The sequence below is a fragment of the Rhea pennata genome, chromosome Z (genome assembly GCF_028389875.1).
Source record: "Rhea pennata isolate bPtePen1 chromosome Z, bPtePen1.pri, whole genome shotgun sequence".
NCBI lineage: Eukaryota > Metazoa > Chordata > Aves > Rheiformes > Rheidae > Rhea > Rhea pennata.
Genome location: NC_084702.1, coordinates 47,083,089 through 47,211,194, shown reverse-complemented (window position 1 = coordinate 47,211,194; position 128,106 = coordinate 47,083,089). Strand labels below are relative to the sequence as shown.

Here is a 128,106-nt window from a genome sequence, read left to right as displayed (position 1 = left end):
ATACTCTCTTTATATATATATATATATGTATGTATATATGATGGTAAGGAATTTGAGAAGCCAGACCATACAGGAAGTAAAATCAGATTTTCACTGAAATTAAGGGTTTTTTTTCCTAGAGGTTTACTAGTATGAATTGCTGCTTCTTGTGTTCTGTCTAATCAGCATATGCAGCAAACAAGCCTTTTGTTTGTTTTATTTTGCTTGATAATTTTTTCTCTTCTAGAAGGGAACCATTATATTCCTGTCATCAGATCTGCATGGAGCACATGCTTCCCTGAAGACAGCATAGTTTGAACTAAAATGCTTTTTTTTAAAAAAATAGTTTTTAAAATTGTTAGGGAAATTACTGTATTTCTGAATAATTTACTCTTATAACCCCTTTCCATTTGTCTTAAAAAAAAAAAAAAAAAAGAAAAAAAAGAAAAAAAAAACCCACTATGCTTCCGTCTAAAATTATTTAGCTTCAATTTCCTGTGATTTGCAGGCCCTGGATGGGTTAGTAATAGTGACTGTTATCTTCTGTGTGGTTGTAGACCAAGTCATTTCTTAATCTTTGGATAAGTTAGCTTCACAGAAGTTACTTTAGATCAGAATTTGCTTATGAGGTGAAGAATGGTATAAACAAATACATAACAATTATATATTTCTGGCAAATAGTTTATATAGTATAATTGTCTTTTCTCTGAGGTACTTCTGAATGTCACTGCTATGCTGCTAGCATTTGAGTTTTGGAGTACGCAGTTCAAGAAAAAGCTATGAAGCAGTACCAAGGATGTAAACGTTTTCATCTTTCTAAGACTGCTCATGTGGATTTTCTGCCTCACCATGTCAGTCCCCTGTAGCTCTTGTTACTTTGTATCTGTGTATTCAATAAATATACCTTCTCCAGTGCCTAGCGTGAGTTTATCTGCCCTGCTGAACTGATGCCATCAAGTTTAATTGTCTAATTAAAATCAGCTCCTGCTTCATTTCAGTGCAATTCCTTGTGCGAAGATTTTGCTTTCTGTATGGTCTGGCTACTGAAATTTCTGAGTAATAGTAAAAGAATATTAAAGTAGGCGAGAGGAATGAATGGCTTCAAGCTCTGACTAGAGCTAAAGTTTAGAAAACTGATTTAGTTTGAAACTGCTAGAGATCTATTACCTAAAATGGGAACATAAGAGTTTTCTTTGCAGAGATAGATTCAGTTTTCTTTACATCAGAAGGGTTCTGAGAGTGTCTTCTGTGACTTCCTGATCACTGCTTGTGGAAATTTAATTGAGGACAAAACAGTTGGTGTAAAATTCCATATATTAAAATACAACAGGACCTGTCACCTCCTTAAGATTGTGCTGGCATAAATTGTCACAAGTAGCTGCATGGGAGCCATTAGATAACATCATTGTGATAATCTAAAAGTGATGTTGAAAGGGAGGTGAGAACATCTGGGCTTCTGCTACAGGCCCAGATGTATACAAACATAGTGCAAATAAAATAGGGCTTACAAGGCCAGAAATCTGTTACTATGCCAGAAGAAAAACTCTCTGATCTAGAGGCATGCTGGAATGCCTGTCTGGCCTACATTATCATAAAAGCATGCGTGTACTTGAGAGTTTGGAGAGAAATCAGTGGCAGGTGGTTTCATTTCCAGGCTTTGTGACAAAATTTAAGGGCAAATGATTTGAGTTACAGTAAAATACACTACCCTTAATTCGCAAAAGTGGATGTTACCTTGTTTGAGAGTTCACAAAACCTTTTTGATTTCTCAAGCTGATAGGTACAGAACCATATTTTATGCGTGTTCAAAATATTTCTCCCTTCTCTCTACTTATTACCATCTAGGATAGCAATTAACAATGTAATGTGAACTGCAGAAAAACTTTTGCTTGGCTCCTATTCTGGCTTTCAGAGGGGCTTAGAGCATTTATCTTTATGAAGACACTAGAGACCTCTTACATATCAAAATGATATGTAAGATAAACAGAAGCAGGACCCTTTTTCGAGGGGGAAGAGGAAGAGAAAAGGGAATTCGGGGTAGAGGGCAGGAGGGAGTTCAGTTTTATTAATAAACTTAAATGTCTTACTCTGCTTCTATACGCTTATTACAAAAATGTAATGGTTAATTGTTGAGTTCTAATGCTCTTAAAAAATAAACACCAGAGTTTTACTCTTGGCCTACTGTCCAGCTAGTGACCTTGATTTGATTATCTGTCTTCTCAATGCCTTCCCAGTAAAACAGGAAAGAAATTTCACTTTGTAAAGTGCACTAAGAAGTCTTTTGAAGAGTAGTAGTCTCTTGTTATTGGGTTGTCTTTATTATATGTTAACGTAACTTCACTGAAGTTCCATGAACCTCTTTAGTTCCCTCTGTTTGCATTTCTGTCACTTGTGGAGCTGAGATGCATGAAGTCAGTGAAAAGATGTTTCTTTACTAACCTGGGAGTTTATTCTGTTTCTTGAGTCTAAGGTCTGTAGCGTGACAGAGGGGTTGGTGTTTGCATATCTGAATATTTAGCCGTGGAGGACACTTTGCCCTCTCTTACCTACTTGTGCTCCAGTTAGTATGTTTTGCTCTTACCAGTTTTAATTTCTACTTACTTAGTTGATGGAGGTTTAAAAAGAAGACCCATCCCACTGACCCCCTTATATGGGGAGGTGAGAAGTACAGCTGCCTGTAACCCAGCTTTGTATTTAAATCCAAATCAAAAACACTCACAAGTTGCAGACATTCCCAAAACAGTATAACCCTTTTAGGTAATAAAAACGACTAGAGGCGAAGATTATTCAAAGCAGTAGTTTTCAAAGGAGGTCAGTGCTGGGCTAAGTAGTTCTTTCAGATTGAAAGTTCAGGGATTTGGATACGTATTGTAGACTGTGTCAAGGCAGGAAGCACGTATGGAGTGAGTTCTTGCTGACAGAGCTCACTGGAGTGGCAGTCTGCAGGATTGCCGGGACCTGATCGGGGCGGGGGGGGGGGGGGCATGTTCTCTGGGAAGATGCTGAAAACTGCATAATTTACTTAAACTTGCTTGTTCACAAAATATCCTGGGTATACCCAACTTATACTGCTGTTACATTACTAGGTTTTATTCGATTCCGTATCACCCTGGATTTTGGTGTGCTCATTGATGAAAGTGTTACTGTTAAACAAGCAAACACGTTGTGCCCCTACACTTGGACTCGGCTTTTCCTACCTCAGAGCCAACACCATAATTCATAATTATAGCTGAAGTTTGTTTTTTGTCATGTATTTCATGCTCCAGTTTTCTTTTAGTGGGCTTATTTCTCTTGACTCTTGTCATCTCACAGCTCTCTCAACCTGCTCTGTGTTTGTAAATAGCTAAGAGGGATGGTGCCAGTGAACAGTGCTCAGGGATGTTTGGTATCATTCCTGAGTTAGTGAGACCAATGATGTCTGTTGTACACATCAGACTGTTTTGTTTTTTTTTCTTTTTAATAGGTTCTTTCTTCATCCTTTCTAGTTGTTCATGTGGTGATTTGTAGAAGACCTGAAGATCCCAGTCATCAGTACTTCCCTGATCCGGTGCAGACACTTCTGCTTGGATTCTGTCAATGTATATAGAAACAAAAGACTTGCTGTTCACTAAAGAGACTGAAAAATTAAATTTGGATTCCCTCCTGAGCTGTAAGTTCAGCAAGCTGACACATTACTAACAAGTAATGTATTAATATATCTTTAGTCTAGGCTATAATTAAATTACAGGAGGAAATGAGGAAATGACTGAATATCAAAGGCTATTCCATTAGCAGTTATTTCTCCCACCTCCTTAGTAAGTAGTAGTTTGAATGTCAGTGTAGTGAATTGACATGAATGTCAGAGGCTTATCCTTTCAACCTTGTATTTCTGACTTCTTTTGTTTCATGTAGATTATGTTTGACAGCTTGTGCTGCAGTCTAGGACAGGTTGTGCGGTTGTATGATTCCAAATTGCAGATTTTAAATATACATCATTTATATCTTAAACAAAACTATTGTAGATAGAAACAACTAGTGCTGTCTTGCATCAGAGTAGTAACATTAGGTTTAGGAACAAATTCCATGATGGTTTAGACGAGAACAGGAATTTCCTGGAATAAAGGAAATAACTTTGATCAGATGTGAAAAAGTTTGTTCTGGGAAATGGTCTGAAAAATGTGTGGGGGTACTTATACCCTACAGGCAACCTCAAGTTCCTTATATGAATCATCATGTAATCTATTTTCTACAGATACTAAATAACTACTATAACAAAATGACACATTTCTATAAAGCAAAGATATTTGCCCTAACAAGCGATCGCTGTGCTACTGAATTATACTGATACATTTAATGTAAAACAAAAACCTACTTTTGCTGAACACCTGCATCTCATACCCATCCTAGAGCCTTTGTCTATAGAACTTAGTATAAATCTAATGGTGATCTATTTTGATCTTAGCAATTTCAGATATTTCTGGCAGCTTATAATGTCTTGCAATGTCTGAGATAAAATTGAGCATGCACTGTAAAAGCAAGCCTGCATGAAATGTGGTGGTGGCATTAATTATATTCACTTACCACATATGTGCTGCAGGAGGTCTGACCCTTGAAGTGAGTTCTTCTTTATGACTCTGTATCTTTCACCTGTTCTCCATTAGATGGAGCATTCCTTCATCTGACAGATTGGATTTTTCCAATGCTGGGAGATGTTATCTTTCACTGCACTCTGAAATTTAAAACAATGCTGTCTCATTAACCATACATTTTTGTATGTGTTTCATGCATCTGGACCTGCATGCTGGCTTTCAGTTCCTGTATCATGTTTCGCGCAGTTACCTCAGTCCACCACATGGTAAATGTTACTGTTCCACATCTGGCTATTATATATAGAAAGACATGTATGTTTTTAGTTACTTTTACATTACACTGTTGTTTGTACTTAAGGATTTTTATCAAGATGCTACTTATTCAGGAAGTTTAAAAAAGGAAAGAGTGGAAGACAAGATTTGTGATACTTTTAGCAAGCTCTAGAGTGTCTGTCACTATGGCTGTAGCAGTGGGAAGGATTTAAATGTCTGCTTTTTTAGTATTGCTTAAATCTGCTATTGCACTACAAATCCAAATACTTGAGTGACAGCTCAGTACTTGCACAGGTCTGTGGGAATGACATGATTAATTCGGTTCATAGTGGTAGTTTTTTGTCACATTGCTTTGCAATAATGAATTAATACAATAATTTATGCTCAATAGCTTGGTTGTATTGTTTCCTCTTCTGGATTGGGGTCTGGATTTGGATTAAATGTTGCTGAGTTTAGACTGCACGTTTCTTTCCTTCTTTCAATCCATATGCTTTTCTGTATAAAAAAGGAGGAAAGTGTGCTTTTTTTTTAAGCAAACTATATTAAAGCCTAATTCAGCAAACTAACTGTAAACACATTTAACTTCCATGAAATGCATATGCTGTCACTGTGCTATAAAACACATAAGCACATGCTTAAATTCCACTGACTGATCTTTGGAAATAGGAGAACTGTAGTACACTATGAAGGTTATCATGTATCATGATGTGGTGAACCAAATTTTCAGTCAAAATTTGGAGTCAATTATCTACCTGTGTTCTGTCGTGAGAGCTGTGCTAATAGTATTAACATGCATACTGTTTCTCCCACCCACAGGTGTTTTCTTGAAGGTTACAGTGTTACGAATAACTAGCACTTTTGTAAAAGGCTATAAAGAGGCTTTCCAGTACAAAGCCAGTTTTCAAACTATTCCAAGCTGTAAATGAAAATGGTTACGACTGAGTTATGACTCGTGACTCAGTGTAAAATGTGCTACTGTTTTCTGTCCAGTTTTGCTGGATACCAGTCTTCTAACTCTAAACACTGCTGTCACCTCAATTGATGCCATTGTTTGTAGCATCAGAAACAGAGACTAGCAAGGAAATCTGAACTCCCCCGTTCCCTCCAAAACTGTCCTTGCAGATCGATCTGCAGGGTTCCAAGTGTTTTGGCAGGTTTGTGGAGGCAGGTGAGCATGGCTGTGTGAAACGTGTAAATGCAGGATCCCTGATTCAGAAGCATTATTTCTTCTTTTAAAACATGTAAATTATCTCCAAGATGGACTTAGTCTTTCAGGTCTGGTCAGTGAGGGAGACAGAAAGGCCTACTGAAAAAGAAAGGTATAAGTTACTGTTCCTTCCTTGATACAGATATACGCTTGTTCAGATAAGACACAGGGCCTGGCAGACACTACCTAGTCATAGATTAAACAGTTGCAGAATTTGCTGCATACTTGTTGTCTCCTTATGGCACAAACATAAGCCAAACTTCAGGTAACAGCGTTATCTCCCTCAATTCATGGAAGACCTGAAACAATAACTCATGTTGTACATGAGGTATTCCAGTTTGTCACGTTGTACTTACTTTTAAACCAAATTATTCCATGGAAGTATTTTAAGATTCTATCTACCCAACAGGCCTCCTGCTCATCTTCACCAGGGGTTCAAGTTTGAAAATTTGCTGTATATTCTAGTGTTTGGGACCAGCATAACACATTTTTTTTTTACCCAGTTAATTGATGCAAGGGGAACAGAAGTAGGAAGGGATTGAAGAGCAGATGCTGAAACAGGCTCTCTTTGGCCCCCCAGGGTGAAGATTGGGTCCACTGCTACTCAATTTTGTATCACCTGTGTGATGGCACCATTTGCCAGCAGCTCCATCTGCTCCATGGAAATGCCTTCCTTGTAATCCTGTCACAGACCTATGTATAGAATCATAGAATTGTTAAGGTTGGAAGGGACCTCTGGAGATCATCTAGTCCAACCTCCCTGCTCAAGCAGGGTCACCTAGAGCATGTTAGACAGGGTTGTATCCAGGCGGGCCTTGAATATCTCCAGAGAAGGAGACTCCACTACCTCTCTGGGCAACCTGTGCCAGTGCTCTGTCACTCTCGCAGTGAAGAAATTCCCCCTCATGGTCAGGCAGAACTTCCTGTGCTTCAATTTCTGCCCATTGCCTCTTGTCCTGTCACATGGGACAACTGAAAAGAGTTTGTTCCCGTCCCCTTGACACCCTCCCTTCAGTTACTTGTACACATTGATAAGATCCCCCCTCAGGCTTCTCTTCTGGTTGAAGAGGCCCAGCTCTCTCAGCCGTTCTTCGTAGGGCAGGTGCTCCAGCCCTCTGATCATCTTTGTAGCCCTACACTGGACTCTTCCCCAGTAGCTCCATGTCTCTCTTGTCCTGGGGAGCCCAGAACTGGACACAGTACTTGAGATGAGGCCTCAGCAGGGCTGAGTAGAGGGGCAGGATCACCTCCCTCGACCTGCCGGCAACAGTGTTCCTAATGCACCCCAGGATACCATTGGCCTTCTTGGCCATAAGGGCACATTACTGGCGCATGGTCAACTTGTCATCCACCAGCACTCCCAGCTCCTTCTCTGAAAGAATATAGAATACAGAGCAGCCTAGGGATCAGCTCCTCTAAGCTCATTGGGACCTTAGTGGGGTTGATTACTTCTGTGTCTCACCTTCATCAGAAGCTGGTAATAAGTTGCATACATTGACCAATCTGTGCAATTGTGTGAGGTTTGACTTTTAAGATACATTTTATGCAAAATGTAAGATTCAGTATCTGAGGAGGGTCTGTGTAGACTTTACCCTGCCGGAGGGAAAAGTAATTAAATCTTGTAATAGGTTAGCAACTTGCTCATAGACTAAACATGGGCAGGAGAACAGTCCAGTGATAAGATCAAAACTATCTCCTGGTTAAAAACATCAAATCCATAAATTTCTCAAAAGTTACACAGTTTGTTCTTGTTCACATGAAGGCAAACTCACCACTAGTGAACAAAGACATGTTTTCCTGTGAAACAGCACATAGTGCAAATGGACCCTCTTGCTGCTTTTCCTTCCATATACTTTTGTGCAAGATAGCTCCATGTTTAGTTCTTGCCACTGGAACCTGTTTTTCACACGTGTAACAGTGCTGATACCACCGAAATCTGCAGTAAGCCTGCCTGTGTCTGCTGTCTAAGGTCAACTGCTAAGCAAGAGAACCTTCTATGTAATGCTTAGGAAGTCAGGGGGGAGAGAGGGAGGAGAGGAATATAAGATTGAGTGGATGGTGAAGTGTGTATTGGTGGATGAAAGAAGGCAGGATTTCATTACCATGATGTTGTACCCTCCTGAGGAAGAAAATATATATATATATATATATATATATATATATATATATGTATATTTAGAGGATCCCTTGTTAAATTGTGGGTAATAAAGTGCTCTTTCACCAGTGAAAGTTTATGTAACGTTTAGAAAGTCTTTGTCAAAATTTCAGGTAGAAAATGTTGGTAATCTCTGCTCTGCTACTCTAAGTACCAGCTGTGTGTAGTGTCTCATGATAAATATTTGCAAGCCAGTATTGAGTAGAGAGTGCTTTTGTTACTTTTAGTTTGTTCAGCAAGGACTGTGATGGTGCTTAAAGACTCAGTTTAAAAGAAATAAAACATTCCTTGTTATTTATTCTTCTATCTTTTAGTTTCTAACCTTACAAATGAGGATGGTAGACAATCTGAAAATAGCTGGCAGTTCCTGTAGTATCCCTGACTTGCAGCTCGAGACAGGTCTTTCTCACAGGTCAGCCCTGTAAACCAGCCCAAACAGAAGGGGAGAGGGCATGGAGCGATGTTCTTGCGCTGCAGCCCCTGAAAAATGAGAGGGGAGGCAACTACGTCGAGCACCCTGGTGCATGTAAGTGTTTCAGCTGAAATCATTGAGCTAGGAGGCCATCTGCTGTGATGGCCACTGCTCACAAGTATGTGAGAGAATATATTTAAAATGAATTGCAAGCAAGTTACAGAAGGAGAGTGTGTGTGTGTGTACATTCTTGCACTGGCAATTGCTCGTCAGGCAGGGCTGTGCTGATTTTATTGTCTGGCACAGAGTGTAGAAGCAGCAAGCAAGCCCTTGCTTGAGTTTGGTGGGGTTTTTTTTTTTTTTTCTTTTCTTTTCTTTTCTTTTTTCCCCTCTGGTGTGAAGGTGATGGCTTCCAGAGCTGTGCAGAGGCAGCCAAACCAGCTCCCAGCAATGCCAGGGGAAAACTGCATTGGAGCTAGTAGTACACCCAGCCAAATAACAGCTGCTTTTGATTACATTGTATTTCACATCTCTGGTAAGGAGCAGCCTGTTTCATTTCTGTTTTTTGCTTCCCCCATCCCCCAGTGTTAATCTGACCTTTTTATGAGATGTGTTTATCTGTAATCAATGACAAAGTGAGCTGTAGAAAGGGATTTTTGCCTACTTGTGGTTAGGCTTTTGTTAATGAAGCATCACATGCCGCCATCCTGTAAAGCTGTGCTGTGATGGCTGGGTGCAACAACAGAATAGCAAAAACTATAGTTCTAGTGCTAGTGGGGTGGTTGATTGTTTTCTTTTTTCTTTCTTTCTTTTCTTTTTTCTTTTCTTTTTTTTTTTTTTTTTTTGCTTTCATTTTTTTCTCTCATTCTCCTCAGTTGAAAATACAGAAATATCACTGCAAGTCGTGAGAAGGGCTATATGTATTGCATCTCTTTTTATTGGATCCACTCTGGGTCTTTACTTTGCATTTTCACCCTTTTATTAAAGGAACAAAAAGGATTACTATGTGACTATTATTCCCTCTCCCTCTCCTGTGTCCGGCAGGTACAGTTCTTGCTTGTTTGGGATGACAGCTCTTGTGTACTGAGCCTATGAATGTTCTCAAGTGTTTTAAAAATCACTGCATTAGCTGTGAATGCAGCTGCAGAGCTGTTGCAATGTCATAGGTAACCCCAGAGAGAAGGTGAACATCTTCAAGCCACAAACTAGGCAGTACTGCTTTCTCCCTAACTTCTTTCTGCTTCATCTTGCCATGTTACTCAGGAGGGCCTGCTGATCCAACTGCAGTGGATTTACATCTCTTATCACCTAATAATTCTTGCTGCCTGGCTACTGTGTGGTCTGTCACGCTGTGTGCTCCATTCGTTTGTTCTCAGTCCCTTCTGTTGTACTGACTTTTAATTCTGCCATCTTACATGCTGCTTGTGTATGTCTTTGATGTTTTTTCCCTCACCTCATCTGCCTGCCTGTAATTCATCCTTTCAGATGTTATACCTTTTTTTCAATATTTAAGTCCTAGGAAATAGGTCTGCAAGAGATTGAATAGGTTCTTAGTCATTCCTATTATCCCTGCCCAGGGTAATATTAACTATAGCCAGGGGCATCTGTGAGACATTTTGGGGCTCAGATACCTCATGACACATCCTTCTTCCACCTACTTGCAGGCTCCTCCTAGTAGCTACCAGAACAGCTACTAGCTGCCCCTTTTCGTGGGTGGCACATGTCAGAAGCTGCAGTGTCCAGAAGAAAACAATTCTTGAAGGTTCTGTTTGCGTTCATTTTTGTGCTAACTTGGCTATGACTCTGACTACACTTAAAACTATTTCTGACAGAAATTAATTTTTCACATTTTAATCTTAAAACTACCAGATACTAATCACTCCCTACTCTCTCCTTCTTTTCCTCCAGCAGTCTGTTCTAGTACTCAACTACCTTAATACTGGGAAGTTTTTGCTAATGTCTAACTTAGACCTCTCCTTGAAGTTCTCACATGTGGTAACCATCTTCTACTGAAGCTTAAATGGAGACAATTAAATTCTTCCCTATAGCTGATAGCATGAAAAAACTATTACCTCTTATGTGTTTGGGGAGTGTATGGGGCCTAGGGAGCATAAAATGTGTTTGTACTGGTCCATGATGACGTTACTAGCCCAGTATCATGTCTGCAGCAGTGGCCACAACTGCGTGTCGGGAGAAGAGTAAGAACAGGGCAAATGTATTATGATACTTGCCCACTGAAGTGCTGTTCTAGCCTCTGTGTTTTCAGCTCAGGGGACTGCATGGTCTTGGTGTAGCTCATCTATTTAATCATCTCACCTGGCTCTCCCTTGTGATACTGTCTCCCCTTGAATGTATGTAAGCTCCTCTGAGAAGCTGTACGCTCACAGGCTTCTTTGGCAAGGGGTTTGAGAAATCTACTGCTCACTGTGAAGGACAACTGCCATTAGTTTGCTTTGCAGATAAGAGTTGAGGGTTTGGGTATGCTGCCGTCCCTCTGGGCCTCAAAGAGGAACTGAAGCATCAGGAAGCAACAAGGGAACTGAGAATATCCAGAGGTGTATGCTTATAGGCCCATTCCAGAAAGAGTTGAAGAAAGAAAGAATTTTGAATGGAAATAACGGTAGAAAAAGGTTTAGGAACTATAAGCAAAAATCCCTGGTGTTTCCTGGTGTGTTGAATCCTTGCTGTGTTCAGGCCTTTGGAGGTTCATTGTGAAGAACCAAAATGGTACTGAAGAAATGCTGACTCCATTGTATCTGTCTCTTAATGAGAACAACCTGCAAGACCCCAAATTTTGGCCAACTGCCTATGGTAGAAAGCGTCACTGGGATTCATAGTCTGTTAACCACCTCTGCAGATTTTTGAAGAACTCCAGCGCAACGCAGTGATCATCCGCTCCCATTCTGCCAGCCTTGGAAGCTCCAAGCCCCAAAGTTCTCTGTGCCTGGAGCAATGTGCCAGAAGTCATTTGTTTCCCTAAATAAATGTAACTGGGAAACTAAGAGACATGTGCTGTGAAGTGACTACTTGAGCTTTCTTTGTGACCAAGGGAAAAAGATTCTGTATAAAAGGCTTTCAAAAAACAAAACAAAACAAAAAAAACCAAAAAAAAAAAAACAAAACCAAAAAAAAACCCCCAAACCACTTCCAATATAATAAGGTTATTTGATGTATTCACAAAGAAGTAGGAAAGCAACTGATGGTTCAGTGCAGTTCATGTTTCTTGTTAAGTAGTCATGTTAAACAGATAATTTTAGCAGAAAAGTTAGCTAAGCAAATAATATTACTTTATAATTATAAATGAATATTCTTATAAATATGTCAGTAGTTAATACACATTGGTTACAGTTTTCATGACCAAGGAATTTTTAAAACAATTTTGCCAAATATGGCATGAGTTTGTGCAATATATGTTGAATAATATCCTTGAACCTAATATATACTAAAATCATACTATTGTTATATGCCCACTGGAGTGGAGACTATTTTCTGATATTTGTGTTTGTTTAATTATCTTATTTTTTAAAGGATATGGTCTCTCAAATCTTAAACTGTAAGTGATGTGGGAAAGATTTTATCAATGGTGTAACTCTCAGATATCATTTCAGATGTAAACATCTTGTATCACTGGGAAAAATGTGTTATAGAGGTTTTAAGAGAAATGCTTCAGGACCTGAAGAGATAAGAGTGTTGCCTTTTTTGTTCTCAGGGCAGGTTGCACTGTTTTTCTTGTGTCTGTTCTCTCTTTTGTAAACTCAGCCTATATTTATTTTTAATTCAGTAGAGAAATGTACTTTGGACCTAAAAGTGTATCTTGCCACTGAAAAATAGCTTATACATGCACAAATAGTATTTATACTTTATCTTTGGCATTTTTGGTGGAAAAGGCTTGCATTAGCAGGTGAGTAAGGCAATATGATTGAAGAGACTTCCTTTTCTATTATCTGTAATTTCTCTGAGTGTGTGTCAAGCATAGCCCAGTGTGTGCAAGGCCCTCTGAGTATTGCAAGTACAGGCGTTAAGTCCAAGTGTGATAATATTTGCTTGTATCCATTTGGGTCTTAAGTTGCAGCATTTATATCTGGGACAAGGCTGTTTGTCTTTGTGTACAATATAAAAATAAATAAAATGTGAAATAATCAAAGGAACTAATGCCTTATCATTGACAGACATGGTGTAAATATGCCTCTGCTCTGGCATGTGATGTTTTTTATCCTGGGAGTAATTCTGATACAGATTTTGTTGACAGGGTCCTTTAGAGGAAAAAAATATATACACACATACAGACACAAACACAGACACAGAGACTCACATACTTTCTCCTTTTTCTGCAGGAGAGGATATTGTTTTAAAACAAATGGTTTTTGTTTGCTTGTCTTTGTTTTTGTTGGCCACTTAGGGATCATAATACGGTGCTGTGAGGTGGACCAACTGATGTTCCATCATGAAAGTGGCTTTTCTGGCCTCCTCTGTATTTATAGCCGTTTCTAATGAGAAGTCACTGTTCAGCTGCAAATGCCACAGAGTTAACGCTCTGTCATATTCTCAGTAAAAGAGAAAAATGGGCTAATTACAAGTGCTTTTAACTTGCCAGATACTTGAAAGTCCTTTCGGGTGAAGGTACTGGCTCTGTTGAAATGGAGGGTTCAAGAAAAATAAATCCATATTCACACCATAGAGAACATTCTTCATGGTCCTATTATGCTCATGTGTATGGCAGGTGATGTCCAGAAAATGAGTTTTGTACCAAGCTGACAGAAGCCATGCCATACTGTGCCCTTCATGAAAAAGTCTCTACAGTTGTTACCACTTTCCTAAACATCTCAAGCAGTTATTTCTGAGGACTTTTTGAGTAAATTTTATGTGAAATATATCTTATTCCACATGAAAGAAGCTATTGGGAATGAAGCCCACAATCAAATCATGCCTGAAGTTCAACCACTCACAGAACTTTTTATTACCATGCATGATTTATAGATGTGGCTTGGTACTTTTCTCATTTGTAGAGTACATAAAACCCCAGAAATCTGGGCTCCTGAGAGTCCTCAGTTCACCATCTAGCTTGTCTGTCAACTTCTGAATTATTTCTAAGGAATACGTTTTCCTAACAGGTCAACTGTAAGAGGATGACAGCAGAGATAAGAGTGTTATTTTGGACGTACCTCAACCTGTGCCCAAGGCTATCCACAGCAGGGAACGCTGTGAGAAACAAAGTTGTCACTTTGCAGCCAGCCAGAGATGGGGGAAAGTTCTGGCATAAGCAGACAGCTGTGCTGTGGACTTTCAGTCATTTGGGGGCAGTAGGAAAGGAAAGGCTGAATACTCATAATGTTTTTCTTGCCTGTTGTTGCTGCTACTGTCTTTTAGCAAAAGCTTTAATGCAGAAAGTATTTGAGAACAGAACTGAACTGATGTTGCTAAACCTAAAAAAACATAAACTAAAATGGTCCTGTCCCTTGTCGGGGGGAGTATTCACTGCGGTAAATATTTTAAAACCCAATCTACGTTTTGTCATGAAATAATTGCAGAGGGCATGAGGTTATGGTTGCAATATTTCTGTCTTAGCTTCATCTAAATTAAATGTTTTTCTTATTGCAATTTTAAAATATAACATTGCTTGTTTCTATAATGTCTACAGGGATGAGTGTTAATGTTTTTGGTATAAACAAACAGATGTGGCCTACTGTTCTATTAGTAAATGAATCTCTATCAGAAGCCAGAGTAAAAAGCTGTGGAAAATTTGCATCATCTTTGGTTTGTGTTACTGATACTCTCATGTTTGCCCAGTCCTCCCACAGCCGTTGTGCTTACTATTTTAAGGACTGACTATGGCTAAGAATTAGTTTATGTGTAGCTAAATCCTCGTGCAGTGCTTGCACAAGAGAGCACATCCACGTGCATTTGGAAACTGTAGATGTGGAAGCTTTTATAAGGTCTGTAAGAAAATACTGACATGGACAAGCCTTGACCATGCTATCATTAGGAGAAAAATTTGCCTACAGCCTACCAGTATTTGTGGCAACGTAAGGGCTTCAGCTTTGATAAATAAATAACAATTGTACAAGAATCAAACTAAGTATAATGGTTCTGTGGTAAAGTCTTCTCCTCTTTGATCCACTCTTGATCTTCTGATGCCAGGAATGGTGGCTGCAAATAGTCTTCCAAGGCCAGAATGCCCAGGGTGATCATTCCCTTGAATCTTGTAAACTAGACATCTATTTGCGTTACAAATTCCTCATAGGTCAGTCAGCCAGTAATGCTCAGGAGAACTTCTTGGTACTATTTCTAGTGATGAATCTTGCAAACTGTTAGAAGTTTGGTTCTGCAAGGCAGCTGTTTTTGCGCTAGTTCTCACTTTTGCAGCATGATGATGCAGCATAAATGATGACTTCGATAGCTAGAGTTCATTGTCAGTTGTGAAGGACTCCAAAGCTTATTGAGAACTGCTTCAGCATAATTTTTTACTCATTTTTTGACCTGTACACATATCTATTTATAAAACAAATTAATACAGATCTGGTTGTACTTTTAGAGAACCACGTTTTGGGTTCACTGTAAGGCAGGGTAAGCTTCCTCCTCTTCTTCATTTCACTACGTTATTGCAGTAAGAACTTCTTCCATGTTTCTGGCTGTCTCTGGGCAAAAAAACTCTCCATTTTTACTCTAATAGTAATATTATAACTATGTTGCTTTGCTTGTTGAAAAGGCCCACAAATTATTCTTGAAGCTGAGAGCTTAAGAAATGAAGAGAATATCTAAAACTGCTTAACCAAATACAGTGGGGGAAAATTGTGTTAGAGGAGTGAAACATCAAATATAATCCTTTTCCTGACATATATCATATATAGGCTTATGTATAAAAGGAGCTGTTGCACAAAGCTGGTCTGGCATTAATACAGTGCTGTTCCACGAAGCATTTGAGAAGCTAGAAGACTGCTGCCCAGTTTTTTGGAAGAACTAGAAAAAAAATGAAGAAATCTTAATGCACTGACTTCATGGATAAACATGATTGGGTTTTCCTTTACAGCTGTTATTTATTCCTTACATGTATCATACAACTTTCTCCAGATGAGTTGTCTGTATATTCTCAATTCTTTAAAGCACAGCACTATTGGAAGATAAAATGGCATATGATATGCTTAAAAAAACATCAAAGATGGCAATAAAGATGAGATTAAATTTCTAATTAGAGAATTGGAAGGTCTTCAAAGGTGTAGTCTTCCTTGACAGAGCTCTTGTGATTCCTTGCTTACCTTACCTTTGTGATCTTTATCAGACCTTTAATCAGATGTTTATCTGATCTTTATCTTCTGTAATGTGACAGAATAGAAATGAATGAAACTTAATTCAGGATTCTTAACAGTAGTGCACAGTACTGTGCTTTCCCTTACTTGCATGAACACATGTAACTGTTAAACATAATCTATCCATGGTGTACACAAGTAAATAAGCAAATCTTTATATCTTAGAGAAGAGGTAGCAGAGAAGAGAAGGCCTGGGAAACAGGCCTGGGAGTGTGAATCATGGAGTCAGTGCCAGTGGCTTTGAAATTTTGGAGCTGTGTGGAAAATGATGAATAGAGACATGGAGCAAGATGATGTACCTTAAATAGTTGTGTGTCATCTCCCCACCCCCACCAGTGATGAATGCAAAATGCTTATAAACTCTGTTTTTCAAAGAAAGTTGCATATGGTATTTGTATTTAAGGGAAAGCTAGTTGATAACAAATTTTTATCTTGTGTGATGTCATTTTGGAAACTGTATCTACATATGTCTTCTGGATTTGCAGGCAGAGATGCATGGGAGTCCTCCACTCTGGAGCAGCCCTTTGGAGTGGTGTCCCTGCTGGTGGAGCCCGGGTGGCAGGCCAGTTCCAGAACAGCAGCCTCCAGAGTTCTCTCCCAGGAGCTCTGGTTTACTGCAGGGAAGCTGCAGGTATGAGGGCTTCCTGGGCTCTTCCCTTGCTGATCAGGGATGGGGAGTCAGCAGGCTGCCCCCCTGCAGCCAGCTGGGCTAGGGAGTTTGGAGGACCCATTGCCATTCCCCTTACACCAATTAAAAGGTGATTTAGGTGATGGGTCTATGGCAGCAGGAAACTGGACAGACTTTGAGCCCTTACATTGCAGAGTGTGTGTGGAAAGAAAGATGCTGTGGATGAATTGACATTTTCTGAAGGGGAAAACACATTGTTGGAAAATTTCTAATTATCTAAGGGGAAAAAATCATGGGAAAAGCTCATGATTTATGAATCATAGACCTACACAATAAAAGGTGTCATGGTTCAATGTTGGTATTTAATAATGCTTGTTTTAGGATAACGATGCAGAAAAGGACACGATTCTCCTCCTTATTTTGTTTTGAGTGCTACAAGAAAGACCGTATGGCTCATTTGATGGTGTATCCTCCTGTGATGTTCTAGGACCTGCTTCATCATCAGGTACAGACAGAAATATTATCAGTATATGATTGCCTGAAACTATTCATGCCCTTCTAATCACTGCATGAATTATATAGCATTTCAGTGGAATGCAGATTGCAGGATTTCAGTCTGTGTGGTGATAGTATTCTGCTTTGGGAAAAAATACTGGGTTTACAGTCCACAAGCTTTGAAGCAATAAAACTTCTAAATTGATAGTACCCGACTTGTCCAACACAAAACTAGTGTAATGCAAAAGCAATGACCAAACACCTAGGTTACCTTCTTTACATAATATTATCTACAGATTTGTCTTACAAGTCACTTGGTTTAGTTTTTTTTTCACCCCATACTGTTAGCAGTTCCTCATCCATATATATATATATGTTTTTTTCTTAAACCAGTTCTGGTGTGGAAGAACCATCAAACTGTGAGATCTTTTTGAGCTGCTTAATTTGAAAAAGTGCATCTAACCAATACATGTGCAGTTTTTGCAGTTAAAAGTATGAATCATATACTTCTGTACTCTCTAGTAGGCAAGTGGAAACAACACAGCATCTGTGGTGTGTGTTCATGCAGTTAGAATTGTGTGTGTCCCGCATAAACATTTATAGGCACTTCTTAAAAAGAATTCTCACTAATGATTGTGGCCTGAGGTGTAAAATATTATTATTAGATCATTTATGTTTATAACTGAGAAACATAGGTTAAATCCTGTATATTCAAAGTGCAGAATCAATGCCAACTGAAGGAGACTATCCTAAAGTATTTTGTGTGAACAAAGCAGCCTTCACACAGTAATTGTGTATGGGAAAAATAAAAATATTTAGGTATTGTATTTGTCTAATAAAATTGCCGGACTTTGTAGACTTTTGGATTTATTCTGTCACATCTGCAGTAATTTTGATTCAGATTTGGGGAGGTTCTCTTCTAACTTTCAGCACTTAATCATATTTTACAGTTCTCCTGAAACTTAATCTTTTATAATATTAGAGTGAAAAAAAGAAGGAAGATGTAATGGTTGCTGTCTTATCTCTTTTGTTGTTAACAGGTTTAAAGCAGAGTTTTTGCTGTAAGTACTACCCCTGTGATGACACTTAAAATCCAGCTGTACTGCATGTCTCAGCCGCAGTACTAGAGTGAGTTTGTCAAGGCATCCCTGATGAGAGTAAAGAGGCCCAATTCATTTGGTTAAGTACTAGTTGGGGGGCTTTTTTTTTTTTTTTTTTTTTTTTGATAAAGCAACAGAACAAAATGAATGGATCAATAACATCTGACTAACTCTGAACAGTTTCTCTTTAGCTTTTGACTTTCCTTTGTTAAAATTTACAATGGTGAATTTTGTGCCACAGATTTTATGCAATGCAGTATGTGCTTGTATCATGTTTCCCTGCTACATCTTAATGGCTATTTTATATCTAGGTTAGCATGTGATATAATTATAGTGTCCCCTACTGAGGAGTTGGGAGAGAAGTGGAGAAAATACTGCACAGCTGTGTTGGTGCCATTAACATTTAGGCTTGACAAGCTGGTTATTGCAGACAGTTATTTGGTGTTGTTTTGGACTGAGCATCTGTTTTCTCTAAGGCCAGACTTCACAATTATGTGACAGCGGAGGTTCTGGATAGCTTCTCCAAAGCCTTACAGTGAAACAGAATATGAATAAAGATGTATAGCAAATACAGCTGAATAAGCCAGGCTTTTCAAATAAGTAACTTTTTTTTTTATTATTACTCGGAAACATTAAGATAGTTAGAACTACCTACATTCTGCAAGTCTGGAGGACTTTGAAATGCGACAGTTGCAGCTGGGAGGTCTACATTCTGTTTTTATAGGTATTTTAATCTTCCTGTGTGATCATGTACAAATCATGCCACACTACTAATAAAATGAGCGTGTAATAACAGTAAAGGTCCTGTGCACATACCTTTAGTGCATAGTGCATTGCAGTTATATCAAGTGAAATAAAATTTGTCCATTGTACTTAATTCATCAGTTAATGTAGTTTTTTTGTTTGGGAAGGGCAATGAATAGTATTGACTTAGGAAATAATTCATAATGCATACTGTGGGGGAAATGCATCTTTATTACAGAATATGATTTCTTTCCTCTTTTTCCTCTCCCAGCTGTCTGTAGAGATGTTAAAAATAGGGGTTTATGGCCACTGCATGCTATTTAGAGGCAGTAATTCAGTGCAGCCGGTGGATCTCAAATTGAATAAAAGTAAAGAACATCATACTGGTGCAAGTTCTGTCCAACAAGCCTCAAGCTGGGATGTGTGAAGTGTTGTGGGTTCGATGCAGAAAATAACTGTCCTGCTGTGTACTGGACTGGAACTGGAAAGGCTTCGGTCAAAGTACTCTGTGCAGTTTGTGCTGCCACACTGACTTAGCCTGTGTCTTCCCTGAAGTAACAAGAACAATCAGAGTCTTACAAAGAAAGAATGAAGGAACAGATTTTGTGACATCTAGTGAGAAATAAGTTTGGGAGATATGATAACACTTTTATAATAAGCTAAAAGAAGGGAATAACTCTCCTATACATCTGCTAGGGTGAGAAATAACAGACTGAAATTGCAAAAAAGTTGGGTTAAATTGAGATGTTGGGAAAGAGAACAGGGTATCTAGGTATATATTGTCTAGAAAGCTGTAAAATCTGTCAGGATACTTAACACACAGTTCAGTTTGTCTAGGGGCAGAATTTAGATGTCCTCTCCAGATCTCTTCCAGCCTGTATTCTGTGAAAACTGAGGATTCACCGCTCTGCCTCCATACACTTGCAATGCAAATTTCAATCTGGATTCAAATTCTCTTGGGAAATTGAGGTGATTCAGATGTAAGATGTTGTCTGAAAGTTCTCTTGTTTTGTCTAGTCACAACTAGTAGCCTAAAGTTTAGACTGTCCGCTTCTGAAAGGAGCAGTTGAAGCATTAATGTGTACTGCAATTTCCATTTTCCACAACCCAAAGGAGTCCTAGCTACTGGAATCTTTTGCAGAACTCAGTTTCTTCTCTATGAGCAGTTCAAGTTTGTAGAAATTGTTAGATGCTTAGTGGCGCATATTATATTCAGATCGCCTTCTAAAGCAGTACAGCAGATGAGGGCAGAACTTAACACATTTGAAAATGGAACCTGACCACTTCAGGATTATGTTATGTGATGCCTACAGTAACAGTTTTTGCCAGCAAGTGCCTGTTTGGTTCTCTGCTGCAGACAGATTTTTCTCTGTTGTGCAGAATAAACTAACATCAGTAGTATTTCAGTTTAACATCAAGGGATGACTGGAATAATGCTTCCAATAGGTAATATCAGCGTGAAAGAATGAAGCTAATTTTTTCCTGCTACTTACCATTTATTTTTCTTGCATGCTGTTTGTAAGAATTTCCTGTGTTCACTTTGTAGTGAGCTAAGTCAGTATTCTGTATATTTAGGTTTCACAGGCTTTCTTCTTATGCTGTGGAGCTCATCACAGTCACCATCTGGCAGCTGGCAGGGAAGCCCCCCCCCCCCCTTTTTTTTTTTCAGGAGATGAGAGCTATTCTGAAATTTCTGGCTAGATATATTGAAATATGCATCACTTGGCACAGACATTACTGATTCAACTGTACCATATTCAAAAATGATTCAGAAGCAAAGCAGGTAACAGTGTGATGATCTGTTCTGCAGGTTGATTCATAATAAGAGCATAGATGCACAGTGGAGTTATGCTTTCTCCATCTTTTGGGTCTTGAGGTAAAAGACATGTAAAGAAAGAAAGCAAATTCCCATTAAGGCATGAACAAAATACTTTTTAAGAAAGGCCAGGAGGTTCCAAAGATTGTGATAGAGATCATTCTGGAGGGCTCTTTCTGTGTTAAGCATCTGCACAGAGATGCTTATTTCTAAGAAGAATTTCATCTTAGTGCACATGAAGCCATGCGTTAAAGGGCAAGTATTCTGAAATTGTGCTGATTGTTTAGCAAGTGAATGCAATAATAAAAATCTTTTCACCTCTCTTACCAATTGGTGGAAAAAACTAATTGCAAAGGAGACTGTCAGAAGGTGGAGGAAGGTGGCTGGGTATTCTCAAGTTTGCAGGGGGGAATCTCATTCTTCTGTGACTACGTTTGTAGAAAACTTGCGTCCTTCAGGAGACCTATGGTGCACTATAAAGTGCAGTTATAGTATTTTTAGACAAGTTGCATGCTTCATATGCAGTATTGTCAACATTTCAGCTGAGAATCAAAAACTTGTGAAACTCTTCATTTGCATGTCCCTATATTTTGCATACTACATAGAGAGGTAAAAGTAGGCAGACAGGTAGATATATGTATATATAGATAGATAGAGATGTGTAATACAGATATGTATCATATCCTGTTTTACATAGTGAATGCCTAGTCCTTGAGGAGGATAGCTACTTTTTTTTTTCCCCAATTGTATGAACAATTGCAACAGTGTGGGAGTTAACTCATTTGTTATTTCTTTATACCTTTTTGCTTTATCCTAACATGTGCACTGTTATGCAACATCTTGTAACAATTTTAATTTTTAGTATCTGTATTGCTATTATGGCAACAATGATTCCAAGTATTTTTGATTTACATGCAGAACTCTTATCTCTGGGGTTGGCATTTCAGTAGTATTGGCAACATTCATCTAACATACATGCATTTTTTAGTCAGCACAGTAAGTTTTTATAGCTATCATACCCAAGTACACTGTCAACCTAGATGCCCTCCCATTTACAGGAAAAAAAAATCTGTTTTTTGCATCTATATTATGTATCTAAGGGTATAATTTACTATGTGCTTTTTCATACATTTGACTTGCAAGAAGTGTCATGCTGGCAAAGCTGTAGAGAAGTCACAAATGAACTAATACATATGCATTAAGGGCAAAGCTAAAAATGTATGTGCAAAAGAGAGAAAAGACAAAGTCTTGCATTTAGCAACCAAGGTACTTTTTTGACACAAGAGGGAAAAATCTGACTTAATATGTCATTTTAAAGCTCAGCTATAATTTAAAGATTAATTCAGCAAGTACATACAAAGAGGATAGAAATATTTGAGTTATGTACCTTTCCCCATTTATCTATTCCTTTAAATTAGGAAATACCACGACTAGAAAGAAACAAATGATTCTAAAAGCAGAAGGACTTGGAGAATGAACATATCATCTGCTCCATGATTTGTGATTGTGTGTTACCAGATTCTTTCCGGTTTTGATTTCACTGTAATGAGATTATCGGTCAATCTTGTGGGGTGTTTCCGTTAGAAAGAGGGAGAATTTGTGGATGACACTAATGAACTTCTATCTGAACAGAGGCAGAAAAAGCCTGATGTTTGTTTTCTGGAACCTTTGTTTTCAAAGGTCATGTCTGACACGTTCTGAAGTTCAACCATCTTTTGTTCTGCTACAGAAGTTACTGTTTACTGTCAGTATTGGTCTGACTAGGATATCCTGAAAACATAGCTAAGCTTTAAGATGCAACAAATTGCTTCATCTCACTCTGAATAATTATATTTACACTGATTTTCTTTCTTTTCCTAGGGTCACTTGTCTTGAATCCTGCAAATCCAAGTTTTAATGTAAGCAAGAACAGCAATGCCTCGGATGAAGTTGCTCATGTGGCCAAGCAGAGCTTCCTTAAGCCTGTCTTTAATAGTGTGAAGGCAAAAGAGCTTTGAGTTTTCACAAACAGCTAGTAAAATATCATCTCTGAGGACACATTCTGGCAGAACCTTCCCTACTAATTTTGTCAAGGTAAATGATACAAGCCTTCTGACAGAAGTGAGCATCTGGGGTCAAGGGGTTCTTGTTTTCTCTGTCTACCAATTTATTTAGCAAACAACTGTTGTCATCACTTCTGAATTAACTGCATGCAATTCACTCTATTCAGGGAGTTAAATCTCCTGCTACAGCTTTATCCCTCTGTAATGGAAAAAGCTGAAAGATATGTTTATTGTTCTTTCCTCGGGTAGCTAAAGAGCTCAGGGAAAAGAGCAGAGAGGGCAACATCTCGTAGGCCTCTTATTACATACTAGAATAGATTTTACTTCCCAGCTCCCTTGAGCAGGAATTGAATTCTGTAAAATGTTAAAGCATCATTTACTTAAGTGTCCCACTGGAAGAACTATGTGGTTGCACAGTAAGATGACTATATATTTTCCTAACATCTGGCAGATCACTGTGTTGTGATATGTAAATATTGGGAGGGTGTCCAATAGACTGTCTCTCCATACGTCAATTAGTTCCAGAACTTACAGACAACTATGTATGTCCTGAGTGCAAGATCAAAGTAAAGCTTGAAATGTAGTGATGAGATAAAATGATGTAACCAGACACTACCTCTGCTCAGGATAGGCAATAATGGGTTTCAGTCTCTAACAATAGACTGTTTGTGTACTGGCACTGCGTAGGCTCGTAGAGGTACAATATGGAATTCCCATCAGAAAGCAATTAGGCATTTCACTGGAATGGCATCACTGTCAAAGTTACCTCTTACAATAGGGGGAACAGCATGGAGTGTGTGTAGCTTAGAAAGGCCTACGTGCTGCTAGGTGTCTGAGTGTAGTCAGTACTGACCAGGGCCAGGACATAAGACAGAAATATGATGGAGACAAACAGGAGGAGTAGGGAGAGAAGAGAGATGCGAAAAAGGACAGTCCTTGTTAATACTGAGTCGAATGGTGAATCCAGCTAAAGGTAGCTTCCCATTAGCCTGAAGAATGCATGGAGAGCTAGGATTTGGCCTCTACTTATTTTAATTTGTCTCTGCTTTCAAGTCTTGATTTCTGTATAAGTCCATTGATTTGAAGTAGCTAGTAGGAAAAGTAAAGCTTGAACGCTGAAATAAGTATCAGTCAGTCCATTGTGATAAGACTGTTTTATTTCTGCATCTGATAAACAAAAAAAATCAAAGCATCCGAGTTATTCTAGTAGTCTATAATCTGCTATTTCAAATACTTTAGATACCACATTGATGATCATCATCCCCCTACCTAAGTTACTCAGTATAAATGCACAGGGAAGTATGTACAACTTATTGGTCCTGTATAAAAATTATTTTCACTTTCTTGTTACATATTTGAAACATCCTGAATGAAGAGCATTTTTACAATGATACAGGCCAAGTATTAAAAATTAGGAAAAAATTACTCTTCGAGTTAATAAGATGTGTTTTTTGAGGAACAGTCAGCTAGCTGCATATACTCTTCTGATAAGTCATTGAAAAGAAGAAAAAAAAAATTAAGAGGTTTCTATTTTTTAGTATAAAGACCAAGATCCCACTGTCTTTATACTTATTTTTCACTCAAAATACCAATGTTTCTTTAAGGTGAATTTCTGTTCTTGGGACTTGTTCTGTTTTTAGTTCCTGCCAATAAGCTGGGCTTCTTCCTCAGTGGGCTGAAATAAATAAAGAATCTTAAACTCTTAAAGAACATGTTGTTCTATCCCAAGTGAAGTAGCTCCTTCAAAATAAACCTCCAAAAGTTCCAAACTGTGCACTCCTTCTGTCCTTTTTTTTTTTTCTTTTTTTTTTCCTTTTTTTTTTCCTTTTTTTTTCCTTTCTCTCCTTTCACCAGCTGCTGTGCTTACTGTAGGCTGGCTTTAAGGGTGATTTGGCTCCCTCTATGGTGGGCATGAGCCCTGGCTGAGCATCACACATCCCTCAGCAGAGAGCAGCTCAGGTACCTTTACGAGATGCCAGCTGTTTCTTTCTGCGGTGAGGTTGCGTCCCATAGTGGTGGGCTGCAATTACCAGTGGTGTGAACAGTTTGGAGGAGGATCATTTTTGCTGACCAGTTCCTATATATTTTTTATTTTGGAATAGTGACGTAGCTTGGTCCATACTTGTACTAGAGACTAAAATGAACAGTCCCCACTTCCTCCTCCTCCATCTCTTTTATGTTGAAATACATAATGTTTAAAATGTATTTTAAGATGGTAGGAGTTACTACTGAGGTCACTGAGATGATTTAAACTACAGCTCTGCCAGGTATCCATTCTTCTTGCAGAAACTACTGCAGAGCAGAAGAATCAGGAAGAAATGTGTCCATGTTCATTGCCTGGCTGCTTAGCACATTTTTGCCTTCAGCAGCAGCTAAAATAGCAGGCTGACAAGTACGTGTGTGTGCCTAGTGCAGACAAGCACTGCTGACTCTGCTCCTAGGGTGGTAACTTCTAGCAGAAGAATTGGACTGACAGCATGGGGGAAGGGAAGATCTTAAAGCGCAGTAGCTATTTGTTTCAGTGCATGTGAACCACTGTTCTTTGAAAGGGAGGAAAAAGAGAAACTTTTCCTGGAGAAAGATCTTACTTGACAGCAGATTCAGAGCGTGGCAGTTCTCCGAAGTCTTAACGAAACTATTATCACACAGCATTTGTTACTCATACTAGGCAGAACATGGTCAATCTAATAATTGTAATAATTTATGCTCCTACAACTTTGCAATGTCTTGTTTGACTTCAGCAGAGATTACAACAGGTGAAATCTGAAGCACTAGTTGTATAGTGCAACTTTTTTGCTTGGAAGATTGTTCCTGCCCTTAAATAAACAGACTAAATGAACTTCAACCATGGCACCTACTAGCACTGCCAGGAGGAGTGTAGGTACTGTGAAGGAGTTTGGGAGTAAACAGGAACTAGTGCCTAAACTAGAATTCTTTTTACCATTTACTGCTAACAGTCTGTAGGTTTCTGATCATAGCTTTTGTATCTTTGCCAAAGAAAATGTAGACAGTTTTTGTGCAGAACAACACCGTAGTCTCCAGAGTACCTTGAAAGTTTTCTGCAGTTTGTTTCCCTTTATTGTTTATGTATGGCACAGTATCAATACTTCATTGACCCGTAGAGTTTCTGTCCATCAAAATGATTTTTTTTAAAAAAGATGCCAATGCTTCTAGATACAGAAATTGAAACAACTAATGAAAAGAATGCTACCAATTTATGCATGTGGTCTTTTCAACAGAGAAGAGCATGCATGTTATCATTCAACGTCAAACATCATCTTCAAGGTTAGTGGTAGCCACGCAGGGCTAAGCTCATTTGATCATCCTGTGAGGAAGAGGTAACTTGATCGCTATAGATCTGGCTCAGCGCTAAGCTCAATATTTCTTTCTTTTCTTTGTAAAACCTCAACTCCTGCCCAGCTTTTCTGGCTTCCTCCAGTTCTCTGAGTGCCACTTGCAGCTCTTGAGAAATAATTCCTGGAGATTCTTGCTCCTTCATAATCCAGTCTAGGGCCATGTGACTTCTCATCCTTTCATCTAAGGAATACTGGGAGTAGTAGGAAATTACTTCCTATTATTCAGAAAAAGGACGAAAGACATGGAAGTTAATAACATACACTTTTTTTTTTTTTTTTTTTTTTTTTTTGCCTTGCTTTGTATTTTACTGAACAGCTCAAATCTCAGAACCATTCTGTGCTCTGGGCAAAAACTATAGCACGACGCTTCCATAACATTCTGTGTGTCTTTCAAATACTGCCCGTTGAAAGGGAATAAAATGTCCATCAGATATTGAATTGCTTTGTAAGAGGTTTAAAAAGTTAAACTATAATTAAATGTATCTTCTGCTTTAGAAGACTTCTCTCGAAAAGAGAAGCAGTAATTTAAATGCTGAAAGTGATTTTCTTCCCTTTGAATGACTCAATGCATAAATTATCTGTAGAATGTGATATAGTACACAGCCTAATTTAAGAAGTTAAAAATATCTTGAAATTGTTCAGCCTAGTACATTTCCAAATGTTTTCACAAAATTCAAAGACAAAAATGCTGTAGTTACAGTTTTTCTTAAGTGAATTTTCTGTTTGTTTCTTGATAGATAGAACTGAGTAATAGTCTAAGCCTCTTGCAATGATAGCAAGAGATAAGTGCAGAAAACACAAGTCTATTTCAAAACTTACCTTTGTCTGATATCCAGTATAGCTTAAAATAAAGGATGACCAAATTTGTTCAGAACTTCAAAAAAATTCTTTTGAGTATTTTAACCCCAGGGAGTTAACCACTCACTCGCACAGCCAAGTTTTTGATGTGGTGTCCTACCTGCCGGGAGCACTTCGTTTCACGTAGGGCTTTAAGGCTACCATTCCAATGCAAAAGCTGAAAGATGATCATCAGCTCCTGAAAAATCAGAGCATGCTGATTGAAATCTTCAAAAACCACACCTTTGCTCTTAAAAGAAAAAAAAATAGCGCAGATTCGGTGTTTAAAGGTGATGACATAAAGAAACAAAATTGATCCTAATCACATTAAGAGGTATAATGAAAGGCATATGGACAACCAGCTGGAAGCTAGCCTTTCCCCTTTCAAAGCAAACAGTATGAGTACTGAATATATGAGTATATATGTGTACTGAATATACGAGTACTGAATAATATTCATATTCTTAGTAATACAGATTTACGACTGATTTGTAAAGAAGCCTTTATTTGCCATCAGGTGAACATTACAACCTTGTCTGTAGTCACAGTGATGGGGTATTCAGAGTAGTTTGACAATCAGACACTTATGTCCGAAACACTTGCAATCTCCTGGTGACCAGACTGAATATTTTTCATGTTTTTCTGCAGGTTGCTAGTACAACAGGGTTTAAAATTACTTGCTTTCTATCCTTCACTGAGAAATATGTGTAGCACAAAAAGTTTAATTTGGTCCACTAGGAATGATATCTGAAATTAATCCGAAATCCTTGCCCCAGATCATTACTGGTTGGTTTTAATAATTTCAAAACTTCAAATTGCATAGGGCAATATCACAAAAAGAATCGTATCAGCTAAGCTATGTAGCTATATTTACACATAAACAAAAATGGATCCATATATGGGTAGCTGCTATCTAACAGACAATTCTTCTAATAAGATATTAGTATTGGGACAGATGTCTGGTGGCCATAACAAAATTTATTATCAGTTATCAATGTGTTTGGTTTTATTTATATGCAGTTGAAGCGGTCAGGGTACCATCTCTAAGCATTTAGGACTTCTGTGGAAGACAATGATCAATTGTTTCAACTGAAATGTGATTGATGCATTTTAATGGGTCAACAGGTTCTTTTAGATGACTCTGCATATTTGCACTGAACTAGATCCTTGTCTGGATATTTATTACATTTGGAAAACCTCCAAGTGCAGCTTGGATGGAAATATTTTCTCATCCTGCAATGTTTTGGACTTCTAGAATTTTCCTATTCTAAAATGGGAATGTTTCTAAAATCATCCTGTCTGCATGATGCCAGGGTCCTGTGGAAGTTTTGGATGGATGGTAATGGTGAGTGGGAAGAGCTGGAGGGGAGAAGTGGATACCCTCTGAAGCTGCCTATGCCTGTGCTAATCCAGACTGCTACTTGGTCAGGCCCCGTTAAATCCGTACCTGTCCAATTATTAAGCTGTCGAGTTGATGTCTGAATGTCAGAGTGGCCAAAAATTTTACTCTTTGAATTGAAAAAAGCGAGAGAGAGAAAGATAAAGACTAATTCAATAGGCCCAAGGATTTTTGCAGTCAGTGATGAAGTTCAAACCCTTGCTACAAACCGGGCAGAATAAAAACTGAATCTTAGTCTTTTACCTCAGGTCCATTTGCTGTTCTTGTTTTGACCAAAAATGCTGGCCTACATTTGTTTTCTTGTATCTAGCGTGTTAATATTGAGTGAATTGGGAACCCTCTGACAAAGCAGAGGGCAGAAGGATTCTCTGAGGAATCTGAGAAAAGGATCTATATTCCATTGCTTATAAAATGTAGACCTTTAGTTGTATTGAAAGAACTAGTTTGCTTGTCTGAATGTTCAGTTAGATTCTTCAGTTCCAATTATTTTTATTTTAGCTAGTAAACTTTGTCATCAGCTTGGCTACCTTACTCTTTTTAGCTTGCGAAGGAGACCGTACGTGCAATATAATGAATTCTATCTCCATTTTAGATGGCAAAATTTAGGAGATGAATCAAGTGGACTGCTAAAGAGAGTAAGAACGTGCACTAAGTTATTCTGTCTGCTGCTGAAATGTGAGATTCTGCAATGTGCTTACTAGCCCTAACAGATAGTATAGCCCTTTTATGTGGTATATATTCAGCAGTATAGATTGATGGATGAAATGAGTATGAGGTGTCACCATAAGAACTTCCTTTTACCTCAGTTAAAGTTTTTGTACCAGAAATGTTATGACCGAAGTACTCATTAATCCAAGATCTGACTTAACTATCCTCCCCTTGATAATATACCTCTTAGCTTTTCCTTTTCTTCCACCTCAAAAAAGCCCCAAACAACAAACAAACCCAGAGCAAAAGCTCCCCAAACCATGGAGTGACTCATCTCTAACAAAAGAAGGAAGCCCAAAGGATGTGTTACAAGACTGAAGGCTTCAAGCCTGCGGCAGGTTTTGCTTGGACTTCAAAAGCAATGTTGTCTCATGCTGCATTGCTCTGCATTTGATTCTTTTTCATTCAGCATTTGCAAAATCAGTAACCATTGGGTTATTTTTAAATTAAATGCCCTGATATTTGCATTTCAAAAGACAGATAATAATCTATAGCTTATGACAGGGAAACTTGCAAAATGCTGTGTATAAATAGTTCTCACACACCCCTTTCAATGCCTCTTTGATTATGGAGTGGGAATCACAATGCTATATTTTTTAGTTAACATTTAGCCTGGCAATTGCTCCCTTTGTCTTTTTTCATGTTTCCTTTTGCTTTCTGGGCCAGACACTGAAACAGATGAAAATCATCTTGGAAACTCAGTAACTTAGGGAGAGTAGTGTAAACTTCTTCAGTCCCTGTTCTAATTTTCCCATGTGTGAAAACCTATTATGTTGAATCTCCTTCACTCTTGGCTTTTAACAGGTCTTCGGTAGATACCAATCTTTCCCTCTAGGAAGGCTTCTCACTCATTTGTAACAGTAGTACTTCAGGGATTCTGGGCCAGCTGCTAAGTCCTCTCAGTTTACTTGTCAAAGTGAGGAGGAAAGATCTTTAAGGTTTAATTGGGATGTTTTAGTTAATGGATGGATTTGCAGACATATTTTCCTTCACGGATCTCTCTGCTTGTAAGTTAAAGAGCCTTACTGTGTTAAATGTTTCTGCATTTTGCGAGTGTTCTTTCTCAATGCCTGATTTTAAGAGTTTTGATTTCCTTCTGTGGATGAAATGCACCTTGGATTCAGAAAACGAGGTGAGATCAGACACCAACAGGACAAAACTTAGGCCATGGCAGCAATCCTAAAAGTTTGTTATTGCCAGTTGAGTATAATTGTTTATGGTACTGAATAAATATGGCAACTTCTTCACTGATGCAATCATCCCTATCTCTTCTGTTAGTCTGTTAGACATATGCTGCTGTATCAAGTACAGCTCGGCCAAAATGCCTAGGCTCTGGAAACATGCAGTTCAAAACGGGCGTGCTCTAGGAATACACAGATTAAAATACACAGATTTCACTCATGAAGTTGCTTGCCCTTTCCACTCATCTGATACTTACATATGGCCGTGTTGCTTGCGCCAGTAAGGTGAAGCAAAATGCTCCCAACAACGTACCACCTACTTCCAGTTAACTTCTGTTATTCATTAATGAAACCTCAAACCCTGTCCTATACTGCAGGCAATTTGAGATTTATATGACATCACTCCACACTTCATCAAATGGAAGAAAAGCAAACTGACTCAGAAATATGTGGAACTATTTTGGTATCTATATGAAAAAACTGTTTATGGATGAAGGTTTTAAATATGATTTGGTTATTTAGAAAGCTATAAACAAACAGCTGCCTGAATATTTCATTAGGGCCTCAATATATCAGTTGCCTGAAGGGAAGACTCAAACTTCTCTCAGTTAGAGTGAAATTTTGAAAAGACCCTGGCAGAGTGCCAAAGATGGTCACCATCCTGCTGAGATGACTGGCATTATAAGAAGAATATTTGTCCCTAAACATGTTCCATTTGACACTGTGTGGCAATTCATACACCTGTGTTTAGTACTGCATTTTAGAATTTCTTTGAAATACCAGAACAGGAAGTCATACTCTCCTTTGGATGTACCACTCCAGTGTAAGATTATTATCCACAGTATTTTCTGCAATAATGTAGATTTAGTTTGATATTTTTCATTAGGAATTGGAATGAAAGAGGTGAATCTATTTTATCAAATGGTCATTTAAGTGCAGCACTGTGGGGAGCATGTTTGAGCAGGTATAAGTAGTCAGGAGGGAAAGCAGCTCTGTCAGTTTTCTAACATTGTGGTTACATGGTGTTACTATTTTACTTATTATTATAGTCAAGTTGAGAAGTTAGCCTTTATTCACTCCATTATTATCGTTATTATCTTAATCCATTTTTTCACTTGCATTATCACAGCATCCTCACTGCTTACCTCAAATGCCACAATTTTTGTTAAACATTAGTCATGAAAATAAGTTACTTCATTCAAAAGTGAATAAAGCAGAAGCTTTATTTCTTATACCTGAAATTCCAGCATTGTTTTTCCAATATTTGACTCCAGCATGTAGTGATAGGCTCCAATACTAGTGCTTGGGTCATCAGCATCCCTTAAGTTACCCTTAGGGAAGAAACAAGACAATGCGATTGGAATGGGAGTGGTTGGTTTGTGGTGTGTAGTATTTCTTGCAATTATGAACATGTTCTAGATGCAAACCAGAGTCATTTTTAATGCCCCTCTTGTCTCTTTCTTTCCCCAGCAAAGAGTTTGGGAGTCCATTTTGGTAGTTACCTTAGCAGTTACTCATTTTACCAACCTTTTGTGTACCATCTGATTACTGTGAAATGGCTATGACAACTGGTAAACTTTGATTTCTTGGTTCTTAAATATTGATCTGTCTAGTCTTAAGCTTGGTGATGCATTGGGATGTTTGCCACTTCCTAGAGTGATGGAAAATGAGAATGCTGAGGTGCTAATGAGTTGTTGATTACTGGGAAGGAGCTGCCCTTTATAGCTGATTTTCAGTGTCCCAGTGCTCTAATGACAGAAGAGCCTATCTCCCGTCTTCAGGCTTTACTAATCTCTGCAGTATTGTTGCTGCTCCATCTAAACTCTTAAGTATAATTATTTGAGTTGTATCTCCCCCAAAACCCCTTCAGTTAAATCAGTTCTGTCTAGTTGCAGGCTTATCACCACAGTGCCTAAATGCTGACTGTGCAGGTTTTGAGTCTCATGAAGGATGTCTGTGGTAATAAGCACATTTCATAAAGTGCCATCTTGATGAAGTGTGCTGACATGCTCCAGAATCTGGCATTTGCTTTTTCAGTAGAATCCCCCAACAGCCAGTATAACAAAGGGCTGAATTTCACTTAAATTCATTGTCTCCCCTCCCTTTCTTGGTGGTGGTGGGGGGAACCTAGAAAAGAAGTACAGGATAATTTTGAACAAATTCCTCTGCACAACCTTAGGTGCTCAATGGCAACTTCACAAAGTTGAACAGATTTCTACCCAATATGGTTCTGCTGAATTGCTAGTAAATTTATAGCTTTTGAATGCTGTAGCATTAACACACTGCTGCTGAAATATTTATGTTAGCTTTTAAATATCCCTGAGGAAATCCAAGCAGAACTCTGCAATGTGTATACCCTTTTACATCAAAAATTTCCATAAAAAATGATAAATTACTTGAGTCAAAACTCCCTTTAAATTTCACACACAAATAAATCATGATCTATTTTTCTTAACTTTTATGGATTTTTTTTCCCTCCAAAATGTATAAAATTCACAATGCTGGAAAAGAAAACCCTTATTTCATCCTCAGAACAGATATAGACCAGACCTCCTCACGCCCCTCTGTTTCTGCATCCTCCTTCTCAATGTATCTTATGAAGGAGTACAAAACTTTTTACTTGAAAGGTGAATACTACAGAACATCTCACAAAATACATGGAAGTAGCAATATTTCTAAACTAAAATGCATTCCACACTTATCAGAACTCTTGCAAGTAGTTCTGCAAATATAAAAGGAATTCAATTAAGCCTTTCTCTGTCCATGACGTATGCCTTTTGGTGAATTAGCGCTTTCATTTATAAGGATTACTTGTGCTGTAAGATGATATCTGTCACATTCATTGAGTATCATAGAATTGGTGAGATTGGAAGGGACCTCTGGAGATCATCTAGTCCAACCCTCAAATGAGTGGCCCATATGGGGATTGAACCCACAACCTTAGCGTTATAAGCACCACACACTAACCAGCTGAGCTAAACCTAACCCCATTGTACTATTCTGAACTATAAATATTTTATCTAGTTATTAACTCCAGAGAAAATAAATCTAAGCAACTTTTAAGGACTAACATAGCCTTGTGGAATTGTTGTAATTACCACAGTCTTGAGCATAAAATTGATTTGGACGATCTTTACTAGAACAATGGTAAAAAAAAGGGAAAAAAAAGAAACACTAAGACCTTTATTTGTCATCTGGAGAAAAACCCATAAGCTCTGGACAAGCAGCATTACACAAAGCTATATTAATGGGTATTAGTATAGATACAATCATAATCCTAAAGTTATTTGGTAATGATAAGTATGTAATTGTGTTTCCCAAGTAGTTTTTGTTTATATATGATAAGCTAAGAAGAAAAAAAAAGCGACTGCCAAAGAAATATAAGGCATTCAGATAGACATCTTGCTCTGAAAGGGCAGTTCCATATATTTTAAAACTAGAATTTAGGAAAACTGAAGACTTAGACCCAGTTTTAAAGGCTGGGAAGTGACTCCAACACCATTTACTCAACTGAGTTTGAAGGTTTTGAAGATTAACTTGTTAACTAAACATGGAATAATGATTTTCAATTTATATAAGACTAATATACTTGGGAAATACAGGCAGACTGTAATCATATCAGGATTTCATACTTTACAGTTGTGTTTCCATAAGCTACTTACAGTTCACAGTGTAAGAGTCATTGGCATTTGGAGTGTGGACATTTCTAAAGTGGCAAATTGTATCTGAGAAGATTGCACGTCACCTTAAAAAGTTTCTCAAATTTTCCCCAAATTTTATGTAAGAAAATTAAAAATAAAAACATGTACACCTCATTATCCTCCCCTCTCCCCAAACCTCAAATCGAGAGAAATAGAGAAGTTTTGCTAACTCCTCAGCTGACATAGTGAAAAAATTATCTCAATATTCTTCAGGGTCAAGTTCCTCCCATTTCCTTTACTTCTCTGATTCTGATGGTACAACAATGTACATGTTAATTGGTTATCACCAGTTTGGGAGATGCTTCAGATTTTTGATTTTCTCATATAAAGTTTTGGTTCAGATCTTTGGAGTAGTTGAGCTGAACTGATCTTCATTGCACATTTGCACCAGCAAAGTGCGGATTAAAGGAGTCAGTTTTGTGAGCTGTGTCCAACTCACTGATGCTATTTAAGAACAAATGTTCTCTCCTTTGCATTTCATTTCCAAAGTCAGTATCTTATTATGCATTAAAGCCTTAAAGAGAAACGTAGGGATAAATTAGAGATCTGGAACACTGCACTGTACTGTTACCCCAGAGGCTTTCACTGATTTTAGTAGACCTCTGAAATTAACTGTGTCAGTTCTACAGAGATTCAGCTCTTTGGACAGGAGTAAATTCAGAGCACTTCAGTGTTGTCTATAAATTACTCTGCAAGTATACAAGTAAACAACTCAGCTGGAGTAAATGAAAATAACTATTTCTGGCTCAGAGTCATTTTTAGACACAGATTACTGGGGCTTGAGAAGAAAGTTCGGAGAATTTGGAGCTCTGTTTTTGCCTGCAAAGTGTATGTACTTAGGTTCACATGATTCCTCTCCACCACTGCCCCAATTCTTTTAAACTGAGATCAGCCTATATAGTAGAGAAGTAAGTGAACTCTGAGTTAATTGAATTATCAGTGAAGATACAGTTGCATAGGTTCTAATAATCCCATCAAAGGAGTTTATTAATAATCTACAGTCTTGTACTGATATCAAACTCTTTAAGTGTTTTGCACTTACACTGGTTGAGGAAACGGCCTCCTGAACACTTTCCATGATGAATTCCTTTGTGATCCTGCGACAAGGCAATTCATTGAAGAGAGAGTTGATCAAAGCCACTTTTGCAGCATCTCGCCTTGCTTCTGCTCTGCTTAGGCAGCTCTGAAAAAGCGCAGAAAAATTCTATGCGTCTCAGGTAAGGTCTGTGTTTACCACTGCGTTTGTTAGGTGTTGTTTTTTGTTTCTCAATACAAGAAAGGCAAAATACATTTTTTTTTCAAAAAAGATCATGTTAATTATTTTCCTCACAAATTCTGACTTCTCAGAGCCAAACATTTTTAGTGAGAAATAGGTTTACATCAGTTTTACAAAAATTACCAAATGAATTAAAAATTCATCTACTTTGTCAAAATTATGCGACTTTGGTGACATTTTAACTGAATTTTTGAATAGTTACTGCAAGTGTTAATTCACTGCTTAGCACATGTTCAGATAGAAGCCAAGCTTTAAGTGAATTTTGTTTCCAAAAAATTTTTTGATGAAAATGTCTCTTAGATATTTTTGTTTATTTTTCTTCAGAAAACAGATCTGGTTTGAGCTCTGCAAAACAATGACACCTCTGAAATTCTTGCTGATGCTGTCCCCTTTAAACCAAATATACTACATAAGGGGTTTTGAGAAGTATCTGAAGGGCTCTGACTAGTAGAAAAAGACAACTTAACTTGAAACAAAATTGGCAGCCATAGTTGACCACCCTACCTTTGCTACAGAGCTGCTCAAGCTGCCTGTCAGCAGACCTACCATGGTTTACAGGGTGCTGCCTGCTAGTTTAATCTTATCTTTTAAAATTCAAGTTTGTGTTAGTTTCCTTTGGGTTTGTAATATGGTGGGAAAATTTCTTAGCTCTTTTAACCAGCCAACAGTACATTTCTAATTTTAATAATGTTAGGATTTGTTAATTTAAGAGGCACTGGGCATTCTTAAACTTTATCTCTGTGAGCAAAAAGCCATGCTGCTAATCTTACAGAGTCTTAAGGCCTGAAAGCATCCCCACCTCATCTTGCCTGCCCTGCTGCACTAAGTATGTTGTTGGGACTCACCCATGTACCCCACATCAAGCCCAAGGATCTTAATTATATCAAAGCATTTACAAAACTAAATTGTATACCGCAGGCAGTGAAAAGTAAAGACCAAAGCACTGACAATGCCTGAGGCCTCAGCAAGCAAATACAAGGAATAGATTACGTGAATTAAATCCATATGAACCTAGCAGATGAATCACACTCAAGGCTTTCAAGCAGACTTTAAAATGCCTCGAAAGATTTATGCCAATCTGACCACAAGGTGAAATTCTTTTCCACTTTCAAAGCTGGCAAACAGTATGGACCTGCACATGCCAATAAAACATACCTCCCAGGCAACAGAGTGCAGGTTGTCTGTGTTAGGTTGCTGCTGTATCCTGGCTGGGGAATCAGTCCCAGTGATGATCATTCTCTGATGGCTACAGTGCAAAGAAGTCACTCTCATATGCTCCTTGTTCTACTTTTCCAGCTGCTGCCTCTCTATCCCAATAATTGTGTGTGTAGATAGTAATTTATTGGGAATGGAGTGAGAAAAACATTATGTTTTTATGTAATAATAATAGTAATAAATTCCTAGCCTTTCTAAATAATCAATCAGCATTTGATTTCAGTTGTTTTAATACAGTTTGAAGCGTATGAGTCTGTTAAGTCAATGCATCTCTGCATTCCACTCATACGCTGTGAAGAGAGTGAAAGAGTAGGGGCAGTCAAGACCAGCAAAAACTGCCATGGTTATCAAAACCAAAGCTGTCTTTGCAGAGACATGCTGAATAGATTTTTGTAAGAAGTTGATGAAAGCTGTCTTAAAAAAACTCTCAAACACAGTTTAAATGCCAAACAACTGTGAATAACACTTACACACTTTTACAGACTTAGACAATTACACTTACACGTAATTTTCTCCAGAGCTAGGTAATTGTGCCTTACTAGAGGCCTTTGTCTTGCTTCAGTGTAGATGTTATATGGATAGATCTGTTAACTATCCATTTTCTCTTGTTATTCTTGTTATGATATGCTGGATATTCTTTTTTGTTCAAGTACAGCAGTCTGCATAGTTTCTTGTTTCTTTTATTGATTTCCTTTTTTTTTTCCTCCTCCAGGCCTTAAGGAATTCACTACCTGACACAATCACCTTAACTCAACTGGATTGCTTCTATTCACTGTAATAAGAAGTGTGAGTACACACAGTTGTGTTACTACTGGGAGATTTCTGACTATATTGTGTAACTAGTTTCTGTGAAGCAAGAGAGTTAATTGTTTGAAATGCAATTAAAATAGATATGTAGTTCTGAGAAACCAGGAATGTTTTAAATGCTTATCTTTTAATTGAGTAGATTTTTTTTTGTTTGTTTTAAAGATGAGGACTTTGCTCTCCCTTTTCAAATGACTTTTCTAGCAAGATTATTTGAAGAAATGTGCTTTCTGAAAGGAGAGTGAGTTTAGGTTTTTCTGTTTGTTTCAGTTTTGCTAAATAAATACGATGCTTCTCTCAGAGGCTGGCATCTCAATAAATGTATAAAATATCTAACTCTTTTATATCCATTTCAAGCTGCCCAGGTCAAATGTTTTGGCATTGTGTATTTTTCTTTTATTAGGTTTAAACATTCTCTTGCAGGCAGCCTGTAATTCTGTTTCTAAAATTCTGAGAACAGAACTCAGACTTATGTGCTTTCAATAATAAACGTTATAATAAAAACCAATCCAAATAATTTGGATTTAAACCATCTTTGTGAAGATGAAATCTAGTAAAAATGACAGATAAAAGAAAACTATTCGTTTTTAAGTAAGACCAGCAAAGCAGCAGATCAAAGAGTCTGCATATATTTATAAGCAAATGGCAACCTTTCTGAGATCAAGAGATTTACAAATCTGGAAGAACAGAAAAATTCTTAACATTTACTAAATGTAACAGGAGATATAAATACTTAAACAAAAATGGAGATTATAATTTAGTATGATATGTGACTTTCCTCCACATTTTTTTCCTTTAATTTAAATTTTTTCTCAGTCTTGAAAGGATGAAACTGATTAAAGCTCATTTGAGCTGGGGAGTAAAAGGCTAAAAATCTTAATGTAGTTTCGCAGAGGGCAAAGGTTTCAGCACAGGCTCTTTGGCTCAGGTATTACAAAGAAATCTTGAATTATCCAAAGCTGAAGCTATGTTGGAGACTGCAGAAGAGCTCTCTTAATAACTGGTCATACCAACTAGCTACGCTAACTGACAGGCCTCCAAGAGAATTGAGGGATCTGTTTTGGTGACATGCTGTAATATATATCAAAAGGTAAATACTGGTAGTTATATCCACTTTTAACATGCTGTCATTTAGGAATTTAGATGTTTATAGATGAGAGAGGGAGAAAGAAGCCTTAGCCTCAGGGTTCAGGGGAAGAAGTTATTGACTGGTCCGAGATGAACAACTAGCAGTGAGTAAGACTTGGAGAAGGAGGTTCATCGCAGCCTTTCTAACATGTAGAAAACAACAGATGTAGGCTTTAGCTGAAAGATACCATCTTTCCTCGTTCTCAGTAAGTGAAAAACTCCAAAAAGCATGAATGTTTCATTATAGCACATTTCTCTTTAGATTCTTGCTAGATATCTGAAAGCAAAAGTCTACTTCTCATACTTCTGGTATTGTGAGCATTAGACTATGGGATGGATCCTCAGTGCAGTAAAATGCACCTATGCTGAGCCAGATATTATAGGTAATGTAAGCAGGTGGTTTACAGTTCAGATTTGGACTCTTTTGACCCTGCGGCAGCTCTGTGTAGACTGATTGTCCCTGTGTTATCACAAAGATATGATAAAACCTGCTTGTTGTATTAAGTCATAGCAAGAACTGAAATCACTTAGAAAGATCAAAGTTAAAGAAGGGTCCTTTTAGATGGCCCTCTACTTCTGTTAGGCCCCTAGTAAGGAGATCAAATCAGATTTCCACTGCTCAAAGCTATCCTTTCGACTTCTGCTTTAGTAGTCCTTCTGATGACTTCCTAAGTTCTTAGGAGATAGTTGGCCAATGATGTCCTCTTAGATGAGAAATCGGCAAAAGGAGTCCCCTTGCCCTTCATACAGTGACAGTGAAATGAAGGAAGATTCCCTTGACTCTGCTGCTCTCATAAGTAAGTCTGAGATCCAAGGCAGTAATTGCTGCAGTTCCCCACTTTTACTTTTGTATGTGAAGAACAGTAGTTGAGGCAACTGTAAGACCACACAAGTATTTCCTGGCGCTGTTTATAGCAGCAATGGGAGAAAGGTTCAGAGGCCTCTTTACGTGACCACTGCTGTGAGTCAGCCACTTTAAGCAAACTAACATTTTTCCCTGTCCATTTGCAGCACAGGGATTTTAGTTTGGATTCTATCCTTGGCTTGATTTGTGCTTTGGTTAAGTTATTTGGATAACAAATTATTACAAATATCAAATGTATATTGTTGCACAGTGATTGCTCTGAAAGCCTCGGTGAATGCCAGCATGCTAAGGAGGAAAGAAGCAGCTGCTTTCTGTGGAGAGTGAAGTTAATAAATTTCCTAAGTCGTTTCTGGATAGTATGGTGCAAAGTAAAATGATTTTCGAGAGTCAGACATTAACATTTAATGAGTCTATTTCTATTCTTCCAAAATGTACTAGTTCTGCTTAAACTTGGTGTTAAGTACATTTTGTTTAAAAATAGAGACTTAAGCCAACCTTTATGATAAATTAAAGACCTTTCCCTTCCCAAAGTAACAATAGTCATTTCAAATCCACCCTCTTTTCATTCTTCAGCTTGGAAAGCTTGAAAAACAGACTAAATTTGAGACATGACCTACAAAGTTGGTCAGTGAATTTGAGAGTTGTTGGATTCCTGCTAACAGATGCTTTAGCAACCATAGTTGACTTGAAGTGCCAGGGTAAAGCATGGAATCTTTTAGTATCTGTAAGACTAAAAGGGCTAAAGCTTAGGGACATCTGTAGATCAAAAATCAGTGCCTTTCATCACAACAGGAATGAATGTTTAACTAAGTGCATTCCTTGGATAATACAAGTAAAAAGTTGCCTGCAACAACATATTGCTGAGTAAGCAACCATTCGCCTTCTGCTTCGGTTATATTTCTGAGACTTTTTTCCAGTATTGACCAAGTAGAATACAATGTAATTAAATCAACCTGGAATAACAGAAGCAAGCTCGGCAAGGTGTGTTTTGCAGAAATCTTAGGCTAAAAAGTAGAAAAATATTCTGGTTCTGCTGTGTACATATTTTGAGGCAACAGAAGCTCCAGTGAGATTCTTCTTGCCTTTACCTGCAAAACTAAATAGTGAATAGTACACAAATTAGTAATTCTGGTAGCTGTTCATTCTCTCACAGTGTTTCTGGCAAATAACCAGACCAGCAATAAATCCAGTGTCTTAACACCCTGCATATGTATGAAGAGGAATGCAGAACAAGGTAAAACTTTATCTAGGACTACCATCCGCCCAGAAGAGAAGTCTTCAGAAGTTATTTGCTATCTTTATTCTGTACCGGGTATCATGATTACTGTAATTGCAAGCAAGCAAGGAGGACAAAGAAAATCAGACGTTTCTTTTGTACAGTGAGACAAGTTTGGTCAAAAGAAGGAGGTCAAACCTGGAATGACCAGAGAAGGACCTGCTGTTTAGATATGGGTGGAATAGCATTTGGCGTTATCTATACAGACTTCCTCTGTCACAGCTCTTGAGTGAGATTCTGCTCTGCTCTGCATCTGCAGCGTTTGTTTCTAGCGAGAGCGCGTGGGGGCAATACAGTCACTGGAACTATATATCACCAGTACTGCTTAGAGCATCTCTGACTACTTAAACCCTAGAATCCAGATAGTATGTGCTTGAGCTACATCCGGAATCCATGGCCAGGAGAACCCAGGCAGGCAGTAATGCACCTCATTCCTCTGCCATGGCTTCTCTGGGAGGGGAGGCCACCTGCGGAGGTTAAGAAGGAGCTGCAAAGCATTTTGGCCAGGTTTACAGTCAAGGTCATCAGGGAAGAAGGACCCACCACGGGCATGTGTTGTGTACTCAGGCTGCTGTGTATTATTTCAGACATATAGTGTAGCACCAGCCTCAGAGGCAGGGAGTGACAACACCATTGAACTTTTCCTCCAGAATCTGGGTAGCTTAACTTCTGAGGAAGAAACCTGGCACTTTTATTAGCAGTGAAATCGCTTATATGGAGAGAAGTCCATATATTAAGTTGTAATTCTGAGGCATTCAGGTAAATCTTTAAATACCATGGGCAACATTTATTTGATTTCAAAGAGTTTCAGAGGAGCTTAATTGGCCCTTGCTGACTGAAGGCAATACTGATAACTTGCACTATGCTATTTATGCAATCTGTCTGTTCCCCCCCCCCCCCCCCACCCATATTTGCTCTTTCATACATACACGTGATAACATCTGGAAACATCTGTGGAATTATTCAAACCTGTAAGGCCAGGGGAAGCTTGAGGAGAGAGGGAGAGGGTGCTTGTTGATTTTAGCTGATTTCTAGCCCTTTGATATGAAAACACTCAACAAGAATTGAACAGAGTCCTTAAGTCAGTGACATCACACAGGCTGCAAGAAGGAAAGGAATGGTTTTTTTAATTACTTTTTCAGTCCTGTATGAAGGTAAATCTGAGAAAAGCCTGTAACCTGGATGTGGGAGGAGGAAAAAAGTGTTTGGAATGGAATTCCAAATGGAATTACCTTGCCTCTTATTCAAGGCCAAGCTTTTTTCAAAATGCTCTATTGCCATTCCACCCTCCTATTCTATTTTGAATTAACATTCCCTTTCTTCACCATGTTTTGTAGAAAAGAGTAAACCAGTGTCTGTGAGAGTGAAGGCTGGAAATCAAAGTAAATAGCCTGTCCTTTGCTGAAGGATATGATTCTTCTTATTACCATGGTCTTTTAAAATTATTAATTAGGTTGTATGTGGCTTGGGAATGCTAATAGTGTATAATTCCTTCAAACATCTTTCAGACATAAGATCATATTAAGGAAGCAGTTTGTTTCTATGTGGAGAGTTCCATCACCTAAAGTCTCCAGAGAAATTAGTGTTTCATTGTATAGTACAATGTGTGTTTAAAAAAAATAAAGAAAGAAAATCACTGTTCTTTTTTGGTTTATGTCTCCAGACAGAAATAACTAATTTTAAAATAACTTTACTAGAAGTAGACAATACTTTAAGGAGACCCCTCATGAAAGCTAAAACCTCCACAAACTTTGCAAGAGAGGTGTTAGGAATTTTTGAAATAGGTATTAATTCATAACTTATTTAAAACAAAATTATATAATGATATTCAGTCCAGCTCATGAACCAGGTACTATTTGTACAATAAAGTCTTCCTTTACTTATATCTCCCTTGGGAAAAATTTAATTTTATAAATTCAGTTTATTGTGACTTAATGAGTTCCTTAATTCATTGGCCATTGAGAATCACCACCTAAAGTGTATGGGCATATGGTTTTCATCTACATCTTCATTATAGCCCTAGGTAACTTCCCCAAACCACATCCTTAACTGTTGGAAGGCATGCAGTTTCCCCAGAAGGCTCCACCTTCTCTGAAATATTTCTGCCTTTCTTTGTTTTAATCCTCAAATTCTGTAGTTTAACTGAGATTTAAATTAAGTCCGTTAATAGAACTTGGACTCCACCATTTCTTTCAGACCTTGAACCATCTTTGAGTTCATGTCTCTCTTCATCTCAACACAGGAAAAATATCCTAGTTCAAAAATCTGACATTTTCACTCACTGTGCAGCATTTCAGTGAGGTACTACCGACATTTCAATGAGTCTGCGGAATGATTTTTCCCCTACTTCAAAATATGTGCGATAGTTTCAAAGCAAAGAAAATAACAGATCCATAAAACTAGTTCTTTCTATTATGTTAATTGCTTTCCATCACAATAATTTTCTGAACTCCCCAAATTATCTTGCTGATGCTACTTTAGAGTGTTCCTACATCAACAGTAAAGGTAACGGAGCACTTGGCCTGTGGCCTTCACTTCAAATGGGTTGATAGTGTAGACAGAGGATCATTTCTTGTGTGTAGTAATTTGTGCAAAAAGTCCTTTCAGTGTTGGTGTGGTCAGATCTCTGCTTTCACCTTTGAAAAGGTTTAGGAGGGCTAGGAAAGACAGAAGACACCTCACCTCTGCTGTGAGATCTTACTGAAAGAATAGGTCGTCTTTTACGAGTATGGGGATCTTAGAGAAGATAATGCTTCTGTATTGTTGGCGGAATAAAAAATCAAATTCCAAAACCTTATTTTACTTTTTGTATAAACTCTTTATATTTGTGGCAGAGATAGGTGGACAGATAAGTTTAAAATAAGGCAGAGATAAGAGAACTGTGTTTAAGAGTTGATATTTGGAAAGATGATACAACTTCAGATCTTAAAAAAAATTAGAAGGTGCATTTTCTAGCCTCCTGGTTGTGAAGCTGAAAAATGTGACACTAATGTGACCCTAACACAGAGATTTTTTTTGTTTAATTGTGTGGGAAGCCCAAAAAAGTCTTTAGGTTAAAGAAGAGTATGCCAACCCAAGCATCTGATTGGGATGTTCATTTCTTCCAGCTATAAACTTTGTGTTTAGTTATGAAGAGTTTCTTCACACCATAAGGAATGGGGTGAGGATTGAATATTCACTCTCAGGGAGGTCAAAGGATGGCTCTTTTAACAGGGAATGCGAGTAAGAGATTTGTCTAACCTTAAATACTCCTTCTCCTGTTATTGTAAGTTTCAGCAGTAACTTAAAATATAGTGGCATTTCTAGCTAGAAAAGAAGGGTGCATGTATATATTCAGATTTTCTATTTTTTCCAGGAAGTGTAGTGACTGTAGGCATAATTTAAATTGATAATGAAAATCTTGCACAGCAAGTGAGAGAAGATAAAGATAACTGAAATTTTGATTTTTGCAAAGTTAAGGGAGTTGCTATGATATAAACTTATAAAGAGGTGCCCTGGAAAAAGTAAGGGTTTTTTTAATGCATTTTATTTTCATAAAATGCTATAAGAAACTTTAATAGTATATTTTAGAATGGATTTGATCTAGTTTTTGTTCTGCAAGTACATTACTTTATACTTCACTAATGCACGTTCCAGTTACATGCAGCTTGGATGCTTGTATATTTGTAGTGATAGTGTTAATATTGTTGTGTCCATAATAGTCTAAGGCCATAACTGAAGAAATATTCATTGGGTAAGGTAGTGACCTTTTATTTGATTAAGTAGACTTTCATTAGACTTGGAAAAACTGTTCACCTTTTAGTTGCACAGGCCTGCATGTATTGAAGTCCTGCAGACTCAAAAAAAGCACTGAAGTGCTCAAAATCTGGTCCCATTTTTTGCCCCAACTGTATTGCTTAGTCTAATAAAAGATATTACCTTTCCTTATAAAGCATACTTTGATTAATAGTAGCAGAGAAATGCCAGTGAGTACATAAGAAAATAATAATATGATATTTGAACGGTCAGCTCAGGGTATTTTTAGCACTTCTATCCTTAGTGACCTACAAACCTATTGTTCAAATGAATTCATTGCTGTAGATGATCTCACTTGCAAAGATGAAAGCTAGGCTTGACTTGCAACACTTTTCACTGCATTTATAAAGTTAAAGTATTCATCAAATTTCCCTTCGGTATTAAAAGCAAAAACATCTGCTAAAACCATGAGCAGCTTCATGCCTGAGTTCAGCAAGAGGGGAGCCAGAAGTTGATCAGATGGGCCTTATGCTGGTCCTTTTGTCATAAATGAAAATTATTGCACAGTTTTCATGGTAAGTCATGGTATGTGATTCTTAGTATTAAGTACCCAGAACAAAAATGGAAGAGAAAATGTTTAAAACACATAAACAAATGAATAGGTTTTTTGACTGTGAAGTACCATGAAATATATCATCTAATATGCACCTGCACGTCTTAAGGCAGAATAATGGTTCAGAAAATATTATTTAAAACAAGGCTTGAGCTGAAGTGTTTGTAGTTTATCTGTACTCTGTTGCTTACCATTATTTAGGGATATTGTAATACCTACAGTAGGTTTTAAGTAGCCTGGATACTGAGAGCCTTGATATCTGTAAATTAAGATACTGGTGGTTCATTACTAAATTGTTCTAATGCTATTCAGTGCAGTCTTTGATGAGCCATTTTCAATTAGACCCATCTGTGCATTCCTAATACTTCTTCCCTAAAGCGTGAACGGAACCAATCTGTTAGCATCTGCCCGCAGTGGCTCAGCTCAGCGCGCGGAGGGGGCTGCCAAGCCGGCTCGCTTTTCGCTACCTTCCTGCTTCTGGAACGGTGAGGTGGCTGTGAATTATATTCACGGCTGGCAGCAGCAATAAAGCTAAACAAGAGAAATACCTGATCCAGCTCTTTGTAATGCACAGGGAAGTTATTCAATTATTTGAAAAGCATTGTTAAAAGAGAAGGAAAGAAAGAAAAAAAGGGATCACATGTGGGGCAAGTGTTGGCAAAATAAGATGAAATATCTCATAAAACTGATAGCCTACAAGGCAGCAAAAGAATTTAGCAAGGGAAAAAAAGTGCAAAAAAAATTTGCTGTTTTCCTTTTTCACATTGTATTTTCACAGACCACGTGGGCAAAACTGTCCTACTTTGGCCGACAGACATCATCACCAAGTTTGCAACACATTTCAGATTCAGGAAATTCTGGATTGTTTTAAGCCACTCTGTTAACAGTTCTCCCCAAAGCAATAGGAAAAGTAGACCCAAAATGTTCAGAAGACTCTGGGAAGAACTGCAAAGAAAAGCTCTGAAATATAATCTTTTCTTTACATTTCTTAGTAACAAGCATTATTAATTTAGTTTTTTCAAAGTAGTTTACTGCCATTGCAGTTTGAAATTAGGCTATATATGATGTTCTAATGTGTTGTTGAAGTGTTATTTTCAGTCTTTATTTGCACAGCATGAGAAATAGGAAGTCACTGGAGAGCAGTATGTGTTTTCTTAAATTCCTTTAGTCCATTTCAGTAATCTGTCAGAAGCTTCAGAACGCTACCCAGACAAGTTACTGCTTGCTAACACTCCTAAACCCCTGATGAGGAGAAAGTTACTGCAGAAGTGTGGGAAAATGAAAAATCTGAACCTCTGTCATCTTCATGAAGGAAAGAAGCCTAATATGAAGCTACTGCAAATCCACAGATTTTGAGGTCATATTTTCTTGGGGGGTGGGGGTAGGAAGAGGGACAAGCAGTGCTGATTTATATTGAACAAGAATCTTGCCTTGAAAGTTTAATGCTAAGAAAAGAAAGCACCTATACAGTAGAACACTTTTGCCAATGTGTGCAGCTAAAGTCGAATACAGTTCCCCAGCTCCAGTCAAAGCCGATATAAATCACTATAGCTTGCTCGATCCCTGCCCTAGTTGAGGTTTTAACTTTCCTATCATGAGTTGAAAGAGTTTTAATGGCACATGTCTCCTTACCCTTATGCTCTGAGAAAACATTCCAGAAAGCACATAATGCAACATTCACAGTCTCCAAGCTGTCATTTGCATCTCCTCTGTTTAACAAAAGGGAGAAAACTATAGTAATCTGGAAGACCTGGGGGTGCTGTTCAAATTGGTTAAAGTGTTTTGAATAGCAGGAGTTACCTTAGCTTCTAGATCTTAATGGATTACATATGCCCATTAGATTACAACTAACCTACAGTTGTTGAAATTTAGATGCCTATATGCGATAAAGCTATTGTGTTTGCCCCTATGGAGAGGAAGAATTAATGCTGGTTTTCGGCTGAAGAAGATTAGGCATCTGTGCACAGGCTGGCAGTAGAGTAACACTGTTGTCTTTGCAGATGAAAGAGATTTTAGTTGGGGGGGGGTTTCCCCCTCTTGTCTAAAGGAGGAAAGATAGCTAGGTTTAGAGAGAGATTCTGGATGACTTCCCCTAGAAATTCTCCTCTTCGTCAAAGGCACGTAGTTAGCTCTATTTTACACCTGCTCTGCATGCTCTCAAATTTCTGACCTGCTTGCAATGCTTACTGCTTCTTTGCTGTACAAATCACTAGAGGTTAATTAGACTTTTTCCTCTCACTGTTGCAATGGTATAGATGTGCCTTAGTGATGTAAATCATGGACAAGCATTCATTAGACTCAGATAAAAAATACCTATGTGACAGTGCTATCCTGCTTAAAATGCTGGCAATACTAAAAATAATGGCACTGTGCACAAACAAATGGATAAATACCCCCCTCCCCCCAAAAAAAAAGCTTAAGAATACCTATATTCCTGTAATATCTTGGCTAAGACAAGCTTGAAACATAACTACTACTGTCTTATTCTCAAAAAAGTGATCACTGAGGTTCTCAAAATTTGTCTTCAAAAGGTCTTCTAAGACCCCGTGCAGGCTTAACTCCTCATCAGTAGGTGCTGCACCTTGTCCATGCCTGTTGGATTCAAGCTGGAGCTACTGTTACCAATTTAAAGGAAGGTAGAGGGTAGAGCGCTTGACCAGACAACCTTCGTCCTCCTGGATGCTGGAGGCATCAAATTCAATTCCAGTTTTCTTTCACTGAAACCTGATCTGCCTCTGGTAAGTTTTGCTCCCTGCTCTTTATATGTCAGCACAGCATTAGTATGGGTTGGATGGTATATATTATGGGGCATACTGTTGCAATGAAAATATCTTTACATTGAATGAAAAGAGAAATTACAAAACTATTTCTACTTCAGAACAGATTTTTTTGTTTTCTGAAGGAAAGTGACTGTAAACACTTTGGTCTTAGACTCCACTGACAAAAATGCTCGAGTTGATCAAAATGTTCTCATTTGTTGCAGATCTGGGGAGACCAGAGACTAAACTGGTAAAATCATGCCATATTCAACTAATAGCTGGAACTGCTTGTTCTTTTCTTCTAAGTTATTTTTCTCTAAAATCACTGAGTGGTGGTGCCATGGAGGCTGAAGAATTCAAGTGTGGAACAGCAATGTTGCAAAAATGGAAATTGCCATGTATTTTTTATGGCAAAAGTCTTTTCAGAAAGAAAATCCTCCCTGGCAAAGATTTGAAGGTGCCACTTACCTGAAAGTTCCCAAAACAGCTCCCCCCTGGCAGGGTGACATAACTCACGAACGGAGGGCCCAGGGAGCTCAGCGACTCATACACCACGGTGCCTTCGCTCGGAAATGCGGCTTTCTGCTTCTGCTTGCTCTCCCAGAACTCCTGCAATATTGCTACGACATTCACTGTTAAAGATATGAAAAAGATGAACAAGGATGAACAGTACAGGCCTTTGATCTTGACTTACTGTTTTCTGTGTTGAACAAGAAATGCAGACAGATGAGTTAGGAGCTTGATACATTAAGTCATCACCAGCATTAAAACTCCTATAATTGTCACAAGAACAGACTGAGGACCACCTGGGATTACAGGCTGCTGTTGATCGCCCATTGCAGGTTAGTAATGCTGTCCTTCTCAGTTGATGTGTTGGAGCCCTAATTCAATAGCTGGAGATAGAGCAACTCGCCTTCAAATAAGGAGAAAATGTTACATTCTAACTTCCCTTTACCCATTCTGAAAAGAATCATATCTGCCCTGAACAAGTGGCTGAATTCCAATATGAACCTTCATGCAAACCTTGGGGCACAAAGTGCTGTATAGTATGGCAGCCATAGTTGCAGGCTAGTGTGAAAATAGGAATATGGAAATCACAAACTCAGCTGACATCATGACTGTTGCCTTGGTGTTCTGAAGTTTTGAACTTTGGGGTGGAGTTTCCTGAATAGGTATTTTGTTTGGACTCAGAAGGGATTTAGTGTTTATCAAGACACCTTTTGTAAAGCCATTTGTGTTGTATCTTAGATCTAATGTTTTTCTAGGAAATAAGTACCAAAGTAATAGCACAATACAGATGCTCTTTTTACCTGTGTCAAAACTGTTGCCATTATTTACCTTAGAGCTTGCCAGAAACACCAGTCTCCCCCAAAGAGTAACTGTGTTGGACATTCACCATTAAAATACTTGCTATTGTTAGTAGTATTCTCTTACTTAAAATTTAGAAGATGGGAAATAAAGACTTTACTCTGAAGCTTGCGGCGTGGTGTGAATTAGCCCTAGACAACAGTGTGGATTGTTCAGAGTATTGATATAAGTACAGTATCGTAATGCTATCAGGGCTTTAACTGTTTGGGTAGGGATCAGTGGGATTCGGAGGATGTGTGAGAGTAAAGATCATTTCCCTCACTAGCCCTTCCCTTTCCCCAGTCAAGCTGAACGTGTTAATGGGGAGAGATGGGAAAAGGGATCCATCTTCCAGCAGCTTCGTCCTGGTGGTAGCACGTGCATGGAGCATCGTCCTGTTCCCTGCAGCATGGGCCACGTGCTCTCCAGGTATGGCCTTCTCCTCAATCTCTATTTAATCCTGCTCCACCGGTCTTGTGTGCGATGCAGCTTTTCTTGGGCAGGGAGAGGGTAGGGTCAGGGAGCGTGACTGGCACTAACCACTGCCTCTTGCGTGTGCTCAAACCGCGAGGACGAGCAAGCAGTGTGGTCCGAGCTCTGGGGAAGCGAGGGAGAAGGTGACAGTGTTTGCAATATGCTGCCCTCTGCTACGCGGAGGCTGCAATGGTGTTGGCACCTACCAGTTCTGGCATTTGAGGCTGCACAACTGTCATGACCTTAAAATATTGTGCTGAATGAAAGTATTTCTAACAGGAAACATACTGGGATAAACATCTGTCAGGGTGCAGCAGAGCTTTAAGAAAGACTCTTACCGCAGAGATTGACTGCTGCTTTTCTAAGTTACAGTTTGTTCCCTCTTGAGACTGTCAAAGCTTATTACCTGAAGGATCTCTTCTACCTACTGCTCATCTCTGAAATTCAGTGCTTGGCAATCTAGAAAAATTAAGCGATTATCTGGAACTGATGACCCAGTTTTTACACTCAAGAAGCGCAATTACTCTCCTATTAGGAATTATGAGTAATAATGAACATGAGGGGAGAAAAATTGGACTTTTAGCTGGGTAACTCCTAACTAAATAATACGCGTAAGGTAATGCAGCTTGATGAAAGAGTATTTCAGAAACCAGTTCTCTCTGAGAGTTTCTCTCTGATGTAAATGCCTGAGTGTCTTTTATTAGACCTTCTGCTCCACAGAGCACTCACATGTGTGTTAGGTAACAATCCAGTCTAAAACCTATTAAGTAAAAGCTGAAAATAGGCATAAATTTTATGACTGTCAAATAGCCAAGCTTTAAACTTGACAATTCAATAGAAGCTGCTGCTTCAATAGAGAAATGGTATTGATGAAATTCAGGTCTGTATTGAAAAGGTACAACCAGGGCAAAAAGAAGTCAGCTTGAAATAGATCAAAATAAAACTGAGCAACACTAAGAACGCCATGGGTTTAAGATGGTGCCATAAAGCACTTCGGCCTTTAAAATAGTTGTTTCAAACAGTCAAAGTGTCTGCACTGTCACAGTGCAGTCATTAAAAGCAATAATCCAGTGTCTGCAAGAACACCAAGCACATTGGTTTAAGTAACCTACAGTACTTTCAGCGGCCTTATGATTTAATCTGTACTAATGTACAGATTAAAACAGCTTTTGTTTAAAAAACACATGAATCGATCTGAGCCACATCATCAGGTTAATATTCTGCAGCTGATGAAGTGCCGCAGTTGCCTGCTCTACTGAAACCACTGAGTGTTTTAGCAACATCCAGGCCTCAGTTTGTAAAGAAGCAGAAAGAAGTCCTGGGACTTGGATTTTGTCGGGGCAAGGGAGAAGGAGAACTACCCACAAACGCAGAGATTTTGGTTATTAAGAGAAAATGATAGTAGGCCATACAACAAACACCCAGTATTAAAACTGTTCAATTCCAACAATAGCAACAGCTAACCTTCTAAAATAGTTTGTGTATGAGATCCTTGTTTCTCATTTTTCTTTAGTTATATAGCAATTGAAAGAGTTCAGCATGTAAAATGTCTGTTTTTTATTTCCATTCTTGTTCAAGAGTACTCTTGAAAGGTAGTTCAGCATTTGGACAGCCTGCCTTTCTCTGCTTGGCTGGAGCTCCTGTTGCTCTACAAACTAATATTTGCAAGAATTTTTAAGTGCTCCAAAGAGCTCTCAAAAGAGAGAGTGTTGACACCTCTCCTTTTGGTGAAATCCTTAAAAGTGCTTTTGGCTGTCACAACCTATACAGCCAAAGACACATTTTACCAAGAGACAGCTAAGCTGTGAGTAGCCACTACAAGTTAAACTGGTATGACAAACAGTTTAAAAGTAGCTGAGCTGATACTCATGTTTGGATTAGAATTGCCGGCTGTGAAGCGGGCTTCATATGCGAAGGAAGCCTGATGCTCCAGCTGGCTGTCTCTGTAAAAGCTGTGGAAATCTACCTTTTTTAAAAGAGGCTGATTTTGTACAGAAGTGGATGAGGCACATCCATAAAACCTAGCTCAGCTGTGAGGATGGTAACATCCATCTAGGAAGTATTTGGCGGTAACGTTTTAAGATACTGCAGCAATTTTTGCTGTGATTTTTCAACCCCAGCCAAAGTTAGCACCTCAAAAGGCTGATGTACGCAAAATTGTACTGGCTTAACTAATGGCAGAACTGAAACTGTTGCCAGTGTTAGTTTTCAGTTAAGCCAAACAATGTTACATGAGAATGCCTTTATGTTGATTTTAATTTGACTTACAGCAGTTTAGCATGTATCAGTAAGCTCATTGTCCTGAGGTTAAAATAGCATAGCACTTTTAAATAGCTTAACTAACTAAATTAATATAAACTAAACTAGTAGAAGGTCTGTATATAAATTTGCCTTAAGTGCTTCATCCTCAAGAGTTCATATGTTAAACGTGTTATGAATCCTGAGTATTGTCCACTAAAAAAATCAATTTAATTTTATAAAAATGTATGCTTGACAACTATTAATTTAAATGTTTTCATTATAATGTATATTTGTAGTAATTTAAGAAAACATGAAAGATTAGCTCAGTTGGTTGGAGCATGGTGTTGCTAATGCCAAGGCTGCAGGTTCAATCCCTGTATAGGCTACACTGGTGGTTGGAGTAGATGATCTCCAGAGGTCCCTTCCAACCCTACCATTCTATGATTTTATATCCAAGAATACACCACTTAAATCTATGTTTTCAGGTCTGCAGCTACTTAATTACTTATCCTGAGACACTACCATGATTGCTTATGTTTTATTAAGATCTCTCAATATTCATTTGTCCTATAAGAATTGCGTTCTTTAGTTTCATTTTTAAACATGCCAGGTGGAAGGTTGTTTGGTCAGATGCCGCATGTTAGTATTTTGCATCCAGCTGGTTTGCAGTGGAATACTGCAGTGCGCTGGTCCTGAGGATTTTGAGAAGTCAGTAGTCATATGTAAATGAAACAGCAAGATTTGCTTTTACTCGAGGGGTTTAACAGTGAGTAAATACAGCATTAAAATTTACGTCTCATTTTGAAAGGTCACTCTCTTCTAAACGCTTTTTGTATTTTGGAAGATGTCTATAAAATACAGCTTTTAAAATAATGACTGTAGTATTTATATGAATTGATAAGTACTTTTCTTAAGAATTTCATTATCTGCTCTTTAAAAATTCTTGTTCAATATATTGTGGATTGCAGAATTCAGTCAACTATATTGGTTTTATTGAAGTCCTCCATGAACCTCAGCCAGATAATACTTTATCCAAATACTGCATATGTGCTCCCTCCCTAGCTATCCTGACTTTTTAAGTTAGAGGTTTATAGTAGTGCAGGTATGATCAGGTTCTAGGGCAAGAATTTCATACATCCTTTTTCCTTAATTTTTTTTCCATCTGTGAGTGTTAAGGGTTTCACCATAGTCTGTTTGATATTGGTTGTAATGTCTAGTTATGAGGTGGGAAGATTATCTTTCAATGTAGATGTCTCTACTTTGTTTTTTAATCAGCTGGAAAAGCATCCCAGAGGCCCAGGAGTTGAGCACTCTACCTGGTGAAGCTATCGTAAGCTGCGTATCCTGGTAGCCTCTTTGAAGTGCCTCTCATTTGCAAGGATTGTATTTCTGGAGCAGACTGCTTGGAAACTTTGAGCTCTGCAGAGCAGAAACTCACAAGTTGTTTTGCTACACTCACCCTACACGAACCCTGAGCTCTTTTCGGTGTTTGGAAATACTGTTTTATGTCAACTGGATTTGGAAATGGATGAAATGATGAAATGTATCTTAAAACGTGGCATTATTTTCCAGATGATTTCTCACCTTTGAGTAGGAAATGCCTACTTCCGTGACCTCTGCTTATGGAAGTGGGTCAAATTACTTGTCATTGCAAGTGGGAAACAAAACTCCCAGAAATGAATTACATCCATAGATTTGTGTTCCACTGATGCCAGGAAAATAAATTAAAAAAAAAAAAAAGGTTCCAAACTCATGGAGTTACTGTAAAAAATACTGACTAGGCATTTACCCCAACTAAGATAAATAAACACGACTGAAAAGAGGAGAATGCCCAAGCTGGGGGGGGGGGAAGGGGTGTTTTGGCTAAGACTAACAGGGCTAAATGGGAGCAGGAGCCCGGTGAGTCTATCAGTGGAGTGGAATGGAGCCATATCCTTGACAGTATTTTACTGTCAAGAGAGTAGAATATAAAGAGCACCCACAAGATAACCACCTACTTTGTCATTTTTAAACTTAAAACAACCTTTTCTAAAAATCCTTTTAACTGCCTTGATAGAGTTAATTTAATACCTGAATGCAGAGAAAAGTACAAGCTTTTTTGAGTTAAAGAAATATCTAATATGAAATATATTAAAGAAGATTCTTTAGTGAAAGGCTAGTAAAGTTGTCTTACATCTCTTAAATCAAGCTGTGGCACATAATCAGTAAAACCATATCATTTAAACAAAGTTCATAAGTTACAAGTGCACCCTTCTGCAGCTGTATCCTATTATAGCTTGTAACTTAACATACTTATCTTACGGAAGCTGTTAAAATTGGGTTCAGGCTAACAAACAGATATTGTTTAAACCTGTACAAAAAAGGTCAGCAGTTTAGTTGGGAACCAGCAGATTTTTAATGGAAGGTTGATATCTTCTCTTTTGATTAGTTTTGTATATTTTAAAATGAGTAAGTTGATAATATGCATGTATAGAAAAGACTGTGTTGCAAATGTGAGTAGGTGATACTAATTAATTTTTCCATGACCTGACCATAGGTTTATAAGCTGTTATATATTAGCGTATTAGTAGTAATTTCATCAGGATATACCAGTCTCCATGCTGTAATTTCTATTCTTCATGTGTAATTTAAGCTATGTACTGTAGTACAAATAAGAACAAGAAAATCTCCACTAAGATAGAACAAAACCAGGCTTACAGTAAACACAGTATTATCAGGTAGCATATACTTGGGCACCAACTCTATGCTGAGGATTTCAGGGGCCTTTTCTCTTCTCTACAATAGCTAGTTGCTGCTTGGATTGATCTGGATTTCTTTATACTTGAAATTTCTGTGGAAATACATAGGCTAATATATCTTCTGGTACAGAAATGCCTATAGGTAGTGTGTAGGAGTAAAGGTGCTATGGGTCTTTTTTTCATTGAGCACTTGTCAATCAGAGCTGTGGGTCCATACGAAGTAACCATAAAACTTTTCCTAGTGAACTACTTAGCAGCTAGTTAATATTTGGAATGCACTTAGTACATTTGCACAAAAAGGGACAAGCCTCCAAGGCTTGAATAACTGTGTGCAATATAGAGAATTTATTGACAAATAGTTCAATTTCTGACAAAGTTCTAGAATTCTAATTTGCTTCTCCTTTTCACTTGCAGTCTCAGAAAAAAGAATATCATCATAGGCATTGTTGAGTACTCAGTAAGACATGTGAAAGGAAAAATTTGTAAAAGCCAGACAAAGGTAACTTGGTGTAGGCTGCACAGATCTCTGAATAAACCTCTCAGTAAGCCTAAGCAGGCCAAGGTAAACTATTGATCAGAAATTCCATGCTAGATGATCCTATCTAAAACCCTTAAAAGGGGCAGACAAATACCAAGACATCACTTCAGGAAGAAAATATCGTCTGATTGACAGGTGAGCTGGTGAAGAGCAACATCATCAATTTGACACCGAATACATTACACTCAGAACTGATTGGCAGTTCCTAAAAGGCTTTAAAGATTTTGGAATAGAACAACAACAACAGAAGAAGGAAAGAAATCAGCTGAACAGCATCCTCAAGAGTCATTTGTCCCAGGTATGTCGTGAAACAGAGGAAGAAGGAAGATGGAAGATGTTGGAGGTAAGAAGATGAGAAAATGCTGTAGGTGCAGAAAGTTTTCTGAAATATCAGTATACTTCTGTAAGCTAGCTGATTATAGGTATGGAGGTTAGCTAGAAGAGTCAGCAGCTTAGGTGCAACCAAAGAGAAGGAAGAGCAATAACTGAGTGTGGTTTACTAACACCTTAATCTCTTGAGCTTGGAATGAGGCCAGAAGCCCTCCCCTACAATATTATGAATCGAGTAAGAAGTTTATATCACATGTTACAAAATAAGGAGGAGTACTGACTGCTAAAATTGGGCATTTTTAAGATCTTACTATCAAAACAACTGTTAACCAAGAGCCGAGCAACTTAGTGCAGGCTTTACATTCTTATTTAACAATATTTGGGAAAAATGAGGAGAACTCTAATACAATTTCAGTATCTAAAAAGAGCTATACAGAATTGTAGAACGGTTAGTTATCTAATAAAACATCAGAAGTATTACTGAAATCAGGGAACATAATTTCCACAGAATACAGTAATCTAGTCAGTAAAAGACAGTGGTTTGTTTGTTAAAATTTAATCTTGTAATATTTCTTCAAGACATCTGACTTCCTATTGCTACACTGTGTTGAATTTAGAAGCTTGCATTACACAGAGCTAGCAGGGTGCACACTAAATAGAGTAAGGACTGGCTCACTGACAAATCTAGTTCAATGGTTAATGGAGAGATAAAAAAGAGCTGGGCTGATTCTGCTGTGATCCCATAGGGATCTGCTCATAGTCTATCTTAAAAAAGAAAAAAAAAATCTGCAGGCTATTGCTGACATAAATTTTTTGCTGGTAAAATGTGCAGATGAAACTTAGTTTGTCAGAGCCAGTAAAAAATGAAGACGCATTGCAGTTACACTGATCTGAAATCACTTGGCTAAATGTTCACAAATCAACTAACTATAAAGCAGTTCTGCTAGGAACCATGAATTAAATCAGAGGATTGAAAATCTTTGTGGAAGTACTTAGGTTTCTTTGAGATAAATGATAATATATGTGAGATACTAGAGCATGTTTTAGCCTTGAAGAAAAGATGTAGTAAGATAGAGTGGTTAAAAAGTGATTTAACAAATTCAGTCTTGAAACAAGGTGGTGTTCTCCAACGGAGTTATTCAACTAGGGAACAGTTTAGCAGACATAGGAATTGATTCATGATTGCGTGGAGTCTTTACATTGTCTTACATTTTATATTTAGATTTGTAGTAAAATCTTCAGGCTGCGTATGGAGAAGGAAATGGAGTCTCCCCACTTCGATTCTTCTCTACTCTTGTCTTTCACCTACTGGCAATAGACTGCATCAGTCTCAGTAGCCTTGCTGCTCTTCTAAGATTGCGCAGAGGTGACAACCACAGCCAAATAAGAAGCCTCTTCGCTTCAGCTGTCTTTCTAGAAGACTCAGAACTTTTCTCCAGCAGTATAACTGATTACTTAACGCTTGCAGTTATTTGTCCTCTCTCGTACCTAAAGTGGAGACTAGCTGTAGCAGAAAACAGGAAGGAGATGTGCTGGACTGATGGTCAGTTACAGTGCTGGGTTGATATGGATGTAGCCTGCTCAGAGTCACTTCAGTTCAGAGGCAAAAGGGAAGTCCTCCTGCCTCCCCGTGCTGTGCAGCCAGGAGGGATGCTGAGGGGTGCTGCAGCGTGTTTGCCTTGTTAGATTCAAGACTCTTGGCTCTAGACATTTCCCACGTAATGTCCTATCCTGCCTACTTGCCTGGGTCTTGCTCTCTTCTACCTCTGCATGTGACATAGCTGAGGACCAAAATATTTTACTCTTAAGTACTCTCCATTCTCATTATGAATATGCTTTTTCTAAGACTTTCGTATCTTCTAGTATCTTGAAATAGGAAAAACAGGCATTTTTAAAAAAAGAAAGAATAATAAACCCCTCAAAGAAACCACATTTCTTTGGCAGTTTTGTTATATTTCCTGGGGTCATACAGTGCCTGATTCAGAGTCTTTGGGTTAATAGTCTTCGACTTCTTTGAAGTTGGATCAGGACTGTAGCTAGTTACTTTTTCTGCATCTCCAACTTACTAGGTAGTAATATAAAATGTAAGAAAATTAAATAGCACACAATATTGTATTTGGCTTAAGAACAAGAAATAGCCGAGAAAATAATTTAGTAAAATTAACATATATTTGAAAAAAATCTTTCTGTACAGAACATCATCTAATATTAGATCTGGGAAGAGAGTTTCTGGATACTTTACAATATGTTTCAGCAAAAACTCGGGGTAATGATAGCACTGTAGCAATACATTACTTGTACTGTAAGCATTTTCAGGCAGAGAATCTACTCTGTGATTGTACAGTATTTAATTGTACAATTAAGTTCTAACTTATATTTGGCTCTCCTGAAGAGGTACTTCAATACAAAATCAGTCATAATACTGGAAACCTCTTCTGTAGTACATTTTAGAGTGGCTCTACTGAGGCAATGCTACATCAGATAAAGGGTTTTTTCCATTTCTTCAGCTTACAAAAATAATTCACATGCAGGAAATGCAATCTCAATCTACATTTTAGCAAAAGAAGAATGATATTATGAGATATAAAAAAGGTAGTATGTCGAGTGATGCATTACATTCCCTGACAGCTGTCAGAAATATAAAAACTACCCTTCTGCACTTCAGCCTTTCAGCCTTTACTTGGACTGCTTATGAAATTCATAAGCTCAGTTTCCTTCCTTGCTTGAGTATCCACATTTCCCTCAAAGAACATTAAAAAAAAAAAAAAAAGTAGTCAGAATACACCAGTTTATCATAGTACATATGGAGAAGGGAAATGAATTTAATTTGCACGGAGAAAAAATTGAATTACGTAGTAATTTACTCTCTCATTCCTCCCCTGCTGTCAGGGCCCTTGTTTCCTGCTGTCAGGGCGCAGGTCAGACCTGCTGCGGGTTGGGTGGCAGAGGATGTTATCGGTACGACCCTGCAATATCTGAGATGGAAGCTACATAACGAACGCAGCAGGGAAAGGCCGGGCGGGCTCCTATTTCCTCTGCAATCAATCTCACGCTTCTGCCCCTCTTCGCCCCTGAGACGAGCAGGGTCGGCCGTGCCCAGGCGCGAGGGCCAGTGCCACGTCAGTGGGCCTGGCCGCAGCCCTGAGACGCTGCTGAAGGCCCCGCTCCTCGCCGCACGCGCGCCAAGGAGCAGAGGAATTTCACCTCCAAAGACTGCCGCCACAGAGCACGCGCAAACCGAGGTTTTTCAAAAGCGGAAACGCAGGTAGGATTTTCTGTTAACTTCAGAAATTGCATCTTTTACACGAAAGGACACTTCTGCTGGTAAGCTTCAAGTCCTTATCAAAAACAGGGATTGCAGCTTTTCAGAGGAAGAGAGACACATATTTTGTTAATTCAGGCAAAAATTGTTTTCTACCTAGTGTTGGACAAAAGTTCCCACGTGGAACATAAGCAGTTCAAATATGCAGGCTCAGCACAGAAAATTTCCTCCTAAGGAGGAAATCCTGAAAGACAGGGCTATTGGCTCAGCTGTCCATTTTATCTACTAACAGGATAATTTAGCAAAGACAAACCACCTTTCCCACTCCGTGTGTTTTTGCAAGGACTAACTATAGATGCAGGCAAAGTTTTGTATGATGGGGAGGGGCTGGGAGGAGCACAAGAGCCCTGTGGCCCTGTTGCCTGCGTGCCCAGCAGTGTGGTCACTGGATGTGTTTGTGTTCTTATCTCGTTGTTTCTGATAAAGGCTGAAACTAATGTGTTTGTAAAAGCTGTGGACATGCTCTTACAAAAAAACATATGATGTTATCTTCTTTCCACAGTTTAATCCCTGCTCACGTTGTTTAAATGCTATTAAAAATCAGATGAGATGGGCCAGTGCTACCTAAATCTTTTTGGACTTAACTTTGTGCTGAAGATAAAGAAAATGAATGTAAACTTCAAGGCTGTGTGAACTTCTGTCACCAGTCAGCTTGCTGGCACACACTCACAGCAGTGTCAAGCCCAGGTATGTTACTTCTGCGTGAGAATGCCTTTGTGTGCCTTGGAAAACCCAAAGAAAAATGTTACTCCAACCCACTTACACTTTTCTTTCATTTTAATCATTGCTCCCAGCCTGAGATCTGTGGGTGGTCACAACCGTGTTGTCCAAGCAGCTTGTGCATACACTTCCAATAAAATCCTTGTCAGTAGATCTGCAGGAACGGGTTACCAAGGGTAACTTATAAAAGGGAATGCCCTTCTTCCTCCCCCTTCCCCCCTGTGGCTCGGTCCTGCACTCCTGCGATGTGTGTACATTCACAGGCTTCACTGCCAGCTCCCAAGACTGCGATGCTAATGCAGATCTATCCAGCAGCATAAGGATCTCCTGCTGGGTGGCCAGAGAAACAGATGTCCTGCTTAGTTTCGGGAAGGATCGAAATACTGTAGTCATGTGAGAGCAGCATCTTTCTATGTGAATACTCCTACTCATTTCCAAGGAAGTGCTTGTGCAGTCTCCCAGTTTTCAGTGTGAATAGGAATATGGGAATTGGGCAAATAAATAGAGAAGTTTAATACAGAAGTATGTAGGCATTTCCTCAGCTCCTTTACTACCCATGTACTTAAAAAGTCATTTCTCTCATAGCAATTTAGAAGGGAAGAGTTGATTGTACAAGACTGATTTTATTAACTCTGACATAGCTGTTGACAAATGAATGAAGTGGAGATTAAATAAATGCCTCTGCACTGTGCCTTGGGGCACAATAGGTTATAATTAGATCTGAATGTGAAGAAAAAAAATCAAATGTTATCCCAACTTTGTCTGTACATCACACAACTGATCAACTTAGACTGAAATGACACCTCGCAATCTTCCAAATTTATCAGTCAAAAAGCTTAGGTAGAACTGGATTTGGGGACACAAAATTAAGTGATCCCATTCACTACTGGAGGAAACTGTAAAAATAATGGAAGTAAATGGAAGTAAAATATTGTTTTGTTGAATTTATTGATTTTATCTGTTTTTAATTTGTCTTCTAGCCACAGGCATGGGAAATCTATGGGACTGTGGGTGAGTCTTGTAAAACTTTACTAATTAAATAGAGTTTAAGTTCATGCATTATTCTGCTGAAATCGTAAAGCCATATTCAAATACTGTTGTTTCTGTGATCTGGTTTTGATGCCATTTGTTTCATAGGATGCGTCAGACCAGTTTACTATGCAATGCTTGCTATAAAGCATTTCAGAATTAGTGGTGTTTTGGGAGAGACAGTTGCATGTGGCTTGTAAAATGAGAAAAAATGTATAGAACAACTATATGAACAGTTTTGATAAACTGTAAAAAAAAAAGTGCATTTTATTCACAAGTCTGGTATTAGGAAAAAAAAATCACATTTCAAGTACTTGCAGGAAAACCTCTTGTGCTTAAGCAGGATATTGCATTGGCTCTATCTAAATAGAAGCATAAAGATTTTAATATTTGATACTTTAGAGTTTTACATTAGTTAAAAGTGCAATTTAATAGGACAGACTAATCACCAGAGGAAGAAAGGGAAGTGACATAAATTTTTCCATGAATGATGTTAAACGGTAAAGATCTTACCACAAGATCAATACTAAATTCAGTGAAGTATGCTGTGGAAAAGTTCTGAATGGACCTGCTGAAACACGGTTAAACGCTAACCTGCGACGCCGATGCGTCGAATTGAAATAGCGTTACGGTTTGTTGTACGCGTGCAAATACGGGCAGGTCCATCGCTTCAGTTTTATCGTGCCTTGACTGTAACAGGAATTCGCATTAAATACAAAAAGTGCGTTGTTAGGGAAGGCAGGTGTTTGGTACTTACAGTCCTTAAAGGCCAGGGCAGGGTCTCGGTGAGGAAGAGCCTGGGCGATGATGTGCTGCAGGGACTCCCAGGTTCTGTCCATCTCGGCGCCGCGGTCCCGCGCAGCGCCCAGCCGCTGCCCTCATGCCGGAGGTGGTCCGCGCCCGCGCCGAGGTTCCGCGCTTCATCGCGGCGCGGGGCGCCGAGGGCTCCCCCCTCCTCTGCCAATCAGGCAGTGCCCAGCGCCCACCCCCGGCCGCGGGTCCCGCGCCTCCGCGGAGGCACCGCGCGGCGCCGGCGCGGCTCCCGCCGCCGCTTCCCGCGGCCAACACGGCCACCTGCAGGCGGGGCGGGGAAGCCGAGCGGGAGCGAGCCGCTCCGCTCCCGCCCCTCTGCCCGCCCCGGCGGGCTCACCGCGGCGTGCTTCTGCTCCCCTCCTGCTGGCCCGCCAGGGCCGGAGCTCTGGCGTTGACGGCAGCCGCCCCGCATCAGGCAGCAAAACCGAACCGCGGGCGATGCATTCGCTTGGACCGATTCTGCCGACCGGGTTCCAGTGCCGCCTATTAAGTGTATTAAAACGCCAGTAAATTAAACTGTTCATATATATGAGCATGGGACCTGTGGGTTGTGCAGGGGTCTGAAGAGGTACTGAAAGCAACGCACTGCCAGAGACGTGCTGGCAAAGGCATGAGGCAGAAATGCAAATACACTTCTGTTTTACAGGTGTCACACCTGCTTTTCTCCTTCAGGCTGAGTGAGGGGCTGTTTGTTACAACAGCCATGAGCTATATAAATTAGAGTCATTTTGCTGCTCTAGAATACCTTTATTTCAGTCCCACTAAAGTCTTCCTGGTTTGGAAAAAAAAAAAATCCAAAGTAAGGATGACTGCACTTCCTCCCCCCCCCCCCCACATTCCCACACAAACTTGTATCTTAGGATGCAGCAGCTGGATGCTGTCAAACAACCCTGTACCTAAATCACTTACTTAAGTTTTAACACGTGCTGTTGCTTATGTATGTTGTTGAGTGTATGTATGTGGTACAAACAATGTTTGTCTGCTCTGTATTCACTTTCAAATCCTGCTTGGCTACAAATCCATGCACGCCAACTATTACCTTGTATGCCTATTAAAATGACACATTTTAAACCAATTTTGCTATAACCTATGCATTCCTTGCTGCTAAATATGTGAATTTGTTAAGACTTGTCAAGAACATCATTATTGTCTTAACCTCTGCATTTCCCTAAGTAAGTTCACTCTAAATAAAGTAAACTTTGTTTCCAATGTGGACATTCAAACAGAGTGAGTACTATGAAGTTCTTTCTATGTGTAAACTTCATTGTGACCTTTGATGACTTTAGATATTTCAGGAATTCTGCTGCTTGGAAAAAACAAAAGGCTTAATAAAGATATATTAAGCTATAACTTTGAGGTTCAGTTCCTCCCTCGCTAACTCCAGTCTCAGAAGAGTCTAGCCTGGCAGAGTAAGTGAAAATGATAACTTAGAGCCATCCATTAGACTACCTCTAAAAGAGCTAATGGGTGCTTTAACAGGACATTTTGAAAATAAACAGTGTAGATTTCCACCATCCCTTCTTTTGTGATGGAGCTGAATCAAGCTGAATAACCTTTGTATATTTTTGGAACCAGTTACCAAGACAGACTTCAGATTGCTCACCAAAAAACCTACTCGCTCAGAAAAGTTCTAAATTAGAAGTGAATAAGTACATGCACATCTCACTCAAAGAATGGTTTTTGAAATCTTGTTAAAGTGTCACTGACTGAGCTGCTTAGCAGGTAAGAACCTAGACATGTAAAAATGCAAAAAATATAACCCCCTCCCCCATGTTTAAAATGGAAACATAGTTAAATTCACTTGGGTTGCTTTTCTTCCCCAGCTAAAATCATTGACTCTAAAACTGTATCAGGAAACAAGCCTACATACCTCTATTTCAATCACCTACAGTTAAGATTTAATTGAACTTCCTTACTTTTGTAAACATGCTTCCATGCAACTCTGATGGTTCAAAGAAGCACACTTATCTGTTGCATCTTGCTTCAGTGACCCACTGTGGTTATATTTAAGACCCTATGTAGCTGCTGGCTGAGACTATGTTTTATACTGTTCCAGCAACAAAGCAAAAATTTAAAACTTCAAAAGCAAGAGCATGCTGCAAGACAGGCTAGAGGCTGTAACTCTTCAATAGGCAGCAACCCAAATGAGGTATCATCAGGCATACCAGGAACATAGGGTGGAGCGGAACAGATACTATCAATCAGACATGAGCATAAAATCAAAGATCAAATTCCAAGTTCCTTATTATCCCAGGCAAATAAAATAGATCTAAGATGTCAAAAAAAAAAAAAAATAAAATAAAATAAAAGGATTTAAACTTCTGTCAAGTTGGTCTTCCTAAGAAGTGTTCCATCTCACAGACTGAGCAGATACACTGGGTGGAAGGTTAAACGAGACCGAAGAAAAAGTTGGAACTGCTGTCTCTTCCTTCAGCCTTTTCAGCGCTCACAAACACTTCTCTCCTTTAAATAAAGGATGTATTTTTTTAAAATACAGACACCATCTTATTTTATTACTTGAAATACCTTGCTTAAAGATGTTTGTGTTTCTTTAAGGTCTTCAAAGGGCACCAGAAAATTACAAGCTGGAAGTCAGAGTAATATATTTGAAAACAGAAGGTCATCATCCTGTTGGTAAGTTATTAGATACAAAGGAACGAACCTTACTTGCAACTGCACAGGCGCATTCAAAAATCTGAGTGCTTGCCAGATCCGTACAAAACTGGTTTTATTACTTGTCCTTCTGGGGCAAGATTTATATGTGAAAGCTTGGAGTGAAGAGAAAATAAATGAGAATTGCTGGGTTCAAAGTATGGGCATTAACATATGGTTTGCTGGTGTTCATACAGGTACAAAAGAGATCTTAGTGTTAACTGTTTCAGTACTAACTGCTATCAGGTTCACATTTCTCTGATCTTTAATTAAACTGAAGAAGTATCTGTTTATAATGTTAGAAGGCAGCATTTTAGATTTCAATTTCATGTCCTTGCAAAAACTGGTTTTAATGTGGAAGGGAAAATTTTAAGAGGAATCTTCTGTACAGCCAAAAATTCTTAACCTTACACTAACATAGAACAACTCATTTTTAACATGATTGGCAATTACTCTAGTTTAGTTAACCTGTCTGATACCACTGATTCAGTTTAAAATCACAGCCAGTGCTTTTATCTTGAAAGATAGAACAGGAAGCAGAATGATGTTTATTAGCTTTGGAAAATAACATTCCATTGTATAAAAGGGCTATTGCTCCAGACTATAATTATTTCAAATGTATGTATTACTAGTCTTCTGAAGTTCTAAAGGAAGCTTTAATAAATTATCCCCAGAAACTAGCTGCATCCAAACTTGACTTAATGTTTTGCATATTTTCTCGACGCTGTTTGGTATAAATATTTGCCTCTCCTTTCTGCAGCCGCCGCCTCAGAGCAGCCTTCTGTTGCTTGGTCAGCTGACGCTTTATCTTCTGTTTCACCAATTCCTACAAGTAAATACATTCAATATCAGTATTTTCTGAAGATCATTTAGTACTAAGACATCCCATAACAATCTTGCACTTCAATACCAACATGCCTTCCACAAGAATGTAAGAGCTGGTAATGTTCTATGCTTGAAGATTTGACAAATGACTTTTAACTTAAACAAACAAACAAACAAACAAAAGCATTTCATGCCCCTGTAGAGTAAAGCAGTTTGGCTTGTGTCTGTTTTTCTGGCACCCTGATTTTTATTTAAAGCCTGGGTTACTGTGCTCCAAGTACACCTCTTCACCACCAGTGTGGCTAGCAAAGAGGGGCGGTCAGGAACCCTTTGGAATTCTCACTTCCCGTCTTCCCCTGCTGGGAGGCAAGATGCCTTTCCAGCTGAGAGGGCTGCTCCTGTTCAGATTCACAAGCTCAGGACTGTCCCTTGCCTCTACAGCAACAACACTGAAACAGCAGCAGCAGCGACTGCCATTTCCCTAGAATGGCAGTGGTTTTACAGAAATTTCATTTGTTATTTGTACTTATGTTTTCTTTCTCAGTTCTGCTCCCCCTTATAATAACAAACAGTTGTATCTGATGTGTCCTTCTTTTGTTAGGTACTTAGCATTTCTCCCTTGGCTTTTTTAATAAAAATTGTAGATTCTCTAAATATTCCAGAAGAAAAATTCATCAGAATTAAAACTTTCACTGATGCCATCTTTTGTCAGTTAGGCAGCTGTCATTCTGCACTTTTTACAGGCAGAACCCTGAAGGAAGGCTTCTTTACTTCTCTTCCCTGTGGTCAAGGACAGCAAAAGACTTTCTCTCATAAATTTTTGTTAAAACTAGCAAGAAACTGCAACACAGATGTCAAAAATCTCTCATAGGTATGTAATCAAAATTGAAATTCACAAACCTTTACTGCTCAACTACACTATAGAAGTCTCACTAGTCTTTTTATCATGGTCATTTTAAGCCTAAGCAACTATTTAAATGCTTCAGAGAAAACTGATTTGCAGTTTTATTATTTAACTGTTTTGACAGTTCACATAATTTTCTCTAATTAATTAAATTAGAATTGTCCTTACAAAGATTTGTACAAGCACAAGATAACTGTTTTCATCTAGAATAGCTGATTTTCCATAATTCATGACATTCTCTTTTCAGGATAGTCTAAGTTATGAATGTGTCTACTGCTCTTGTTTTATATATGCCTATAAGAATTGTCTACATGTTTAATTTGAAAATATCTTTATGCTGTTTGTTTTTTAATGTTTTTGTCCACTGAACAGAAAGCAAGCTGGATAAACAAAAGAAATGCTAGCAGCAATAACAGACATTGGCTCTCAGCAGCTCAGTGAGTCTTAATCCAGTGCCATTCTCTTGTGTTTTTACTTTTATAATAATTTTCAAATGTTACAGTTAGCTCACTATACATACCCTTTCTTTAGCTCTAACACTCAGAAGTTCAAATAAGATTCCACAATGGGCAGAAAACTTATTTTACTTAGCATAAGAGCATGTATGTATGTATGTGGTCAGTTACTGAGGAAGTGGTATGCAAGATAGTACAGTGTTAAAAATCGTTTATGTGGCCAATCTCTAGAAAGCTTCTCCTGCTATTGTGTTTCTTTCTTTTGGAACAGAATACTAGCTAGGTACTTGCCATCTGAGTACTTCTAATGTGTTTTATGTGTCTGCCTACAGAACAAACATCCCCCTAAGAACTCACAAACCTTTCATAGCTACATAATGACACTGCTGCCACCAAGTGGTATTGGAGCATAATTTCAAGCCATTTTCTCTATAAGACTTAGTAGCAACAATTTTTTTTTTTTTTTTTTTAAAAAAGAACTCCTGCAGACTTAAATTAATGAACTGGGGACAAAAGAAAAAAACATAGATAAAAAATAGACGTCAAGCACTAGAAGCTAGAGAGTGTCGGGCAGGTCATCCTGGCTCTCGTTTCCTTCATTGCACAGTTCTAATCTAAGCCCCTGTCTCCTTAGGGGGAGACAAGGCCATCCCCCTAGAATAAGAACTGTGATGACTAACACTGGCATCTGTTTCCTTCCCACATGAAGTCCTAGAAAAATCTGTTAGTCACTTTCTAAATAAAATAAACTTTCTAATAAACTTTCTAACTTTATTGCCATATCTTTAACATACTTATCTTAGAAGAAAGAAAAAAAAAAAAAGTAAAGCAGCCAAGCATTTTATGAATAATACAGGCACTTAGAGGCCCCTTGTCTAAAACAAGGCTTCTTCATAAAATAAAACACATCACTTAATAGGATGTGGTAAAGCCTTTTTTAGAAGCCTACTGAAGTGGTAAGTAGCAGACCCTGGATTTAAGAGACTGCTTGCATATGAGAATCATCAAATCTAACTAACTAATCACTCTTGCCAGTACTGGGGTTTTCAGACACAATAGTCACAGGATGCATTCTCTTACTGAGCAGTAGAAATGCTTTGGAAAGACAATCTGCACACTTTGACTTTTGTTCCATGCCATGAAAGAGTGAAAACTACACTAACAAGTTCCTCAAAGCAGATTCTTCAGACCTGCTGTTCCTAACTGTTAATGAAACTGAATCAACACATCTACAGTGGCAAGTATCTAGTCTGACCCACAAGAAAAATTACCTCATGGATCAACTGTGTCAGCTGATAAGACTGCAGTTTCTTCCTGTTTTATATGGGCAATATAATTTAGCTAGAAAGAATCTTCTTCCTTTTAAAATTAAATTGCACTTTTGAAATGTGATAAAGGAAAACATATTGACTATATAGACTAGGGTTGAAAAAAAGACATTACATTCAGCTGCAAAATGTTCTCATTTACATGTCAAATTCACATTGCCAAATCCCACCTATTCAAATGAGTTTGTATGAATGTTTCAGAGAAGAGGGCGAAGAAATTTGTAACACAGGAAGTAGAAATGGCCAAGCTAAATTTTGACTTAAGCATTCATTTTAAAAAATGCAAAAATATTAATTATAGCTAACAAGAGAAGTATCTGAACCGATTATATTTAAATTAGTGTACTACCATCTGTACACTTGTTACTGCCTACAGAAGAGAGCTGCTAGTGCTGGTGTAGAGCTTTGGTGAAAAGCAGAGCAAAGAGCAACCCATACTGGGAAGTGCTGGAAATTGTTTACTTCTAAAAAATTACAAAAATATTAGCCTTATTTTTCTGTGGGTATGGAACTGCAAACCACAGAGGTACATCATAATGACCATTCAATTCAAAATAATGCTAGAGAACATTTTTATAAATGTTTACTATCTGCTATGTGCAATGGAAGATAGTCTGAGAGTAAACCAGAAAATAATAGTAGCAATTATTACCGGTGGAATGGTTGAACAGCTCCCAACACTACTGACTGAAGTGATACTTTTAGTCCTGGTTCTGTGCTCATTGACATGAGCCATATTCTCTTCATTTCTAAAATACATAAATAGATATTTTATTCCATGCAACAAAATAAACATTTTTTGCTATTTACGGCCATTGTTTTCTAATCATAGATTTTTGAAATCTCTGAAAATTCTCAACACAACATCTGAGTACTACAGAGAATTTACAGTTGAAATCTTAACTCTTCAAAACATGCATTTTATGTCACATACATAATAAATTCACTAAAAGAGACTTCAGAAAGCGATAAATAGTATTTTGGATTCTGCATATTGCCTAGACAAGTCACTTCCCTAAAACACCAAAGGGATGAGAAGAAGAGAAGTGCAAGAACTTCCATGCGTATTCAGATACATGAGGAGCTGGCAAACTCAGAATTATAGTTTTATGTGTAAGATAGCAAACCTGAAAGTAAGCAGGAATTTCTAAACAGGTCAGGAAAGGAATTAAAAGCCAGAACAACAGACTGGAAAATATAGTTGAATAATATATTCCAAGGAACGTGTTCTGGCTAACTTAGCTAAGCAAGGGGAGCAAAGAATTGGCTTTAATAAAGAGCATTCTAATTATAAATCTAATCATAAGAGCTATTCAGAAGAAGCACTTTAACATCAAGAGCTCTTTCACTATCGTTATTAAGTAAAATAAAGCAAAAAAAAAAAAAGATGGAAGAAAAAAAAGTCTATCACAGAAAATGAATGAATCTATGTATTAATTCCAAAACTAGTTCTTTCACTGGATACTATACTGACAAACAACTGATTGGTCACATATATAGTACCAATCAACAGGTTACCTAGCATGAGATCAACAGGAAAGATATTCACTCTAACATTAAAAAAATAAACTGAAATTTTAGTCTTCAGTTTAAACATGGGTGGCTGAAGAACAGTCCTTGCTGAACTACTTTGAGGATGCCCATTTACTGGGGGGGGGGGGGGGGGGGGGGGGGGTGGACACGACTCCTAGACAATCAACGTGAATCTTTACCTGTAGGGTCTGAATTGCTTGTTTAATGTCGACAAGTCAACCAGATCAGGGCATTCATCTTCACCATCTCTGTCACCATGGCCTTCTCCTTGACCTGTCTGATTTTCAGCTTCAGCAGTGTTTTCAGTTATCCTTTTGTCCTCAGAAAAAGCAATTACAGAACTCTCTGCATCATCACTGGTGTTCCACGGGGTAGTTTGCCCTTCAACTCCTTCTAAGGCAGAATTCAACTCTGACATACTCAGCCTCTGTGCATTTTCACTACTTTCAGTCTCATCGGCCTCTTCATTGCAATTCGTCAAGCCTTTAGAGGATCTGCTCTCAGAGAAATCATCCACTTCTTGTATGAAGTCTCCATTGTTCTCTTTATCTGTGCTGAGGAAGTCGAATTTACCTTCAGGATCTTCTACAAATTCTGATGGCTCTATTCTATGATCATCCTCATCAGGACCTGCTGGGTAAAGCAGTTCATCATCTTCCTGCATTTCTTTTGTATAGCCACTGGCAGCAATCTCTATGTCAAGAGAATACTCTCTCCTGAGAAAGCAGTACAAATAAGTTTATTTTAATACATGAAATCATTGTGCTAGTAACATGCCTTATTTTGGATTAAGAATACTATCAAGTTGCACTGTAACTATTCAGATGCTATCTACAGAGTATACTCTGTAACATATGGCACACAGTATGATAATGCTGAGCTTTGGGTGAATTAGTTAACTGACCATAGCCTGATAGTAACAAACTTCTCCTACAGAAGATGATTCCATCTCCACAACCAGCATTTTAGAATAAGCTATTTGATTTTAGTAGGGATATAATCTGATTTAAAGATCTAGTAATGTTTATGCACACAGAACAATAAAGGGTACACTGACATTTGCACAGATTGATGCAAGTGTGGTTCCCTTTTGAAAAGGGGCTCAATATGAAATAAAATCCTTTTCATTGCAACAACTTCATTCTTAAAATGTGTGCAAAGTGACTTTTCAAAAGGGACAAAAACATCAAAAAAATCTGAAAATATTAGTCACCATATTTACTGGCATTTTAAAAATAAATTTAAAATTGGGAACATAAATTAATCCTCCATATATCAGACGTGTCAAATAGGCTTTAAGCAGAGAGAGAACCTGATTCTGCATCACTGTAACATTTCCTAGATATCTCTTGTTTGTATCAAGACTTTGGATCTTCCCCTTCTCAGTGCCAGTAGGCACTGCGAAATAGGCAGCAGATTTTAAAGTGCACTTCAGCTTTTAGAAATCACTTACAGCAGCTTTAGCTGAAGAAAACAGATCCTTCTTACAGCAGGAATGACAAAAATATAATTTTAAATTGCATAATTGCACCTATTTTTTCATCTCTCTCATAAATATCCATTATTCTCTTAGCACCAGAAAAAGAAGACATAAATAGAAGAACTCAGATTCATGTGGCATTTTATACCTGATATCCTGGAACGTTGGAAAGAGTTCACTCTCATAGCTGAAACGTTTCTTAAAGAACTCTTTAATACATTTAACGTCTCTATCAAAATACCTGAAAAAATACAGAATTGTAGAAACATAACATCAAGGTAATGAAACTTACTGCACTGGTCAACTTTTACCCTGAACGTCTTGTAATATAAACTTTATTTAAAAATTAATGTTTTACTGGTGATCTCATAAGAAAAAGCTAGGGAGACAAACTGCTTACATGCAGTTTATTTCTAAGCTTTTCTTTATTGAAAGACATCATTCTGTTCAAGAACCAGTGAACTAATTGCATGTTTATCCTGAAGAGAATTTCTCTCCATTCATTCAAACTAAATTTGTCATGTTGTGCCATGTGACAACAATAGTAGAAACAATTAGAAACAATTAGAAACAGGCTTAAGAAAATGAGGAGTCACAGCTGACCATTTGCCGTTATCATCATTTGCTAGATTTACTTTGAAAATACCTTTAAGTTTCCACCTACCATTCAGCATTTGGATGTGATGTTGATACCATCTGAGGGAAATCAATCATAGTTACACGGTCGTCATCATCTAATATGAGATTAAACTCATTGAAATCACCATGAATCAAACCGTGATTGGCAAGTTTTACAATTAGATCCATCAATTCACTGTAGACCAAGGCAGGATCTTCCATTTGGCGCACCTGACATCTGCAAAGTTAAATAAAATATTCTGAACTTTCAAGGACTTAAATTATATGAAATATGTACAAGGTAGATGAAATATATCTTACAGGATCACAGGGTAGTTCAGGCTGGAAGAGATCTCATGAGATCTCTAGTCCAACCTCCTGCTCTCAGTAGCAGCGATAACTAGGTCTTTCTGTAGTCAGATCAATAGGCTCCATTACATTTGCTTTCATAAAATGTATTTTATAGAGTAACTCAGGGGAAAACAAAAACAAACAAACAAAACTCCTCCCTGAACCTATACTAGTGAAAGCAAAGCAGCTTAACAGGGCAAAATACAGATCATCTTCTCTTTACAAGCAGACAAAGAAAGAAGGCAGTTGTTTTGTTACACTAACCACTGTCAAGAAGAGGTCAGCATTTACAGTTACTTCATGAGATATTTTGGTCTGAGTGCAGCAGTACAGTGTTATGAGAATGAATCATTTTCATATAACACAAACAAAGTACAGTGGAAGTCTAGCAGCTTTGTATAAGGCTGCTGTCAAAAATTTTCATGTGAATACTAAAATTAATTGGAAGTAGAAGTTATGTTAACTGGCCCCTTGCAAGATCTTGGCATATTTGAAATATCTCATCCACTACAGCCTTTCCTTCAGGTCAGAACTGCAGAACAGTGACATTAGTAAACTCTCACTGCTGATGCCCATATGGAAGGGCTTCATCTACAGCAAAGATACACATAGGTTATTTTGGACTAGACTGAGTATTAAACAGACCTTATGCATTCAGCTGTGCAAACAGATCAAGCTACCTCTTCACATACAAACTTCAATGATATTTACTGTTTCTAGATGTTAAGCAACTCAGTGAAACATTCTCTGAAGCAACAACAAAGCTAATTATACCTGATATTCTAGGTGTATAAAGCAAAGAAACTCATTCTTTTTAAAAAAGTTGTAAGATGGTGAGTTGTAATTTTAGCTGAATTACCACTGCAAGGATCATAAACTGAAGCCAAAGAAAGATCTCAACATGAAAGGCATACAGGATACACAATTTCTATGTAGAAAACAGTTCTAATAGTAACCTATGCCTCACTGTTCTTTTGATGTATTCCATAATTAAAATATCAGCCTAATTCAGCAATTTCTTTGGACAAAAGAAATACCAGCGTCTTTGAATAAAGAGATAACAAAGAAGACCATAACTAGACAGAACTATAGCCCATGTAGGCTAGGAAGCACGAGTAAGTCACAATTGACACATATGCCAAGGAAAAACGCAAACCCTGTTGCCTTATTAAACCTAACATTGTCAGGATTTCTATTACACAGAGAATTCAAGCTTCAGTACTTACAAGGGATAACCATTAATAAGTTCCATAACTACTGCATGCCTGTTGTAGTCCACAGGTTTTGGAACAGGAAACTTTCTGTCATGCAAAGCCTGGAAAGAGACAACAACAATATGCTGAAAAATTAAAGTAAATGGTTAAGAAAACATTATGTATATTAACAAACTCCCATCTACGCTAAGCAATAAATACTACTGTGGAAGTAGCACAATAGAGATTTATGCAATGGTAACTAGAAGCATCAAAGTACATGCTCAAGTAGGAAGGCAGCATGACATCCCTCTGAATTTTCACCGTAAAAACAAATTACATTCGTAAGTTCAGACACTAAACATACTTCTATCTTGTCCACAGTTTAATTATCTTGCATCTGGAAGAAAAGAAAATAGAATAGAAAAAAGACAGAATCAAATCTAGTGCGTTAGTCCAAGTAATCAACAGGAGCAAACTAGGAATAGTGCAGCAGGCACTAGAAAATGATTCCACATTTTAAGTTGTTGACTATTCATTTCTGTCTGGTTCGTTAACTCAGTAAACACACAAAGTTTCCATAAGGCAGAAGTTCATTTCTTAAATATTAGCAGCCAGCATTGCTCCACACTGCAAATGGAAGTGATAATATTTTGAAGCACTCCTATTAGCCTTCTCTGATGCAAACTTTGTTTTTCACTTGATCCAACACTCAACTTCTTTATTGGTTTGTTCTCTTCTTCAACTCAAGTGACTGAGTACTCCTAACAGATATGAACAGGAACCTCAATAAGTAAATAAGTCATCAAGAAAATGATTTAACTGAATTCCAACTATCATTAAAATTCTTAACTTAAATTGCTGAGTATAGAAAACAGAAGCAGAGAATTATGTGAATGGGATCCTGTGAACAGGTTGCCAAGAAAGTTTGTAGAACCTCCATCCTAAAAATATTTTCAAAACTCAACGTGATGAGGCCCTGAGTGACCTGATCTAACCTTTAAGCTGGCTCTGCTTTGGGCAGAAAACTGGACTACATGACATCCAGAAATCCCTTCCAACCTAAATTATAGAGTATCTTTTATGCCTAACAAGCAAGAATCACTAGTACATGTTATTTGTGTTCCGAATTAGATCTATGTCTAGTCTGGAATTTGTTTTGACACTTTCCTGACTACAGCCCTAAGAATACTCCACAATTATGTTAACAGAAAGAATCCAAATTAAATGACAAGACTAAAAACGCAGTGAAGATGGTAAGGCATAACTCAGCATTTCACAGGTTTTCCTCGGGACGTGAGCTCATGTACCAACAAAATGATATTGGAATGTTTTTCTTGGCTTTTCCAAAGAAGTTAAGTGCAACAACAGTATGTTTAATCGCTGCCTTATTAAGATAAAGGTGGTTGGAGAGTTGTGTATATGTCATTTGTCCACAAATAACACTATCTGAACTTCTCACATGAAATCTGTTTCCATGTCATATGGCTTTCACGGCATGGCTTCATTTTGCCGCTGGAAAGTATACAGCAGGTATACCACAGAAATTACCTGAAATGTGTACTTCAAGTCCAGTAGAGAAAACATGTAAATCTTACTAGTATTACAAGTATGAATGGATTGAAACAAAAATCTAAAGAGTATCTTCCAGTCTATTACACCATTGTTAATTTAACGTGAACAACCACCTACCTTCATATAGGCAAACTCCTTCATTGCTGCTAGCCGGGATAAATACAGCCATGACATTTTATGCCTGTGCTTGTGGTAGTCACGTTTATTTTTAAGGCTGCGAAAGGAAGTTCTTCCAAGCCTGTGCAATTTCAATGCAAATTGCTGCTCCTCTTCATTTGCAACAATATAAATATCTAGAAGACAAAAGAAATACTGGCACACATCTAAAATAAATAAACGGCATCTAACAGGCTAGTATCTGATGAGAAAGTGCTGCAAGTAACTTGTTGCTTCACTTCTTACAACTGCTACTTCCAGCATGGTGAGACCACCTACACTTACTCTGAGTTACTAAACACAACTATATTTATATATTGTACACTAGAGATCTGAACACAAAAAGAAATTATTGTCAAAGAGATTATGGTGCACCATTAAAACAAACTTTGATGTGATCCAAAACATAATTTGGAGTGGGAGATTAGGGAGGAAAAAAAAAGAAAAAGAAAAGAAGGAGGAACAGAGACAATTCAGAGTGCCTGACTCAAGGTACCTATATTTAGGCTAATCTCTCCAGTCTACCTATATACCAAAGAAGAAATATAGATTGCTCTGAAAGCAGAAGCCAAACTTCTTAATCATACTCTGGGGGACTCTTTCTTTCTGTTAACTGGATAGAGAACCAAACAAACCAGCCTCTTAGTTTAGAGTTAATAATAGCCTATGTTTCATTTCTACCATTTGTCCTCAATAATGGTCTTTCTCATTCTTCAAGGAGTTTCATGCTGTGCCAGACTAAAATCTGCATGAACTTAAGAACAACCAAGACAGTACTCCAATAGTTCTAGCACTATTCTGACTTCCTATCTCAGAAAAGCTAAAGTTATCTTTCTGTAAAACGGTTCAAAATTTTTCACCAAGTATGAGACAAAAGCCACCTGCCTGAAAGTTTCAAGTGACTGTCCAAAAATTAGACAGAACAACCAAAGTGAAAGTCATCTTCTCAAAAAACAAAAACAAAACAATTAAATGCAGCCAGCAGCCTCACAGAGCATTTCTAATAGTGACCCATAAATCTTAAATGTTTGGCAGGTCAACTGACATGTTTATCTAGAGAAAATGTTACTCATTTTTTAGCAAAACACTTGCAGCAATACCTCTTTCTTTGCTTAAAAATTACCAAAAACATTTTTCAAATTACCTGATTCTTTACCAACACCCATCTGGTTTCCAACAGAATTGATGACTTGCCGGGAAGACAGAGTTTTCAAAGCAAGGTAATCATATCCTGCATTAGTTAACCGGTAGCCCTGGACAGCTAAATGAGAATAAATTGCAGAATGTTTTATTCCTTATTATGTATACATTACCAGTAAAAAAAAAATCTCATTTTAGTTTATTTCTTATTTCAGCTTATGGTAGGCAAAAACCTGTTCTCTCCCTGTTGCCTATTATCAGCCCAATTTGACAGATGATAAAGATGTTTAAGTACCTACAAGTTTTACGAAAACTAACAGCTCAGTAAAAGACAGATAGGCTTGTTAGCCTCTCAATAATGGAGGCAATGGGAGCAGTTTAAATAACATAGGAAAGCTCGAAGAGTATTTTGGAGAGTAGGAGACAGACAGGATTTGGGATTTTTTTGAAGATCTAGAGGGATCCTCACCCTTAAACCTCTGAAGAACTGAGACAGGAAGGCAATTTCATGCAGACTGCCACAGCATGTTTGCGGAGCCCCATGCAACTACAAGGCTGAAGGAAAGGACCTGCACAACTACTACTTGTCACATGACAGGGAATAATAATTAAAAAAAAATTAGTAACTTTCTGATGGGATGAAGGGTACCAGACTCTTCTGTAGTCTGCTCCAGCTTGTGTATTATGATAGTAATGGTAACCCATTTGGGCTGATACCTATATGCCTTTGAATGCTGCCCTAACTGGTGATTCTTTTATTTTTGCTGAATTTTGTGACTAAGCAGGGGAACGTTAGCTATGTTCCTCTATTCCGGCTCTCACCTCTATTGGCACGAGCAGCTCAGCAGAGAGCTGCAACGCTTGGGGCTGCACATATCCAGGCTCGCAGGCTGGGCACGAGAGGGCCGGGCCAGCAAGTGCCCTGGGTGCCCGCCCACACAGGCGAGGTCCAGCACGTCCGCATGAACCACTGCGAGGCATCTGTCCGAGAGAGGGAGGCCCAATATAAAATTCAAACTCACTTTTAGTTCGTTCATAAGCCAGGAGTTTGTGCTTCGACAGCTCTCTCAAAATTTTGTTGCAACCCCCATGTTTAAGGCTGGCGATGGAAGCGATTAAGCTAGCAGGGACAATTTCATGGTTCTTCATGCCCATTTCCACCTAAAATAGCAAAGGGGAAAGAAATCTGTCGGTCCTCCAGTCTGGCAGTGAAACAGCGTCAGACCCACCAGGAGACGCGACCACCTCGCGGCAGCGACGCCCGCCCGCCCGCCCGCCCGCCGCGGGCCCGGCCTCCCATCCGCGCACGGGTCCTGCCCGACTCTGCTTAGCTAAGCGGCCCGGCGGGCCCCCCTCGTCGCCCCACGCCGAGCTGCCCGGCTCACCGCGGTCAGGACCCTGAAGTGCTCCCGGGAGAGGTACCGCAGCATCACCACGTTCAGCTTCCCCATGGCCGCCGCGACCCACGCAGCGCCGCGACCCACGCAGCGCACCGCCCCGGCCGCGCGGCGCCTGCGCACGCGCCATGGGCCCGCGGCGGCGCCTGCGCAGAGCTGCCAGCGCCGGCCGCGGCCGCCACGCCCAGCCCCTTACCGGGCGCGGTCGCTGCGCGGCACAGGTCCTGGCAGCTGCGTACACACCCGCGTCCTCGGCCCGGCCTGCCTGTGCCTCACTGGTCACTTAGTCATTACCGGATCAGCAGTGGCCCAGAACAAGCCCTGGCTGGGAGGCTTGGCCGGAGTCCGCTCCCTGCGGCGAAGGAGTGCGTTGGGTCGCCGGTAGTACATCTGCCAGGACCGACTACCCACAAGAGACGCCCCTCCTAAGGCACGAGGCAAAGTAACGGTCGTAACGGCTGGTTTGGCAGGTGTCGCGCGTTGTTGGCGGGTACGAGCCGCCCCCGCCGTCTCGCACTGCTGCCGCAAAGCTCCCCGCCCGCCCCTGCTGCAGCTGCGCCCAGCGCGCCTGGGAGGGCGGGAGGCTCTTACTGCGGCCGTGCCTGGGAGCCGGCGGGGCGGGAGCGGAGCGGAGCCGCCCGCGGGGCGCCGGATGCTGCGGCCCTTGCGGTACGGGATACACGAGTGGTGGCGTGCAGTGTATTCTGTGAAACGTCTTGATTGCTTTGTTGCTCTAAAGCGTTTTTGAAATCTGCTTCGTATAGTAGTCCTGCATTACAGTTTCAGTGTGTGACCTAGAAGGAAACCTTTCAAGTATGATTTGGTACATAACATACATACATTTATATGTGTGTGTGTGCGTGCTAGTTACATGTTGCACCAAGATACCCAAGATAGTAAAATACTTACAAAACAGTCTGAATCACTGTTAACCCAGTTGTAAAAAGAAAAAAAAAAATGTTTCCTGGAAAAACTGAGGACGTGGATCCTCTCCAGTCTGGATGCTCTAGGCCGGAGTCCTTGGTTTTGACCTGGGCAGTGTGATCAGGTCTAGCTCCTGGTAGCTTCCAGCAGGTCCAGACCTGCTTCTAGTTTTTGCCTCTAGCTCCCGAGGCCTGGCAGTGCCTAGGTCTGCCCTCATTGCAAAGGGTCCCCGGGGCCTTTGCCCTGTCCCTCTGCGTGGCTCGGGGCGGGGGGAGGGGTGTGCTGCCTGGTGGTGGCGAGGAGTCCTGTGCGCCTTTGCTTGCCCATCGGGGAGAAGGGTGAGTACCGCCCCGCGTCCTCTGCAGGCCTTACTTGTGATTATCAGGCTTTGTGGGATCCCTGTGACTTCTGGTAGCGCCGGGCAACTTCAGTAGAAAATGCAGTGCGTGTTTTCAAATAATGCTAAGAAGCCATGGGGAAGTATTACAAGGAACACTACCTTTGCCATCACTTAGAACATCTAAATCCACTTTAGATAACATTATAAATTATGTATAATGTAATTACTGTAAACTGTAGTAGTGAGTGTCAGCACATAAAATCTGTGACAATGTAGGAAGTGCTTCTTTGAAGTGCATCAGTTTTGATCAAAAAATGGATATTCCTTGGATAATTTTTTCCCCCCTTTTCCCTCAGAACCTTAGAGAGAGGTGGTTTAAACTAATGTTTACCAATGGAGACATTTTCTACTGCTTTGTTAGTAACAGTTCCGCATTGTATGCTAACTTGCAGGGGCGAGAGCTTAACAAATCTTGCTATCCTGTAACAATAATGATGTACTGGACATCCTTCCCTCAATTATTTTGTAAAATGACATTGTGAAACTTTTTCTTCTGTATTTTTCTGATTCTTTAGGTCTTTAAATGGTGAGAGGGGACTCTTTCAGTTAACTTAAGCCAATAAAACCTTGACTTACTCTTTTTTATCCCCCTCTTAAGAACTTTCTTAAATGATTTCACTTTTCAGTGTTCTTAAATGTTTCACTTTTTCATGCAAGGTAATGTATGCATGCTGTTCACTAGCTGGTGATACAGTCCTCTTAGCTCTAAGGAATGGGATATTAATGGCTCATATTAATGAGCTCCAAGGAATGGCATATTTTGTGTTTAAATTCTGTAGAGCAGTAGTATACAAGTTGAATGAATAGGCAGGTTTGCCTCAGTCCATGGGTTTGCATCTTTTTCCAAACTCCTTGTCTCTATTCTCTTTATTGAAAGCAGAGCCTCGTGACCCTAACATTCTACTATAATATCCTCATCCGTCCGCAGGCCCTCATTCCGTATCCATTCCTCTGCTTCACTAGTGCTATTTTTATTTTTCAAATCATGGTATTTTACTATGGAACAAGCAGTCATACTGGTCAGTTGTAGATTTCAGGTACCTCTGAAGGAGAGGGTCACTGTCTAATTAATTAGAACTGAACCAGTTACTCTGCAGTACCTGACTGACAGTGAATAATTATAGTTTACTAGCTTTTGTTCAGTATGTGTATTGAAACACACAAATTTGTCCAGGATAGTTCTATTTAATTAATTCTACATGTTTTTCTCAAAGTCTTCCACTACCATGCCCCCACTGTTTCTGCATTTTTGCTTTCTCCTTTTCATTATTCCACTCTTGCTTGCAGGTGTTGGCCAGCGTGCAGATGGGCAGAGCTGTTAGCTACAAGGTGATTAGTGCCTCACACTGCTCAGGTAACTGGGACTTGGTGGTAAAATCATATGCCATGTGGTTTGGTGGCTGCAGACTACAGACTGCTGCTTGGGGAGGTGAGGGCTGCTGTAGATAGGAGCAGGCAGAGTTCAAGATTTTTTGTTGTTTCTGCAACGTATTGTGGCAGAAATACTCTGTTTGTCTAATATCTTAACAGATTCTTTGTGCAGAGTTAAAGCTTAAATCCGTAGTTTATCTTACTTCTTTTATATCTTTTTGTTGCTCTCATGTGGCATGAAGAGGAAGTGCATTTATTGGTTTGTTCTCTGGCATCTCTTGAGCAAAGTTTTGCAGGTAGCCTTGAAGATGGGATATATAGAATGTAAAGTCCTTCCACTAGAAACACTGGGAATGTGCGACTGTGAGGTAGGTTTCCAAATGAAATCTCTCAAGGAGAAAAAGAGGGCATTAATTCATTGTACCATTAGTTAATTAGAAGACTTGCAGTTTGAATAATACTCCTATAATAAGACTACCCAGAACTTCATGTTCCTGGCTCTTGACAAGGAATGTTAACTTTAACATTTTTCTCCAGTCTGGAGAATATTTAAGAGCCTACATTTTTAAAACATTTTCTGGTATGAGCTACTGCTACTGTGCTTAGGATTCTAGCTGCAGCAATCTTGTAAAATATTCTTAATATAACAACACTTCTTTACAGCACAAAAACATTCTGGACTTACAAGGAGGCACCTTGAAGGTTGAACTCATAAACTGAGATGTTAAACTTACAGTACAAACAGTTTAAAAAAGGAATCTTTCTTGAAAATTCTACGTGAGCTTAAAGTCATGAGTTTAACCATGAAAAAAGAATGTTCTCTAGAAGTCTGCGTTGATGTAACAGAATTAATGAGAACTGTAAAAGCATGGCTATTTTTGACTGGTTAGTTTACATCTCAGGGGATGCTGACTTTATTATGAAAAATATGCATTGCAGCACTGCATTTTTTTTATATTTCTGAATATTGTAGCTTTGACCCACTGTGTGTATATAAATAGATACAGAAGATAAGTGTCGGGACAGAAAGGGCCCGGTGTTTGTAAAACTTTTCTAATGAATAGTGGAATCTATGCCAAGTATACAAATCCTGCACATTCCTTTCTGAAGGTAGATTTATAAATCCCCAAAAGCTCTTGTTGAAAGTAAGATTTGAACAGTGCAGTTCATATACTAGGCTCATTCATAGCAGTGTTAAGAAACTGCTGTTCTCAAGATACATATGAATACTTATGATTTTATTGCTGCAGGTGTCCCTTTTCAAATGAAAATTAGTAATAACTCTTAAGGGAATAGACTTTGGTAGTGTTACAGTTCCTAGTTTAGTTAACTGCTAACGCATCTGAATTACTAAAAAGAAAAAAGTGATTACTGTATGTATAATGAGTCCACAGTGATGCCTATATGTCACCTGCATGTTTATACCTGGAATTTCAGATCAGCAGTTGGCATTTGTCAAGGTAGTACTTGGTAACTTCATGAACCTTAGTTGGTGGTCACACAGTTCACTTTGCATCAGAGTTGTAGCTCATCCAGTATGTGTGAGGTCTAGCTGGGATGCATTCCCTTATTGTGGCTGAAAATACCCTCCTGAAAGGCTTTTAAAGCAGAGTAGTGTATGTTTTCAGGGTAGATAATATGGGAACTTTTCAATTCTAATTAAATGATGTAAAAGCTTTAACACTGTTAAATCTTTCCCAAAATACCTATTTAGCCAACTATTCATACTCTTTATTGTTAAAAACTGTAGGGCTCACAAAGCACACCATTATTTTAATGCTCATGGCAAGTAGTGTGTGAAGCTTAGTGCTCATGAAGTGTGTTAGCAAGGATTTCTTTCCACATGAGTGCAAGCTTCGCTGCTCTGCCTCATCAGGATGACATTGCTCTGAATAAGCTTAGAAGCTGAAAGGTTGGCTCATTTTCTGAGCTAGTTAAGTTTCTGGTGTTTGTTGAGAGACTTCCAACAGAAGTCTTAAAAATAATAGTACATTTTGAAGTGTTAAAATGCAGTCTAGCTTTTACAGATACAGGCTTTTTGTGGAACTTACTGCTTCTTAAATAGTGCTTAATTCAGATTTGTGGTGGTCAGACCTTGGTATAAATTGATGCCACCCAGTAAAATTGTATGTACGTCATAGTCGAAGTAGTTTGCTTTTTCCAGTTTTTCTGTAAACAGAAAATGATATAATCATCTGGAGGCTGGTTTACTTCTTTAGAAGGATACTCACTTTTCTTTATAGCTCTGTCACTGGAATCACTGCTTAGCTATTCAAAAAGGAGGGAAGGACTGTGAGTTCTGTCTTGGACTGAGTTGCTGTCCTGCAGTGGATGGGTGCACAGAGGAAGTTAGCGTAACGGACTCCCTTGTTGAGACCTCTGATCTCTCGGGGGAGAGATTGGAATAAGCCTCAATACTACATCAGTTCTTGATTAAGGTGAGGGGAATTAATAAATTGCACGGAGAATTTCAAACTAGTATGTTTTTGTTCAGTTTCCATGGTTTGGAATAAAGCCAAGGAAAAGGGAACAGAGCTCTGTCCTGGGCATAGGCAGTTGGCAGGCTGTAGTGGAGTGAGAACTCTGCAAACCTGATCGTGAAACCTCATATTAGGAGCTGTGGTTCTCTGGTTTGCAGGTTCCCTGCCAGCCCACCTACCGGGTCGTTAGAGGTCTGTAAGGTTCAAAATGAGTGCCCATCTGCCCCTGAAGCAGGCTGCCAGATAGCATGTGCATAATGAAGGCAGCTAGCAGTGTATCTCTGAAGCAGTAAGGATTTAGTTGACAGAAGCTTGTTTCATCTATTATTTGAGCTATTTTCTACTGACCTCACATCACTTACCTGGACTGTGAGCCTGGACAGATCTTTTCTTGAATACTTTTTGTCATCAGAGAATAACAGTCAATTTGTGCTGTCATACTTGTCCTGCATCATCTCAAGTCAAAAGCAGGGATTGAACTGGAAAACTAAAATACAATATTTTAGTTTTCCAGTTTAATCTCTGCTTTTTCTTTTCTTTTTTTTTTTTTCTGATGCCATTTCGTTAGTATATGTAGAAGATGATCCATAAGTATGTTGTCTTCGGTGCTTGGGCTGCATGTACAAACTCCAGCCTCAATGCCATAGAACGAGTACTGGAAAAAATGCACTTTATTCTATATTAAGACAATAATAAGTAGACTTTAAATACATCAGAATGCTTTAATATTATCAAAAGTGCTAGACTGCAAAAGCTGCTATGAATTTATCTCTTTCCGGTGCTTTTTTATTAGAGATCCTTTGAGAGACAGGTGTACCCTCCGGGCTTCCTTTGCTTCAGTTCAATCTTATCATACTTTGAAGAAGACATTGCTTCTTCAGAGGCCTATGATAATGCTAAACTGTCAGAAAGTAGACAGACAAACAAAAGAAAAATTAATTTACAAACTTCTTCCAGTTATAGCGAGAATCCTTTGGAAGCTTAATGACTCAATTATTAAAAAAAAAAAATCTGTGGTCAAAGTCCTAGTGCTTATTTCTTAAAAGACTATCAAATTTCTTTCTGAAAAACTAATTATTTACTAAGGCAATACAAAAAAGACTCCCCCAAACTTGCAGGCTAGTAATGAGGTTGTTACTTTAAGTATGTAATTTGATCAGAACACTGAAGAAGTCAGCTGCATAATATGGTTTTATTTTAAAAACTACAGTTTTGTCTTGTTCCTTTCCAACAATATAAGCATATCATAATTTTTCATCTCGTTATCCTCAAAGTATCAGTCCTGAGTTTAAAAATACGAGGTTAGGCACAGGGAGAATAAAGGAGCTATGTAGGTTACACAGGAAGCTTGCAATTTAAACTGCATTTCTGGCTACTGACACACACAATAGACTGCCTTTTCTTTACATCACCATCTTCTTTGCTAATTTCACAACTATCAAACTAGGAATTACTTGTACTTTGTGGTAAATAAATAGTATACTGAACGTCTGTTTAAGTGCTCTTTTGCTTAATTACATAGATACTATCCTTATTCCGACCTGCATTCAGATTAGGCTTTAAATAACAGTAACGTATTTGAGTATTTTAAAGCTGCAATGTGCAGCCTGACTTTCTTAAAAATCGTAACACTTTTCTTATTGAATATCCTGTATTTCCATGCAGACACTTTTATTTGCAATCATTTTGTCCTTGAAATTCAAGATACTCTATTTATAGTGCCATGTTACATACTGTTCATTTCTTACATCTTCAAATATTAAATGAACCTTTCTTCTTCTCTTTGGTGCCACACGCAAGGACAGCATTGGCATAGCCCAGCAACAACACTGGGTTGTATTCAGATTATGAAGCTTTGTCATCATCATTACTTTCCTTCCAGCCTTGAGGAAGAATGTTCCTGAGCATATTTACAGAATCATAATCCTTTAACATGCTATTGAATGTATTTTATTAAACTGTGATGCCAACTTTAACTTCCCTTGGATTCTGTATCCTAAAATATGCCTACTGTTCTCTCATCATTTTCACTTTCTTTCTGTGATGTCTGGAATTTAAAATGCTACAAGTCCATAACTTAAAATGCAAAGTGAAATGTAAATACTGCAAGGTTGATTTCACAGCTCATGTATATTTTATTTTCCTAGTAATTATTTTCATCAGCTCAAGTCATTTTCAATTGTTTTTCCTTAGAATATTATCTAAGGAAGCTTCGGTTGCTTGAAAATTGCTAATGATTCTTTAATAAGATGTTCCCAAAGAGTGTGTACCACAAGCATTACACAAGTTATTTTAAAGCAATATGTGAACAAAGCTTATACTGAACATTGCCTGGCATTGAGCTGGGAGGCCTAAGCAGTAGCTGCTATTCCTGATTGTGGTACCAAGTAAGTTTAAGTTTGGGAAGGTGTGCCATAATATAAAGAACTCAGAAATGCAAATACAATTAATCTGAGACAAGCAGGTTGAAAGAAATTTAGACTTCATGGTTTGAAGTTCAGTTCTATTCTGATGACTCAGAAACCTGTGCACTGAGGAAAGTTTTAGTAGAGAGTCAGGACCTTGTTTGTGGCCCTGAAGTCACACAAGTGGTGGCACTGGAGCAGTTCTTCCTTTCTCTTAAATAGCTGTTAGGAGTTTCCGGTTTCTAATTTCTTTTTGCTTTTGCTGAATACTCATCTGCCTTCAAAAACTTCTTGTATTACCTTTTTAAACACTAGCAAGACAGTATTTTCTGCTAACCATATTCATGAAAACAGCTGAGTTTCTTTAGCTGAAAAACAAAACAAATGACAACTCGCTTTGGGCAGACTCCTGGCATGGAGGATTTCAACACTCTGGAGGCTCTGTTGACTTCACAGGGAGCTCAGATTTCCAGTTTGGGCATCAGCAAGCTTAAATGTCTTCATCTGATGGCATGAATACAAGTGCACTGTGTGGGGCCCTACTTACTTATTTAGTGAGCAGATAATTACACCGTGTACATACATATAAAGTGTGTTCTTCTGAAACCTTGTATTAAAAACTAAGTGTTTTATTCTTTTCCTCTCTATCAGACAGGTAGAAGTATCCTTCATATCCGATCCTCAACTAGATTGAAATAGACAGTTAAACTGGAAATTGAAGATGAGCACCTAGCTACTATTGATTAGCAAAATTAGTATTGCTTCCCTTTTCTTTACAGATTGTCCACAGACAAGCTGTTATTGTTAAAATGGTATTTAACCTGAACTTATGAAATAACAGTGACTAATTTGTTCTTGAATATTTTGCTGTTCTGCTTGTTTTCATTGGGCTTTTAAAGCATTTCTTTTTTTATTAGGGGTAGAAGCAAATTTTAGCATCTCTGAGCATTCTTGCAATTATGAGTTAGAACTCTCTTTCGTTTGGTTTAACTGATCCTCTTCTCCCTTGAAACATACTTTATTGTCCACCCAGTCAGGTAAGCAGTAAAGAACTGAGAAGCAGCAACTTGTTAAACCCTTTGTACCTGATTGTCATACTCACTTTAGTCGTTATTTTACTATGAAATCTATTATGGGCAGTTTTATTAAAGTTGGTTTCTTAAGTCAGTCCTTAAGCAACTTCTTTGAAGAAGCATGAACTCTCAGGTGAATTGATAATAACATTTTAATTAAGCAAATATAACTGTATATAAGCAAATCCATTTTCTATCTTAAAGCTTTTCAGAACCAGGTACTCTACAGGAGTATCTTCCTTCTTCAGCTGCGCTGTAAGAACGCAGTTGTCTTCTGTCATGGATGTTGCCGTTCCCAGGTATTTCCCACATAGGGCTCCTTGCCTATTTTAATGTTTTTAAGTTAAATTGATTGTAAAAAATCCAAACAACTATTAAGATGGTCATACATTATAGAGCTGGGGGCTTCTGAGTTTGTCTGAAATATGACCAAGCGAGTTTTAATTCTGCAACACTGTAGGAGTATGAATACGCAAGGGAAGTATAATACTGGAACTTGTACCTCTCAAAAGTAGTTTGCTTCACCATTGAGAATGAAAGTTCAGATTAAGTTCCTAAAACTGAAGAAATAAAGTTTATAGAAACTTTAATATTAATCTCAAGTGTGCAGATTTTCCTTAAAAATACGATGAAATCAGATGAAAAAGATGATACAATGGTCTCACTACAGAAATGGAAATTCAGAGAGAGAAATTTTATAACTTAATCAAATTTCTAAGTATAAAACTATGAATTTTTAACTAAATAAATTTCAGAAGGTGTATGAAGTATGTGTAAGTCCATGCCTAAGCATCTTGTTTTATTACTGTACTTCAATTTTTCATCTTATTGGAAATCCAAAATAAGGATATAAGGGCTTGCTTGTTAGGAAGGGGAGAGGAAACATTCCCCTAGGAAGGAGTTTGATTTTTGGACAAGATGTAAGCTTTTTGCTCTTGCAAGCTTACTGCTTCATGTTTTACTACCCATTTTGAACTGACTGCTCTTTAAATGAGGAGTGGATCATTTGTGGCCCAGTTCTTGGATCTCTGTGGATCAGGAGTTAGTGCCTCCTAACTTGGGAAAATCCAGGAGTTTGGCTCTCAAAATGTAAAAGCTGTACACTCATGATGATTGAATGAAGCACATAACTGAACAAAATATCTTTGGAAATACAGCGTTTACTTGATTGGGAGAGTCTGGAAATGTATTTGATAAATTTTGTGGTTCTGGGCACAGTGTAAATGAGACACTTTCTGGTGCTGCAATATGTAAATATGGGAATGTTTTTCCTGGCTCTGCTGTGCTCTGTGACTGGCCAACTACTCTTGTATTAATCCTAGCACTGAAAGGAAGTGTACTGAGTACAGCCTTCTGATTTAATAAAATACTCAAAATAGTTTAGTGTTAAGTATATTTATAAAAAGCAGGTGTCTGAGACAGTAGCATAAATTATGTATGCAAACTTAGGGTAGAAAAAAGCTAAAATATATTTCAGAATTTATTCAACAACAGTGTAATATCATGTGTTTCTTTATGGTATCAAATCAGACATGCTTTCTAGAAGTGCTATGGTGAAAGATGCACGTTTCCTAATTTAGCATATATGACCTGTTTCTTAGCTCTTCCATTCTCCTGTAAGTGACCTTGATACCACTTCTGAATTCTGTTTTGGCTCAGGTGCCTGATGGATGCTTTTGTTTTTCCTTCTTTTTTCTACTCTTAAATGAGGAAAATCCCAGTGGTTTGAAACAGTGAGAGGAACAGTGTGCTCATGAGAGACAACTGCAGTTTTGTTATCCCCAATGATTCAAAAGTCAAGGGCTAGTTCTCTCTCTCTCAAAATTGGAAAAAGTAAAGATAAAATCATCTGTCTTCCAATGTATTTGTTATGCTGAAGCAGTACTGCACACTGTGATGAGTTTGGTCCCTACGGCATTTTGCCTCTGCTTTACTTCAATCCTTTGGGTAGTTTTGGAGCCTCTTTACTCATGGCACATCTTTTTCTTTTCACAAGTTTCCAGAATTGTGGAAGCAATTCCAGAGTTTCTTTACTGCTTGTTCCCTGTCCCTGAACCTGTTTTGTGGAGGCAGGGAGGCCACAGTGAGAGCGAGCTGTTGGCTTGTAGCAGGGAGTCACCGAGACAAACCACCCTTGTTTCAGAGTTCTTGCTATTTCTCCTTCCCTTCCTATTCGCGTAGGATCAGTTTGGGGACTGAAAATAATACGGCTTGTTTTTTGCAGCTATTTCAGATTGCTGTACTTCTGTGGGTGGTGGGGCAGTGGGGAAGACAGCAAAGTAAAGAAGCTTTTTTCTCAACTAGATATAAAATTAGTGCTAGAGCTGGAGCTTCTTGAATTGTTGAAAAGCTGTCTTTAGCTTTGGCTCTATCTCTGTGGCTCTAGATCTGTTGAAGAGTGTTAATTCTACTGTGACTGCTACTCAAGCCTATTGCTTCTTCTGAATGGACCATAATAGACTGTATTTCCAGCAAGAGGGCACTTTTCAACTGACTAAACAGAGCTATAGAGAACTCTGCTTTACTTCAGCTCAAGGATGAGTTTAAAACCAATTTCTGCTTGTTACTCAGTAGCTATTTTTCAGTGTTTGTTATGTTTTCCTACTTGCAGAGACAGGCTGCTTGACTACATGAATTGATATCATGAATGGGATTGCCATTCACAATATCCAGTTGTTTTTTCTCATACCCATCTACCTGGCCTTCTCCAGATGATGTTTCTGCTACCCTGCTCTTTCCCTCTCCAGGTCAGTTCTGCCTCAACTGTAAAGATGGTAGCTGCTCCAAGCTTTAGTTCTTATTTCGGTAAGTTTGGAGAGTATATCTTGTGGTTCTTGGGTGACGCTGAGGACAAGTTATTTCTTTGAGGAGTTGAGATTGATGCTGACTGCTAGTTCAGCTGGAGCCTTTGGCAAGGCTGATTTCAGATGCATTTAATGTTTTTACTATTTGAGATCCCTGAATGCAATTTGTGATGACAACATTTGGACTTTTTTTTTCTTTTTTTTTTTTAGTAAGTGGCATTAGAGATATTCCTCTGTCATGCTGTGTTCTTTGCTTAAATTGAAATGGTGGCCACTGCCAACTGATCTTGTACTGGAAGCATATGGTCAAGTGATTAATCACCTTCTCATACAATATTCTTGACTAACTAACAGTATTCTTTCCTACAGTGAGAACAATTTAGAAATAATTTGCTTGGTCTGCCCTTTTAAACATATTTGGCATGTTGTCCATTTATTGAAAGGGTGTGTTTCCTATGTCAGTGCCTTTCTGAAATATTGTTACATTTTAAACCACACTTGAAAAAGTTAGAATCACTGTGCATTTGAGTTGTGTTTTAGTTTTTACCTACTGTCTGTAGGAGTTATACACAGAAGGATGGAATGACTTTTACTATCAGTGCGCAACTTAGTTTAACAGTCACTGTTGTGATCTAGGAATTTTTGTTGAACCACAGAGCTCGTGAAAGATGCAAAATTCATACATGTTTTTAGCTGCCTTTACACATTGGTCCAAGGAATTCCTCCCCTTAGAGCTTGATTTCTGTTACTAGTCAAAACTGCCGTGTTTAGTGTATCCTAAGACAAAAGGATAATTAATAGTGTGTGCTATGGATGATGACTTTTGGTTAACTGCTGACACGGTCTGACAATATTTTATATAGTAGTAGATGGAGGATACCTTGGTGCAGCATTAGTATTAATTTTTGTGTGGTCTACTGTAGGAAGGAAAGGCAAGGTCGTGTATGTCTCTGTTATACCAGCATGCTCTTATATTTGTACACCTGCTCTGCATACTCTTTTCCTTGGTGTGTCATTAGGCAGAAATACTTACCTTCATTTTGTATCAAAAACGAAATATGGTGCAGGGATGATATATTCATGTTTGTCTGCAATTAAAATACATATTTCAATGTTTAATAGTAAGCTGTAATGAAATGTTATAAATAATCTATAGTGTATACCCTTATGGGAAAAAATACATGCAAGAACTTAAATGCAAATTTTTATGAATGACATAAATCTGAACCTTAATCTAGTATTTAAAGGAATAAAGCGTAGTTATAAAAGTTCAGGAGCATTCCTCTGAGAAAATATTGAGGGATTTTCTTCTTGTATGGTTTTAAGTTAAAGAATCTTAAAAATGGGTTTTTGTGTTTAGTTATCTCAGTATATTAATATTCACTAAACTGTCCTGTTTTCAAGCTGAGTTGTATTGGTAAAGAACTTGAAAAAGATTGTGTTCAGGTGGATGTGAAGTGTTAAATTTACTTTTCACACCAAAGGTGATTTTTAGTTTTGTTATTAAAAGTGGTATACGTAAAAATGAAACTAATCTGTAATAGTTCAGTGCATTTATTCATTTGTTGTTCTGTATTTGAGCAAACTGGTGTGTGTGCATTTTCACATTCTCTGTTAAAATAGTTGGATTTGGTTGCATTCACATAGGACTCAAATGGGACAAATGGTAGCTACATGGTAAATAAATGCCACAATTTAGTTAAGTTGACTTAGCATAGCTAACAGTTAAATCAGAAGTGTACAGCTACCTGCAGATATGTATACCTGCAAAGATAATGAGCTTTTATTTAGAGAAATGTCCATAAGAGCATTTCAATCTTGACAATTCAGCCAATAAATATTGACCTCACTGCTGAGGTAATTTAGGGGAAAGAAGAAAAGCTTTCAAAATCCTTGGAGTATAAACTAGAGGAACCTGAGAGCTCAAGATATTCCTGAACTTCATCTTAAACACTTGCTAGTTTTTTGACTTTAAAAAAAAAAAAAACTTGAGAGAGGAGCCTTACCTAATAATTTTTAGACTGCAGCAGTTCTTTGATGGAAACACTTTTAAGAATGATCAAATTTTCCATTATATAATTTGTAGTCATTCAGCCGTAATAGAAAGTGATATGAATCTCTATAAAATAGATTCCTGAATCAGGAATGAACTAGTAGTTGACTCTCTTTCCAAATTCAGACATGTTGTGTTTTTCTTTCCTTGGAGGAACAGAAGATGTTACAGTTTGTGCCAAATTTTTTTCCCCCTCATTTGCAAGAAAGAGAAACAAAAATTATATCCAAACAATTTAGTTTGTTCAAATTAATTGCTATTTACCTATTGGATGGATAAGCTTGAGTAGAAAATACAGCTGCATCCCCAAGATGCTTATGTGCTATTTAGTGGAGACTTTTCCAAGGAATAATAGGTTAATTAATTCTCAGCAGCATTGATTCTGCAAACAAGTATGCTGTGAGTCCTGGTAATATGCATATAAATATGATTAAACCAAAGTCATTGTTGGATATCATAGCTCCATCTCTGTGGATTGACCTATGCATTTCTTAATCTTTTTTTTTTATTGTTAAGTGTAGGATCATTATGTTTTTTCCTTTTTTTTCTTTTTTTTTGTTCTTTTTTCACCCTATATAATATCAGTTAAACCTGTCTGTGAGAGAACTTGCTGATGAGGGGAGTAGGCTTATGGGCAGCAGTGCTGGGACTCGTCTGTAGTGATATCTGCCACTAAACTGAGAGAGGTCTCTTCCTTTACATGGGAAAGTTTTTTAATATATGTACATTAGCTTAATTAGCCTTGCTGATATGGCCATTTTCTCACCCATCTTCTTCCTGTCAAGGTCATATGCATGCATGGTCATATATGTATTTTTGTTCTTTCTGTATCTGTGTAGGAGGTCACAGTAGAATTTACTATTGAGTGTGTAATATGGAGCCTGAAAAATGCTTTCTTTTCTGCATGCAGTCTCTAGCAGTGTGCTGCAAGAACATTTATAATCTTACGTCTTTGTAGCACAGGGACGCAAGGTCCTTAAGCTAAAAAAGATAAAAGGGGAAAAAGTACGTCTCATATTCTGTCAGGAAGAGCACTGTTGGAGACAAGTAGGCACCTAAACAGACAGGAGCAATAGATCAGTTACAGCAGCCATTGCAATCGCTGGATGTAATCATCAAAACTATCTAGAGTAAGTGATGATTTCTCTTTAAAAAACGAAAAAAGGCTACCCTTAGTGTTTTTTTCACTGCTTTTTAGGAAGTAATGTGTTGCTTCCTTCTATTTCTGACATTGCTTTGTTTGGATGGGTGATTTTAAATCTTAATTCAAGATCTGCGTTAATTCTTTGAAAGTGTTACCGCAATGAAGCATTGCGGTATTAAGTATTTCTGCTTTGCCTGAATGCCTTCCAGGACTGGAAAGAAACATTTGACTCTGTGGAGCCCTCAAGCACAGTTCCCTCCTCTCCCCAGCCTTCTGAGCCGGGACCCCCAAATTTCATTGTGTGTGACTAGTGTGGTAAGTATGTTAAAGCCCTTCTAAATATTCTGTAAAGCTGATCTGAATAAAACAGTATGTCATACTTGAAAACAATAGCATTTTTCAGTAGCAAGAAAATTTATTAGTATGTTTATACTTTTTTTTTTTTTTTTGAGTGAGAGTAGAAATTGGGGAGGATCTTGAATGGTGACTCTTGTATTTTTCGTAGTAGTCAACTGAAGATGAAAGGGGATTTGGTGAAAAACTCCTGCTATAACTGTTCCTGTGAATAATGTATTTCCTCTAGAGGGCAATGCTTCACTTTCCTCTGAAAGAGGACAGGAACATTAGTAGGAAAATGTGATTTTTGAAGGGGATAAAGAATTGCTTTCAATGCTGTGTTTCTCTTGAATATTGCTTTTATGGACTTAGGATTCACTTTTTAAAAGCCAAGTACCCCAAAACCTTTGAAAGCCAGAGTTCACAGTAACTCTAAAGACTTTTTAAGTATACATCTATCTGGGCAGCCAGGGCTAAATTACAATTTTTAGATACCTGCTTCTCGCAGCTGTAAGTAAATAGTTCAGGAAGGCACTGTAACTCCGATCTGTTTATCATGGCCCTCCTCTGATCCCTCCTCCTAGTTCCTTTCTCTTGGCCTCGAAGAACCGAGTGCATGTAGAAGTCTCTATGCTTGGGCTTGCTTGGGGGATGGCTGTGGAAGCTAACACACTTTTCTCTCTCTCTCTTTTTTTTTTCCCTGAAGTCAGCAGCCCAAGTTTTCCACAGTATGATTTGGATAAGCATTTGTAGAGCGCTGGTGCGCAGGACACTGGTGCCCATTTTGGGGGTGACGTGGGAATGTGTCTACTTCTTAGTTCACCTTTTGGTTGAATGTGGCCCAGAGCAGCGCAGTTTATAGCACTTGGTGCCTTGGACAAAAATATGACAATATTCCTAAAGAAATGTATACTCTGCTTCGTTAAGGGAGTTAATTTTTATGTAGGTAAAGTAGGTCAGACACAGTAAATATTTCACAGATTTTTCTCTGTTGTTTTTTCTCCAGTAAATGCGTTTCTCTGCCTGACAAGTAAGATACCTGTATTGTTTGATGTGAACAAAGCCAATTTTAATTTGAACAGTTCACCAGACTTTCCTCACTGGGAGCAATAATAGAATTAATAATAATATAGAATTCCTTTTAATAGCAGTGCAAACTAAGATATCAATTAGAATAGAACTTGCTTTTAGATAATTCTACTTTTTTTTTTTTTTTTTAACTTGCAACTCTAGCAGCAGAGCTGTATCTAAAGCGTTCCTGTTGCAGATCATTACTGCTAGTTCACATTGCATTTTAGAACTCCAGCTTTCTTCTCTTTCCTTCAAATCTCTAGAGCTTCCAAAATATTTATTGACAAAAGAGAATGAGTGGCAATAGGATAGAAGAAAATGAGGAAGCAATGAAATGGGATTTTGGACAACAAAATGCAGTCACATATATCCAGTGTTTACATCATAACTAGTGCAATTACTTCTGTTTGCTAATAGATGAAACGCTTTCTATGTACTCTAACTTTCTACTAAAATTCTTATTGTCAAAGTACAGGTTCTTACAAATGATGCTAGGTGAGTACAGGTAAGTGTTGTATTTGAGTAGAGTGGAAGAGAGGGGACAACCTGAAAGCTGAGCTGAATTTTCTTTGTTTTCCCAATGTTAGCTGTTGCCTGTAAACTGGAATAGTTGTAGTATATCTTGTCATTTTTGTTTAGGCAAGACTTTATTTAACTTCACTGGGATTTTTTGGGTGGCACTGGCAGCCTGATGCTGTGGCTCTCTGTTCAGAACTCAGAAGACCATTCTTGCATGTTGAAGTTAATCCTTGTGTTTGCAGGCTACTTCTGTCTTTTGTAGTACACTTGTTTTTTGAGCTTTAAGGGTTTTTTGTTTGTTTTTTTCTCTTCCTTTGAAGAGTTGTATATGAGCATTATGGAATAGAAGTTCTTTGAAGCCTTTTAGACTTGAGAACTATTATGCCTTTGCTTGTTGTAGTTTGACAGTCCAAATTCTGATGCAAACTGTTCATTCTAGAAATGCTGTAGTTTTTATTTTCTCCTGTTATTTAATACTGTTTTGATGGGAGTGAAGTTTCAGAAGGCAGTCCTGATCAGATGGCCAGCTGCTGCTGATAGCGCAGTTCTGCTCAGCTACCTGCTTTTGCCAGGTGCCTCCAGCCTCATGGTGAGCCACTTCAGCTTGCTGAGCTGGAGGAAAATAGGGTCTGTGGGGCAGAAGGAGAAGGGATCATCTTTGGCCTGTTCAGCAGCTGCTCAGGCTGGGAGTGAGAGCAAACTCGAGGGAGAGCCAAGCACACGTGGCTGAGCGTGGCGTGGAGGAGGGCAGCATTTCCCCTCTGCCAGAGAAGGAGGAGAAGATCTTACATGAAATCTTACCCTAAACCTGCTGTGCAGCTCCGTTCCCTGTCGCACCTCCCTACCTCGTTGCCCCTTGCAGAGCTTTGTGGCCTCTCTGGCCGGAAGTCCTCCTTTAATATAAATGCTGAGCTTTGCTGGGCTTAGGGCTATGCTTTCCACGCCTTTCTTCTGGAAAGGTGGTGGTTGAATGTGTGCAAGTGCATTTCTGGCAGTTGGGTTGGTAAAGTAGATGAATTGAAGTTGGTGTGGATGCTAGTATTTAAACTGATTACTTTCCTTGTTTTTTTAAATAGAATTACAAAATTACATTTCCTCAGTGTAATAAGGTTTCCGGGAAAGATATTTCCAGGGTTCATTTATCTATTTTAACTTACATTCTAAGTTCCACTCTCTGGCTGTGGAGGAAAGGAAAGAAGAATGTATTACAAGCATATTTGTGTCCTCAAATGCAGTCATGCTGCTGTGGCTTATGTGGTGTTATTTTTGCAGAGACTCCATGTGCTATTCCAGCTAGGTAGAGGTTTTTAAATATAAAAATAAGTATCACTCTCTCCTCATACAGTTTCTTTTTCTTTTATTTTAGAAGATATTTTTAATAATATTGCTGATAAGAGAAATACACTTCTAAACTAATAAAAACAATTGCTTTTAAACAAAGGATTGAACATTATTGGCTGTATGAAGCCAGTTTGCAATGATACTTGTTTTTTCATAAAATACCTCTTTGAGACTGAGAGATACTTAGGAACAGCAAATAGTTAAAATTCACATTAGCTTGTCATTGAAAATTAAACACTGTAAGGGTCAAATGTGTTTTCCTATTGAAAAGAGTACTGCTATTTTGGAATCAAGATGATATAATTTTGCATGACTTCTTTAGGTCTTTTTTGTACTTCCGATATTTCATTTCTAGAATTTAAATTGAATTGCTTTTGAAAAAGTGTTTGAGAAAAGAACATGACTGAACACAGTAATGTTATTAGTAATGATGCTAATAATGTCATGCACAAGAAGTCATGTCAGAAGGGTGTAACCTCATAAATTCTAGTTTATTTTTAATGTTCTAACTTTTGAAAGCTTAGCAGGAGAGGAAGAATTTGTGTACCTTAGCAATTTGTTAACACATATTTGACATTATTGTGTAGAATGCAATATCCTTTCTTTACCTACATTAGCTTTGTGCATCTGATAACATTTGCAGTTAATAGGGCATCACTACTTAATTTAGGTTTGGTTATCAGTTTTTTGATGCTATAAGCTTTTAAGACATTTAACCTACATTATTTCAATGAATTATAAATAAGCTGTTAAAGGAGCCACCTTGGCCAGTTGAACTCTGCTTTCCAAGATTTCTGTGCCTGTCAGAACTCTAAAGTGGCAATATGATTTTAAAAAAATAAAGCTATATATGTATCTTTTAGCTAGATACAGATCACATGTGTATAAAAGCTCTTGTCTTCTTTGAGTTTTTGTGCTAGTACAAAATTCTAGTGCTAATAATCCTTATTATTAAAGAGCTTGGTATTTAGGTTTATTCTTTATTTAGAAACTAGTATACATAAAAAAGTGACTTTATTTAATAACAGTTTTGAAATATCTAAAACATGATGCTGAACAATTCTATTTTTCAAAGCCTGTTTTTGCTAGTGATGTTTTTTATCTTTATTCAGTTAAGATTAGTTCTGTGGTATTCAGTTATGTCAGCAAGCATTTCCTTTGAATAAAAATAATCACTGAGGTTTGAAGGTACAGTTTTCAAACAATATATTTCAGCAGATCTCTTGCTTTGTTTTAAATGACAGTAGCAAACAATATGATCCATTGAGCTGTGCTTGGTAATTCGAGAAGCGAAGAGGAAACAAAGGCCCGGCGAGGCCGGGTCGGACCGGGCGGCCGGCCGCTCCGTGCCAAGCGCACAGTTCACTGTCCGGTCACCTGTGTCTGACGGCGAAGCGCGTGGGGCGCCGCTCTCGGCACCCTCCCTCTCTGGGGCTGCAGGCGTCCCCCGCGGAGGCTAAGGCCTGTCCTGCCCGGCCGGAACTGCTCGCTCGTTAGAGGCCTGGCTTCGGCCCCCGGCGGGTCCCGCCTGCCTACTGGGCTCGGCCGCACTCGCTCGCCTGAGCGTGCGCTCGGTGCCCACCTTGCCACAGAGCTGCCTCCTTGGCTTGGGCTACGAAACTAGTTTGCGTGGTTTCAGAAGGGAAAAGTTACTGTAACAGGCAGAAATGAAGCTGTTGGAAGAGGTGCTGGTTAATCCCCTCAGAACAGAAAGGGGAGGGGGAAATGCGTTTGCCTTGAGCAGAGTTCAGTCTGCTGCTCATCGTGTACTTGAATCCTTGGCAAAGCTTGGAAAGAAATTTAGACTCGTTAGTATTCTCTGCTGGTATTTTTTCTCTGTATGTACAGAGTTTGGAGTCTGTTGTGTTTTTAAACATCTGTAAGAATTAACTACATCGTAAATAAAAGCTTTGTGAGCAATATGATTGATTCAGAGTATATATGAGGTGTTGTCATAAATAGATAATGGTTACTGGCAAGGTAAACATTTCACTAGACCTTTTTTTTTTCTTTTTTCTTTTTTCTCCTTCTCATTAGGTATATTTCTATATGCTGGGTAGGATTTTTAAAATGAGCTTGCTTTGGCATATGATTTTCATGGAAATACAGACTTGGCTTTGTATCTTGGAGTGGCCCTTCAGTGATCACCCAAATGTACTCTGAATATTCTTTCCTAGTAAAAAAGTTAAGAATTACACTTGTAAAATCTTTCTTTTTGCCCTCTGTGCTGTTTCAGGTCAGAATATATTTCTTTCACTGGGCAGTCAGAAGCTGAGTGGAATAGATTTTGGCTCTTTTTCTTGCACTTTTATGGTTTTTTATCGTTAGAAATATTGAATTTTTTGATGCAAAGATTATAATATAAAATTGTACATTTTGTAAATGTAAAACTGAATATATGAAGTGTTCTCCAGTTGCATGTATTTCTCAGATTTCACAGTGGAGAGGATAGTTTTTAAACATCCAGTTAAAAACAAAGCTAATCCCCACTGCATTAATCATGTCTTCATGCCTGGGAATGAGTTCTATCTAATCTAAACATTAAGGAGAGCAAAAGACAGGCTGTTATATAGAAAAGGGTGACATTACTTCTTCATTTTACATGAAGTAGTGATCTGTCGACTTTTGAAAGACAATGACGACTTTGTTCTGTGCTATAAAAAGGGAGGTGGGGTGAACTTAATATGTGAATAAACTGATTATTTCTGATATTGCTAGTTCTGTTTCTTAAACAGTGTGTAACATCATGTTAACCTTAATGGGTACTAGAAATAAAATGATGCTTTGGGTGGGGGGAATGTTTGAGTTTCATAAGGAGAGGAGTTTCTCTGTTACTAGGCTAAAGGGATTACATAAAACAATGTTAGAATCTGGATTGTAAACTGGGAGTAGATACAGATTCTGTTCTGGATCTTCAGTAGAAGATTGAATTGTGAAATGGCTGCAATTACTGTTAATGCAGTAGAATTTACTGTCCTGTTGTGCTGTGTGTATTCAGTTCTAGAACTGCTCAATTTTCTTATTTAAAATCTGGTTAATATATACAACTTTTACAAAAACAATCTGATTAAATTGGGTGTTTGTAACATGTCTTTTTACATCTCCTTCTTGTTTCCCTAGTTGTTGTATTTCTTTTGCAGATCTTCCACATTTTATGACAAACAAAATGAGCTGGATAATAGCTTCAAATTACATCTCTCTAAAAGAGATGTAATAAATCATGATAGCCAGAGCAGTTGTTTCATTGTACTGGAGAACTTCATCAGAATACTCTTTCATGAAGCAGAGAGGATCCTGTCATACTTATTTGGGAGAATAAAATTGTGGTAATATTGACAATTACTCATTTAGAACTGAAATATTTCATATTATTTTTTTTTGGGGGGGGAACAATTCTCCAGTTTGTCTAAATGATTTAAAATCTGCCAAGTTGGATGCAGTCTTAAAATCTTTATGGTAGTTGGACATTATTTGGTCACCATTTTCTGTAAAACTTGTTTCCATTTCTGCAAAAAAAAACAAGCCAAACCCTATGTAAGATAACATGTGAGTAGCTCTGAAGATAAATTTAAAAGAGAACACAATACAATCTTGGTTTTAAACTCAAATGCGTTGTGGTAAGTTCTGAACATTGTCTATGGGACTACTTCAGATCGTTATGTTTTGGTTTGTTTAGTAGAAATTTTGTGCAAAAAATATCATCTGCACTTGGATACGTGAACCTTTTTCTTCCATTGACTTCAAGGTAGTTGAGAACTCTCCCTTTATGATATAGAGAGGGTTTTGCTGTTTTAGTTCTGTGTATTTCCCAAGATCAATTAAAATTTTTCATGATAGTTGTATCTTTTCTTGTTATATATATGTTTATTTCTTTAATGACATCAGAATATTAACCTTTGGGGGCTGTCTTAGAGTACTAACATATTATTTTCCATTCAAGAGTATTCTTCAACTCAAAAGTCATATTGTCAGCAGAGCTACCACCATGTAATTCTCATGAAAGTGTGTACATCTGTCCTTGTGAGGCCAAAAGGCAGTGCTTACCTGCCTTAATAACAGAGAGAGTGATGGCAATAGTAATGTGAGAGCATGTTGTAATGTTAGTAGTATTTGCGGGAAAGAGTAGCAATTGTAATCTAGCCTATTACAGGCTAGATATGGAAATCTTTTAGTCCTCAAGACTGCAGTTAGGAAAAATTGGAGGAATATTTTATTGAGCTTCTCCATGGTGACAGAAAAAGGTGAATAACAAGTGACTTTCTCAGTTGGCTGAGACACTTTTGAAAGACATGGAGTTTTGAAGAGAGTCAAGGTTCAGTCAGAACATTCAAAGATAATTGTTACAGGGCACTGATAATGTTCCTGCTGAATTCTTAAAGATAGGTATGGAAAAGCTAACTGGAAAACACTCTATACCAATGCTATTCGTTTGGAGGTTAGGAAGAAACTTTGGGTATAAAAGGAAGGCATCATATGTCTAATTTTGGAGTGGGGAGGGGAGGTTGGTGGGACAAAAGAAACATTGTGGTTACTTCCCTGTTTGTTATAAGCTAAATCTTATTTTAGGTATTTTAAAACATTTGAAACTGTTGGGAAGATAGAAGGAAAGCATCTGTGGATTGTGGTGAAAACATTCGCTTTGTGAAGTAAAAGATTTTAACTTCAGCAAATATTTGAGAAAATGGGAATAAGAAACATGTACGTTTGTGGATTTTCATCGTGTGTGTGATAGATGGTAAGAGGGCTTCTGAAAAGCAGGGAGATAATTTTTAATCTCTGGTAAAGTTGTTTCACTGGTGCAATTTGTGACTCCAAAGCAGATTCAAAATTTTGAGCAAATTCTCCGTTGCATTTCCCATTGCCAAGGCACTGTGTCACAGAGATGCAGGTGCACTGTTGTCACTTCTTCTAGTGGGGTTATAAAAATGATTAAAAGGTTGTGAAGTTACCTGTCTGAAGTTATTTTAAATGATCTATACCAGCTTTAAACCAATTAGTACAACTGACGAATGACTTGTCTACTGTAACAAAGGTAGGAAGTTTGGTGGGAGACTTGAAAGAGTAAGAAAAATGTGACTTGTCAGTCAATTTTGAATTCATTGATTTTGGTTGTAAGCTGATGGATGGGAATCTCTAAAGTAGGAGTGTTTGCACTTTTTTGAGACCTACTGGCTGTTGACAGTCAAGCTGATATAGCACCAAAGAGTGCTCTACAAGGATGCTACCTTGGATCCCAAAGTCAGTTAAACCTCTTAGCATGCAGTTATAGTCAAGCTAATAATGAAGCCTGGTACTAATTAATTGTCACACTTTTTTTCTTTTTCTTTTTTTTTTTTTTTAGGCTCTCCCATAAAAAAGTTATTAATGAAAGCTCTACTTTTTTTTTTTTTTAATTTCAGATCTAGGCTAAAAGTCTCTGTCTTGCCAGTAGACTGCATCTAGTGGTGTAGATGGGTCCTCAGTCCTGATTGCCTGCTTCTCTTGCATACAGATGTGATGCCTCAGTGAGAGCTTGCTTAGTATGTGCTGCTGCAGTGCAAACATAAAGGGCTGTAATAGGTTGTTTAAAATCTTCTCTTGCTTGCCCTTGATAAACAAGTCTGTGTAATTCTCAACTGTGCAACTGAAATTTCATTTCTGTATATGCGTATTAGCATTGAATAATGTGTACGGTGCATTGAAAATTATCAGATTCATCAACCTACATTTACAATCAGGCCATTAATTTCACCTTTCTGCAATCCTAAGCACTGTTAAACACTGAGTACTTCAAACTGTACTGCAAAAAAATTTCTTACTGCTCTCTGTTAACTTCTACTGGCAAAGATTCCACAAAACACATTAAAATGTGAATGCTTTATAATACTTTTAAAGACTTTTAAGATAGCTATGTAGTCCTCTTTTTAATACTCTGTTTTCTTTAAGTAGGTATTTTGCAGAAGTAAATATTCATGAGGGAAAAATCCAGCCCAAGAAGCTGAGATACTACCTCATTTAATGAAAATGAAGAGTAGCGGCAGAATTTTGATTTATTTATTTATTTCAGTTTAACTTTTGTAATTCCACAGAGCTTTATGGAAGAAATGTAACAGCATAAGTGGACAGTACGAGCAGTTTTTTCTCATAGCTGAGATGTAAGTGGAAATAATGTTCTGTATTTTTTCTCCACTCTTTTCAGTTATGGCACTGGGATCTTTTAAAATGTACATGTCTGGAAAAGGATGCGTTGGGTGATGTTGACTGAACTATTTTATACTAGTACTTCATTTAATTTCCACTGAAGTAAGGGGAATAGGAGGTGAATTAAATACAGTTTAGTGTTTGCTGACTGCTAGAAAATGAATTTACACACAATAGCGTATGTATTTTTTTCCCCTTTAGGAGACCATTTTATTTTAAAAAGTTAAATCCAATTCTCAGTACTTCATTCATTTGCATTACAAAATAATACTTCGCCAAAAGCATTTTTACCCTTGAGACTCTTTTTCAATGACTGTGTTATGGAAAAAGTAAACGCATACTTTTAAATATACTATTTTTTTTGAAATCCACCTATTCTTTTTAAATATGCTCAAGTATTATTCTCAGTTATTAGCACAAATTTATAGTCGAATTTGTAGTACAGGATACATTCACATCAGCTATTTTAACCAATAGTCACCTATTGCATATATTGACTGTAATAAATAGCAATCAGAAGTTTGTTTTTGTCAGCATAGCAGCTGTCAGCAAAGATTTAATAAGCTGGCAGAGTTTTCTTGTGTATGTTTTAAATTCTTACAGTTGTGGCTACATTCTGTTTGAAGGGCACTTACTGAAACTTGTGCAGGCAGCCATTTCTCTAGAAGTCCATGATGCTAGGATAATCTTCTAATAAAGGAGAAAAATACATCAGTGGACTTCCTACTCCTGTTAAAATAGAAATTTATCAGGCTATAAGCAAAAGTTATATGTGAATGTTTGCCACCTCTTTAAATGTGAAGTTTAAATATGTGTATTCTGTCATTGTGTGTGTCTAATGGATCAGTTCTACGTGTACTTTTCTGGAGGAAAAAGAAGTGGATCTAGAAAAGGTCCTGTATCAGTTCCTTTTAAAAAACTTTCAGCTGTTAATGAACACATATATCTGTAAAGAAATATCATACGATTTCATAAGCAGGCTGAAACTGTTGTTTGTTTATTTGTGCATGGATATTTTGCACCCTCAGCTCTCCTATGCTCCATTGACATAGCTTTTGCATGGACAGGGTTGCTTCTGCAATACTTTTGTGATTTTATACCAGATACAGAATGGCACAGAAAGAAAGGGAGTTTTATTATTTATATATAATACATGACCCCTGTGTGTGTATGTATTTGTATGAGTAGAGAAAGTCTGAGAACAATTACAGGAGCTTTTCTTTGCTGTAAAGCATGGATAAAAGCCGTGTGATGAGGCAAGATCTTTGTCAGCTGGTGATAGATTCACTGCAGCTGGAGGACCATTTTCTTTCTGATTCTCATTTTAGGAATTCTTCTTGTACATAACCATCCCAACCACCACACATGTAGCACCAAGACTTTCCTTGGTATTTCTTTGGTGTCTAAAGCTTGTTAATGTCCTTTGATATGTTATATTGGGATTTGTGTTTAACCAGATTTTTGCTCCTCCATTCTGGCTATGTTTTTCCTTCTGTGTGCATAATCTTGACATTGGCTATTGTCTTCGTATTGGTAAAACAACAGTCACCCAAGGATTTGGAAATCAAGTTATTGAACATCAAGTACTGGGTAGTAACGGTCTATGTGTATTATTACTGCATTGTAACTTGAGTATTTCATGGTAGCTTCAAGAAAAGGGAATACACTACATTGCCTGACGTATTGTGTAACACATTGCTCCTTGTTATGACGCGTAAGTGACACTTCCCTGTTTTTTGTTTTTTTTTTAAACTTTTTGTTACCTGTAACTCTTATTGATGCTGGTTTTGTACTTGTTTTTTTGGATCAGTTTTACTACGTTAATTGCTGTGTGTAGAAAAGTTTACTTATGGACTTTGCTAGCTATGACATTTTTAAAGGGCTCTGTTTGCTAAGTAAGCTTTTTTTAAACAGTGTTTTTCATCCAAATGCTCTACAAGTCTTAAAGCGTATGCTTTATATGAATTAAACTATTTTGAATAGCCAATATCTTTGTCTAAGTTTTAATCCTCTTGGAAGCAACAATGGACAAAACAAAATTTCCACCCAAAGCCAGATCTATTTTTCAGTGAGTCCTAAGAAAAATAACATTGGGTAGGATTATGCTATTGGCTTTTAACTTTTTTGGATTGTTTCTTATTCCATTGTTCTACCCGAGGCTGAAGTAGTGGTAACATATCCCTTTACATTATTCTGTTTATTCTTTAAGTGTTACTCTTTTGCCAGGTGTTCCTTACTGAATTCTTTTAAACAGCATCATCTCATTTCTTTATCTGAAAATACGGAAACTACTTGGATATCTTGGTGACTTAGTGGGCACTTCTTTCCACTCACAAGCAGAGGTAAACAGATCAGATCAGAATCTTAATGGAGAGAAGAGAAAGGGAGCATGTACGTTTATGAAACCTGAATGCTTTCCACCAAACTACTTGTCCTGTTTGCCTCAAGTATCCTGTCTGAGTTCCTCTTTGGCAATGGCGGATAATCTTCCTCTAAATTTTGTTTTCCATTTTAGAGTCCAGTAGATGATCAGGTGAATCAGGGAATTAAGTATTTGCTCTGATTTTACTACCCTAAATAGTCACTCTTTTGCTAGCTAATAATGCTGTATTGCAACAGATTGCTTGTCTTGAAGGCTGTGCTGTTGGTACTGGACGTTTCTGCTAGGATTTCTTTTTTTTTTCATTTTGTATCAATGCACTGTGAAGCTGCAATATTTGTGGGGTGTGAATGGGCACTTTTAGACATACTATGTAGATAGATAGATAGTTTATGAGTTGCTTATGATTTATTGGTAATGAGTTAATCTTTAGAGCTACTGGTGGGAAGAGCAGAAATTTTTGATCCCAAAAAACTTGTGGTGCTCCCAAAGAAAGGAGTAATGCTGTTTGCATGTTACCTGATCAATTAAATTCAAGCTTTCTTTAAATTAAGTTCAGAATTGTTTTCATTATTGATTTTGATATCCAATATAAATTGAATCTCATTATACTTGGTTAAAAATTCTGGAAAGGACATTATCTACACAACCTGGTGCAGAGTGACAGCTATCCTGTCACCATTGCACGCATATTGCAGTGGAAAAGCCAAAGTTACAACTTCAAAACCACTAGCAGTGTTGCAAATGGAATTGAGCATAGATCTGAAGAATTACAAATTCTAGCTACTGCTGGTGCAGGGATTTAAGGGAATGGCACAGTGGAGAGGGCTTATTTTAGAGCTTGTCAGAAAATATTTAACAGAACATAGTTTTTTAAATAGTTTACTTTTTCAAAAAATCATTTAACTTTGATGACGCTCCTATGAAACAAATATTGCTGACAAAGTAATTTATTTTTGAAATTTAATTATGGGAGGATTTAAGGCCTTTTTGTAGCACAGGCTTGAAATATTTGTGGTAATTCTATTACAAAGCAGTGAATAATTACATATCGTTCCTTGCACAGCTGTTTTACTATATGACATCTTGTATTGGACACTACCACTACTATTGACATGTTGTAATGACAAAAATGAAAACAAGGATGAATTTGAACTAAGTCTGCTGTTAACTAATATGTATGGATGCTGGTCCTAGGTTTAATGATACAGAAACTGATACGTACTGAGAGACAGTTAAAATGGATGAAGACATTACGCACAGGTTATCAACGATATGATGGCATATCTGAATTCAATAGAAGGTAGAACTCAAGATACTGATTAAGATCAGATGTAATTCACTGAAAGTAAATAGTTTCAGGTTAAGAGACTGAACAAGGATAGACATGTGAGTAACTGCCTTATTTCACCCAGAAGTGAGAAGGTGTGAAGAAGTTAAAATGTGTTCATTAATGCTTTGTGTGTGGTCCATTGTCTGCTGTGGAGAAGGTATTCGGTATATCAGCTTGTCAGCCTGAACGTAACTTTGCATGCTGCAAACATTCTGGAACTTTTGTTGCTTTTTTAAAAAAATAACCTGTATGTCTAGCAGTGCTTTCTCAAAAATCAACTGCTGCCATGTGGGTATGCCTTGTGAGAAGTTTATATAATGTAGACAGTTTTGTGAACTGTTACTGGAGGTTCAGTTCACTCAGTGGTTCCTCAGGCCTAGAACCTGGGCACTGGAAATGGATTCACACTAATTTCCAACTCCACATACACTTCACTCATTTATGAAGTATCTAAGCAGAAAGCATGTGTTAAATTAATTAGATCATTTAATTTGATACGAAACACTGCATTAATGAAGTTGATTAAACTATGTTCATTAACAGTTTAATGTTTGCATGACAGAAAAAAAAAACGCCAGTCTTTTTTTAGCTACCAGACTCTCTGAAATAACAGGACATGATTGAGTATGGTGCTGATTAACACAGCTATGTTACAGCTGCTTCATGAAGGGTATAGAGAGACTGCATCTCAAAAGTTAAGGGGGTTAATGTGTTCCTGGTCTTTCCAGCTTCAGCTATTAGGTCAAACATTTCAATATTAATTCTGAAGACATGGATCATTACATTTAACATAAAAATGTTTAGCTTAGGAAAAAGTAACATTTTTTACGATTTAATATAAAATTGCTAATCTACGAAAATGAATGTGTGTTTTCTATTTTTGTAGTTGCAGCAACATTCTCAAATAGATTCAGATGGTTCCGGCTACTACTCATGATCTATTTGAGCCAAAAAAAAGGGCAATACTACTTTAGGAATCTGGAAGGTTTATAAACAGATCGATTGTGGCACTTTTAGGATCTCATTTTACTTCAGGAACCAGTAAAAGTGGCTACGCCTCTAACAGAGAGAGAGAGACATAAATACAAGGGTCAGTTTAAAATTGGGGCAAATAATTAGGGGAAGAAGAAACTAAGCAAGCAGGAAGTGTGATGAAAAGGAGAGCAAGCAGATAGTGGCTGGCTTTCCCCTTGCTTTCTATAAAGAAAGCAGAGAGTAACTGGCTGCTGCTGAAGGCTTCACCTGAGTAATTTCTTCAGCTTGGCACTCCAAAAACTGGGCATGGTATATGAAATTGCCATATATGAAACCATGTAGGCTTGTCAGTGAAGCTGAAGCCTTCTCCTGACTGTATGTGCCTATCTTTGGGACAGAAGATGCTTGTCAGTCTCAGTTCAAAACAGAAATTCTAAACTTTGGTCAAAGATGTAAAATAATTACATTAATGGTCAGCTTCTGATTTTTTTAAAATTAATATTTAGCACTATATTTTATTTCCTAGAAATCACTGTAAACAACTTACAGAAGAAATAAGGAGTGAAAATTTTGATGAAAGATGCGTCAATCTTCTGAAGGCACAAGTAATGCAGTTGGACAGGCAGGTAATAATGAATAATGAAAATACAGAAAATAATTACAAAAACTTGTATTTCAAGGAATCATTCCTAAAGCTATTTGATGCACAGGAATGTCAAAGGGTGGCATTCTTTAAATTGAAATGGGAGTGCACTGTTGTGGTTTTCAGATCTTATGGTCCCAAAATATAGCAAAAGCTGGAGGGAACTTCCGTAACTGAAGGCACCTCTTCCAACAAGAATATGTACACAAAGCAGAAGCTGGTACAGTCCATTTGTAACAGAGGCATTTTTTTCCTTGCTGTCTGTTGTTGTCTGTTGTGATCTGTCATTTCTCCTCTGCTGATAAAGTTTCATCTTTCAGAGAAAGGCATTTGTATTTGATATACTTTGTGAATTTTGCAAAGGTTTTCCTCATTATTAAACTTTCCTTATATGCGTAGACCTTATTAAAGTATGAACTTAAAGTGCAGAGAGGCATTTTCAGTAAAATATTTAGAAGATCAAGAGGGGGAGATCAAAAGGAAACTGGATGAAGTTCATGTGTATGATTATCCTAACTGAATTTTGTTATTTTTTCTGTGGTTGTGTATATTCTCTTTTTAAATATCAAAATGTCTAAAAAGTACTAATATTTTTGAGGTTGTGAATGTTTAAGGCTATCTCCAAGGCAAAACTTTTAAGAGGCTAGAGTAACTGTTCTAGCTAAATTGACAGTTGCAAAAACAGACAAGCTTTCAGGCACGCGGCCCTTCCTTGGCACCTACACACACAGGGATACCCAAACAGGCTATGGAAGAAATTTCCCTTCTGTTACTAAAAGATTTGAAAACTGTTGCATGACTTCCATAATTTCTTATAATAAAGATTGCAAACATCAAACAGTGTCGTTTGTCTAAAACCACTGATGATTTTAACATCCTTTAATACATCATGGGGGTGTTGGGAACTCCCTAGATTTTTAAAAAAGGAGAGTAGTCCCCAACACACTGAACAACTAGGGCAAAAGGTTTGTATCTTAAAATAATCTCCAAGTGTACGTACATCTGTAATGCACTCCTGTAATTTTTAGGAAGTTATAGTCATTGTTTTCTTAGAAGTGATTTATGAGAAACTAGTTTCTGCCAACACTACCAGTTAGATCTGAGTTTGGAGAGTTGGTCTGGATTCTCTCTCACTTGTAGATTGATAATAAAAATAAATCCAAAAGCCAGATCAGGAGTTTAGTGGGATTTATCATACTGCCCAAATCTAAGGTAATCTCATTCCTTCCTCATCTATTTGGATTTAGATTCGGATCATATAGTAAGCTGCCAAGTAAATTATTTGATGCTTTTTTTTCTACTTTATAGCAGTGAAAGATAATTATGGGTGGGTTTGCCTCCCATTAAAAGATGAATAAACGCCCTTGTGTTTACAAGGGGGAAAATGTATGCACGTGGGCAATGAGATGATGAAAATATAACTTAACTACTCAGATACATCTACTGCATGGTAAATGTGTGTTATCTCTATGTTGCTTACCTTGGTCTGATGGTTTCCTATTCCAACATGTTGAAAAGAACACATATAAGCTGTCTAAACATCAGATTTATTGTGGGAAAACACACTTGTTTTGATTTGCTAGGTAGCCGAAAGCAAAATAAACCAGAATAAAAACAAACTCCCTTAAAAGCATAGTTTTAAAAATAAAATACAAATGGAATAGAAAACATTTTGGTATTTCCCAAAACTGCATTAAAATGTTAGCGTATCCTGTCGTCAACATGCATCGTAAGCTCTCCAAATCAGTCAGAGGATTTGAAGGAGATACTGTCATGACTTCAGACTTAAAATACTGAAGATAATTTAGGGAGAAGATGAGAATTTACTGAGTTATTTTAGATTCAATGTTATTTGACTTTGGGATTTGGGTAAATTTAGTGAATACTTACAGAGGTGAACATTAACTATGGTAACTATTAAACTTCTGTTACATGGAGCTAACAGTTTTTCTCCCCTCTGCAAATATATGATTCAGTAGGTAATACAGTCCTTTTTGCTGGTATTCATTCTCTTACTGTCATTCCTACTGTTAAGTACAGACCTTTTTATACAGTATGTAATCCTAGTTTCCTTAAAAGTACCTATTCCAACTATATCCTTTATAAAAGTGATTTGTTTATAACTGCTTTTCTATTTATATTTACAATCTCTGACTGCATGTTTCACAAAAATATATTAGAGAGACTCAAGCTTGGGGCTAGTCTCTGTCTAGTATTTTTTTTAATTTAAAAAGGAGAAAAAAAATAGAAAGCAACAACCCAGACTAGAACCTAAAAAGTTCCAATAACGATTAAAAAAAAGTTCCTATATTCATACCTTTTGGTCTTTTTTCAAAATGTTTAAGCCTACTGGAAAAGAAATACTGATGTTTTTAGTTCCTCATTTCCCACTATGGAGGTACTGAACTCAAGGGAGTATCAGTGAAAATCTGAGTACTGAGTAGCCACTGGGTGGCTACTGTGCTTGATAAAATAATGAACTTCCATATAGTGGCCATATTGTGACATTCTGTTTCCCAGGAAACAGTGCTGAAGTGGATGAAGATCAAGATTTTTTTCTTACTGTGAACTGTAATATAGTTTAATAAAACAATGCATTTTATGTTACATAAAAATATCTTTTAAACACTTATTTGAACTCTGATAAACCACTTAAAGAGATGAAGTGATTCTCCTGTACCCTCAAGCAACGTTAAGTGCTTTAGACAGGTTTCAGTATGACTTCATCCTGTAATTAAGTGCTTCAGTATGAGACTCATAAAATTGACGTTTTTCAATTTGTATGTTAGAACAATACAGAATGTCATAAGGATCACCTTGACTAATTTTAAATTCATGAAATTGTATTATCCTTAATGCTTTGCTGAAAACAACTTGAAAGCTGGACTAGAAAAAAATGAAATTTTGGGGAGGGGAATTGCACTAAATGTAGCACTCAGACCATCCAAGTTGATACAGACGTTTCTTAATTAGAAAAAGGTAAAACTGAAAAGCATGGAGGTCACATCTGTCTTCTCGCCTGTGTTGACTTTCCTTGTGTTAACTGAGACATTTGTTTTTATTATAGTATGTAATATTTGAATGCATTATTGCTATTATTATTGTTGATGTTCTCAGCCCTGGTGAGGCCTCATCTGGAGTACTGCGTCCAGTTCTGGGCTCCCCAGTACAAGAGAGACATGGAGACATGGAGAGAGTCCAGCATAGGGCTACAAAGATGATCAGAGGGCTGGAGCACCTGCCCTGTGAGGAACGGCTGCGAGAGCTGGGCCTGTTCAGCCTGGGGAAGAGCAGACTGAGGGGGGATCTGATCAATGTGTGCAAGTACCTGAAGGGAGGGTGTCAGGGGGATGGGGCCAAACTCTTTTCAGTTGCCCCGTGTGACAGGACAAGAGACAATGGGCAGAAATTGAAGCACAGGAAGTTCTGCCTGACCGCGAGGGGGAATTTCTTCCCTGTGAGAGTGACTGAGCACTGGCCCAGGTTGCCCAGAGAGGTTGTGGAGTCTCCTTCTCTGGAGATCTTCAAGCCCTGCCTGGATGCAACCCTGTCGAACATGCTCTAGGTGACCCAGCTGAGCAAGCAATATATCACTATCCATACATATATTTTTCATGGACACTGGCACTTGGGATAAATGACAATTTTCTGCTTTAAGGGTTAATTGCACAAAATTAGGAAAGATACTTCTGGTGGTAAGGGTTCAGGGGATATATGAGTGAAACGAGTGAATTGTTTCAGTCCCCTTTTTAAAAAATAAAAGATGGGGAAAACATGGCAAATTAAGACAGGCAAAGGGCACAGGAATGCATGTTAGGAGGAAGATTTTTAAGATGTTTGACTAAGGGAAGCCTTTACTGGAAAAAGCCTTTTCAGAGGTTAGATTCCCCATCGCCTGGTGTGAGGACAGTAAACTAAGAAGTCAGAAATGAAGCTTTGGAAGAAGTCATGACATCTTTTATCCTAAGTTGAGTACATAAGAATAGAACAGTATGAGAAAGCAGCAAATGGCAAGTGATGCAGTAAGAAGGGGTAATGGGGAAACAGGAAGGGAAGGGGCAGTTACAAGTATTTATAATAGTGATAGATAAGTATTTTAACTGAAGAACGGATGCTATTGTTACTCAATTGTGGTCAGCAGGGCACTACTGAAGTATTTGTGTGGTAATACAGGAGGTCTTGTAAAAAGACAGGGGAGCCTGAATGCTCCCTGTACAGGTTAACAAACAGAAATAATGACAGATATGAAGAATGATTTTCTGAGGAAAATGAAAATAAAAGTGTATGGTCATAATGTGGTACCCTGGATTCAGTATACTGAGTCTGGGAAGAGATGGTAAGGAGATTCTGATGGGGTGGTCTTTGGAAACTGCAAATCTCTTGGACAAGATTTGCCAGATCTCACAACGTTGGAGAGAGTAACGCTATTCCCTCTATTTCCAGATATGAGGAAAAATTGCCAATAATCATGTTAGAACTTAAATACTGATTAACATTTAATCAATATCTTCATAAATTAATTTTTTTCAATTATACTAACTTGATACTAACTTGATTTTAGGGAGTAGCATGGAAAAGCAGAATACTTTTAGGTCCTGTAGTCCTGCGTTGATTTGATTTGACTTGGATTGATAAGCAGTAATACATGTTTAATGTTCTTAATTTCAAAAGGGCAAACACTGAGAAATTAAGGATTTATGAAGACAGCTACACTGTAGAGCCCAGATAATCAAATGAAAGGGAGACTTAAAATTCCAGATGGAATATTTTTTGAAGCAATGTAATTTGAAATGAATCCAAATGCATGAGAAGAATACTGATGTCCAAAAGAATATTCCTAAATGCAGGCATGGGAAAGAGGCAATCAGTCACCAATCAAAGAATTCAAAATTAGGGGTGAAGTGCTAATTGCCAAATGCAGTGTGTTAGGAATGAAAGCAAAGAGCAAAGTATTTTTCAGCCAATTAGTTTAAAAGAGTAAGGAGAAAGATGGGCTGCATGTAGTGAGGATGAAATGGAGATTGAACATAATCTAGATTGGTTTGGGAATGAAATACTTTGCCTCAGCTTCCAGGAAGGGGGATAATGATAGTTTTGAAAGGGAAGTAACTAAAGCACTAAAACTTGAAACAGTAATGTGCTGTAATTGGCATTCTGTTCCAGCGTTCTCAAGGAATTGACACTTGAGAGATTTATTAAAAACCTAATGGATCCTTGCATTGAAGTGAGAAGTAGTATCATATGACTACGGAATAGTAAATGCTTGTACCTGATTATAGATACAAGAGTAGAAGGGTAATTATTTGGAGGTTTATTCATCTGAATTCAATAGTATGGAAGCTTTTTTGCTTGTTTTCTGAATTTCCAAAATCTTTGAAAAGAAACATCTGTGTCCAATTGTTTAAGTAGAATTTGAAATAATACGCATTACCCACCTTAAAACAAACAAACAATATTTAACCTTTGTTGTTTAAAATCCATATTTCTAAACAGAGAAGGTGTGTTTAGAACTGCTGCATCAGTTTTAGAGAAATGCAGGCAATACAGTGCCACAACGGAGATTAATCCTTTAATGGGAAAAACTCTTTTAGTAGAATAATTACTGGTTGACTGAAAAAAAAAAAGGGGCAAATAGGAAGATAGCAAAGGACAAATGAAGCAGAAACATCAAGTTAGAGGATATTTTTTAGTACCCTTTGTTATTAAGAGGCTGGTCTTGGGCTCATTACATTTTCATTAATGACTTTGGCATGAAATCAGAAAAAACATTTTTTAAAAAATCTCAGTATAAAATTAGGAGATGTACTGAGCTAAGGCTTCATACAGGAATGGCATGGCTTTGAGAACTGAAATAATACATGAGACCATCTTCTTGTGGCCTTCCACCATAACTACACTTATTTCCAAAACTGAACCCAGCTTATAGCCTGATCTGTAGCCTTAAGTCTTCTGTGTTCATAAGCCTGTTCAAGAGTGCACAAACCAGTTATTTTTCATCTGTTTCCTCACTTCCACATGTGCCTATATAATGAGAATAGTCTCGGTTATGCCTAAGATTTTATCTTACCAACTTTTGTTTAGAAGTAATTAAAATATCTCTAGTTTGGATACGTCTTGAACTGTTATGATGCATCCTTATAGTAGATGTGCGTATCCTCTTCTAATTGCAATTGCTCTGCTGATGTCTGATAGGGGAATCCTGACAAGCAAGTACGGGTTTATGTTAAGTAGAGGTTCATTTACCTACAATCATTTAGTAATACATCAAGAACTTTCATTCAACACAGTGTATTGCTTCTTTGTACGTACTTATCTTTCTTCTGTGAGATGTATGTATTCAGCTGCTAATTTTAAATTTATGCACTTCCTTGCGCTAATCTTAGGCTTTGTCTCCTGATGTTCTCTAAAGGAAAGTGTATGTGATCGAGTGTCACTTGATAACTGGTTCCAGCAATTGGTGGAACAGGTAGAACTTTCATTCAAAATTATACTGAGTTGTTTTTAGCTTTGTGATTCTGGAGAGGAATGAGATTAACTGATGTTTAGTTCAGTTAATACGAAATGAGAGCTTGATGAGTGCTGTGATGAACTGTTTGCATGAAATTTGTTGGTGTGAACAATAATGCAGAAATGATCCTTACAGATAAAAGTGCCTATGTGAAGTGGATTGGTCATGTGTTTCTACAGGTGTTGGATAATACAGGCACAAGTATGCTTCCCTCCTCAGGGTTGTTTCACTGCTTTTTGCTAGCTGTGTACTTTGCTAATTTGTACAATTGTCCGTTTCCTCATGGTCATCTTTTGTGTGATAAGTGCTTGATTCTCACATATCTCATAGTGGATTGAATGTGGTAAGTCAGGTGGGAAATCGGGCATAGGCTTAGTAAACGTAACTTTGCCTGTTCTTGGCCTGTACCAAATGCTCCTTGAAGTTGGATGACCTGTTGCCTTTCCACATATAGGCAAAATGTACGTAGATACCTTTCAAGGGAGGCAGAAAGCAGGAAAAAAAGGCCTTATTACTTAACTTTTTTTTTGTTGGGGGGGGGGGCGGTGAAGGGGAAGGAGGGGCAGGCCTGTACTATTCGTTGTGAACTGCCAAGGTGTTAACATTGTGGGTAGACTGTTGAAAAATGACTACAAAAAAGATCTGGCTCCTCTTTGGAGCTACTTTGATAGAAGCAGGGCATCAAGCCCAGTGCCAAGCACAGAGATCCATTTTGCTTTATTATATAATGTTCAATTACACATGCCCTGTTACCACAGTGTGCACAGCACATAACAAAAGTTTTTAACAAAATCTGATTACAGTTATGTTCAAAGCCATTAGAATTGATTTCAGAAAGCTCTTCCTAACATATGGAGTTACATTTGGAGTTTTGGTTGTTGCAGTAGAAGTAAAGTTATTGTGGTGTACTAGAATATACAAAGCAGTACAGTATCTTTTTGTACTCAGAGCTTCTGCAGATCGGGATATTCAGTAATTTTGAGAAAAGCTTTGACTAGACTAAGATGACTAGTCTTTACTATTGAACATGTGTAGTTTTTTCAGGTGTCCTAACACACTTGTCTAAAGCAGAGTCTTAAAAACAAGAAAATTAATTATAATTTTATCTGGAAATATGCAGGAATTAAACTTACTTTATTCTAAAAATATTTGTTTAAGGTTTCTAGATAAAGATAAAAATTACAAACAATTCAGCTTGTTTTCTTTATCTGTATGGGCATAAAGCAGGTCATGTTTGTTAATTGTGAATTTTGCAGCTCAGCTGTGCCTATGAGAGAAATTGATTTCTCACCAAGAGACACAAATGTGCCGTGTGTCCTACTTTAAAACTGCCCATTCAGAACTAATTTGCTGCATATTAAGAAATGTACAGATGCATATAGTGTTCATATGTCAGGTTTTCTTAATGTAGACTATGGGCAGTAGGTTAATTGAGGGGTCAGGTGCAAGTATTCGAGTGTTAAAATTGCAGTGTTGCCATCATCCTTAATAAGGCTATGTGCCTTGAGAACTTGGCGTAATATTTAATTGCTTGTAATAACTGTAGCAGAATCATTGGCAATCAATCACATTTGCTACAAAAATGTTCAGTGTCAATCACTTTTCATAAAAAAAGTTTGTATATGTATTTAGTATTGTATTATTGTTTTTGCCTCTAATTTCTCTCTCTCTGTCTCTCTGTCTCTCTCTCTCACACACACACACACTCTTTAAAGCTTTAAACTTATTTTTGGTTTGTTTTTCTGAAGCAAACTGATCAGGAAATAGATGCATCTCAAAGTCTGTTGGCACGAACATACCTTCAACTATGCTAATTTATCTTCCATCCACTTTTATGATTTTTTTGCTTTAATCTTTCCTTCCTTCCCCTTCCAAGTAAAAAGAAACTGGCTAGAAATGAAAAGCTATGTTTAGATTAATCATAGCATCTGCTATGTAAGTTTTCACTTTTATTTTTTGTCTTTAAGATGTTAATGAAAAACTCAACTTTCAGATTAAAGTTTTCCATGAATTGTCTACCGTAATTTGCATTCAGAACAAACAAGCACACCATCCTTATATAAGATAAGCCAGTATCATTCAGCTATTCTGCTGAACAAGGAGACAGCATGCACAGCTGGTACAAAGAGTTTGGTAGGCAGAGGGCTAAGAAAAGAAAGCACTACCATGTTTACAAGAGTAGTATTCCGGTAAACTGACTGCTCCATCAGACCCACCTATGCAAATTAAATTACTGGCAAACAGTTTGCTGTCTACAGTGGAATACATACAGTTGTGAGTTTGAAGAAACTGTTGCTCCACCTTTTTTAAATCTGTATTGACAACTTACTATATTGCCATATTATGAGGTCTCAGCTGAATAGGCTTAAAATGGTCTGGGAATTAATACTGAGTTGACGTTACATCTATCCTTCTTAGACAAAGCATGTCCTTTACCAGGAGGATACTGCTAAAACATCCCTCTTTCCTGTCCCTCAGTCAGTTAATATGCACCTGCTCTACTACTGCAGTGAGATCTATCTTGCTAAAACATTTAAGCGAATTACTGAGGTTTAGCATAAGCAAGTATTTTTATCAGTCCAGCAGGTTTCTGCCATTGGGTTGGTGAAAAATATTGTCATTTTTAATATTAGCAATTAACAGAAATAGATGGTATTTTGTCCTGCAGGTTTCTTTTGAATTTTCAGCTCATTTCTAGAGGACAGAAATGTGCTCAATGGGGCACTCACCACCTTGGTTTTTTTCCAAGAGTTTGGCTGCATTGGCCCATGTAGTTGTTGCTGCTTCTCAGTCCTAGCTTGTCTCAGTGTTTTTGCTTTTGGCATAGCAAGGCATGATTTCACTTGATTTCTTACCAGATGTCTTCTTCCCTCCCCCTCTCTTGCCCCTTACGGGAATCCAATTTTCTTCTCAGTTGTACTCTTCGTGTGTGGCTCTTTCTTCAGCTCTTACAGGTTTGCCCATAATAACCTAATCATATCTGCATGCCACTGCTATCTTTGATTGCCCATCTCCTCCAGCAGTTGCCCACGTTCTTCTGTGTGTATGGTTTCCCTTTCAGACTTTCCATACTTGCTGCACTGTCCTGTTGGTCCCAGCCCTTGCCCTATTTACTGCTTATAGTGAGCTCCTCCCTTCTAGTGAGAAGCACGTGAGGTTGGTGAATTCAGCCTCTTGTCCCTGGTAGTGAACTCTGGGGGAGGCTTAAGGAAAGAATATAAGAAACAGACGTGATAAAGTGATCCTTCCTGTGAAACACTCACCCTGGATTCTAGAAAGCTATCAGGGACTTCTTGAACTGAAAGATTTCATCCACTGTGTGCAGTCTTCCCCAAAAGACCTGTCATCCATTAACTTCATGATATACGTATGTTTAAGTTTCCAATATTCTACATGATATTTCATTTAACACCTGTGTTTAGGAAAACTAAAGAATCGTTATGCTTTACTCAGCTTTTCCACATTGCTCATGATGATTCTATTATATTCAATGCTGTTTTCAAATACTTTGTCAAGTCTGTTACAGGTTAAAAATTTTGGTTTCTCTGGCAGGACTGTTCCATACTTCCTGCTATCTGTGGTCTTTTCTGCACCTCTCATAGTATCTTTTTTCATCCTCTTTTGTTATTCTCTGAACTCACTGATTGATGTCTTTGTTTCGATTTGCTGCTCTGATTTCCCTTGAATGAATTTCTATTCATTTGTTAGGAGCAGGAAAATGTGATGCTTTCTGGGCATTTGCAGGGGAGATTGGGCATGTATCTCCATTTGGCCCCATGTAGCCGTGCACTACAGTTACATAAACAGTTCTGTTCAACCCCTTAGCCCTGAGCTCACACAGAGTCAGTAACTGAGAATGATGAAAACCCCCGCCTATGAACAGCACCAGGAGTTGGGAAACAAGGATAACATCACAGATATTTTAACCTGAAACTGAGCAGTTGTCTTTTACTTGAGTCTGTGTAGTTTTTTTGCTGAGATAAAAAAAGAAAATCCCTAAAACAAAGGAAATTTCTTGCCAAATTTGAATTCTCTACTTCTGGGGGACATATTTTCTCTGACCTGATTTTGCAGACAGCTGAACAATTTTGGCTGAAAAGTATGTTATATTTTATTTTGCCTGAGGCATGCAAGCAGCACGAAAAACCTAAGCCCAAGTGATTAAAGTTTGGCAAATATACAAGCAACTGAGAACATAACCTTAAGATTGTACTGACAGTTCCACCTACAGTATGGAAATTATTTGTTAACTTAAATACACTAAATTCTCTTATTATTTCCTGGTATCATGTGCTTGTATAAGTAATTGTGTGTTGTTACATTAGGAATATGAAATGATTTAGTGTTAGGGTGTTTTTTTTGCAGTGCAGTGTAATGAAATGCAGGTGCACACTATCCATAGAGCATAAATAGAGTTGAAAAGAGACCAGGATTTTTTTTTCCCACTTTTTTTTTTTTTTTTTTTTAACAGCAACAACAACAATATTCTCCTTGCCAAATCACTCCTGTGCTCTCAATAGCTCCATTTAAGTGCAGGGAGAGACACTGAATCGGAGAATAGCTGAGTTTGGAAGGGCCCCTGGAGATCATCTAGTCCAATTCCTGGCTCAGAGCAGGATCACTTTGAGCAGGTTGCTCAGGACTGTACACAAGTTCTGAGTATCTCCAAGGTTGGCAAACCTGTTCCAGTGTTTGATTGTCCTCAGAAGTAAAGTTTTTTTTTTTTCTTATGCATAAATGGAGTTCTGTATTTCAGTTTGTGCCCATGGCATCTCATCCTGTCACTGGGCACCACTGAGGAGAGTCTGGCTCCATCTTCTTTACTCTTCCATCCCACCCATCAGATGTTTATACATATTGATGAGATCCTCCTGAGCCTTCTCTTCTCCTGGCTAAACAACCTCAGCTCTCTTAGCCTCTCCTTGTATGAGGGATGCTCCTGTCCGATAATGATCTTCGTGGCCCTTGGCTGGACTTGCTCCAATATGTGTCTCTCATGAGAACTGAACTCAGCACTCCAGATGTGTCTCACTGGTGCTGAGCCAGAGAGAAGGATCACTTTCCTCAACCTGTTGGCAGCACTCTTCCTTAGGAAGCCTAGGATGCTGCTGGCTGCCTTTGCCACGTAAGTGCATTGCTGTCTCATGTCCAACTTGTCCAACACATTCCCCAGTTTCTTTTTTACAGTTACTTTCCAGCCAGTCAGCCTCCAGTCTATCCTGGTGCATTGGATAATTCATCCCAGGTATAAGATTTGTTTTTTCCCTTTGTTAAACTTCATGAGGTTCCTATCAGCACCTTTCTTCAGCCCTTGGATGTCCCTCCGAATGGCAGCGCAACCATCTGATCTATGAAACACTCCTCACGATTTTGTCATTATCAAACTTACTGAGGGCACGCTCTGTCCCATTATTCAGGCCATCAGTGATGATGTTAAACAGTACCGTCCCCAGTTTTGATTCCTGTGGGAAGCCACTATTGACTGGCTTCCAGCTAGACTTTGTGCTGATGATCACAACACTTTGAGCCTGGCAGTTCAGCCAGTTCTTAATCCATCTCACTGTCTGTCTACCTATCTCATTCTTCATCAGTTTTTATGAGGATGTTACGGGAGATAGCACTGAAGCCTTACTAAAGTGAAGATAAACATCTCTCTCATCTGCTCTCATCACTGAGCATATTACCTCATTCTAGAAAGCTATCAGGTTGATCAAGCTTGATTTTCCCGTCATAAATCTATGCTAACTACTTTCAATCACCTTCTTATCCTTAATATGTTTGTAAATGGTTTTCAAGATTATTTTCTTTAATAATCTTACTGAGGTAAAATATCAATAGAATTGTACTGGGAATTTTGGAGCCTCTGTGCTCAGCGAGCTGTTGGTTGAAGGAGTATTTCCGAGTTCATCTTATCCTGTCCTGAGTGTACAAAATTGGTACAAGTTAAATGTCTTTGTACTCCTGAACAGATCTGATTGGAGAACTGGTAAGTCCAAGTATGGGAAGTGTCCTGTTGAAGTAATCTTTGGCATTCATGGTATATTGCATCACTCGGCATTCTAATAATGGTGGTGTTGCCTTCTAGTCTAGAAATAAAAGCATTTTAGGTAAGTCACATCCCAAAATTGAGTCTTTTTTATTTTGGGGAATCATATTTGCAAATGGTTTGTAGAAAGAAATTAAGAAAGGTCTGTTTTAATAGATATTCCTGACTTAGGCTCTCAATAGGTTCTTCAAAGCTTTAGCAGATCTGCAGATCTCTGGAGAAAAGTATGAGTATTAATACAGTGTTTAGATTGTCCTTTTTTTTTGTGATCTCATAAAAATGACTGAAAAATGACATAATTGCAGGTAGAAAATTACTGTGCCAGCTGGCAACCAATTGTTGTTGGTGACAGATCACTACACATTACCATTCCTCCAGTTCTCCGTTACACTCTATTTCAAAGCACTCATCAAGTGTGAACTGTAGCTATTCTGCTGACAGAGGAATAATTTTAAGCAATCACTCTTTTGTTTTCATTTTCTTCAAAATTTGGTACAGTAGATACCTTCTTAGATTGTATTAATTGTATCTTAAGTGCATACAGTTTGTATTTCCGTTGCTTTAATCCTTTTCCTTAGGCAAATGATATATGAAATCTTGCAGTTTTATATCAGAAAGGAAATCTGACCAAACAACCTGTGATACTCTTAATGTTTGCAGTGGGAATGTAGACAGTTTAAATCAGCAGTGTGGTTAGAATTTCAAAGTCAGAAATGAGAAAACAGTATTTGAATGTTTATACTGCATTTCTGATGAGCATCTTTGCTGATTTTCTCAAAATGTCTTCTAGATGTTGAACTAATAAAGGCTTCTATTGACATTTCATGCTTCATATTTCTGTTGAGAAAGAATTTGGAAAGGCAGGGAGATCATTGCTCTATCAATAACATAACTGAGGTCTGAGATTAGTATAATATGCCTGCAGCTGCTACTGTAGCTTTGCTCCCTTGTTGTTTCTCATATAGCAGAGCTTGACCACAACGCATAAGCAGTTACTGCAACACAAAAATAAAAACTGCACTAGCCAAACTCCAGATCTTTAATCTTTGTTTCACTCTGAGACTGATCTGTAGAGAGTAACAGCAGGGAGAGATGCTGTGTTTTGTCCCGTTATTTTTACACTACACTGTGGATGTGTACATGGCTCTTTCCAAGGAGGATTGAAGATGTTGCCGTTGGCCTAAGCTGCGTAAGACTCAAGAAGTTCAGATGAGATGAAGGCAAGCCAACACACAAGTGAGACGTTTTGCTGGAGGCAGAAGAATATGGGAGGGATTTCTAGGAAAACACAAAACTGGTTGCACTAGCGTTGCTCTATTAAGGTTTTGTTTTCACGTATATGAAGAACTGTTCTAACATGCTTAAGGTAGGTAGAAGACACAGGATTGGGAACTAGGTTGAACAGTCATTGACACTTTCCTAGATGGGCCTCACCAGAAGACTTCTCTTACGTGAAAATGATGATACTGGATATTCTGGATAAGATCACTCACCATCCAGTTTGTCTTGTCCAGTCTTCCGCACAGTGGGTAAGCATCCACTTGTCTTGACAAAATCTGGCTCTTCATACACAGAAAATAATATGTGGCTTCAGATCTGAATGATCCTAAAAACTTAGTTCACAGAGAAGATATCTCAGTTTCTGGGATCTGGATCCATGTCCTGTGACCTTATAGCTCCTGCTCTTGTAATAGCCTCGATGCCTAGTCAGATTTTAAGACTTTTTTCACAAGCATATTACGTGCTGGTCCCATGGAGGTGGACTTGTTCACAGAAAGTCTATTTCACATAGGCTTATAAGACAGGACTTCCCTTTGCAAAAGTTATCTCAAACAAGCAATACGTGTTCTGATGCTCAAAAATTCTGTTCTACAAATCTGTTAAGTAGTGGAGCAGCATCAGTTATTAGAAGAAAAGCAAATGTAATGCCCCTAATTAAGAAGGAACAAGAGTTTCATGCAACTACATGTTCTGGTAAAGAGCGGAGGAATAGCATTGATATGGTAGTTAAAGAAGTACAAAGTCAGGTTTTCTGTACTCTGAACTCTCTCACTGGAAACACCGATGGAGAAAAACCTGGGTGTATTAGCAGATCATAGGATGACCTATGCCACCAGGAGGATGGAGACATGGGAAAAACGAATGAAATCCTGAAATGTGCCATTGAAGAGAAAGGAAAAATACATGCTGCTATTAATGCAAGACCCTGCCAGCATGCTGCAATACAGTTCTTCTAACTCATTTTCAGGAAAACCTGAAACTGCAGCTACTCTAGAGAGGCCTGCTAAGCTGATCAAGGAATTGTCTATATCTCTGTTTTCTCCCTGTGTCCTTAGACATCCTTGGCACACACAGATGAAGAATAAACAGGCCACAGATTTAAAAAGCTGCAAGTTAGAATAAAGTTTCAGAAGTTAGCAGAGGGGAGACTTAGAAACAGACTTTCAGCAGAAGCAGCTGAAAAAACACCTAGACTTAGGGTAATGCTTAATGAGCTTATTAGTTTATGTGGTGTGAGGATATGGAACTGGATTTGAAGAGCCTTTTGGTCCTGTATATATACATAACTGGAATATATACTTTCTTCTGATTCTTTTGGGTATTTCAAAATATCAACAGCTATTTAACTTAAACACCTTTTAATGAAAATGGAAGTTCTTAGACCTGTGAAATCATAAAATGTTAGCGCTCTAAATCATGAAAGCATATAGGTACTTAATTAGTAGTGTTCAAGTAGTTAGCAAATATGTGTAGTGAATTATCCCATTTTGTGTGTACTTTGAAGTCTAGCATAAATGTATTTTCTAATATCATTAATTGCTTTGTGGCCTCAAATAATACAGCTTGCCTGTTTAGATACTTGAAGTGTACTATGGAAATGCATCTCTCTCTAATTATGGTACTCTGTTATCTTCCCTATTGTAGAATGCAGAGGTGATTGATGGATGTATTCGGATCTTAAGTAAACAAAAGCAAACAAACAACCCCCCCCAAAACTAATTTACAAAGCCTCTGCTTTCATTAACTCCTGGAATAAATGACACTCTCTAGGTGTCAGAATAGGCAGCATAAAAAGAGAGTGCAGAAAATGTGATGCTGATATGTAAAAGAGGAGAAGGGCATTTCCAGCTTCCTTTGTGTGTCAAGGGTGTGACCTTTTGAATGTAAAGTGAAACAAATTGCCAGTGACAGCTTCTGATTTTCACTGATCTCACTTGAAAAACATTATTGCAAATTGTGTCTCAGTCAGAGCCCTTTTCCCAGTGAATTATTCATGAAAATCACTTCATCAGATAGAGTGCCTGCTGAGAAGATTATGCATTGCATATTAACATACAGGTAGCAAGCTTTGCAATTGAACTATCAATATCAAAATTCATTATGCTTAGATGATTTCTTGTAATGCACCACGTTAAAGGTGATGACAAACATGTATTTGCATTTCTAGGGTATTTAAAATTTTAATTAATACTAGAAAAGGTCATATCCTGAAAACATGGAGAATTGTGGTGGGCAATTTGCTGAGCTCTAACTATTAATGAACTCTGCTGTTCATCTTGGTCCGTACATCTAAGGCTTTAACTTACATATCATTGTTTTATAGACATCAACATATTCTCAGAAAGCTATGTGTATAAAGGAGTGAATGTGGCTGACAGTTAAGACTGTTGATGTTGAGACTGCTTTGTACCCTGTTACTCTGATATACCAGTTTGGTCCTGGTAGTTCTTTTATGCAAGTGGAATGCAGCTAAAATTCTCTAATGCTATGAAAATAAAAACAAAGATTTTATGTGAATAGATTTTTTGATAGCATTTTTGTTCCGTTTCTCACAGTTGTAGTCCGCTTCCAACATGCCTTTCATCCAGAAGTTGTATATCCATCCTTTTTATAATTATTTTCTTAACTGAATAACTTTAATTCTTAAAAAAAAGATTATATTAGTCTAATAAGATCAACAGTAAACCTTAGCTTCAGGAGTTACTTGTCTTTGAGTACAGTAGATAGTTCATTTGGTTATACTTCATTTGTCTTTTACTTTTTTTTCTTGTTTTGTTTCAAACTATAGTAGACAGCATCAGCTGGGTTTGGGAAAATAAATAATTGAACTAGCAGTAATTGATACTGGTTGGGAAGCCGCTTGCAAATTCTGCTATAATATTAGTAAAAGTAAGCTTGATTTGTCTAGTATTTTCCTACCTGCTGGGTAATAGGAAGTGATTATTTTGTGGGGAGGATGCTTTCGGTATTTAGCATGTAGCAGCATAGAACTTCTGTTTATTACTCCCTGTGCTTTCAATATGCCGCATATTTGGTTTATAATCTTGCTTTCTCTTTTGCACAGACTCACTAGCAAGGAAGAAACTCAAGCTCTTAATACAATCTCACCTTCCTCTCATTCCCAGTTCTTGAACAAAGACATGTTTGAAAAAGACTTGAGGAACTGGTTAACCATAAGTACCAAAAATAGAAGAATTTTATAGAAAAATATTTGTTTTCAAAAATTCTAGTGTTTAAAAAATACGAGTCAGCAAATGCCGAAACAAACTTTATCAAGTTGGTTGGCAGATTTTCCAAGCGCAGTTTCCCAAGTGAGACTTTAAGAATGTAATGGCTGTTCTCCATTGTGCCAAAATGTACACTGTTACGGTAAATGCATCAAAATGTTGTTTACCATAAAAATTTACTGTTGCTGAAGAATTGAATTCTTTAACATTGGCAATTTAAGCTATGATTTTAGTTACTTTGCTATGCTATTATTAGCATAATGAACAAAGTTCTTGTGCTCTTGTGGCATGTAATATTTTTTCTGTAGAATAAGAAAATAAGCTTCCTCTTTCTGAAAAATTTCAGAACTTTTGAGATAATTTTTGAAAAGCCTTTCCCCATTGCTGACCTTTTTTGCCCAGGCCTCCTTGCTCTATTTGCTGTGGAACTTTAAATAAGCCAGTGTTGTAGATTAAGAAAATACAACAGATGTACTGTGTCACTGCTGATTTTTTTTTAACTGATTAAATGTGTTTAGTGTGAAATAGCAAATCTGAGGATCCTATTCCCTGAGGAAATGAAACCAGTCTTTTAACACATGTGAGCTACAATTCTCATTATGCCAGGACTCCAGAAGTGAAATTACCATTTTTCACTTTGTTTTGATTTTATGAAGTGGGTTTTAAGCTGCAAAAAAGCATTGTCCTAAGGTTATAAACCAATTCTTATACTATTTTTTTGAAAGCCCTGTAGGGGAAAAAGGAAGAACTACAATCAGCTGTGTAATAGATGCTGGATTTTTTTTTGGAGTAAGAGTATATATAAAACAGTTTGGAGCATTATCAGAAAGCTGACAGAATACTTGCTTTAAAAATCTTAACTGTGATAAATAGTAGGCAAGAATTTCAGCTGGTGCAGGACAGTGAGTTTCTTGCTGTGCTGCTGGCTTGTACAAGTTGAAAGGTTACTCCAACTGTGTAAAGAGCCACTTCATTTCCTGATGCTAAGAACATGTAGCTAACAAGCTAATAAAGGACCAAGATGGAAAGGGCTGTAAGTTCTGTCTTATGTTCTGAGCTTCTGGGCTGATGAAGCATTAATTAGCAGTTAAACCTCTGTGTCTGCTGGAAGAGATCTGTGGGATTCTTTTTATTATTATTTTTTAATTTATTGATGTACAAAATCAGGCTGTATCTAGCAAAATCACTGGAAGATTTGCAGAGAAACAGGATCCAGAAAGATTAAAACATTGGGTATATGCATGGGTTATTGAAAGACTGAAACAATTTTTTCCTGTAAACATGTGGAAAGAATTCAGTGAAGAAATTACTTTTTGTTTGTGAATGCTGCTTTCTGTCTTTTCTTTTTTATAGGTTAGGGCCCTAGAAGGAAGGATGGTCTAAGAGAGCTGTTTAATAGTCACGCATCACTTCCTCCAAGTTTAAGATCAGAGCATCCCTATGAGTAAGAAGTCAAGCAAAGGGGGCAGGGGACCTGCATGGATGAGCAAGCAGCTCCTGGCAAAACTCAAACAGAAGAAGGAGGTACACGGAACGTGGAAGAAGGGACAGGCCACTTTGGAGGAAGATGGGAACACTGTCAGAGTATGCCGGGATGCAACAAGGAAGGCTAAGGCCCATTTGAAATTAAATCTGGCAAGGGATGTCAAGGACAACAAGAAGGGCTTCTTCAAATGCATCGTTAGCAAAGGGAAGACTAGGGAAAATGTGGGCCCACTGCTGAATGGGTCAGGGGCCCTGGTGATGAAGGATGCAGAGAAGGCAGAGTTACTGAATACCACCTTTGCTTCAGTCCTTAATGCAAAGGTCAGCCCTCAGGAGTCCCAGACCCTGGAGACCATAGAGAAAGTCTGGGGAGAGAAGTGCTTTCCCCTGGTCAAGGAGGATTGGGTTAGAGATCATTTACGCAAACTTGGCACCCACAAATCCATAGGGCCTAATGGGATGCACCCATGAGTGCTGAGGGAGCTGGTGGATGTTACTGTTAAGCCACTCTCCGTCATCTTTGAAAGGACATAGAGAACAGGAGAGGTGCCTGAGGACTGGAAGAAAGCCAGTGTCACTCCAGTCTTCAAAAAGGGCAAGAAGGAGGAACCAGGAAACTACAGGCCAGTCAGCCTCACCTCCACCCCTGGAAAGGTGATGGAACAGCTCATCCTGGATGTCATCTCCAGACATATGGAGGAAAAGAAGGTGATCAGGAGTAGCCAGCATGGATTCACCAAGGGGAAATCCTGTTTAACCAACCTGATAGCCTTCTATGATGGAATGACTGGCTGGGTAGATGAGAGCAGTGGACGTTGTGTACCTTGACTTCAGCAAGGCTTTTGACACTCTCTCATAACATCCTCATAGGTGAGCTCAGGAAGTGCATGTTAGATCAGTGGATAGTGAGGTGGATTGAGAACTGGCTGAAAGGCAGAGCTCAGAGGGCTGTGATCAGCAGCACAGTCTGATTGGAGGCCTGTAGTTAGTGGTGTCCCCCAGGGGTCAGTACTGGGTCCAGTCTTGTTCAACTTATTCATCAGTGACCTGGATGAAGGGACAGAGTGCCTCCTCAGCAAGTTTGCTGATGATGTCAACCAGGGAGAAGCGGCTGATACACCAGAAGGCTGTGCTGCATTTCAGGGAGACCTGGACAGGCTGGAGAGTTGAGTGGAGAAGAACCTCATGAAGTTCGACACAGGCAAGTGCAGGGTCCTGCACCTAGGGAGGAATCCCATGCATCAGTACAGGCTGGGGGCTGACCTGCTGGAGAGCAACTCTGCAGAGGAGGGCCTGGGAGTCATGGTGGGCAAGTTGACTCTGAGCCAGCAATGTGCCTTTGTGGCCAAGAAGGCCAAAAGTATCTTGGGGTGCATTATTAGGAAGAGGGTTGCCAGCCAGTCAAGGCTCTTTGCCCAGCCCTGGTGAAACACATCTGGAGTGCTGGGTCCAGTTCTGGATTTCTCAGTATGAGAGAGACACGGACATACTGGAGCAAGTCCAGCAAAGGGGCCGCAGAAATGATCAAAGGACTGGAGCATCTCTTGTACAAGGAGAGACTGAGAGCTGGAACTGTTTGGAGGAGAGAAGGCTCAAGGGGATATTGTCACTGTGTATAAACAAACATCTGATGGGGGGGAAGCATGTAAATGTAGAGAGAATGGAGCTGGACTCTTCTCGGGTGTGCCCAGTGGTAGAAGGAGAGGCAGCAGACACAAACTGAAACTCAGGAAGCTCCATTTGAAGATAAGGAAAAGCTTTTTTTTTTCTTACCCTGAGGATGACAGAGCACTGGGACAGGTTGTCCAGAAAAGTTGTGGAGTCTCCATCCTTGGAGATACTCGAAAGCTCTCTGGACAGAGCAGGGAGTTGGACTAGACAATCTCCAGGGGCTCGCCCTTCCAACCCTAGCTGTCCTGTGGTTCTCCGTCTTAGGGGAGTAGGATAGAAATACCTGTGGTCATATGAGATGCTAATTTGTACAGAATTACAGGAAATACTGGCTGTGCACAAAAAGCAAAAAAGTAATAGGATTTAAATTTTATGAAAGCCTAATTCTTAAGCAGCAGCTTTAATGCACATGCCTCATATTTAAGATTAAATATACATAAGACTTTACATCCGTGTGCATTTATCTATGCTGTAATAAAAATAGTTTCTGGTCAGAAAACCCCCCAAAACTGGCTTCTGTCTGTCTCCCTCTCTCTCTCTCCTCTCTCTCTCTCTCTCTCTCTCTCTCTCTCTCTCTCTCTCTCTCTCTATCTCTCAAATGCATGATGTGTTATGGGAATGCATATTTGTTCTTCCATTTGCCTCATTTCATATACATTTCAGTATGTTTTCTCTCCATGGTATTTGCTTCAAAATAAATTTCCAATCTTTGGGAATAATCTCATGTTCTTAGTAAATGAAAACATGCTTTCAATAAATTGAATGTCCAGCTGGCTAAAGGTTTAAACAGGAAAAGAACCCAAGACGATTCTGTGGTAGGTATGAGATAAACATGCTCTTGTTTATGCTTTGTTGATACTGATTGTTTAGAACGCTGAATATTTTCTTATGCTGGCTTTGGGCTGTTCTTTAGAAAACCAAACAATCAGCCCAGTCTAGATGATGGCTTTGATCTTTGTTTTCATATTTGTTGTAAGAGGCTAAAAGACGAGGAATTTGTTGTTTCATGCTTTGTCAGATCATCCTCCCTCTACACATTAACCACAGATGGCTTAGAGGGGAGAAAAAGAAAGGCAGCCTGCCTAAAGTTTTGACATCTTCAATAAATTCCCAGGAGACTGTTTTATAAATGTCAGCATATTTGTGGCTCTTCTTGCAGGTGCTTAAACAAGACTTGTGGCCTTTCACCTAGCATAATTAACTTCCTTTTATTTCACAGTGTTTACCATTTCTTTGCCTAACCTTTTTGTTTTTACAGAGTACTCTTGAAGGAAAACTTAACAAGTTGCTCAAACACCTGCTTGCCATGAGGCAAACACTGAGCTGCATATTCGCCCCAGGACAGAAGTCCTGGGAGAGATCTTACCACATCCTCCCAGCAGCGGATAAATCATATGACTAATGTCATCAATCTCTGAAGGAATGTGATAGAGAGTAGCTTATTTTGACACTTCTTGTGCCATCTGTGCCGTCGGTGAGTTACAATTCAAGGCTTTGTGTTTGGAATTTCATTGATTAACAAAAGAGAATTTTAAAAAGCTTTTGCAGCACTTTTCATAGGTCAAAATCTGCATATTGTTTAAATTATGCCTGTCAAATCCTGTTTTGTTTATTGCTTTCATGTGTGTATATCTTGCGTGTTCCTAAGTAGGAGCTGGATATGTTTCTCTGCACTTGGTGGATAATTATATTAACCAAAGTTTGATTGTAATTTAAAAACT

General features: G+C 38.2%; 2 protein-coding genes and 2 long non-coding RNA genes across 5 annotated transcripts; 2 read left to right on the top strand and 2 right to left on the bottom strand.

The window, feature by feature from the left end:
- Window positions 1–8,620: 8,620 nt before the first annotated feature.
- Window positions 8,621–57,231, top strand: LOC134153838 (uncharacterized). Its single transcript, XR_009961239.1, has 12 exons — window positions 8,621–8,708; window positions 16,384–16,529; window positions 16,908–17,031; window positions 18,062–18,082; window positions 22,542–22,754; window positions 34,934–35,122; window positions 37,109–37,182; window positions 47,349–47,555; window positions 47,801–48,418; window positions 49,227–49,352; window positions 55,050–55,257; window positions 56,467–57,231. It is a non-coding gene; the product is annotated as an uncharacterized LOC134153838 (long non-coding RNA).
- LIX1 (limb and CNS expressed 1) lies at window positions 26,010–61,154 on the bottom strand. Its single transcript, XM_062600301.1, has 6 exons — window positions 61,073–61,154; window positions 48,045–48,208; window positions 34,948–35,088; window positions 31,440–31,535; window positions 27,038–27,115; window positions 26,010–26,294 (listed from the first exon to the last, which is right to left on the bottom strand). The coding sequence occupies exons 1-6, from the start codon at window positions 61,152–61,154 to the stop codon at window positions 26,010–26,012; spliced, it is 846 nt and encodes a 281-aa protein (XP_062456285.1).
- A 2,685-nt stretch (window positions 61,155–63,839) lies between these two features.
- Window positions 63,840–76,846, bottom strand: RIOK2 (RIO kinase 2). 2 transcript variants are annotated; one of them, XM_062600299.1, is made up of 10 exons: window positions 76,724–76,846; window positions 76,361–76,499; window positions 75,343–75,459; window positions 74,160–74,335; window positions 72,501–72,589; window positions 70,970–71,161; window positions 70,454–70,546; window positions 69,005–69,541; window positions 67,945–68,041; window positions 63,840–64,606 (listed from the first exon to the last, which is right to left on the bottom strand). In XM_062600299.1, exons 1-10 carry the CDS (start codon window positions 76,787–76,789, stop codon window positions 64,445–64,447), a joined length of 1,668 nt encoding a protein of 555 aa, XP_062456283.1. In that variant the 5' UTR covers window positions 76,790–76,846; the 3' UTR covers window positions 63,840–64,444. The 2 variants fall into 2 exon arrangements, with proteins under 2 accessions (XP_062456283.1, XP_062456284.1); XM_062600300.1 differs by lacking the exons at window positions 76,361–76,499; window positions 76,724–76,846 and adding an exon at window positions 76,161–76,252.
- A 496-nt stretch (window positions 76,847–77,342) lies between these two features.
- Window positions 77,343–124,985, top strand: LOC134153915 (uncharacterized). The gene is made up of 3 exons (XR_009961282.1): window positions 77,343–77,404; window positions 79,347–79,413; window positions 124,583–124,985. It is a non-coding gene; the product is annotated as an uncharacterized LOC134153915 (long non-coding RNA).
- The last annotated feature ends 3,121 nt before the right edge of the window (window positions 124,986–128,106 follow it).

Excerpts from the sequence above, each read along its gene's own strand:
- RIOK2 (XM_062600299.1), bottom strand. The coding sequence starts at position 76,789 with ATGGGGAAGCTGAACGTGGTGATGCTGCGGTACCTCTCCCGGGAGCAC. Across the intron at positions 74,336-75,342 it reads GGGTGTTGGTAAAGAATCAG|ATATTTATATTGTTGCAAAT; the intron begins GTAATTTGAAAA and ends TTTGTCTTCTAG. Across the intron at positions 68,042-69,004 it reads AAGCAATTCAGACCCTACAG|AAATGAAGAGAATATGGCTC; the intron begins GTAAAGATTCAC and ends TATGTATTTTAG.
- LIX1 (XM_062600301.1), bottom strand. The coding sequence starts at position 61,154 with ATGGACAGAACCTGGGAGTCCCTGCAGCACATCATCGCCCAGGCTCTT. Across the intron at positions 48,209-61,072 it reads TGCCCTGGCCTTTAAGGACT|TGAATGTCGTAGCAATATTG; the intron begins GTAAGTACCAAA and ends TATCTTTAACAG. Across the intron at positions 31,536-34,947 it reads AGGCCGTTTCCTCAACCAGT|GGTAACTTAAGGGATGCTGA; the intron begins GTAAGTGCAAAA and ends TTCTTCCCTAAG.